We start from the raw sequence: 144,179 nt of genomic DNA on the forward strand, positions 1-144,179 counted from the left end.
GATTTTTGAGGATTAGAAATATATAAAAGTAAGTCATCAACATAGAGTGATATTTTATGGGACTTTAAGCCCCGAGTTATCCCAGTAATATTTGGAGATTCTCGAATGGCAATTGCAAGAGGTTCTAATGCAATATCAAATAATAAAGGACTAAGAGGACAACCTTGTCTAGTACTTCGAAAAAGAGGGAAAAAAGGTGAGCTTAAAGAGTTAGTACGGACCGAGGCCATAGGAGAATGATATAACAATTTGATCCAGGATATAAATTTCGAGCTAAAATTAAACATTTCAAGCACCTTAAATAAGTAAGGCCATTCTACTCTATCAAAAGCTTTTTCAGCATCTAAAGAAATAACACACTCAGGAACATTTTGTGAGGGGGTATAAACAATATTTAACAGTGTGCGAATGTTATAGAAAGAGTAACGACCTTTAATAAAACCCATTTGGTCTTCCGAGATAATAAAAGGAAGTACTTTTTCTAATCTGTTTGCTAATAATTTAGAAAAAATTTTAGAATCAACATTTAATAAAGATATTGGTCTATAAGATGCACATTGAGCAGGATCTTTATCCTTCTGTAATATTAGAGAGATTGATGCTCTATAGAAGGATTCGGGAAGTTTACCAAGTTTTAATGAAGCCTCCAAAACCCTACAGAACCAAGGGATTAATGAAGGTGCAAAAAAAGGTCCGCGGTAAACCCATCAGGGCCGGGAGCTTTCCCCAGGTTCATAGAGGAAATGACATTCTTAATCTCATCAGTGGTAATGGGAGTATCTAGCATAGAAGACATATCCTGTGAAATCTCAGGGAAACCTAGGTTATCTAAAAAGTCATTCATATATTTAAAGTCTCATAAAGACTCTGATTGATATAAGGAAGAATAAAAATTTAAAAAGGTTTGATTAATCTCCGCATGATCAAGTATCAGTCAATCATTTTGATTATAAATCTGATTAATTTGAGATTTAGTATAATTAGACTTCAGTTGGTTCGCCAACAGTTTGCCAACTTTGTCACTATGTACATAAAATTCACTTCTTGTTTTCTTTAATTGGTTTACAATCGAGGACGAAAGTAATAAACTGTGTTCCACTTGAAGTTCAGTTCTTTGTTTATTCAACTCCTCAGAGGGAGCTGTAACATAGTTCTTATCAACTTCCTTAATCTTGTCCACAATTACCAGCTCCTCCTGCTTCAGCTCCTTCCTCAAAGCAGCAGAATACGAGATAATCTGACCACGAATATAAGCTTTAAAAGCATCCCAAAGAATGTTCACAGAAATATCCTCTGTGTAGTTGATTGTAAAAAAAAGATCAATCTGTTCATTCATAAAGTTAACAAAATCCGAGTCCTGAAGCAGCAACGAGTTAAAACACCATTGTCTATTATTTTGTGTATTGACCTGAATTTTAATAGAAAGCTTCAGTGGAGCATGATCCGAAATGGTTATAGAATCATAATCACATTTAATCACTGAAGAAATAAGACGAGAGTCAATAAAGAAATAATCAACTCTTGAATAGGAATGGTGAACATGTGAAAAAAAAGAAAAATCTTTTTCCTGAGGATGCAAAAAACACCAAATGTCCGTTGACCCAGAATCAGAGAGGCATGAATTAATCAAAGTTGCAGATTTATTGGGTAAGGTCCGTAGAGGAGCCGAACGGTCCAAAACTGGAGATAAGCAAGTATTAAGATCTCCGCCCCAGAGCAATGAAAACTCATTCAAATTCGGGAACTGATTAAATAGTGATTTATAAAATTCCGGACAGTCAATATTGGGAGCATAAACGTTAACCAAAACTACCTTTTTATTAAATAATAGACCACTAACCAGTAGAAATCTACCATTCGCATCAGAGATAATATCATGTTGTACAAAAGTAACTGAGAAGTCTATAAAAATAGAGACGCCTCGAATCATAGCGTTAGAGTTCGAATGAAACTGTTGTTCCTTCCAAAATTTAAAAAAACGTAGTCTGCCCCCCCTCCACACATGGGTCTCTTGTAAAAATAGAACATGTGCTTTAAGTCTCCGGAATACTTTAAAAACTTTTTTCCTTTTAATTGGATGATTAAGACCATTAGTATTCCAGGAGACAAAATTAATAATAGATTCCATAAACCCTAAAGTCAACCCGCAAAAAAGAGGATTGAAGATAGGTTCGACCCACGAACCCGGAAAGGGAACAAAACAAACCAGAGATAACGGGAAGGAGAACGCAACCAATGCTTCAGTAATGTAAATAGCCCAAGAAGAAAAAAACTAAAACGTGAAGCCCCTCCCACCACCCCCCACAATTCACAGCTTTCTTATCTCCCTATTATTACACATTGCATTGTACAGCTGCCGCAAAGTTAGCAATTGTCACCACATATTCTGGTGAATTTAAAGCTGATTCTGACTGTCATACTGACCCACAGCAATAGCTGGAGACCTGTCAGTGTAATATGGAGCACAGCCAACTTCTTTATTCTCCTCTTGCTCTTGCTGATAAGCCACTAACATGACAACTCAATATTCTATACTCGATGTCCCTTCTCATGAACATCGATTTCTCCTTCTACTCTTTTATTCTTTTCCTCCTACCTCTTCTCCTCACCTTGCTATCAGCTCCCCCTGGTGCCCCTCCTTCTTCTGTTTCTCCCATGGTCTACCCCTGTCCTATCAGAGTCCATCTTCTCCAGCCCTTTAACCTTTCTCACCTGCCAACTTCTAGTTATCCTCCTTCCCCTCTACTTTTTATTCTGTTGTTCCCCTTTCCTTTCCAGCCCTGAAGAAGGACGTCAGCCTGAAACGTCGGCTGCTTATTCACTTCCATAGACACTGCCTGACTTGCTGAGTTCCTCCAGCATTTTGCATGTGTTGAGCATCAAAAGAGGAAGTGCTAAGTTTTACCCTTATTTTATTAGAAAGGTGTAGGAGGACACTGCGAGTTAGACACGAGGCATCAATGAATCACAATCTTGTGGTCCCATTTCAAAATGCATTATGATGCTCTGCAAAGTGGTTGTTCAATATTGATTTAATCATCCCCAATATAGACTCTGTATCATGATCTGTGAATGTAGCAGTGATCTGAGCTGTAATGTAGTGACTAGACTTTTTCTTTTATCACTTCAGCAGTTACTGTATTGGTGAAGCTACTCACAGGTACAAATATATTGTGAAGTAGGAAGTTTGTTCGGCTGCTATGTGCTGTATTGTTAAATGTGGATGTTCATGGTCTTTCTATGATAGTTCTTGGCAAATATCTCCACACAAGTGGTTTGCTGTTGCCTTCTGATGGACAGTGTCGTTACACGATGTGAAAGTGGGAAGTACAGGAAGTAGCCATTGTTTTGCTTTGAGTAAATATTAAAATGTGTTTTTTAAATATCTATGTTAAAGATCACAAACAAGAGAAAGTCTGCAGATGCTAGAAACCTGAGCAACACACACAAAATGCTGGAGGAACTCAGCAGGCCAGGCAGCATCTAGGAATAGAGTCCAGTTGATGTTTCAGGCCGAAACCCTTCAGCAGAACTATGATAAAGATATTTCTTCTGTTCTTTCTTGATAGTCAGCATAATAGAGTCACAGAGAGGGATGGTAAAGAAATAGGCCCTAAGGCTCACTAATCCATGGCAAAACCATTTGAACTGCCTACACCTATCTCCTGCATTAAACATAGCCCTCCATTAATCTGCTATCCATGTACCTATTCAAACTTCTCTTAAAATGTTGAAATCGAGCTTGCATGCACCACTTTTGCTGCCATCTCATTCCACACTTTCACAAACCTCTGAGTGAAGAAGTTTCCCCTCATGTTCTTTTTAAACTTTTTACCTTTCACCCTTAACCCATGACTTCCGGTTGTAGTCCCACCCAACCTCAGTGGAAAAAACCTGCTTGCATTTACCCTATCTAAATACTCTACACTAATAAAGCACATTGCTTGGTCTGTTACACAAAGTCTGGATGGAACACCCTGGAATTTTTTTTATACCCCCTGTCTTACAGAAGTTCCTTGCATGCCTGACTTCAAGAAGCAACCCATAAAGAGTTACCACGTGCAGGTAACGATCTCCAGCTCCCAAGAAGGTTTGGTAAGGATTGAGCAAATGATAAATTGACAGAAAAGTAGGTAGGGACAGGAACCTATGGTACGTGACACTTGAAAGGCAGAACGTAGAGCAAGTAGCCTCTTTGTGTAGATATTCAATTGTATTGTTCACTTTCCTGTCCTTTATTCATAGTCCTTGATGCTTTTACTGATGTGAAATCTATCTCTATTTAAAACATAATTTGGAAGTCCAAATATGTGCGGGTCTCTGAGCAGATTCAGCAGGGTCATTCTGTGCACTGACATAGCAGCTAGGGCAGTGGTGCGCTTGTCCTGCAGGATATGGGAGATCAGGGAGACGCTGAGTGCCTGAGGTCAGTGTGGCCAGCTGCTGCTCATAGCTAACTGTGCTAAGGAGCTGGAGCTTGATGCATTAAAGATCTTCCAGGATGCTGAGGGCATCATAGTTTCAGTGAGGGGGTCATTCCTTGGTCCAGGCTGCTGGTAGTAGACCGACCAGTGGGACAGAGAGAAGGAGTACACAGAGTGCAGGATTCCTCCATGACTATACCCCCTTGGTATTCAGGAGAAAGCAGCAACCAAGGCTGTGGCACTAGGACTAGCTTTGAGGCTTAGCACGGAACGTTGAAGGCAGAAAGGACTATGGTGATAGGAGACTTAATAGAGTGACAGACAGGAGATTCCCCCTGGTGACAGACAGGGGCGTTGGAACGGTGTGTCACCTACTTTCAGCCCATATCCAGGAAGTGACAGTCTTGTTCTTTGCCTTGTATACATAGACACATCTCTTGCCCAGGTAAAATTCAGTTTCATCACGGGAGTAAACACCCTCAATCTTCAGCAGAACTATATGCTCCCTTTGGTTTTTAGGGCCCCATTTCTAACCAGTGAAAGCAGGTTTGCACCACAATCTTCCAGGCACTGTGAGAGCACGCCGGGCAGCTGGATCAGCTTGCCCGGAAACCCAAGATGGAGGAATCGTTGAGCACATTGGCACAAATGACATAGGTTGAAAAAGGGGGAAGTCCTTTGGAGTGAATATAGGGAGTTAGGTAAGAAATTAAAAAGCAGGCATCAAGGGCATTAATACCTCAATTATTCCTTGTGCTAAGAGTTAGTGAGGGTAAGAATAGGAGGATATAGCAGATGAATGCACAGTTGAAGGTTGGTGCAGGGGGCAAGGATTTAGATTTGTGGCCATAGGGATCACTTCTGGGATAGGGATGACCTGTACAAGAGGGATGGGAGGTACATGGACAAGAGGGGGATCAATATTCTAGTGGGCAGATTTACTAGTGCTACTAAAGATGGTTAAAACTAAAGTCCCATGCAATAGTCTAAGGCACAAAATATATGAATGGAAAGCAAGTTTGTAAATCTGACGGGAGCAAAGGATGTTGGGAATGGTGAGGGTGGAGCTCTATGGGAGGGCAGTGGGACATGTGGCAGAGAAACAGTGCCAGGGGTGGGGATTGCTGTGTGTGCAGGCACACCTACCCCTGAGAATCCAGGCAAGGTCATTTGATTCCAAACAATTGGTTTATTGATCATTGCAGAATGTCTCTATGGGGTTTCCCGCTCCCTCCCCTCTCCCCTCTCCCTTTCCCATTTTCCAACCATGATTCTTCTCTCCTTGTTCCCTTCCCACTCTCAGTCCACAATAGAGACCCATATCAGAGTCAGCTTTATGACCATGATTTCATTTTGTGGCAACATTACAGTGCAACCCTGAGGCACCCTAGCCGTATATATGCGTCTCAGACTTCAGCACAGTATTGTACACTGGCAGAAGCATGGGATCCAAACCTGAAGCGAAGCAGGTGGAAGGCCAGAAACTGAGATGGAATTCAATGACAGACTGAGCAGTTGCAGGGCAGGGAGTGGGGAACAACTGTCAGATTAAATTAGATTTATTCCAATGTAAGAAATATGACAACCACGTAAGTGCAAAAGTTCAAAGCAAATTTATCATCAAGGTACAAACAGTATATGTCACCACATTCAAACCTGAGATTCATTTTCTTGTGCGCATTCTCATTAAATCCAATAACCATGATAGGATCATTGTAAAACTGCACCAGTCTTGGTGCATGAACTTATGACAGGCATAGCTACATCAGACTGGGAGATTATAACTTTTTCAGCAGGTGTTCCCAAGTTCTTTATGCCATGGACCCCTATCGTTAACCGAGGGGTCCGTGAACACCACTTTGGGAACCCTTGCTTTACAGAAACATGGGGAAGGGAGGAACAAGACTGGAAGCTCCTATAGGTGGGTATATTTGAGTGGAGGTTGGTAGGTCTTTGATGAGTTAGGGTGTCAAAGGATCCTGGGAGAAGGCAGGAGAATGGGGCTGAGAGGGAAAATAAATCAGCTCTGATGGAAGAGTGGAGCAGACTCAATGGAACAAGTGGCCTAATTCTTCTTCTGTATTTCATGGTCTCAGTCATCTCCTTATCTGAAGACTGTATCTTTGACTGTAAGTTCCTTTGCCAATGGAAGCCTCATCCCTGAATCCAGCCTGCAAGAATTTTGTAATTTTCTGTTCCATAAAACAGCTCTTTAATCCACAATGTTGTCCCACCCTATCTAAACCTACTTCATAATCAATGTAACCCTTTCCCCCTACACAGCACCTAATTGCACATTTTTCTTACAGCCATGTGCCTATCTCAGGGCATCTTAAATGTCACTACTCCATCAGCCTCTACCACCACCCTTGGATTTCCATTCCAGGCACCAACCACTCTGTGTGTAAAAAAAAAACCTACATTTAACACCTTCACTAATTTTCCCTCCAGTCAGCCTAAAATGGATGCCCACTGGTAGTGGCCATCAGTGCCCTGGTTGTCCACTCTGTCCGTGGCACTCATCATCCTTCTTCACTCCAAAGAGGAAATCACAAGCTCACTCAACTCTTCCTCATAAGACCTGTTCTCTAATCCGTGCAAAATCCTGGTAAGTTTCCTCAGAACTCTCTAAGCATCCACATCTTTTCTATAATGGGACAATGAGAAATGAATACAATACTGAACACAAGTGTGGTCCAACTAGAGTTTTATAGAGCGCGATGTTACCTCATGGCTCTTGAACTCAGTCCCCCTGTCACTCTTCACTCAAATCCTGTCATCATGAAGGAAACATAGCATTTACTTTACAAATTGTTTCTTCACCTTTGAGTTGGCCTTTGGTGACTTGAGTAGAAAAAACACCCAGGTCCCATCAACATAATTCTCACCATTTAAATAGTTCTCTCTCTTTCTCCTGTATGCCTTAAAGTAGAATTACCATAATATTCCACATTATATTCCACCTCTGCCATGTTTTTCCCACTCACACAACTGGTCCAAGTTCTCTTGAAGCCTCTTTACATCTTCCTTTGTGGTCACGATCCCATCTAGTTTAGTATCAACAGCAAAATTGAAAATATGACCTTTGGTTCCATTTGGTCAACTTTTTGACATAAATAGTGATTAATTGAGATTCATTCATCAATTCTGTAGCATGTGACTAGTTACAGCTTGCCAACCTGAGAAAGATCCCATTCTTTGCTTTCTTTCCAAAAAACAACTACAACTAATAGTGCAATTATGGCCATCCCTGGGGCAGGCTGTATCTATCCGTAACGGTGGAACATGACGCCATGGTCAGCTCCATTACTCCATGCTGAATGAAGCGCCAAACAAGATTAAAATCAACAAGGATGAGAGTGGAAAGTGAATATGTGTTCAGTGTTGTCCACCTGCGTTTGACCAGTGTCGCTCTCACTGCTGCCGGTGAAAGGTGCAGGAGTCACGGATACCACGCTGCATATGTGGTAGTCTTATCCACCCGCGGTGGAAAAAGTCTGCTTGCATTTTATCCTATCTATACCCCTCATAGTTTTGTACACCTCCAATATATCTCTCCTCTGTCACCTACATTCCAGGGAATAAACTCCAGACCTATTAACCCTTTCTCTATAACTGTTATTGTTTCTGTTATTTCACTTTTATAACAGGTTACAGCCTTTTCATTTTAGTAACATTATACTCACCAGTTTGCAATTCTTTATTAATTTCCTCAATACTATGAATGAATTCTTTTCAGTCTTTCAGCCAGGTACAGATATCGATTATAACCGACGTTTCAATGACAAACTCTGCCATCTTCTTCAGGGACAATGCCTGGGCATGTCTGGTCTGGTGGTATTTATACCACCTGTAGTCCGTTCCTCCTGATTGGATAGCCCTCATCCAATCAGGCCTCTGCTTTCACACTTTGTTTACAATTGAACTCCAGTTCTTAGTGATTTTGATACTTGGTGCCCTATTATTTCTGGAAGGTTATTTGCGTCTTCCTTTCCTAAGGCAGAATTGAAGTATACATTTAATTGTTCTGCTATCTCATTGCTGCCAATTAAAATTTCATCAGATTCCAGTTGTAAGGGACAAGAAATTGTTTGGAAATTTTAAGTAGTTTCATTGGAAATGCTATACCCCTCTGATTGACAGGCACTATAGGCCAGATATCGCCACTGCCCAAGCTGTGTAGTAGAAACCCATATTCTGTTCTACCCCCTCCCTGAACAATGGACTGCAACTGCACCCACCCTTCCTGCTTATAACTCCCACCTGCCTATGTAGACTGCTGACCAGGCCTAAGTTAAGTGTGATGCTCTCCTCCCTCACACATGAAGACTACTGCCATAGGCTGGGATCAGCAGCATTTGTATCTCTTGTATCTTACTGTCCCACATGGACAGGTGCACATCTGAGAAATGTGGGGCACCAGCCTTTGTCAAATAGTGCAAGCTGAATCATCTGCACCTCAACATCAGTATGACAAAGGAGATGGTGGTGGACTTTAGGAAGACTAAACTTGCATTGCTCCCTGTTAGGATGTGAGGATGTGGATGCAGTGAGGATCTACCAGTACCTGGGGGCATAAATGGATGACAGACTTGAGTGGAACACCAACACAAAGGATGTGTACAAGAAGGCCAGAGTCCCCTCTACTTCCCGAGGAGACTGAGGTCCTTTGGAGTATGCAGGCCTCTCCTTCACATCCAACACACACAGAATACTGGTGGAACACAGCAGGCCAGATAGCATCCATAGGAAGAAGCTTCAGTGTAGGCATCACTGGAAGAGGCTTCACAGTAGTTAATTTAAAAATGCAAACATGAGGAAATCTGCAAATGCTGGAAATTCAAGCAACACACACATGTTCTACCAGTCTGTTGTCTCCAGTACAATTGTCTATGCGGTGGTGTGCTGAGGCAATGGCATCAACACGGGTGATGCCAACAGGCTCAATAAACTGATTAGAAAGACTGGCTCTGTTATAGGAGTCAAACTGGACTCATTGGAGGCTGCAGTAGAACAAAGGACCCTATGGAAAATCCTGGCAATTCTGGACAAAGTTTCTCACCCTCTGCATTCCACCATCACTGAACAGAGGAGCACTTTTAGTAATAGACTAAGACAACTGCACTGCTCCAAAGAGCGATATATGAGACCATTCTCACCCTCTGCCATTAGGCTCTGTAATGAGTCAACCTATAACCCCTCCTGTTAGACTGTTTCAGGTAACTTATTTTATTCTTTCTTACTTCTTTTCTAATATTTGTATATTTATATATTTGTGCACTTGTAATGCTACTGTGACACCACAATTTCCTTTGGGTTCAATAAAGTATCTGTCTGTCTATTGAGTTCTGCTGTGTTTCTTCAGCATTTTTTGTGTGTTGCTTGCATTCCAGCTTCTGCAGATTTTCTCCTGTATTTTTTAATCTATCTATCTATCTTTCTTTCTATCTATTTATCTGTCTTTATCTAAGCTGCAGATAGACAACAGCCAAGAGTTAGGCTCAACACAGTCTTCTTTCTCTACTGTCCTGGAAAGCCAGTAGTCTTGGCGATGGTTTCGCAAGATAGGAAACGACAGAGGCACAGTGTATGACGGTCACCTCCTGATTATAATGGCTGGGATTTTCCACAGACTCGTCCCCCAGCCTTGACTGACGCAAAGCGTGGAGTCCCAGGATGGTTCACTGTTTCATACTCCTGGATCGTGCTGTCCCTGTGGTTTCGGTGGGCAGCTCCCTTGACCCTGGCCTGTCGAGGATCTGGAGTTGCAGGAGAGTTTACTGTGACATAAACGGTGCTTGGAAGATCCAGGCCCCCCAGCTGCCTGGGAACCTGCAGAGAAAGCACAGTGTTCAGAGTGAGGAGAGATCCAGTCCTGGGCACACAACCAGTCACTGGGGTACACTTCCCCCCACACACCCACACTGGGGTACACTGTCCCCCCACACCCAGACACTGGGGTACACTGTCCCCCACACACCCAGTCACTGGGGTACACTGTCCCCACATACCCACACTGGGGTACACTGCCCCCCACACCCAGACACTGGGGTACACTGTCCCCCACACACACAGTCACTGGGGTACACTGCCCCCACACCCAGACACTGGGGTACACTGTCCTCCACACACACAGTCACTGGGGTACACTGTCCCCCCCACTCCCAGACACTGGGGTACACTGTCCTCCACACTCCAAGACACTGGGGTGCACTGTCCCCCCCCCACACCCGGTTGCTGGGTACACTCTTCTACACAAACCCAGTCATTGCGTTACTCTGTCCCTCACACATCCAGTCACCGAGAAGAGAAAATATAACATGGTGACGATGTACCCCAGTGATGGGTATGGGGCGACAGTGTACCCCTAGGAGGGGTCCTGACTCTGTGTAGAGCCCAGGCCCCAAGTCCTGATCCCAAGAAGGGGTCCCGGCTCTGTGTTCCATGTCCCTGCGTTCCCGTTTCTCCCTCGACCAAGTCAAGGCTTCCGGCTTTGTGTTTCGACTTTCCTGTTTCCCAAGACCCCGTCATGTCTTCGCTTAGTTCCGGAGTCCAAGCCGGAGTCAAGGCCAAGGTTCTGGGTCCTTGTCCAGTCTCTGGCTCGGGATCCGAACCCAAGCTTCGTCATGTCCTCGCCTCGAGGAAACCGAAGCCTGGTCATGTGCTCGCCTCGTAGAAACCCAAGCCATGTCCAATCTTGTAGCCACGTCATGTCCTCGCCTAGTTCTGGGGTCCGAACCTGAGTCAAGACCCAGGTTCTGGGTCCTTGTCCAGTCTCTGTCTTGGAGTCCAAGCCCAGGCTCCTAGTTCCCAGTTCCTTGTCCTGGTCCTGCTTGCCTTGCCAATGTCCTCGCCCAAGTCTGTTTTCTCGTCCCAGCTCTCTAGTCAAGTCCTGTTCCTAGTACTTCAGTGTCTGTGTTTTGCATTTGGGTCCTCTCCCATCAAACACCCACCTTATGACAGTGTACCCCAGTGACTGGATGTGTGGGGACTGTGTACCCCAGTGACTTAGAGTGTGGAGGACAGAGTACTCCAGTGACTGGATGTGTGTGTGTGTGTATGTGTGTGCGCGCGTGTGTGTCTGTGTGTGTGCGCGCGCGTGTGTGTCTGTGTGTGTGTGTGTGTGTGTGTGTGTGTGTGTATATATGTGTGTGTTGGAGGGTGTATGACAACAGTGTATTCCAGTGACAGTGTGTGGGGGTGGTGGAGTTTACTCCAGTGTCTACGTGAATGGGTGACAGTCATATGCTCTGGTCATGTTCTTCATTAAAACCTTTTTGGAAATTTTTATTTTCTACAATCTCTAAAGCTCTGAAAATTACTTTACAACCTAATACATTGGCTGTCTTATTTGGAATAGTTCCGCATCATATCCAGGGTATTTCAGCTTCAGACCAACATGTAATTACACTTGTCACATTGTTGGCAAGAAGTGGTATTTTATTGAAATGGAAAGATACCTCTGTCCCTGCATTAATTCAATGGTTTTCTCAAGTAATATCATGTCTTAGCTTGGAAAAAATTAGAAGTAGAACTTTTGATCCTCGATTCGATATTGAGTGAAGATCGGGCTCTTTGGCCAAATATTATCATTTAATTTGCATTAATTTATATGGTTCCCTTCCAATCTTATTATATATAAATTTGAATTGGCAGTTGATTTGTCTTCTTTATTGATATACAGTAGATGATTGTAAGTCGTATTACTCCAGGAATTGGTTCCTAATGTTTTTATTTTCTCTCTTTGTTCTTTTTTACTTCTCTTTCTCTTGTAGTTACTGTTTTTTTCTCTCTTTTAGTAGTTGGGGTTCTCGTTTTCCTTCTTTTCTTCATAAAAATATTTATTTTTCATTATCATTTTATTCTTTTTTGATAAGTTTTTTTCTTCAGCTTCATTAAATGCATATATATTAATCTGCTGTAATCTTGTACCATTTTAACGCTGTAGAAGATTATGTATCAATAAAAAGATTTTTAAAATGAAGTGAATGGGTGACAGCATTCCCCAGTGACCGGGGGGGGGGGGGGGTGACAGTGTACCCCAGTGACTGGGTGTGGGGGGGACAGTGTACCCCAGTGACTGGGTGTGGGGGGGACAGTGACCGGGAGTGTGTGTGGGTGACAGTGTACCCCAGTGACTGGGTGTGGGGGGGACAGTGACCGGGGGTGTGTGTGGGTGACAGTGTACCCCAGTGACTGGGTGTGGGGGGGACAGTGTACCCCGGTGACTGGGTGTGGGGCGGACAGTGACCAGGGGTGTGGAGATAGTGTACACTGGTGACGGTGTATGTGTGTGTGTGGGGGGGGGTGTCAATGTACCTCTATGTCTGTGTGTGTGGGGACAGTGTACCCAGTGACTTGGTGTGTGTGTGGGGACAGTGTACCCCAGTGACTGGGTGTGGGGGGGACAGTGACCGGGAGTGTGTGTGGGTGACAGTGTACCCCGGTGACTGGGTGTGGGGGGGACAGTGACCGGGGGTGTGGAGATAGTGTACACTGGTGATGGTGTATGTGTGTGTGTGGGGGGGGGGGTGTCAATGTACCTCTATGTCTGTGTGTGTGGGGACAGTGTACCCAGTGACTTGGTGTGTGTGTGGGGACATTGTACCCCAGTGAATGGGTGTGTGGGTGACAGTGTACCCCAGTGACTGGGTGTGTGGGTGACAGTGTACCCCAGTGACTGGGTGTGGGGGGGACAGTGACCGGGAGTGTGTGTGGGTGACAGTGTACCCCAGTGACTGGGTGTGGGGGGGACAGTGACCGGGGTGTGTGTGTGGGTGACAGTGTACCCCAGTGACTGGGTGTGTGTGTGGGGACAGTGTACCCCAGTGACTGGGTGTGGGGGGGACAGTGACCGGGAGTGTGTGTGGGTGACAGTGTACCCCGGTGACTGGGTGTGGGGGGGACAGTGACCGGGGGTGTGGAGATAGTGTACACTGGTGACGGTGTATGTGTGTGTGTGGGGGGGGGGTGTCAATGTACCTCTATGTCTGTGTGTGTGGGGACAGTGTACCCAGTGACTTGGTGTGTGTGTGGGGACATTGTACCCCAGTGAATGGGTGTGTGGGTGACAGTGTACCCCTGTGACTGGGTGTGGGGGGGACAGTGTACCCCAGTGACTGGGTGTGGGGGGGACAGTGACCGGGAGTGTGTGTGGGTGACAGTGTACCCCAGTGACTGGGTGTGGGGGGGACAGTGACCGGGAGTGTGTGTGGGTGACAGTGTACCCCAGTGACTGGGTGTGTGTGTGGGGACAGTGTACCCCAGTGACTGGGTGTGGGGGGGACAGTGACCGGGGGTGTGTGTGGGTGACAGTGTACCCCAGTGACTGTGTGTGTGTGTGGGGACAGTGTACCCCAGTGACTGGGTGTGGGGGGGACAGTGACCGGGAGTGTGTGTGGGTGACAGTGTACCCCGGTGACTGGGTGTGGGGGGGACAGTGACCGGGGGTGTGGAGATAGTGTACACTGGTGACGGTGTATGTGTGTGTGTGTGGGGGGGGGGTGTCAATGTACCTCTATGTCTGTGTGTGTGGGGACAGTGTACCCAGTGACTTGGTGTGTGTGTGGGGACATTGTACCCCAGTGAATGGGTGTGTGGGGACAGTGTACTCCAGTGACTGGGTGTGTGGGTGACAGTGTACCCCCGTGACTGGGTGTGGGGGGGGACAGTGTACCCCCGTGACTGGGTGTGGGGGGGACAGTGTACCCCAGTGACTGGGTGTGGGGGGGACAGTGACCAGGAGTGTGTGTGTGGGTGACAGTGTACCCCAGTGACTGGGTGTGTGTGTGGGGACAGTGTACCCCAGTGACTGGGTGTGGGGGGGACAGTGACCGGGGGGGTGTGTGGGTGACAGTGTACCCCAGTGACTGTGTGTGTGTGTGGGGACAGTGTACCCCAGTGACTGGGTGTGGGGGGGACAGTGACCGGGGGTGTGTGTGGGTGACAGTGTACCCCAGTGACTAGGTGTGGAGGGGACAGTGACCGGGGTGTGTGTGTGGGTGACAGTGTACCCCAGTGACTGGGTGTGGAGGGGACAGTGACCGGGGGGGGTGTGTGGTTGACAGTGTACCCCAGTGACTGTGTGTGTGTGTGGGTGACAGTGTACCCCAGTGACTGGGTGTGGGGGGGACAGTGACCGGGGGTGTGTGTGGGTGACAGTGTACCCCAGTGACTGGGTGTGTGTGTGGGGACAGTGTACCCCAGTGACTGGGTGTGGGGGGGACAGTGACCGGGAGTGTGTGTGGGTGACAGTGTACCCCGGTGACTGGGTGTGGGGGGGACAGTGACCGGGGGTGTGGAGATAGTGTACACTGGTGACGGTGTATGTGTGTGTGTGGGGGGGGGGTGTCAATGTACCTCTATGTCTGTGTGTGTGGGGACAGTGTACCCAGTGACTTGGTGTGTGTGTAGGGACATTGTACCCCAGTGAATGGGTGTGTGGGGACAGTGTACTCCAGTGACTGGGTGTGTGGGTGACAGTGTACCCCCGTGACTGGGTGTGGGGGGGGACAGTGTACCCCCGTGACTGGGTGTGGGGGGGACAGTGTACCCCAGTGACTGGGTGTGGGGGGGACAGTGACCAGGAGTGTGTGTGTGGGTGACAGTGTACCCCAGTGACTGGGTGTGTGTGTGGGGACAGTGTACCCCAGTGACTGGGTGTGGGGGGGACAGTGACCGGGGGTGTGTGTGGGTGACAGTGTACCCCAGTGACTGTGTGTGTGTGTGGGGACAGTGTACCCCAGTGACTGGGTGTGGGGGGGACAGTGACCGGGAGTGTGTGTGGGTGACAGTGTACCCCGGTGACTGGGTGTGGGGGGGGACAGTGACCGGGGGTGTGGAGATAGTGTACACTGGTGACGGTGTATGTGTGTGTGTGTGGGGGGGGGGTGTCAATGTACCTCTATGTCTGTGTGTGTGGGGACAGTGTACCCAGTGACTTGGTGTGTGTGTGGGGACAGTGTACCCCAGTGAATGGGTGTGTGGGTGACAGTGTACCCCCGTGACTGGGTGTGGGGGGGACAGTGTACCCCCGTGACTGGGTGTGGGGGGGACAGTGTACCCCAGTGACTGGGTGTGGGGGGGACAGTGTACCCCCGTGACTGGGTGTGGGGGGGGACAGTGTACCCCAGTGACCAGGTGTGTGCGGACAGTGTACCCCAGTGACTGGGTGTGGAGGGGACAGTGACCGGGGGTGTGTGTGGGTGACAGTGTACCCCAGTGACTAGGTGTGGAGGGGACAGTGACCGGGGTGTGTGTGTGGGTGACAGTGTACCCCAGTGACTGGGTGTGGAGGGGACAGTGACCGGGGGGGGTGTGTGGTTGACAGTGTACCCCAGTGACTGTGTGTGTGTGTGGGTGACAGTGTACCCCAGTGACTGGGTGTGGGGGGGACAGTGACCGGGGGTGTGTGTGGGTGACAGTGTACCCCAGTGACTGGGTGTGTGTGTGGGGACAGTGTACCCCAGTGACTGGGTGTGGGGGGGACAGTGACCGGGAGTGTGTGTGGGTGACAGTGTACCCCGGTGACTGGGTGTGGGGGGGACAGTGACCGGGGGTGTGGAGATAGTGTACACTGGTGACGGTGTATGTGTGTGTGTGGGGGGGGGGTGTCAATGTACCTCTATGTCTGTGTGTGTGGGGACAGTGTACCCAGTGACTTGGTGTGTGTGTGGGGACATTGTACCCCAGTGAATGGGTGTGTGGGGACAGTGTACCCCAGTGACTGGGTGTGTGTGTAGGGACATTGTACCCCAGTGAATGGGTGTGTGGGGACAGTGTACTCCAGTGACTGGGTGTGTGGGTGACAGTGTACCCCCGTGACTGGGTGTGGGGGGGGACAGTGTACCCCCGTGACTGGGTGTGGGGGGGACAGTGTACCCCAGTGACTGGGTGTGGGGGGGACAGTGACCAGGAGTGTGTGTGTGGGTGACAGTGTACCCCAGTGACTGGGTGTGTGTGTGGGGACAGTGTACCCCAGTGACTGGGTGTGGGGGGGACAGTGACCGGGGGGGTGTGTGGGTGACAGTGTACCCCAGTGACTGTGTGTGTGTGTGGGGACAGTGTACCCCAGTGACTGGGTGTGGGGGGGACAGTGACCGGGGGTGTGTGTGGGTGACAGTGTACCCCAGTGACTAGGTGTGGAGGGGACAGTGACCGGGGTGTGTGTGTGGGTGACAGTGTACCCCAGTGACTGGGTGTGGAGGGGACAGTGACCGGGGGGGGTGTGTGGTTGACAGTGTACCCCAGTGACTGTGTGTGTGTGTGGGTGACAGTGTACCCCAGTGACTGGGTGTGGGGGGGACAGTGACCGGGGGTGTGTGTGGGTGACAGTGTACCCCAGTGACTGGGTGTGTGTGTGGGGACAGTGTACCCCAGTGACTGGGTGTGGGGGGGACAGTGACCGGGAGTGTGTGTGGGTGACAGTGTACCCCGGTGACTGGGTGTGGGGGGGACAGTGACCGGGGGTGTGGAGATAGTGTACACTGGTGACGGTGTATGTGTGTGTGTGGGGGGGGGGTGTCAATGTACCTCTATGTCTGTGTGTGTGGGGACAGTGTACCCAGTGACTTGGTGTGTGTGTAGGGACATTGTACCCCAGTGAATGGGTGTGTGGGGACAGTGTACTCCAGTGACTGGGTGTGTGGGTGACAGTGTACCCCCGTGACTGGGTGTGGGGGGGGACAGTGTACCCCCGTGACTGGGTGTGGGGGGGACAGTGTACCCCAGTGACTGGGTGTGGGGGGGACAGTGACCAGGAGTGTGTGTGTGGGTGACAGTGTACCCCAGTGACTGGGTGTGTGTGTGGGGACAGTGTACCCCAGTGACTGGGTGTGGGGGGGACAGTGACCGGGGGGGTGTGTGGGTGACAGTGTACCCCAGTGACTGTGTGTGTGTGTGGGGACAGTGTACCCCAGTGACTGGGTGTGGGGGGGACAGTGACCGGGGGTGTGTGTGGGTGACAGTGTACCCCAGTGACTGGGTGTGGGGGGGACAGTGTACCCCGGTGACTGGGTGTGGGGCGGACAGTGACCGGGAGTGTGTGTGTGGGTGACAGTGTACCCCAGTGACTGTGTGTGTGTGTGGGGACAGTGTACCCCAGTGACTGGGTGTGGGGGGGACAGTGACCGGGGGGGGGGGTGACAGTGTACCCCAGTGACTGGGTGTGGGGGGGACAGTGTACCCCGGTGACTGGGTGTGGGGCGGACAGTGACCAGGGGTGTGGAGATAGTGTACACTGGTGACGGTGTATGTGTGTGTGTGTGGGGGGGGTGTCAATGTACCTCTATGTCTGTGTGTGTGGGGACAGTGTACCCAGTGACTTGGTGTGTGTGTAGGGACATTGTACCCCAGTGAATGGGTGTGTGGGTGACAGTGTACCCCAGTGACTGGGTGTGTGGGTGACAGTGTACCCCTGTGACTGGGTGTGGGGGGGACAGTGTACCCCAGTGACTTGGTGTGTGTGGGGACATTGTACCCCAGTGAATGGGTGTGTGGGGACAGTGTACTCCAGTGACTGGGTGTGTGGGTGACAGTGTACCCCCGTGACTGGGTGTGGGGGGGGACAGTGTACCCCAGTGACCAGGTGTGTGCGGACAGTGTACCCCAGTGACTGGGTGTGGAGGGGACAGTGACCGGGGGTGTGTGTGGGTGACAGTGTACCCCAGTGACTAGGTGTGGAGGGGACAGTGACCGGGGTGTGTGTGTGGGTGACAGTGTACCCCAGTGACTGGGTGTGGAGGGGACAGTGACCGGGGGGGGGGTGTGGTTGACAGTGTACCCCAGTGACTGTGTGTGTGTGTGGGTGACAGTGTACCCCAGTGACTGGGTGTGGGGGGGACAGTGACCGGGGGTGTGTGTGGGTGACAGTGTACCCCAGTGACTGGGTGTGTGTGTGGGGACAGTGTACCCCAGTGACTGGGTGTGGGGGGGACAGTGACCGGGAGTGTGTGTGGGTGACAGTGTACCCCGGTGACTGGGTGTGGGGGGGACAGTGACCGGGGGTGTGGAGATAGTGTACACTGGTGACGGTGTATGTGTGTGTGTGGGGGGGGGGGGTGTCAATGTACCTCTATGTCTGTGTGTGTGGGGACAGTGTACCCAGTGACTTGGTGTGTGTGTAGGGACATTGTACCCCAGTGAATGGGTGTGTGGGGACAGTGTACTCCAGTGACTGGGTGTGTGGGTGACAGTGTACCCCCGTGACTGGGTGTGGGGGGGGGACAGTGTACCCCAGTGACTGGGTGTGGGGGGGCAGTGTACCCCAGTGACTGGGTGTGGGGGGGGGACAGTGTACCCCAGTGACTGGGTGTGGGGGGGACAGTGTACCCCCGTGACTGGGTGTGGGGGGGGACAGTGTACTCCAGTGACTGGGTGTGTGGGTGACAGTGTACCCCCATGACTGGGTGTGGGGGGGGGACAGTGTACCCCAGTGACCAGGTGTGTGCGGACAGTGTACCCCAGTGACTGGGTGTGGAGGGGACAGTGACCGGGGTGTGTGTGGGTGACAGTGTACCCCAGTGACTGGGTGTGTGTGTGGGGACAGTGTACCCCAGTGACTGGGTGTGGAGGGGACAGTGACCGGGGTGTGTGTGGGTGACAGTGTACCCCAGTGACTGGGTGTGTGTGTGGGGACAGTGTACCCCAGTGACTGGGTGTGGGGGGGACAGTGACCGGGGGTGTGTGTGGGTGACAGTGTACCCCAGTGACTGTGTGTGTGTGTGGGGACAGTGTACCCCAGTGACTGGGTGTGGGGGGGACAGTGACCGGGGGTGTGTGTGGGTGACAGTGTACCCTAGTGACTGGGTGTGGGGGGGACAGTGTACCCCGGTGACTGGGTGTGGGGCGGACAGTGACCAGGGGTGTGGAGATAGTGTACACTGGTGACGGTGTATGTGTGTGTGGGGGGGGGGGGGGGTGTCAATGTACCTCTATGTCTGTGTGTGTGGGACAGTGTACCCAGTGACTTGGTGTGTGTGTAGGGACATTGTACCCCAGTGAATGGGTGTGTGGGGACAGTGTACTCCAGTGACTGGGTGTGTGGGTGACAGTGTACCCCCGTGACTGGGTGTGGGGGGGGACAGTGTACCCCAGTGACCAGGTGTGTGCGGACAGTGTACCCCAGTGACTGGGTGTGGAGGGGACAGTGACCGGGGGTGTGTGTGGGTGACAGTGTACCCCAGTGACTAGGTGTGGAGGGGACAGTGACCGGGGTGTGTGTGTGGGTGACAGTGTACCCCAGTGACTGGGTGTGGGGGGGACAGTGACCGGGGGGGGGGGGGTGACAGTGTACCCCAGTGACCGGGAGTGTGTGTGGGGACAGTGTACCCCAGTGACTGGGTGTGGGGGGGACAGTGACCGGGGGTGTGGAGATAGTGTACACTGGTGACGGTGTATGTGTGTGTGTGGGGGGGTTGTCAATGTACCTCTATGTCTGTGTGTGTGGGGACAGTGTACCCAGTGACTTGGTGTGTGTGTAGGGACATTGTACCCCAGTGAATGGGTGTGTGGGTGACAGTGTACCCCAGTGACTGGGTGTGGGGGGGGGAAGTGTACCCCAGTGACTGGGTGTGTGGGGACAGTGTACCCAGTGACTGGGTGTGGGGGGGACAGTGTACTCCAGTGAATGGGTGTGTGGGTGACAGTGTACTCCAGTGACTGGGTGTGTGGGTGACAGTGTACCCCAGTGACTGGGTGTGTGGGGGGGACAGTGTACCCCAGTGACTGGGTGTGTGTGGACTGTGTACCCCAGTGACTGGGTGTGTGGGGGGGACAGTGTACCCCAGTGACTGGGTGTGTGTGGACTGTGTACCTCAGTGACCGGGTGTGGGGGGGGACAGTGTACCCCAGTGACTGGGTGTGTGTGGACTGTGTACCTCAGTGACTGGGTGTGTGTGGACTGTGTACCCCAGTGACTGGGTGTGGGGGGGACAGTGTACCCCAGTGACTGGGTGTGGGGGGGGGACAGTGTACCCCAGTGACTTGGTGTGTGTGTGGGGACAGTGTACCCAGTGACTGGGTGTGGGGGGGGACAGTGTACTCCAGTGAATGGGTGTGTGGGTGACAGTGTACTCCAGTGACTGGGTGTGTGGGTGACAGTGTACCCCTGTGACTGGGTGTGGGGGGGGACAGTGTACCCCAGTGACTGGGTGTGTGTGGATTGTGTACCCCAGTGACTGGGTGTGGGGGGGACAGTGTACCCCAGTGACTGGGTGTGTGTGGACTGTGTACCTCAGTGACTGGGTGTGGGGGTGACAGTGTACTCCAGTGACTGGGTGTGTGGGTGACAGTGTACCCCTGTGACTGGGTGTGGGGGGGGACAGTGTACCCCAGTGACTGGGTGTGTGTGGATTGTGTACCCCAGTGACTGGGTGTGTGTGGATTGTGTACCCCAGTGACTGGGTGTGGGGGGGACAGTGTACCCCAGTGACTGGGTGTGTGTGGACTGTGTACCCCAGTGACTAGGTGTGTGTGGATTGTGTACCCCAGTGACTGGGTGTGTGGGGGGGACAGTGTACCCCAGTGACTGGGTGTGGGGGGGGACAGTGTACCCCAGTGACTGGGTGTGTGTGGACTGTGTACCCCAGTGACTAGGTGTGTGTGGATTGTGTACCCCAGTGACTGGGTGTGTGGGGGGGACAGTGTACCCCAGTGACTGGGTGTGGGGGGGGACAGTGTACCCCAGTGACTGGGTGTGTGTGGATTGTGTACCCCAGTGACTGGGTGTGGGGGGGACAGTGTACCCCAGTGACTGGGTGTGTGTGTGGACTGTGTACCCCAGTGACTGGGTGTGTGTGGACTGTGTACCCCAGTGACTGGGTGTGGGGGGGACAGTGTACCCCAGTGACTAGGTGTGTGTGGACTGTGTACCCCAGTGACTGGGTGTGTGTGGACTGTGTACCCCAGTGACTTGGTGTGTGTGGACTGTGTACCCCAGTGACTGGGTGTGGGGGGGACAGTGTACCCCAGTGACTGGGTGTGTGTGGACTGTGTACCCCAGTGACTGGGTGTGGGGGGGACAGTGTACCCCAGTGACTAGGTGTGTGCGGACAGTGTACCCCAGTGACTGGGTGTGGGGGGGACAGTGTACCCCAGTGACTGGGTGTGTGTGGACTGTGTACCCCAGTGACTGGGTGTGGGGGGGACAGTGTACCCCAGTGACTAGGTGTGTGCGGACAGTGTACCCCAGTGACTGGGTGTGGGGGGGGACAGTGTACCCCAGTGACTGGGTGTGGGGGGGACAGTGTACCCCAGTGACTAGGTGTGTGCGGACAGTGTACCCCAGTGACTGGGTGTGGGGGGGACAGTGTACCCTAGTGACTGGGTGTGGGGGGGACAGTGTACCCCAGTGACTGGGTGTGGGGGGGACAGTGACCAGGGGTGTGTGTGGGTGACAGTGTACCCGGTGACTGGGTGTGTGGGGGATGGCGTTACCTAGTGACTATGTGTATAGGGGATTGGGAATAATCTGAAGTTCCTCCGCTCACTTTCCTGCCCTAACCGATGTAGAATTCACTGGTTCGTGTGTTCAGCCTAAGCAACATGTTCTTTGTTTGTTCTTTGGGATCTTTCTGTGCCTCTGCAGAGGTCAGAAGCGTGCTCTGCATTCATTTGGCAGCAATCTCTGATTCGGGTCGGTTTTGCAGTGTGTCTCATCTTTACCTTGTGCCCAACCTTCCCCAGGATGGTGAGGGTAGCCCCAGAAGATAGAGGAGTTCACGTCCCATTTCCCCTTCCTGCTAGCAATGGTGAGAATGATTCCAGGAGTTGAGAGATTGTTCCCCCCAAACCCAGGTCCCACTCCCATGAAGTAATGTGTCCCCAGTTACCATCTCGATGCCCCCCGGAGGCTGACAGCCAGCTGCACGTCTTTTTGGTTCCTGAACTTGTGCATAAATAGTCTCTGACAGTGGTGGGTCTGTGAAGCAGAGGGAGAGGTGATGAGGACCTCCAAGCAACGTCACCATACACCAGTTACCGTAAAACCCCTCCCTGTTGACACTCTCCCCCTTTCCTCCTACAGCCCTGCCTCTTCTGACTCCCTTCCTGGTCATCTCCCCTATACACTCCCAACACCGTCCTCCTTACTCTCTGACCACTCTCCGTTTTCAGCCCTGCACTGTTTCTTCTGCTGCTTTTACCCATTCAGCTCCCTCCTTCCCCTCACTGCTCTCCTTGCCCCTCTGACCATTGCTCCTCCTCCCTTGTGTTCACTGCCCCACTCCCCTCCTGCACCCGACACTCTCCGACCCAGGCTGCTCAGACTCACGGACTGCGTGTCGGATACTTGCCTCCATTGTCTTGTGCCTGCTAACCTCGCTTTACTTTTCTGGCGATGAAATAGAGCAGACAAATGATGAAAAGAACAGCAACAACACCAGCCACGCTGCTCGAAATAGTAATTATTTCATTCTGTGGAGATTCTGTTGGTTCTGCAACAATGGATGATATAAAAAAAAAGAATCAGTGATTCCAGTCCAAGTCTTTCTCTCCTTTGACATGGTGTGGATGGGTCATTGATAGCAGCTTTGATGAAGCTATTCATCAGTGCTCTTCACTTTCAAAATAAACTAATGGAGAAACTCAGAAGCTCAGCAGTACCTCTGGATAAAAATTGCCAGTCAACATTCCATCACGGCCTTTTGGATTTCTTGGTTGGTAGCTATTTCAATTTCTCTCTGCACTGCCACACTGATATGCCTGTCGTCGGGCTGTTTAACTGCCCAGGTATGGCTCAACACAGTATGTCACCTTCTGCTAAGGTAGTCTACAACCCAATGGCATGAACACTGAATTCTCCAGTTTCAGATAATCTGATCACCCTCTATCCAATGTTCTCTTCTGCAATCTACCCATTTCCTGCTGTACCCAGCACACAATTACTGCTCGCTATTGCCCTGTTCCACTCACGTCACCACCCACACACTCCTCCCATTGTATTCCCTCCCCTCACTCTTCCCATCTGTCCTTCCCACCTCCCTTATTTGGTTCCACAATCCACCTTTGTATCACCTGAGACTCCATCATGTGCAGCCCTTTGTTGATTCCACCCATCATCTCGCAGCGTCTGTCATTCTTTCCAGTTTTCCCTCCTCCATCTGCTTATCACCTATTCCCCTAGCCTGGGAACACCTCCTGTCTTCCCTCCTCCATCTGCTTATCACCTATTCCCCTAGCCTGGGAACACATACTGCTTGCCTGCTCTTGCCTCACTCTATCCTATCCTCTCTCTAAGAGAGTTGTAAAAGAGCGCCTGAAGGCTTTGTGTGTCAATGCAAGGAGCATTCGTAATAAGGTGGATGAATTGAAAGTGCAGATTGTTATTAATGATTATGATATAGTTGGGATCACAGAGACATGGCTCCAGGGTGACCAGGGATGGGAGCTCAACGTTCAGGGATATTCAATATTCAGGAGGGATAGACATGAAGGAATGGGAGGTGGGATGGTGTTGCTGGTTAAAGAAGAGATTAACGCAATAGAAAGGAAGGACATAAGCCGGGAAGATGTGGAATCGATATGGGTAGAGATGCGTAACACTAAGGGGCAGAAAACGCTGGTGGGAGTTGTGTACAGGCCACTTAACAGTAGTAGTGAGGTCGGAGATGGTATTAAACAGGAAATTAGAAATGTGTGCAATAAAGGAACAGCAGTTATAATGGGTGACTTCAATCTACATGTAGATTGGGTGAACCAAATTGGTAAAGGTGCTGAGGAAGAGGATTTCTTGGAATGTATGCGGGATGGTTTTTTGAACCAACATGTCGAGGAACCAACTAGAGAGCAGGCTATTCTGGACTGGGTTTTGAGCAATGAGGAAGGGTTAATTAGCAATCTTGTCGTGAGAGGCCCCTTGGGTAAGAGTGACCATAATATGGTGGAATTCTTCATTAAGATGGAGAGTGACATAGTTAATTCAGAAACAAAGGTTCTGAACTTAAAGAGGGGTAACTTTGAAGGTATGAGACGTGAATTAGCTAAGATAGACTGGCAAATGACACTTAAAGGATTGACGGTGGATATGCAATGGCAAGCATTTAAAGGTTGCATGGATGAACTGCAACAAATGTTCATCCCAGTTTGGCAAAAGAATAAATCAAGGAAGGTAGTGCACCCGTGGCTGACAAGAGAAATTAGGGATAGTATCAATTCCAAAGAAGAAGCATACAAATTAGCCAGAGAAAGTGGCTCACCTGAGGACTGGGAGAAATTCAGAGTTCAGCAGAGGAGGACAAAGGGCTTAATTAGGAAGGGGAAAAAAGATTATGAGAGAAAACTGGCAGGGAACATAAAAACGGACTGTAAAAGCTTTTATAGATATGTATAAAGGAAAAGACTGGTAAAGACAGATGTAGGTCCCCTGCAGACAGAAACAGGTGAATTGATTATGGGGAGCGAGGACATGGCAGACCAATTGAATAATTACTTTGGTTCTGTCTTCACTAAGGAGAACATAAATAATCTTCCAGAAATAGTAGGGGACAGAGGGTCCAGTGAGATGGAGGAACTGAGTGAAATACATGTTAGTAGGGAAGTGGTGTTAGGTAAATTGAAGGGATTAAATGCAGATAAATCCCCAGGGCCAGATGGTCTGCATCCCAGGGTGCTTAAGGAAGTAGCCCAAAAAATAGTGGATGCATTAGTGATAATTTTTCAAAACTCTTTAGATTCTGGACTAGTTCCTGAGGATTGGAGGGTGGCTAATGTAACTCCACTTTTTAAAAAAGGAGGGAGAGAGAAACCGGGGAATTATAGACCGGTTAGCCTAACGTCGGTGGTGGGGAAACTGCTGGAGTCAGTTATCAAGGATGTGATAACAGCACATTTGGAAAGCGGTGAAATGATCGGACAAAGCCAGCATAGATTTGTGAAAGGAAAATCATGTCTGATGAATCTCATAGAATTTTTTGAGGATGTAACTAGTAGAGTGGATAGGGGAGAACCAGTGGATGTGGTATATTTGGATTTTCAAAAGGCTTTTGACAAGGTCCCACACAGGAGATTAGTGTGCAAACTTAAAGCACACAGTATTGGGGGTAAGGTATTGATGTGGATAGAGAATTGGTTAGCAGACAGGAAGCAAAGAGTGGGAATAAACGGGACCTTTTCAGAATGGCAGGCGGTGACTAGTGGGGTACCGCAAGGCTCAGTGCTGGGACCCCAATTGTTTACAATATATATTAATGACTTGGATGAGGGAATTAAATGCAGCATCTCCAAGTTTGCGGATGACACGAAGCTGGGTGGCAGTGTTAGCTGTGAGGAGGATGCTAAGAGGATGCAGGGTGACTTGGATAGGTTGGGTGAGTGGGCAAATTCATGGCAGATGCAATTTAATGTGGATAAATGTGAAGTTATCCACTTTGGTGGCAAAAATAGGAAAACAGATTATTATCTGAATGGTGGCCGATTAGGAAAAGGGGAGGTGCAACGAGACCTGGGTGTCATTATACACCAGTCATTGAAAGTGGGCATGCAGGTACAGCAGGCAGTGAAAAAGGTGAATGGTATGCTGGCATTTATAGAGAGAGGATTCGAGTACAAGAGCAGGGAGGTACTACTGCAGTTGTACAAGGCCTTGGTGAGACCACGCCTGGAGTATTGTGTGCAGTTTTGGTCCCCTAATCTGAGGAAAGACATCCTTGCCATAGAGGGAGTACAAAGAAGGTTCACCAGATTGATTCCTGGGATGGCAGGACTTTCATATGAAGAAAGACTGGATGAACTGGGCTTGTACTCATTGGAATTTAGAAGATTGAGGGGGGATCTGATTGAAACGTATAAGATCCTAAAGGGATTGGACAGGCTAGATGCAGGAAGATTGTTCTCGATGTTGGGGAAGTCCAGAACGAGGGGCCACAGTTTGAGGATAGAGGGGAAGCCTTTTAGGACCGAGATTAGGAAAAACTTCTTCACACAGAGAGTGGTGAATCTGTGGAATTCTCTGCCACAGGAAACAGTTGAGGCCAGTTCATTGGCTATATTTAAGAGGGAGTTAGATATGGCCCTTGTGGCTATGGGGGCAGGGGGTATGGAGGGAGGGCTGGGGCGGGGTTCTGAGTTGGACGATCAGCCATGATCATAATAAATGGCGGTGCAGGCTCGAAGGGCCGAATGGCCTACTCCTGCACCTATTTTCTATGTTTCTATGTTTCTATCCCTCCCTCTACACTGGCCATATCCCATTTACCTTCCAACCCAAATGAAGGTCTTGATTCTCATAACTGAACATCCATTTCCTGCACTGATGCAGCCCACTGAGTTCCCCCAGCTGTTTGTTTTTGGTCGTAAAATATCTTTGGCACGTAAGATTAAGGAGAACCTCAAGATATTTTGGAAGTATATTTGTTGAAAGTTGTTACCAGGGAAAGTGTGGGTCACCTTATGGAGACAGAGGATGTGAGTGAGCTCTTTGGTTAATAGTTCTGATCTGTATTCACCAATGAGAAAGAAATGGAGGACATCAAGTTCAGAGAGGGATATATTGATTGTCTGGGATATGTCAGCATTAAGAAAGTGTTGGATGTCTTGGAATGCATAAGAATGGACCATTCCCAGAGCATGGATGAGAACTGTCCTGGATTCTAAGGGAAGTGAAAGTTAGGGTCATAACTGAGATTTCTGAATCTTTGTTAAGGTGCTAAAAGACCTTTGTTAGTACTGTTCCTGTATTTAAGAAGAGCAGCAGGTGTAAGCCAGCTAAATGTAGACTAGTGAACATTCATCACTTTCTATTTACACCTTTTCCAGAGACTCAATTGCAATTATGAAGTGTTTACCTCCCCCCTTTCCACCAGCACCTCCACTTTATCTGAATCACTGAAGTTTTGCCCCGGTCCAGATACTCGTTTCGTTCTCTGCACCCCTGCCTTTGGCTGGTGGATACATGTTTGATTTCTAATCTTTCCAAGGTCTGACAGAAGATCTCTGACCTGAAGATTTCACACTGTTTTTCCTCCCACAGCTGCTGCCATCAGCATGTTCTCACCTCTGTTCCACCCACACAGACACTGAAGAAGCTCTGCTCCTCCCTCCATCAATTTCCTATCACTAGTTTGGAACAGCAGTGAGCCTCTTATCTTCTCAAGCCTGTCCCACCACTCAAGATCATGACCGAACTGACTAACCTCAGCATTGCATATCAAGATTAAGGAGAACCTCAAGGTATTTTGGAAGTATATTTGTCTGAAGTGGTTGCCAGGGAAAGTGTGGGTCACCTTATGGAGACAGAAGCTGCCATAGTTGGATGCATCAGCAAGGGAGATGAGGCTGAGTACAGGGCTACGGTAGGAAACTTTGTCACATGGTGTGAGCAGAATTATCTGCAGCTTAATGTGAAAAGGACTAAGGAGCTGGTGGTAGACCTGAGCAGAGCTAAGGTACCAGTGACCCCCTGTTTCCATCCTGGGGGTCAGTGTGGACATGGTGGAGGATTACAAATACCTGGGGATACGAATTGACAATAAACTGGACTGGTCTAAAAACACTGAAGCTGTCTACAAGAAGGGTCAGAGCCATCTCTGTTTCCTGAGGAGACTGAGGTTCTTTAACATCTGCCGGACGATGCTGAGGATGTTCTATGAGTCTGTGGTGGCCAGTGCTATCATGTTTGCTGTTGTGTGCTGGGGCAGCAGGCTGAGGGTAGCAGACACCAACAGAATCAACAAACTCATCCGTAAGGCTAGTGATGTTGTGGGGATGGAACTGGACTCTCTCACAGTGGTGTCTGAAAAGAGGATGCTGTCTAAGTTGCATGCCATCTTGGTCAATGTCTCCCATCCTCTACATAATGAACTGGGTGGGCACAGGAGTACATTCAGCCAGAGATTCATTCCTCCGAGATGCAACACAGAGCGTCATAGGAAGTCATTCCTGCCTGTGGCCATCAAACTTTACAACTCTTCCTTTAGAGGGACAGACACCCTGAGCCGATAGGCTGGTCCTGGACTTATTTTATAATTTACTGGCATAATTTACATATTACTATTTAACTATTTATGGTTCTATTACTATTTATTATTTATGGTGCAACTGTAACAAAAACCAATTTCCCCCGGGATCAATAAAGTATGACTATGACTATGACTAAGTGCATTTTCAACCTTTTGACTATTAAGAATATCCCTCCCTCTGCCTGAATAATATTTATTACTTTAGAGGAAGATTTCCAAAGATTCACCACGCTTGAGGGAAATAAATCACTACATCTCTGTAATAAAAGGCCTAGATAGAGCATACATGGGCGAGTGTCTCCTTTAGGGGGGAATTTTAGATAGACCATACTTGGATGAGAGTCTTCTATAAGGGGGAATTTTAGATAGAGCATACTTGGATGAGTGTCTCCTATAGGGGAGAATTTTAGATAGAGCGTATATGGATGAGTGTCTCCTATAGAGGGGAATTTTAGGACCGGGTGCAGCCTCAGGAAACAAGGAAATCCTTTTACAACAGAGATGAGAAGGAAATTTCTTTAGCCAGAGGGTGCCGAACCTGTGGAAATCATTGCCACAGATGGCTGTGGAGGCTAGGGACATTTAAGGCAGACGTTGATAGGTTCTTGACTAGTTAGGATGTCAAAGATCACAGGGAAAAGGCAGGCGCTGGGGTTGAAAGGGATAATAAATCAGCAATGATTGAAAGACAGAGTAGACTCGATAGGTTGAAAGGCCTAATTCTGTTCATCTGTCCTATGGTGTAATGGCCTAATGAATAAGTGATCGTTTTTACAATTATCTCTTCCCCTAGACTCTCCTACAAGAAGAAACATACTCTTCATTTGCACTCACTCAAGTCCCCATGAGATTGTATCTCAGGTCCGCTCACTCATCTGAACTAGTCCAGCCCACTCAACTGTTCCTCATAAGATAACCCACCCTTTGCAGGTAAGCTGCTCTCAACTCATTTACATCCTGCCTATGTAATGAATGGGTCTGATTCTCTGCTGCAGTTTTCAATAAAACCACATAGTACACAGCACTCCAGATATGGTCTCCAGATATGGCTGGAGCAGAACCTCCACTCTTCTGTGTTCAACTCAGTTTCTAAAAGACCTCAACACTCTGTTTGGTTTGCTAATTTCTTGCTATATGCGCTTACAGGATGTTTGTGATTCAGACTTCCAGCTGCACAGACTGCTCTGCATCTCAGAGGAACCAATGCTGTCAATGCGGAAGAAAATGGCACCAGTGAACAATGCAACCAAGGCCAACATCCTGCAGGCGGTTCATGACACAATGTCCTTTGCTTCTTTCATGTCTTCTTTTTCTTTAAAGTGTTGTTCTGCTATTGTTTGAAGCCGTGATGTAAATTTTGGTGGTGTGATTTTGGGCCGATTGAGTGATCTGGCACTTTCTATCTCCGAGAGGGTTCCGTGAGGTTTTGAACAAAATGTACATCCTTGAGGCCAAGAACCCTGGAGACTTGATGGTCTCCACTTAGATAGATAGATAGATATACTTTATTAATCCCGAGGGAAATTTGGTTTCATTATAGCCGCACCAACCAAGAATAGAACTTCTCACTATCCGCACTGATTAAAGCACCAAGGGAGACTGAAGTCATCGAGATGACTGTGGAAAGTGAATGCGTGTTCAGCACCAACTACCAGCCTCTTGCTCTCTACTGTCGGAGAAGGTGTCTGCGTGTGATGTTCTCTCTTTCTCTTGCTTGCTGCTTCTGAAGGAAGGTCCCTGCAGTTGAATGGTCTCTCTCATCTTCAAACCTGTCAGAAGATTGTGCCTGAGCTCTGGGTCTTGAGCAAGGTTTAATCATTGAGGTTTGCAGATTGTACTCTGTAGTTTACTTTATGATGTGTTTCTGGTTTCTCCTTTTTTGTTGCTATTTTGGGTGATTTTTATCGGGGCTGCCTGCAGTTAGTGAACTGAATATGACTAGACTTTTTCAATTTTGTGTTTTATATTCTGTGTTTCTCGATTTTGTTTGTTGCTATGTGGCAAATTTGGTTTTTTTTTGCGCATGTGGGGGTGGGATTTGTTGTTTTGCTTTGAACAGATTCCATGGTTTTCTTTGTTTTGTGGCTGTCTGTGAGGAAGACGAAACTCAGGATTGTATACTGCAAACATACATTAATAAATGTACTTTGAATCTTTGAATCTTGAATTACGAATGTAGGCAGCAAACCACAGTGGTATTATCAGTACCCGTGACTTTGTCACCGATAGAAATCACAGATATTTTCATATCACATTACAGTTGTTGCAAATATCTCAAAATATTGTCTGTTACTCGTTATTTATACTGTTCATCGCTACAGTACTTGTTATTTAATGTGTTCATTGAGCTCATATCACAAAATTATTTTCTGTTACCATTTTGAAAACAGAGTTTTAATATAATTGGTTTGTTTTGTAATCCTACATATTTTATTTTTTTATATATTTAAATATTTTATTTTGAGAAGGGGTCTATAGGCTTCACTGGACTGCCAGAGGGTGAATAGCATAAAACATTTTAAGAACCTCTGCTCTAGTGATTATCCAAAGTATAATTCGAGAAAGCTTTGCAGCTTCTTTGTTCTGCATTATTTGAATAGGTGCTTCTTTATTGGTTAGTAATCCAGTGGTGACTGGGTTGGCTGGATGTGCTTTCCTTGGAACAGAGGAGGCGGGAGGATCCTATCACAGTGTATAAAAGGGCATAAATAAAAAATTCTCACAATGTTGGGCACGTGGCCAAGTGGTTAAGGTGTTCGTCTAGTGATCTGAAGGTTGCTAGCTCGAGCCTCAGCTGTGGCAGTGTGTTGTGCCCTTGAGCAAGGCACTTAACCACACATTGCTCTAGTGTCTGTGCAAGGAGAGGCGCCCCACATAGACTTCCAATCTGTGCCCTGTAAGGCATGAAAATGCCCGAGGCAGGCCTCTCATGGTCTGAGTCGACGTTCCCTTCCCTCCCTTCCCCACAATGGCAGGGGTTTCGAAGAGTAGAGAACATAAGTTGAACATGAGTAGTAAATGGCTTGTAGGAAAACTGAGGAAGTTTTTTTTTTCACCCAGAGACTATTTGAAGTCTGGAACCAACTGCCTAAGAAGTTGGTGTGGGAAGGTACTCCAACACATTAAAATTCCTGAGCAAACATCTGAACTTCTAAGCCATGAAAAGCGGACCAAGAAGTGGTAAATGGGGTTAGTATAATTAGACATCACAGGCTGAAGGACAAACACAAAAAAGTCTGCAGATGCTGGAAAACCAAAACAACACACACAACATGCTGGGTGAACACAGCAGGTCAGGCAGCATCCATGTAAATGAATAAACCATTAACTTTTCAGGTCTGGACTCTTCATCAGGATTGAAAGGAAGGGGAGAAGTCAAATGGAGAAGGTGGGGGGGAAAGGAGGAAGAAGTACAAGGTGGCAGGTAATAGGTGAAACCCAGAGAGGGGGATAAGGTGAAGTAAAGAACTGGGAAGTTGATTGGTGAAAGAGAGAAAGGGCTGGAGAAGGATAAAGGGCTTGTTCTTTGTGCTGTATGATTCTATGACTGCGATTGCTCCCCATTTTGGTAATGTTCTTTATTATTTTTTCCTGCCAAAATGAACAACCTCACTGCCACTTCCTCTATTCTCAACTTTGACCTTTTATTTATTCTCATCTGCCTATTACTTCCCCAGGACCCCTCCTACTTCCCTTTCTCCTATGGTCCACTCTCCTCTCCTATCAGATTCTGTCATGGTCTGGTCTGTGAAGTCTGCATTCTGGTTCACAGTCCGGTCCATTGACATTTATTCCAGGTTTTCCTGTTTTCCCCATTTCTGTTGGGTGCTCCAATTGAGGCACATGATTCTCGTTTGGGCAGGATATATAAATACCTTTGGAGACCAGGGCTTGGCTGCTGGATTGTTCCTGTCCAAACCCGTTCTCTGCCCCTTCCTCCTGAAGCCTTGCCCTGCAACCAGTGTCTGAAGCCTTGCCTTGCCTTGCCTTGCCTCGCCTCGTCTCGTCTCACCTGAAGCCTTGCCTTGCCTCACTTTTAGACTCGCCTGAAGCCTTGCCTTGCCTCACCTTTAGACTCACCTGAAGCCTTGCCTTGCCTTGCCTCGCCTGAAGCCTTGACTTGCCTGTATCCTTCGCCTGCACCGCTGTCAAGTTCAACTGCCGGAGCAAGATAAGGAACTGGCTATCTAGTGTTGGAAACTGTCCCTCTATGTCCACGCCTTCACTAGGTAGGTCTGGCCGTTTGCCACTACCTAGTGTTGGGATCCGTCTCTGTGTTCACGCCTTCACTAGGTAGGTCCAGCTGTTTGCCACTACCTAGTGTTGGAAACTGTCTCGTTGTGTTCAGCATTCTGTGTATGAATTCTGGCCCTACGTCCTGTTCGCAAGGAGGAGACCTGGCTCTGTGTTCCATGTCCCTGTGTTCCTGTCTCTCCCTTGACTAAGGCTTTGCGTTCCTGTCTCTCCCTCAACCAAGTCAAGGCTTCCGCCTTTGTGTTCCAAGGTTCCTGTTTCCCTAGACCACGTCATGTCTTCGCCTAGTTCCAGAGTCCAAGCCCGAGTCAAGACCCAGGTTCTGGGTCCTTGTCCAGTCTCTGGCTTAGAGTCAGAACCCAAGCCTCGTCATTTCCATGCCTTGAAGAAACCAAGCCTTGAGGAACCCAAGAACCTCATCTAGTCCAAGGCACATCTAAGAACCTCATCTATTCCAGGTCCAGTGCAAGAACCTCATCTTGTCCAAGCCCAGTGCAAGAACCTCGTCTAGTCCAAGCCCAATCCAAGAACCTTGTCTAGTCCAAGTCAAGGCTTTGTGTTCTCGTCCTGTGCAGGAGATCCATGTCCTGTCCTTGCCAAGATGCTTGTCTCGAGTCCTAGCCTAGACCCGGTTCTGGTTCCAAGTCAAAGCCGAGGTTCCAAGACCCACGCTCTGGGTTCTTGTCCAGGCACTTGTTTTGGAGTTCAGAGTCCTTGTCTAAGTTCCAAGTTCCTAGTTCCTCGTCCAGGTCCTGCTTTCCTAGTCATGTCCTAGCCCAAGTCTATGTTTTTGTCCCAGCTCCTAGTCTGCATCCAGTCCCGTCCCTAACTCTAGTCTAGTTCCTTGTACATCAGCGTCTGTGTCTTGCGTTTGGGTCCACCACCACCACCACCCCCCGTTATGACAGATTCCTTCTTCCCTAGCCCCTGATCTTTCCAACCCACCTGGCTTCATCTATCACCTTCCAGGTAGTCTCCTTCCCCTCTGCCCAGCTTTCATTCTGCTATCTTCCCCCTTCTTTCTCAGTCCTGAAGAAGAGTCTCAGCACAAAACATCGACTGTTTACTCTTGTCCATAGATGCTGCTTGACCTGCTTGCATTCCAATAGCATTTTGTGTGTGTTGCTTTGGATTTCCAAATTCTGCAGACTCTCTCATGATTATAACCTCACATATTCCCACATGACTCTTCATTTGTAAGATCCTTTCACATTCATTTAATCTGTCTGTACTCGATTATAATCAACCTAGTGCCTTTTACAACTTGGTCTCTGATTTCATTTGTTCCCATCATCCAAGTCATGTTAACATTTGCCAATAAGTGGAGACCTCACTATGACTGCTGTGACTCACTGCTTGTCATTTCTTACCCATTGATGCCTATGGTGATTCCTTCCAATACATTACACACTTCTCTGCAAACTCTTCTTCTCCAATAATCTTTGTTGCAGCATTTAACCAAATAACTCCCAGGAACGTAATTAGCTTGCACCGTTTCCTTTCCAGGAAGCTGGTCACTATTTCCCTTCTTGTTCAAATTGAGGCATCAAAAGCCATATCCCTTTCTCAAAGAACACTGAGGCTGTCTACAAGAAGGGTCAGAGCCGTCTCTATTTCCTGAGGAGACTGAGGTCCTTTAACATCTGCTGGACGATGCTGAGGATGTTCTATGAGTCTGTGGTGGCCAGTGCTATCATGTTTTCTATTGTGTGCTGGGGCAGCAGGCTGAGGGTAGCAGACACCAACAGAATCAACAAACTCATTCGTAAGGCCAGTGCTGTTGTGGGGATGGAACTGGACTCTCTGACGGTGGTGTCTGAAAAGAGGATGCTGTCTTAGTTGCATGCCATCTTGGTCAATGTCTCCCATCCACTGCATAATGTACTGGTTGGGCACAGGAGTACATTCAGCCAGAGACTCATTCCACCGAGATGCAGCACAGAGCATCATAGGAAGTCATTCCTGCCTGTGGCCATCAAACTTTACAACTCCTCCCTTGGAGGGTCAGACGTCCTGAGCCAATAGGCTGATCCTGGACTTACTTCATAATTTACTGGCATAACTTACATATTACTAATTAACTATTTATGGTTCTATTACTATTTATTATTCATGGTGCAACTGTAATGAAAACCAATTTCCCCCGGGATCAATAAAGTATGACTATGACTATGACTACTATTCAGTGAATTTCTATGGCTCCAGTATATTTCATGTAGATTCCAAATGAAATTTCATTCTTTGCATTTTTAATCCAGCCACACTACAAGAAAGTATGTGAGAAAGATTGTGCTGACATTGGAGAGGTTTCAAAGGAGGTTCACTCAAGTAATTCTGGGAGTGAAAGGCTTATCATAAGAGGATCACTTGGTGGCTATGGGCCTTTCTCACTGGAGTTCAGAAGAATGGGGGGATCTCACTGAAACCGATCAAATGGTAAAAGTCCTCGATAGAGGTGATGTGGAGAGGATGTTTCCTATGGTGGAGGAGTCAATTATACTAAAATGGCAGAACAGACTAGATGGGCCAAATGGCTTAATTCTGCACCTATATATTATGGTCTTGTGTGAGCACGTGGCCAAGTGGTTAAGGCATTGGACTAGCTACCTGAAGGTCGTGAGTTCGAACCCCAGCCGAGGCAGCGTGTTGTGTCCTTGAGCAAGGCACTTAACCACACATTACTCTGCGACAACACTGGTGCCAAGCTGTATGGGTCCTAATGCCCTTCCCTTGGACAACATCGGTGTCGTGGAGAGGGGAGACTTGCAGCATAGGCAACTGCTGGTCTTCCCTGCAACCTTGCCCAGGCCTGCGCCGTAGAGAGCGAAGACTTTCCAGGCACAGATCCATGGTCTCGCAAGACTAACGGATGCCTTTTTTATATTATGGTCTTAAAAGAGTTCAGGAAATGAAAGTCCATTTACAGCTCTGATTTTTGAATTTTCTTTGCATTGAGAAAGTAATCTTTTTTTTAATCTCTCCTAGCAAAGTGCATAACCAAACATTGCTCAACACTATTCCATCTGCCACTTCTTTGCCCATTTTCCTAATCTGCCAAAATCCTTCTCTGGACTGTCTGCTTTCTCAACATTACCTGCTCTTTCATCCTTCATCTGTCTTCATGTCAGCCGCAGACTTGGCCACAAAGCCATCAATTCCATCATCTAAATCATTGACATATAACATAAAAAGAATCGGTCCCAATATTGACCCATGGGGAACACCACTAGTCACTGGCAGCCAACCAGAAAAAGCTTCCTTTATTCTCACACTTTGCCTCCTGTCAATCAGTCACTGTTTTATTCATGCTAGTACGCAACATCCATTGATTCTTCATTGTCTATCCTGTTTATTTTTTCTTCAAAGAATTCCAACAGATTTTCGCTTAAAGAAACTATGCGGACTATGGCCTATTTTATCATGTACATCTTCCTAACCTCTGAGTTCAGACCAAATGGCCTATAATTTCCTTTCTTCTGTCTCCCTCTCTTTCTGAAGAGTGGATTGACATTTGCAATTTTCCAGTCATCCAGGACCACGCCAGAATCCAGTGATTCTTGAAGGATCATTAGTAATCCCACCACAATCTCTTCAGCCCACCTCTTTCAAAACCCTGGGGTGTACACTGTCTCATCCAGGAGATTTATCTACCCTCAGGTTTTTGAGTTTCCCATGAACCTCCTCCCTAGTAATGGCAACTTGATTCATTTCTGTCCCCTGACACTCTTGAACATCCGATATACTGCTTGTGTCTTCCACAGTGAAATGATGTAAAGCATTTATTCATTTCATTGTGCCCCATTACTACATCGCCAACATCACTTTCCAATGGTCCGATACCTACTCTCACCTCTCTTTTACACTTTATGTATCTGAAGATACTTTTGTTATCCTTTTTAATATTATTAGCTAGCTTACATTCATATTTGTATATCCTTTCTTTATGATTTTAGTTGATTTTTGAAAGCTTTCCAATCCTCTAACTTACCACTAATTTTTGTTGTATTATATGTCTTTTGCTTTTATGTTGGCTTTGAATTATCAGTCGCTGCTGTGTCATCTTCCCTTTAGAATACCTCTTCTTCTTTGGGATGTATCTATCCTGTGAATTCCGCCTTGCTCCCAGAAACTCCAGCCTTTGCTGATCTACTGTCCTCCCTGCTAGTGTCCCCTTCCCATGATCGTGGGCCAGCTTGGCTCTATTGAATCTGTAATTCCCTTCACTCCCCTGTAATGCTGATACAATTGACTTAGCTGCTCTTTCTCAAACTGCAGAGTGAATTCTATCATATTATGAACACCTCTGCCAAAGGGTACAGTTCCTTAAGTTCCCTATTCAAACCTGTTCATTACACAACACCTTGTCCAGAATAACTGATCCCTGACTGGGCTCAATCACAAGCTGCACGAAAAAGCCATCTCATAGGCATGCTACAGATTCTCTCTCTCGGGACCCAAAATCATCATCATTCTGATTTTCCCAAACTATTTGCGCATTGAAATCCCCCATGAGTGTTGTAGTATTGACCTTCTGACATGCATTTTCAATCTCTCATCGATATTTGTACCCCTCGTCCTAGCTACTGTTCAGAGTTCTGCATGTAACTCCCATCAGGATCTCTTAACCCTTGCAATTCCTCAGCTCTGCCCACAACAATTCAATACCTTCCGACCCTATGTCACCTCTTTCTGATTATCTTATTTTATTTTTTACCAACACACCAATGCCACGCTCTCTGCCAACCTGTCTGTTTTTTTATTGATAAAATGTGTATCTTTGGTTGTTAAACTTTCAACTTTTATCTTTTATCAATAACTCCGTAATGCCCACAACCTCATACCTGACAATCTCTAAATGCACGACAAGATCATCCACATTATTGCATATACGGTGTACATTCAAATATAACACCTTCAGTCCTGTATCCATCACCCTTTTTGGTTTTGTTCCCTGTTACACTGCAAATCATCCGACTGACTGTAATTTTGCTCTATTATGTGTCTGTTCTTCCTGACAGTCTCACTGCACAATGCATTTAGTTGTATACCAATTAGCCCATCGTCAGCCCTATCACACTGGTCCCATCCCACTGTCAAATTATTTTAAATCCTCTCCAACAGATCTAGCAAAACCTGCCCATAAGGATATTGGTTCCCCTCAGGTTTATGTTTAACCCATCCTCTTTGTACAGGTCATAACTTCTCCAGAAGAGACCCCCGATTTAGAAATCTGAAACCCTACCCCCTGCACCAGTTGCTTACCCACACATTCATCTGCCATACCATCCACTGGTGAGTGGCATAGGCAGCAATCCAGAGACTACAACCTTGGCGATCCTGCTTTTCAACTTTCTACCTAGCTCCTGAACTACTCTCTTCAGGACATGTCACCTTTCCTACCTACTGTATGTCATTGATGCCAATATGTGCCAAGGCTTCTGGCTAATTATCCTCCCCTTTTATAATGCCATGAGCTCAATCCGAGACATTCCTGACTCTGACACTTGGGATACAACATATTATCTGGGTGTCTCCATCACATCCACAGAATCTTATGTCTACTCCTCTAAGTGTGGAATTCCCTATCACTACTGGAATGCCCTTCTCTCTCGTACCCTCATGAGTCACAAAGCCAGACTCAGTACCAGGGACCCGGTCACTGCAGCTTCCACTGGTAGATTATCCCCCCCAGTAGTATCCAAAGCAGTACACTTACTATTGAGGGGAACGGACACAGGGATACATTTTACTGTCTGCCCATTTCCATTCCATTTCCTGACAGTCACCCAAGTACCTGCCTCCTGCAACGTTGAGGCGACTACCTCTCTGTAGCTCCTATTTATCATCTCCTCAGTTTCCCGTGTGAGCTGCAGCTTCAGTTCCCTCACATGATCTTTGAGGAGCTTCAACTCGGTGCACCTGGTGCAGATGTGGTAGTCCAGGAGGCTGGAGGCCTCCCAGAATTCCCACATCTCACATAAAGAACACAACACAGCCTGTGGCGCCATTCTCACTGCTCTAGCTGTGCACTAACAGACAAAGAACGAAGAACGATGAGGAAACTTACCAGATATGTACCATATACAATCCTGCTCTCAACAAAGGCTGATGAGCCAAAGCCTCCCCACTCTAACACTGGTCAGCTGCAACAACGGCTGCTCCGCTTGGCCCTACCTTATTTTTATTTGCCCTTGCTAATGAATCACTACTTGATTGGGCCACAGGAAAAACGGAAAAAGCTTGTGAATGCTCCTTTTTAAATTTCACTCATAAGTTTGTGATGGCTTCTCTCTTGTTTCCGATTCGATTATGCCACTGGAAAAACCCAGACTGACCTGAAAAGAATCCCGCACAAGAACTCCCAAGTCCCTTTGCATCCCTGATTTCGGAATTTTCTCCCCATTTAGAAAATACTCTACACCTTTATTCCTTCTACCAAAATGGAAGACCGTATGCTTTCCTGCTCTACATTCCATCCACCACTTCTTTGACCACTCTCCAAATCTGTCCAGGTCTCTCTGCAAACTCCCTGTTTCCTCTACACTACCTACCCTTACATCTTTCTTTGTATCATCACAAACATGCCACAAAGCCAGCAATTTCATCATCCAAATCACTGACATATAATGTGAAAAGTCTCAGTCCTGACACCCAGCTGAACTCCATTAGTCAGTGCAACCAATCAGAGAAGGCCCTTTTTATGCCAGCTTTTATACATACTTTGATAATAAATGTACTTTGAATCTTTGAATCTTGACAGTCTTGAATTTCTGGCATACTGCTAGTGTCTTCCGCAGTGAACAGTGATGCAAATTATTTCCTGAGTTTGTCCTCCGTTTCTTTGACCCCATTACTACCTCTCCAGTATCACTACTTACTGCAGTCCTATGTTAGCAACATGTTAATATAGTGGTTAGTGTGATGCTATTACACCTCATGGCGTCGGAGTTTACCGTTCCTCATTTACCTGTGTCCTCATTTTCCTTATCAATCTGGCTGTTTCAAGCTGAATATTGTCCCATATTGTCTCACCTTTTGAATGGTTATTGGATTTGTTGGATTTCATTTTTATCAATCCAGTTACAGCTGCAAACTACTTCTAATCACTTTTACTCTCATAAATTCAAAAGAGTCATAGATCAAGGAACTGAATCCTTTGGAAACAAATCTGCACCAAATAATCAAACTTGTATTAATTCCAAACTAAGGTTATTTTTGTCTCCCTGCAGGCACTTCAACTCGTCTCAGATGCTACCGTTCACTGTAATTTACAGCCAATTGACCTACACGTCTTTGTGACATAGGAAGGAACTGGAATGGCTGGAGGAAAAACAATTAATGGGCTGAATGGCCTCCTCCTGATCCTAATTCCCATGTTTTGATGTTCTCCCTCCAATGGGAACCCATTAAATCTGGGGTGGAGGCGATTTCTCAGCCAGATATTGCTGAGTTAGGTTATTGTGAATGTGATATTACTGTTAGAGTGAGTCAGGAACCATATTAATAGAAACATAGAAACATAGAAAATAGGTGCAGGAGTAGGCCATTCAGCCCTTTGAGCCTGCACCGCCATTCAGTATGATCATGGCTGATCATCCAACTCAGAACCATGTACCAGCCTTCCCTCCATACCCCCTGATCCCTTTAGCCACAAGGGTCATATCCAACTCCCTCTTAAATATAGCCAATGAACTGGCCTCAACTGTTTCCTGTGGCAGAGAATTCCACAGATTCACCACTCTCTGTGTGAAGAAGTTTTTCCTAATCTTGGTCCTAAAAGGCTTCCCCTTTATCCTCAAACTGTGACCCCTCATTCTGGACTTCCCCAACATCGGAAACAATCTTCCTGCATCTAGCCTATCCAATCTCTTTAGGATTTTATACATTTCAATAAGATCCCCCCCTCAATCTTCTAAATTCCAATGAATATAAGCCTATTCGAACCAGTCTTTCATCGTATGAAAGTCCTGTCATCCCAGGAATCAATCTGGTGAACCTTCTTTGTACTCCCTCTATGACAAGGATGTCTTTCTTCAGATTAGGGGACCAAAACTGCACACGATACTCCAGGTACTTGATAGTGTTCACATTACAATAATTAGCCAGCTGGTGCTGTAGTGGCATCTGCACAGGATATCAAGGCAAGTGGGTCTAGGTTCGAGTCTGGCTGGCTCCTTGCTTGCTTTCCATCCATGCTGGGTTGAACATCAAGCTAGCAACTAGGCCTTGTTAAAAAATGACAAATGCTAAAGAGATGACAAGATTGCTGCCTGTTGCGTCACAAGGCGCAGAGAGGAATGACAACATTACAATAATTACCTGGCTTTTACACTTTCACAATTGTTTACCAATAACCTATTTTCTTTGTGGTATTTGATCCTCATTGTATCTCCATCTCCATTGGAGTTGCTTCTATCTGCCTGATGAATGGAACTTTGCCTTCATTTGCTCAAAGTCAGTTTCCCATCCTCTCGGCAACTAGGTGTCAAGTTCAAATCTAATTATCTTTGAACCAAACACAAATATAGCCAAACAAAACAGTGTTTCTCTAGAGCCAAGGTACAAAACACATTACCAACAGCACACAGCACGGAATGTCCTGCAGCACAAGTGGTTACCATATAACACACCCGAATCCAGGTAAGGGTCAACAAAAGTGGTTGCCACAGGATACTCCAACAAAAATCCACAAATAGATCACACATCCAATGTGTTGATCAACCCAATCCTTTGGGCATGGGAAAGTATCAGACTTTACCCATTTTACAGCAAGACCCTGCTGGCAGCTTGTGTTCCAAAGCTTCCTCGCTCTCTCTCTCTCTCTCCTTACTACTCAATATCCCAGCGGTCCATCGCAGCTTGTTATACTGACATCATAGCCCCGCCTCATCCAGCCTTTTTAAAGTGACACTCACAGTAAACGAAACAGTGGTCACATGACATGTGAGCTCAATCGCAGTCTGCTGCGGGAGACAGACCTGAGAGATCTCACACCCCACGGATCAGAATAAAGCTCCACAGTCCCCTCACATCTGGTCATGAACAACAGCTGATGGGCGGTGCAGTCTCCATAAACATCCACTCCCTCACTGACAGTAAGACCCAGCATGTGAGTGCCAGAGACAAGGCTGATCATTCACATCCATGTTCAGACAGAAGTGCTGAGTGGATGATCTCCCTCAGCTTCCTCCTGAGATCCCCCATCACAGAAACCAGTCTCCAGACAATTCAGTTCATTCCCTGTGATATCAGATTACTGGATACAGCAACAACTATGGGACCAGACTACACCCAAGGTGTGGTACTGAAGACCAGTGCCACAGAACTATGTGGATCTCTGTGCGAGTTGTTCCCGTACAGGTACATCATTGGCATCCCCTGACAATGTGGTTTTCTCGGATCCGGTCCTGTCCTCAACCCTGGGCTGATCTCAGAGAAACCACCTGCTCTGAGACTTGGGGGAGCTGGACAGGAGGAAGAAGGGATAGAGGTGGATACTTCATTTTTGATGGAATCTCTGCATCCCTCAATGAAGGAGAAGGAGGTGACCTTCCTCCGAGGTGGAGGTTGCCCTGAGGTGCAGGAACCACGTGGTGGGGAAGTTGGCTCCTTCAGGGTGCCAAGGTCCACACTGTGTTGTGGGAGTTGACTACGGGAGGGTGCCACCTTCTTCCCCTGTCATGGCCACAGTCTAAAGGAGGACACCGTCCCGAAGAGAAGGGACTGGGGAGACTCTCGGGATACAAACTCCTCTGTACATCAGGGTGATGCAACCATGATTCTTTTGCAAGGAAACCACTCTTTTCATCTCCATCAACGATGGCAATTATCGCATCCTCTGGGGGAATTTCAGCTCCACCACTGGTACACAGTGGCCGCTGTGTGTACCTGTCAATGTCACTGCAGATACTCAGACAAGCTACTCCAACCAACCCTCCCAAACTCGCCACCTCTACCCCCAAGAATGAATGTCTTGGACACGGACAATCAGGCAGTGGGGTTCAGTAAAGAGTGGAATGGCCAGGATCTCCGTTCACCCATCAACTAGGATGTTTCAGGAACTGGTAAAACCCAGGCCCCTCGCCGCGTCTCACTCACGGTTCTCTTCCGGTCGCACTCTCGCCTTAAGTTCAGCTCCAGAACCCTCAGCAATTTCCACCTCATAATCACCAGCATCCTCTCTCTGTAGATCACGGATTTCCAGACTGAAGTTCCCGGGATGAAGAGTTATCCGTCGCTTGTACTCCTCAGTACCGAAGTGGGAAATAGTCCCATTTTTATATTCTGCTACTGTGATTCCATTCGATCTCCACATCACCTGGGAAACATCCAGCCCGACTGTGATCCCAGCAGGTAGGTAGACCAACTGTCTCCGTGCTCCTTTCACGGTTCGCATCCATTCTGAGGAGACAAGAGGAGGCAGTCAGCAGGTGAGCTCAGTGACTGGAGCAGGAATCAGAGTGAGGAGGGTGTTGGGAGGATGTTTCCCCTCCTGTGGGATCTAGAACAAGGGCACAGTTTCAGAATAAGGGACCATAATTTCAGATGGAGATGAGGAATGATTTCCCCTCTCCAAGGATCAGGAACCAGAGGAATTTTCTCCCCCAGAGAGGTGCTGAGTCACTGTATTCAAAGCTGAGAGTGATATAATTCTGAGGGTAGTGATATCTTTAAACATCATTACCTGTCATCTGTATGCCTGGAATTGCATGGGTTAAATTGAGAGTGTTTACTGGGAATTAGATATCACTACATCTTGGTAATGGCTTGTTTTCTGTGGACCCAGCTTGGGTTTAACTTACTGGTTCTCTCTCGCATTTTAATCTGAAGAGGAGTCGGGGATAGGGGGGGTTGTTGCTCGCCACCGCTTATGCGTAGGAAAGGGGAGCTGGGGGGGGGCGGGGGCAGTCTTAGTGGTTCTTACAATCGAATTCCCACTGCCCGTAAGGAGTTTGTACATTCTCCCCGTGTCCACGTGGGATTCCTCTGCATGCTCTGGTTTCCTCCCACAGTCCAAACATGTACCGATTGGATGGTGAATCGGTCATTACAAATTGTCCTGTGATTAGGCTGGGTTACAATCGGGGGATTGCTGGGCAGTGTGGTTCAAATCCCGGAAAGGACTATTCCCTTCTCTTTCTCGATAAAATCTAAAAAAAACTCAAATAAAAAGTGTCTAATACCGGAGATGGTGCATTTACAGTGACAGGGGTAAATTCAAAGGAGATGTGCAGGACAAGTTTTTCTTCACACAGAGAGTGGGGGTGGGAGCCTGAAATGGGCTGTCTGGAGTGGTGGCAGAGGCAAAGGCCAGAGAGATTTCTGAGAGGCTGTCAGATACACACATGTATGTGTAGAGAATAAAGGCATATGGAACACGAACAGTCAGAAGGGATTAGCTTAACTGGGTTCCATTAGCAATGAGTTTGGCAGCACATCATGAGCTGAGGAGCTGTTCCTATGATGTTCCATTCTCCACGTTCTGACATTCTCCCCCCTCCAATGGGACCCGTTAAACCTGGGGTGGAGGAGATTTCTCAGACAAATGTTGCTGAGTGAGGTAATTGTGAATGTGATATTACTGTTAGAGTGAGTCAGGAACCATATTGCTGTGTGTGAGTGTGCTGTTGTGTCCGTGTACTGTCACTCACTGGGACATTATATTCAGTGTAATGAACACACAGGGTCTCATTCAGCACAGCACAGCATGAAGGCTGAGGAATAAACACCTTGCTGAGCTCAGACCTCAGTTTGGGGAATTAACAAGCACTGCTCTGGGAAATAGCCAGGACAACTGGGATTCCTGAACATGACAGACCAGGTACAAGAATTGAGCTACTAGAGAAATTGGATTCAGGCAGAATGTGTGCAGGAAAAGGGATAGCAGACATATCAGGTTGAGACCCTTCATCTAGACTCAAATAAGGGGATACAGCCAATATAATGAGGTGAAGCAAGAGCTGGATTCAGGTGGGGAGGAGATGATTTGTAGATGGAGCCACATGGGGAAGGTAAGGGTGGAATAGTGACACGTTAGAGATCATGTCATCGGGCTGTAGATGACTCAGGTGGAATGTGAGGTGCTGTTCTTCAAATTTTCATCAGGCTTGGAGGTGGTTGGATGGAGAAGATAGATTGCTGTGGGAATGGTAAGGAAAAAGAAATCAGCTTGCAAACAGGAGCTCCATGGCCATTGTGGACACCTAAGCAGTTGTCTAGACTGAGCCTAGTGTCACCAACGTACCCTGACACTCTATTTAAGGGTGTTTCAGTAATGGGTGAAACCCAGGCCCCTCCACGATGTCTTACTCACCGTACACCTCCAGTCGCACTGTCGCTTGAGTCTCAGATCCTGAACTTGCTGTAACAGTCACCTCATAAACACCAGAATCTTCTCTCTGTAGATCACAGATTTCCAGACAGAAGCTACTTGGATGAAGAGTTATCCATTGTTTTATCTCCTCAGAACCAAAGTATGTAATATTTCCCTTCAAATATTGTGCAATCATGATTTTGGAGGATCTCTGGCTCCACTGAACCTCAGTAACTTTCGATCTGTTGTTGATTCCAGCAGATAACAAGACCGAGTGTCCCCGAGCTCCGCTCACCGTGGTGGGGGGAGCCTCAGTCGCAGCTGAGGAGACAAGAGGAGACCGTCAGCAGGTGAGCTCAGAGACTGAAGGAGGAATCGGAGCTGGGTTAATCACAGACACAGGAGCAGACCATGTAACCCATCATCTGGCTTCTGTCCCTGGGAGAGACCCAGCGCACAGTTCCCACACACAAAGTAAGTGCAACAAAGTTCAAGATTCAAGTCCAAAGTTTAAAGTTCAAAGTAAATTTATTGTCAAAGTATGTACTGTACACATTATTCAGACTTGGGATTTGTCTCCTCACAGAGAGCCACAAAACAAAGAGCCCCCAAACCTCATTAAAAACAGACCATCAGATACCCTACCGGCAGAGAAAAAAAACTAGTGCAAACAATTTAAGTGAGCAAATAGCATTTAGATCTGAAGGGCAGACCACAGCTTCAGTTCCAACAAGTTACAGGGAGAGACTGAATAATCTGGATTGTTTTCCCTTGAACGAAGGAGACTGAGTGATGACTGATAGAAGTAAAAAAATTGCAGGAAATCAGTGAGTTAGGTATAACTTGGAGGCAAAAACTCTTGGTTCAGATGTAGGAACATAACCTGAACCTCTCTTTGCCTTCCGATGCCAAGTACCCAGCAATTTTGATGTATACTTTAGATTCCGAGCTCTGCAGTCTTTTTGTCACCTGAATGAAGCATATTCAATGATGAGAGGCATAGCTAGTTGTTTCCCATTAGCTGCTCTATCAAAGACAAAACAGCTTAGGTTTAAAATGAGAGGAAGGAATTTTAAATGGGATATGAGGCATACCTTTTTTTAACACAGATTTGGAATCAGGTTTGTAGTCACTGAGTGAGGGATATCAGAGAGTCCTTGATATCTGGAGCTCGCAACAGAGTAATTGGATAGAATTGAATGTTGAAAGGCTTCGATAGAGTAGACTTGGAGAGCATGTTTCCTATGGTGGAGGAAAGTAAGACCAGAAGACACAGCCTCAAAATTGAGGGACATTCATTTAGAACAGAGATGATGAGGAATCTCTTTAGCCAGAGAGTGATGAATCTGTAGAATTCATTGCCACATGTGGTTATGGAGGTCATGTCATTGTCTATATTTAAGGCAGAAGTTGATAGATTCTTGAGCAGTCAGGGCATAAAGGGATATGGGGAGAAGGCAGGAGACTGGGGCTGAGAGAGAAATCGATTTGCCATTGTGAAATGGCAGAGCAGACTTGATGGATCAAATGGCCTAATTCTGCTCCATAATACCATACTGTATCTTATGGTATTATGGTTAATTACTATGTTGAAAAGACATTTACACAGACACTTAAATGGGCAAGGCATAAACGGATATGACTCCATTGTGCATAAGTGGGAATAATGAGGTTGGCAAAAGGGGCAGCCTGGATGTGATGGGCTGAAGAGTCTTTTTCTGTTCTGTACGGCTCCATAACTCTATGAATCTATAGTCCAGATCTGACTTGTATAGAACCCTTTGGAGAGTCTGTTTAGTGTTAATAATGCTTTAGGAGACAGCTCTGTTCGGAATGTCTCAGATCTGGGCAACTCAGTTTCATCTGCCCCAGCCATTCTTGTGTTTGGAGGAAGAGTTTGATATGCTAGTCTCTGGTTGGGATGGGAATGAAGGCCATCCTCTCTGCTTCTGTTGATGATATGCTGCTTAGAGTTATACATCCAATCTTCTGAAGATGACATGCGAATGCCAGCAAGTTTTTTTCCAATATGTCATCCTCAGAGGGGAGGAGAGTTCTTGATTTCTGTTCGGTCAGTGGTTTGCAGACTTTCTGAACAAGGGTACACTACATTGAGTAGCACAGACTTTCACTATCTGGGATACTACCAGGGGAAGCCCGGCCAGAAAACTGGCAAGAACTGAAGGTCAAAGTTACCACCACTCCAAGACGTTGGACAGAACTGCTCTGAGTGCTTTTTTACAGGGGACGAACACTGCTCATAAACTGACTGATGACCTCTGTCACTGGATCTGTCCCCTGCCTTGGCCTCCAAGTTCCAGAGGAATCAGGTGGATTTCTTCTGATTCAAGAGGATGCTTTGAGTCTCTGTTGTCGTTCTGAGTCTCTAGATTGAGGACAGTGGTCAGTCGATTGTGTGTCCGAACCCAGGTGGTGTCTCTCCACCCTCAGACCCTGCAGCGGTGCCCATACATTGACCATTGGGCTAGGTGGGATGCTGTGATAACACATTAGTTTTTTTTTAAGATGACACACTGTTCTCAGATCACCTCCCTGAAAGAATTATAGGAATATCTTCAGAGTGTGGGCTGTGCTCAACTCCAGTTATAGAGTTCCCCTGTTGGCAGAGCGCTTGATTCAGGCTGACAGGGCGACCATATGGTGGGGGAGCACACACTCAACATTAAGGCTCAGAACAACAGACTCTGGGTGTCTGTCGACAGACACTGACTAACGAAGGTTTGGGGATCTGGAATCACAGTTTCCATCTTTACCTTATCCCCAACATTTCTGGTGGTAATATCTTTGTAGCTCTCCTGCACACTCTCAGCAGTGTGTCTCATCTCTTTTCTGATGTGGCAACCAGTTGTGATTGAACCGGTATCGATACAGGTCCACCATTTCATCCATGTTTTTACGTTCTGTGCTAGGCCAGAGGAAACAGCCCTGTGGTATTCAGACACTTTACAGAACATAAAGAGACCTGCCACCCACTTCTCTCTCTCACGCACACACACACACACACACACACACACACACACACACACACATATACACAGACACACATATACACAGACACACACACACACATATACACACATATACACACACACACACACACACACACACACATATACACAGACACACACACACACACATATACACACATATACACACACACACACATATACACACACACACACACACACATATACACACACACATATACACAGACACACACACACACACACACATATACACACATATACACACACACACACACATACACACACACACACATATACACACACACATATACACAGACACACACACACACATATACACACATACACACACACACACACACACATATACACACACACATATACACACATATACACATATGCACATACACATATACACAGACACACACACATATACACACACACACAGACACACACACATATACACAGACACACACACACACACACACATATACACACATATACACAGACACACACACACACATATACACACACACATATACACAGACACACACACATATACACACACACACATATACACACATATACACAGACACACACACACACACACATACACACACACACACACATATACACACACACATATACACAGACACACACACACACAGACACACACACATATACACAGACACACACACACACACACATATACACAGACACACAGACACACACACATATACACAGACACACACACACACACACACACACATATACACACACACACAGACACACACACATATACACAGACACACACACACACACCAGATACACACACACACAACTAAGGATCTTCACTTGTGTCATGATGTTCTGTAGAAGCGGAATGAGGGGCAGAAAATAGGGTCTGTTAATGTTATTAATGAAAAAACTATTGAATCTGAATGTGCCCAGGCTATGTGGCGGCGGGGAGCCGATGTCATTGCCTGACAAGCTAATTCTCAGTAGTAGTGTGTTTGGTCAAACACTGCATCAGATGCTGGGAGGAAGTGGTTCAGGCTCAGGGTGCATCTGGTGACCAATAAGCATGTGAAGCCAAAAATAGTGCCGGACTCCAGATATCAAGACAGAGCTAGGAGGGATTGAGCTGAGGGGAATGGGGGAGAGCGAGACAGAGAGAGAGAGAGAGAGAGACGGAGACAGACAGATAGGGACAGAGTGAGAGACGGGGGGCGGGGGGCAGGAGTTGGGGAGATAAAGGGTAAGACTATATAATCTTCAAGACTGTTGTGTCAAGCAACCAGCACAGATAGTGGCAGAGTTGAAGAGAGAGAAGGAGAGCAAGGAAGCATTCACAGACATATGTACTGTATATACTCAGAGAGATTAAGTAGATAGACTGTATCAGGCCACTCTCCCCGTACGTTCTCACCATGACCTCGTGGGTTTCCTTTGGGTGCTCTGGTTTGCTCCCATAGTCCGAGGATCTATCGATCAGTTGGTCGCTGTAAATTGTTCCATGATCAGGCGAGGGTTTGCAGGGCAGCCTGAAGGGATAGGAAGGCCTATTCTGTGCTGATTCTTAACAAAATAAACAAATAAATAAATAAATAAGAACAATTACTGAAAGAGGACCGAGCAAGGGAAGAGTATGGCTTATCTTTGAGACTCAGCTGGGCAGAGTACAGACTAGCAGAGAGAGACAAGGAGTGATGACAATGGACTCAGATAAAGTTACATACACTGAAAACCAAGACACGGCTCACACACATCTATAAACAGAACTGCTTTTACAATCTGACCTTACCCACATAGGTGCTAAAGAGAGAGGTGAAGACCAGGCAGAGGACCCACATCACGATGAACGTCTGCATCTTGAAGTTGTATTTCAGTGTTGTGAAGTTCAAAGGAACAGCATAAAGAACAGGAAATGACTTCTTTAAACTCATGTGTGATAGGTGGAGTGTTCTGTATATGACAAAGAACACGTCTAGTGATGAAGCACTTTGCACTAACTTCTTCCAGTCTTTCTCTGCCTCAATTTGCTTCATTTTTCTTTACGTGGAGCCAATGCCTTTCAATCTTTTTTGTGCACCTCTCACTCTGTCTGTCTTTCCTCATCTCTCTTTCCTTCTCATGGACTCGTTGACTCTCCCTCTAAATTAAACTGTCTCTCCCAGTTGCTGTATGTCTGCCATCCTCTTTCAATTTCTCTGCATCACTCAGCCTCTCCATGTCTGCCTTTCAGTCTCGTTCTCCCTCCGAATTTGTCTCTTTCAAAGTTTGTCGAATACCCTCTCTGTCCCTGTCTGTCATTATCTGTCTATCCCTCTTAGTCTGTCTGTGTGTGTTTAGCTCTCTTTCTTTCAGATGGTCTCTGTCAACATATCTTCAAAGTTCAAAGTAAAATTTACGGTCAGATTACATACAGTACACGTCACCATATACAACCCTGAGACTCATTTTGCTGCGGGCATAGTTAACAAATCTCTGGAATAGTGACTGTAGACAGGAACAACAAAAGTGCAAGAGTATAGAAGACAACAAACTGTGCAAATGCAAATATAAATATAAATATCAATAAATAACAAGAACATGAAAAGACAAGATAAATTGTCCTTAAAATGAGATGTAAGACCTGGGCCTCAATACCCCATTTTTTCGCCTTTTTCCTGTAACCTTTCATGCCTTTACTTAGTCAAGAACCTGCCAGCCTCTGCTTTAAACATATCCTGTGACTCAGCCTCGACAGCTGTTTGTGCCAATGATTCACTACCATCTGGCTAAAGAAATTCCTCCTCATCTCTGCTCTAAATAGATATCCTTCTATTCTGAGGCTCTGGCCTCAGGTCTTAGACCTCCCCCCTGTAGGAAATGTCTTCTCCTCATCCATTCTCTCTAGGCCTTTCAATTTTCGATAGGTTTCAATGCGATTCTCCATCATTATATGAACATAAGAAATAGGAGCAGGAGCCGGCCATCTGGCCCATCGAGTCTGCTCCATCATTCAATAAGATCATGGCTGATCTGGCCACGGACTCATCTCCACCTACCTGCCTTTTCCCCAAAACCCTTAATTCCCCTGTTATGCAAAAATCTATCGAAACTTGTCTCAAGCAAGGTGTATTCTAAACTCCAGTGAGTACAGGCCCTGAATTATCAAATGCTCCTCATATATTAATCCTTTCATTCCCAGGATCATTCTCACGAACCCCCTCACGACCCTTTCCAATGCCAGCATGTCCATTTAGGGGCCTTTAAGATCAGGGCTCAAAACTATTCTCACCTCACAGATACTTTGTACAGTTTGCTTAAGGAGCCACCTCACGGTATCCATAGGGCCCCTGTCCCACAGTGTCTGCTTGGCATTCTGTGCTGACCACTGCCTGATGGACTTGTCATCATCAGTCTTTGCGTGCATGAATTTCTCCATGAAGGACAGGTATTACGGCAATGTCCAGTTAACTGGGACACAGTACAGCGATATGACCAGGCCTATCTACCGCAACACCAGGAACAGGTGGAACATTAGCATGAAGTGACACTTGGTGCCACACACAGCCTGATTCAGCCACACACAAAGAAGGTTATCAGTACAGGAACTACGTCCATTACACTTGTGTCCAGGTACTCACTCATTCTGACATGTTAGATTCATTCCATCTTCGGTCCCCAGGGGAATTGCAAGATGGGCTGGGTAATTCCCAAGGCAGAAAAGTGGAGGACAATCTATACCTACACTAAGTACAGCAGTCTTGAGAGCAAGTCAGACTTGATGACCAAGTTCTTCCCAGATACTGAGAGGGAGCACCATTTCCACAAACGTAGTTTTTGTTTGATCTTTCCTTTCCATTTGAGCCAATACTTGACGACATGCCTTGGTCTCTGAACATGATCTGCAGCAACTTCTGGTAGTCAGACCTGACAGTGAAGAGGATATTGGTTGGTTATGTACGTTGCTGAAGAACATCGTCTCACTCTTATTACAGTTGACTGTGATCCTCAATTATTACAACCTTCAAATGAAAGTTGTAACAAATGAAATACAATGTTGGAAAGTGTATGGTTCTGTACCTTAGTGGAAGAAATAAATGGGCAGACTATGATTTAGTTGGGGAGAGAATTCAAAATGCAGATATGAAAAGGGACCTGGGAGACCTCATGTAGGATACCCTAAATGTTAACCTCCAGGCTGAGTCGATGGTGCAGAAGGTGAATGCAATGTTGGCATTCATTTCTAGAGGTATAGAAGTTAAGAGTGAGGATGTGATGTTGAGGCTCTATAAGGCACTCATGAGAACACATGTGGAGTATTGTGTGCAGTTTTTGGCTCCTTATTTTAGAAAGGATATACTGACATTGGAGAGGGATCAGAGAAGATTCACAAGAATGATTCCAGGAAGCAGTTGAGGCCAGTACGTTGGCTATATTTAAGAGGGAGTTAGATATGGCCTTTGTGGCTACGGGGATCAGGGGGTATGGAGGGAAGGCTGGGGCGGGGTTCTGAGTTGGATGATCAGCCATGATCATAATAAATGGCGGTGCAGGCTCAAAGGGCCGAATGGCCTACTCCTGCACCTATTTTCTATGTTTCTATGAAAGGGTTACTGTATGAGGAACGTCTGGCAGCTCTTGGACTGTATTCCCTGGAGTTCAGGAGAATGAGGGGGGATCTCATAGAAACATTCTGAATGTTAAAATGGCTGAACAGATTAGATATGACAAAGTTATTTCCCACGGTAGAGAAATCTAGGACAAGAGGGCACGACTTCAGGATTGAAGGATGTCTATTTAGAACAGAGATGCAGAGAAAATACTTTAGTCAGAGGGTGGTACATCTGTGGAATTTGTTGCCATGAGCAGCTGTGGATGCCAGGTCATTGGGTGCATTGAAGGGAGAGGTAAGGTAAGGAATGCCTACCATTCCATGTCCAGGCCATATCTGGGTAAATCTGATCACTTGGCTGTCCTTCTCCCACCTGCATGTAGACAGGCTCATGAAGAAAACTCCAGAGATTAGGACATCAGGTTGTGGGAGGTACAGGAGCAGCTATGGGCCATGCTCAAGGACTCTTCTGTGGATCTGAGTGATTCACCATGGTTGTCACGGACTTTATTAAAACAGTTGTAGATGAGTGTGCTCCCACAAAGTCATTCAGAGTCTTTCCCAGTCAGAAGCCCTGGATGAATCATGAGATCCACAATCTGCTGGGAGCCAGATCAGATGCACTCAGGTCTGGTGAACGAGAAAGCTATAAGAGGTCCTGGTATGATCTCCAGAAAGCCATCTCAAAGATAAAGTGGCAAATCTGGACTAAACTTAAATCAATGAAAGATGCTCAACAATTGTGACAGGGCTTGAATGAACTCACCTCTTATAAAGTTAAATTGAACAAAACAGGCAAGATCAGAGTTTTGTTTCCAGCTTAGCTTAATGTCTATTTCCTGGCTTTAACTGTCAAAACATGGAGTAACCATCATGACCTCGCACAGCCTCTGATGACACCATGATCTCCATCTCCAAGGCCAATGTGGAAGCAACCTTCAGTAGGGTGAACCCACGAAAAGCATTCATCCCAGACGGGGTACTGGCCGAGTACCAAAGACTTAGGCTGCGCAACTACCTGAAGTGTTCAAAGTTCAAAGTTCAAAGTGAATTTATTATCAAAGTACACTTACAACCCTGAGATTAATTTTCTTGTGGGCACACTTAATGTATCTACCAAATAATATAAAATAGTAACTATAACAGAATCAGTAAAAGATCTCTCAACTAGGGTGTCCAACCAGAGTGCAGAAGACAACAAACTGAAAATACAAAAGAAGAAATAGAAATAGTAAATAGATATTGAGAAGATGAGGTAACGAGTTCTTCAAAGTGGGTACATTTGTGTTGGAACATTTCAATGATCCTGCAAGTGAAGTTGTGAAGTTAAATAAATTTATCCATTTTGGTTCAAGTGCCTGATGGTTGAGGCATAGTAACTGTTCCTGAACCTAGTGGTGTCAGTTCTGATGACAGCAGTGAGAAGAAAGCCTGCCCTAGTTGGTTGGGTTTCCTGATGATGGATGCTGTTTTCCTGCAACAGTGTTACATGCAGATGTGATCAATGATAGGGAGTGCTTTACCCATGACCCAAGTTGTATCCACAACTTTTTGCAGGATTTTCTGTTCAAGGGCATTTTATACCATTTTATATAATCTCTTGCTTTGGCATTCTGAGGTACCCACCTGCTTCAAAAACTCTTCAATTATACCATTGCCTAAGAAGAACATGAAGATCTGCCTCAATGTCTATCTCCCAGTAGCACTTACATCCACAATGATGAGATGCTTTGAGAGGTTCACCCACTTTAAAGGCAGCCTACAATCGGCCCCCGAGACAGAGATCACAAAGTTACCGGGTGCAGCAGGGACCTTCACAGCCCCTGTTACATTCTGCCTTTCAAAGCGGGCACAGAAGGCGTTGACCTCATCTGGTTGTGAAGCATTGCTGCCATTCATGCTATTTGGTTTCATTTTGGAGGAAGTAATGTCTTGCAAACCCTGCCAGAGTTGACGTACATCCAATATCGCCTCCAAACTCCTTCAGAATTGTCTCTTCACTCTTGAAATAGCCCTCTGCAAGTCATCCCTGTTTTCGTTGTACAGACCTGGGTCACCAGACTTAAATCAGGTAACCTGTTCATATTCTATACCTTCACAGTATGGTCTGGGTCAAGTTTGACCTGGCCCAAGAATCCCCTCGCAACAAGCGTCTATACAGAATTTTGAACCACAGATCTATTTAGAATGTATAAATAGCCTGTCTGACATTAATAAACGGGTGATTAATCCTTAATTAATGTTTCAGAGATCTAAAATCCATTTCAATAGATATGGGTCAAATTTGACTGGGAACAGCCTCAATGTATAAAAATTTGTAGCACCTGTACAAAACTATAAAATTTTAAAATACTTTGATTTTTGTGCATTTTGGGTCACTTTAGGAAAAGTCATCAAATTTCGGCTAAAAAATGGGATTTAGCAAGTTTTTACTGCTATCAAATGTAAAACGTGTGGCGCGTGGACAAGTGGTTAGGGCGTTGGACTAGCGATCTGAGCAACTTGTTGGACGAGTTCGAGCCTCGGCCGGGGCAGCGTGTGTGTCCTGGAGCAAGGCAATTAACCACACAATGCTCCAGTCTACCCAGCTGAGAATGGGTGCTGGCAAAAATGCTGGGGGTTAACCTCGTGATAGATTGGCATCCTATCCGGGGGTGGGGGGCGTAGTCCCGTACTCCCTGTCACTTCACGCCACAGAAACCGGCATAAGCACCGGTCTGATGGGCCACAAGGCTCGGGACAGACTGTAATCAAATGTCAAAGCAGGTCAAATTTGACCCAAACAGTATGTAAGGGTTAAATGCCACAGATCTAGCCCTCAGCAGATGATTTACCTCTTGGTTTATCCACAGCTGCTACAATAGGCTGAAGTCACCATGGTTTTCAGAAAGGGAAATCTCCAGATAAAACCGTTCGAACTCTTTGATGAAATAACAGGCAGGATAGACAAGGGAGAGTCAATTAATGTTGTTTATCTAGAAAGAGGTACAGTCGACGTTTCAGGCCGAGACTCTTCGTCAGGACTAACTGAAGGAAGAGTGAGTAAGGGATTTGAAAGTGGGAGGGGGAGGGGGAGATCCAAAATGATAGGAGAAGACAGGAGGGGGAGGGATGGAGCCAAGAGCTGGACAGGTGATGGGCAAAAGGAGATACGAGAGGATCATGGGACAGGAGGCCCAGGGAGAAAGACAAGGGGTGGGGGGAACCCAGAGGATGGGCAAGGGGTATATTCAGAGGGACAGAGGGAGAAAAAGGAGAGTGAGAGAAAGAATGTGTATATAAAAATAAGTAACAGATGGGGTACAAGGGGGAGGTGGGGCATTAGCGGAAGTTAGAGAAGTCGATGTTCATGCCATCAGGTTGGAGGCTACCCAGACGGAATATAAGGTGTTGTTCCTCCAACCTGAGTGTGGCTTCATCTTTACAGTAGAGGAGGCCGTGGATAGACATGTCAGAATGGGAATGGGATGTGGAATTAAAATGTGTGGCCACTGGGAGATCCTGCTTTCTCTGGCGGACAGAGCGTAGATGTTCAGCAAAGCGGTCTCCCAGTCTGCGTCGGGTCTCGCCAATATATAGAAGGCCACATCGGGAGCACCGGACGCAGTATATGATCCCAGCCGACTCACAGGTGAAGTGTTGCCTCACCTGGAAGGACTGTTTGGGGCTCTGAATGGTGGTAAGGGAGGAAGTGTAAGGGCATGTTTAGCACTTGTTCCGCTTACAAGGATAAGTGCCAGGAGGGAGATCGGTAGGGAGGGATGGGGGGTGCCGAATGGACAAGGCAGTCGCGTAGGGAGCGATCCCTGCGGAAAGCGGAGGGGGGGGGGAGGGAAAGACGTGCTTAGTGGTGGGATCCCGTTGGAGGTGGTGGAAGTTACGGAGAATAATATGTTGGACCCGGAGGCTGGTGGGGTACTTATCCTTGTAAGCGGAACAAGTGCTACACATGCCCTTACACTTCCTCCCTTACCATCATTCAGGGCCCCAAACAGTCCTTCCAGGTGAGGCGACACTTCACCTGTGAGTCGGCTGGAGTGGTATACTGCGTCTGGTGTTCCCGGTGTGGCCTTCTATATATTGGTGAGACCCGACGCAGACTGGGAGACCGCTTTGCTGAACACCTTCGCTCTGTCCGCCAGAGAAAGCAGGATCTCCCAGTGGGCACACATTTTAATTCCACATCCCATTCCCATTCTGACATGTCTATCCACGGCCTCCTCTACTGTAAAGATGAAGCCACACTCAGGTTGGAGGAACAACACCTTATATTCCGTCTGGGTAGCCTCCAACCTGATGGCATGAACATCGGCTTCTCTAACTTCCGCTAATGCCCCATCTCCCCCTCATACCCCATCTGTTATTTATTTTTATACACACTTCCTTTCTCACTCTCTCCTTTTTCTCCCTCTGTCCCTCTGACTATACCCCTTGCCCATCCTCTGGGTTCCCCCCACCCCTTGTCTTTCTCCCTGGGCCTCCTGTCCCATGATCCTCTCGTATCCCCTTTTGCCTATCACCTGTCCAGCTCTTGGCTCCATCCCTTCCCCTCCTGTCTTCTCCTATCATTTTGGATATCCCCCTCCACCTCCCACTTTCAAATCTCTTGCTAACTCTTCCTTCAGTTAGTCCTGATGAAGGGTCTCGGCCTGAAACGTCGACTGTACCTCTTCCTAGAGATGCTGCCTGGCCTGCTGCGTTCACCAGCAACTTTGATGTGTGCTGCTTGAATTTCCAGCATCTGCAGAATTCTTGTTGTTAATGTTGTTTATGTTGTTTTTTAGCAGGTCTTTGATAAGATGCTGTACATGAGGCTGCTTAACAGGATAAGAGCCCATGGTATTACAGGAAAGATACTAGCATGGTTAGAAAATTGGCTGACTGGCAGGAGGCAAAGAAAGGGAATGAAGAGGACTATACTGTTTGGCTGCCGGAGACCAGTGTTGTTCCTCAGCGGTTGGTTCTGGGACTGATTATTTTCACAATATTATGTCCATGAGTTGGATGATGGAAATGATCGCTTTGTGGCTAAATTTGCAAATGATACAAAGGTAGGAAAAGACGAGGAAATAGGGAGTCTGCAGGACTCAGACAGATTAGGAGAATAGGCAGAGGAATGTTTGGTAGAATACAGTTGATGAAACTGGATGATCATTCACTTTGGCAGAAGGAATAAAGGCATAGAATATTTTCTAAACAGGGAGTGAATTCTGAAATTAGAGGTTCAAGGGGGCTTTGGAATCCTGGTGCAGTATTTCCAAAAGGTTAACTTGAAGATTGAGTCAGTAGCAAAGACAGAAACAAAGAAACATAGAATAGAAAACCTACAGCACAATACAGGCCCTTCAGCCCACAATGCTGTGCCAAACATGTACTTAAGTTACAAATTACGTAGGATTACCCACAGCCCTCTATATTTCTAAGCTCCATGTACCTATCCAGGAGCCTCTTAAAAGACTTTATTGTATCCACCTCTACCACCGTCACCAGCAGCTTGTTCCGTGCACTCACCACTATCTGCATAAAAAACTTACCCCTAACATCTCCTCAGTACCTACTTTCAAGCACTGTAAAATTGTGCCCTTTCACGTTAGCCATCTTAGCCCTGGGAAAAAGCCACTGACTATCCACATGATCAATGCCTCTCCTCATCTTATACACCTTTATCAGGTCATCTCTCATCCTCTGTCACTCCAAGGAGAAAAGGCCAAGTTCACTCAACCTATTCTCATAATGCATGCTCCCCAATCCATGCAAAACACTTCTAAATCTTCTGAAATGCCTGTTTCGCTGTTGCTACTACTGTGTGGTCCGGGATCTCCGGAGGGGAAGGCCCCGACTCCTCCGCTTTGCTTGTTGCTCGGCGTCCGGGGCAGGGTCAAAGCACTTGGCAGATATGGTGCTCGGTGCTCGGTGTCGGAGGATTGGTCGGAGGTTCAAAGGTTTTGGACGGACTTAGAGTCGGCTGCGGTCGGGTGCTTCCAATACACCAGCAAGTTTGCGGCGCTTGGAGGTTCATGGCAGGGGGAGTTTCTCCCTTCTACTGTCTGCATGAGATGATGGGGCTATCGGGACTTGAGACTTTTTTACCGTGCCCATGGTCTGCTCTTTATCATATTACGGTATTGCTTTGCACTGTTGTAACTATATGTTATAATTATGTGGCTTTGTCAGTTTTAGTCTTGGTTTGTCCTGTGTTTCTGTGATATCTTTCTGGAGGAACATTGTATCATTTTTTAATGCATGCATTTCTAAATGACAATAAATGAGGACTGAGTGTACTCATAATCTAATCTAATCTAAATCTCCTCTACACCCTTTCTATAGTTTCCACATCCTTCCGGTAGTGAGGCGACCAGAACTGAGCACAGTACTCCAAGTGGGGTCTGTCCAGGGTCCTATAAAGCTGCAATATTACCTCTCGGCTCCCAAGCTCAATCCCACGGTTGATGAAGGCCAATGTACCATATGCCCCCTTGGAGTCCGAATATGGACTCGGACCCCAAGATCCCTCTGATCCTTCACACTGCCAAGAGGCTAGCCATTAATACCATATTCTGCCATCATATTTGACCAACCAAAATGAAGCACATCACACTTATCTGGGTTGAACTCCATCTGCCACTTCTCAGCCTCGTTTTGTATCCTATCGATGTCCTGCTGTAACCTTTGACAGCCCTCCATACTATCTACAACACCCCCAACCTTTGTGTCATCAGCAAATTTACTAACACAGCCCACCACTTCCTCATCCAGGTCATTTATAAAAATCACGAAGAGTAAGGGTTCCAGAACAGATCCCGGAGGCACACCACTGGTCACCGACCTCTATACTGAATATGACCCGTCTACGACCACTCTTTGTCTTCTGTGGGCAAGCCGTTTCTGGATCCACAAAGCAAGGTCCCCTTGGATCCCACGCCTTTTTACTTTTTCAATAACCCTTGCAAGGGGAACCTTATCAAAAGCCTTGTTGTAATCTATATACACTACATCTACTGCTCTACCTTCATCAATGTGTTTAGTGGCATCCTCAAAAATTCAACCAGGCTCGAAAGGCATGGCCTGCCTTTGACAAAGCCATGCTGACTATTCCTATCATATTATGCCTCTCCAAATGTTCATAAATCCTGCCTCTCAGGATCTTTTCCATCAACTTACCAACCACTGAAGTAATACTCACTGGTCTACAGTTTCCAGTGCTATCTCTGCTCACTTCCTTGAATAAGGGAACGACATCCACAGCCCTCCAATCCTTCGGAACATCTCTCATCCCCACTGATGATGCAAACATCATTGTCAGAGGTTCAACAATCTCCTCCCTCGCCTCCCACAGTTGCCTTGTGTACATCTCGTCTGGTCCCAGAGACTTATCCAACTTGATGCTTTCCAAAACCTCCATCACATCCTCTTTCTTAATATCTATATGCTCAAGCTTTTCAGCCTGCTGTGAGTCATCCCTACAACCACCAAGATCCTTTTCCATAGTGAATGCTGAAGCAATGTATTCATTAAGTACCTCTGCTATCTCCTTAGGTTCCAGACACACTTTTCCACTCTCACACTTGATTGGTCCTATTCTCTCACATGTTATCCTCTTGCTCTTCACATACCTGTAGAATGCCTTGGGGTTTTCCTTAATCCTGCCCACCAAAGCCTTCTCATGGCCCCTTCTGGCTCACTGTATTTCATTCTTAAGCTCCTTCCTGCTAGCCTTATAATCTTCTAGATCTCTACAATTACCTAGTTTTTTGAACCTTTCGTAAGCATTCCTTTTCTCCTTGACTGGATTTTCGACAGCCTTTGTACACCATAGTACCTGTACCCTACCATGTTTTCCCTGTCTCATTGAAATGTACCTATGCAGAACTTCACGCAAATATCCCCTGAACATTTGCCACATTTATGCCATACATTTCCCTGAGAACATCTGTTCCCTATTTACACTTCCAAGTTCCTGCCTAATAGCCTCATATTTTCCCTTACTCCAATTAAACACTTTCCTAACTTGTCTGTTCCTATCCCCCTCCAATACTATTGTAAATAAGATAGAATTGTGATCACTATCTCCAAAATGCTCTCCCACTGAGAGATCTGACACCTGACCAGGTTCATTTCCCAATATGAGATCAATTACAGCCTCTCTTCTTGTAGGCTTATCTATATATTGTGTCAAGGAACCTTCCAGAACATACCTAACAAACTCCACCCCATCTGAACCCCTTGCTCTAGGGATATGCTAATCAATATTTGGGAAATTAAAATCTCTCACCATGACAACTCTGTTATTATTACATCTTTCCAGAATCTGTCTCCCATCTGCGCCTCGATGTCCCTGTTATTATTGGGTGATCTATAAAAAACACTCAGTAGAGTTATTGACCCCTTCCTGTTCCTAACTTCACCCACAGAGACTCCGTAGACAATCCCTCCATGTCTTCCTCCTTTTCTGCAGCCGTGACATGATTTCTCATCAGCAGGGCCACGCACCCACCTCTTTTGCTTCCCTCCTTGTCCTTTCTGAAATATCTAAAGCCTGGCACTCTGAGTAATCATTCCTGCCTGAGCCATCCAAGTCTCTGTAATGGCCACAGCATCATAGCTCCAAGTACTGATCCACTCTTTAAGCTCATCCGCTTTGTTCATAATACTCCTTGCATTAAAATAGACACATCTCAAACCATCAGTCTGAGCGCATACCTTCTCTATCAACTGCCTATCCTCCCTCTTACACTGTCTACAAGCTTTCTCTACCTGTGAGCCAACCACCCCTTACCCTGTCTCTTCAGTTCAGTTCCCAGCAATTCTAGTTCAAACTCTCCCGAATTGCCTTAGCAAACCTCCTGGCCAGGATATTGGTCCGCATTGGATTCAAGTGCAACCCGTCCTTTTTGTACAGGTCACACCTGCCCCAAAAGAGATCCCAGTGATCCAGAAATCTGAATCTCTTACCCTGCTCCAATCCCTCAGCTACGTATTTATCCTCCACCTCATTCTATTCCTACCCTCACTGTCACACGGCAAAGCTGGTAATCCCGAGATTACTACCTTTGAGGTCCTGCTTCTCAACTTCCTTCCTAACTCCCTGTGGTCTGTTTTCAGGACCTCCTCCCTCTTCCTACCTATGTTATTGGTACCAATATGTACCACGATCTCTGTTTGTTCTCCCTCCTGCTTCAGGATATCGTGGTCACGATCAGAAACTCACGGACCTTGGCAGCTAGGAGGCAAACTACTAACCTTGTTTCTTTCCTGTGTCCACAGATGTCAAATGCAATGTTTGCAACCATTTTCGGAGCACGAGAATATGAAAACAAGGATATAATGCCAAGGCTTTATCATCGTTGGTCAGAATGCATGGAGTATTGTGAGCAGTTTTTGTTCCTTCTCTCAGGACAGATGTTTTGGCATTAGAGACGGTCCAGAGGACTTTCATGAGAATGATGCTGAAAATGAAAGGGTTAATGTATGAGGAGCTTTTAATGGCTTGGGCTTATACTCAGTGGAGTTGAAGAAGAATATTGGGGGATCTCATTGAAAATTATTGAATAATGAAAATATTGAATATAGATTGGACATGGAAAGGATGTTTCCAGAAATGGGGTAGTACAGGACCAGTGGGGTACTAACTTAGAATACAAGAACATCCCTGTGTAACAGAGATGAGGGAGGATTTATTTTGCCTTAGGATGTGAATCTGCAGAATTCATTGCCACAATGATCTGCAGAGGCCATGTCACTGTGTATTTAAAATGGAGGTTCATAGATTCTTGATTAGTCAGGGCTCCAAAGGTAACGGGGAGAAGGCAGAAGAAAGGCATTGAGAGGAAAGGTGAATCAGCCATGACTGAATGGCATAGCAGACTCGATTGGCTGAATGGTATAACTCCGCTCCTATATGTCTTATGGCTCACCAGCAAATCTGCAGACCTGACTCAGGAAGAGAAGGAGGATGAACATTCATCAGTCTACGTTGATGAATGGCGTTGGAGAGAATCAGCAGTTTTATTAATTCCTGTGCATAAATATGCTGGATAATCTGTTTCCGACCCCGTGCATGGATGCAAACGCTGTAGAAGGAAAGTGTGCCACCTACATAAAGTTTGGCTTGTCACTGAACACTCTGACAAGCAATTACAGTTGAAAGTATCCTGGTTACATAATTGTCTTGTAAGAAGATGCATAAAGTAATGAGATCTGTCTAACACAGCAAAGGTACATCCCTCCCTGCCAAGAAGGCAAGATTGCCTCAAGAAGGCAGTGTCCGTCATCAAAGATCTCCAATATCTCGGCTAAGCCAGCTTTTTGCAGCTATCTTTGGGCAGTTGGTACGGAAGCTTAAAGTCCTACATGGTCAAGTTCAATCAGAATCAGGTTTAATATCACCGGATATGTCATGAAATTTGTTAAATTTATGCCAGCAATACAATGAAATACATGATAAATAAATATAGAGGAAAAAAACTGAATTACAGTAAATATATAGGTGAACAAGAACAGCTACTTCCCCTCAATCATTTGGTTCTTGAAGCAGTTGGAAAACACCTTAATCTCCACAACATTTGATGTTTCAGTCTGAGACTCTCCATTCAGTCCTGATGAAGGGTCTCTGCCCAAACCACGACTGTTTACTCTTTCCCATGGCTGCTGCCTGACCTGCCAGTTCCTCCTGCATTTTGTGTGTGTTGCTTTGGATTTCCAGCATCTGCAGATTTTCTCATGTTTATGGATAATTATGCTTTGTTTTGTAAATGCTGCTTATAAGGTGCTTCATGTCTGAGATTATGCTGAAAGTAAGTTTTAATTTGCAAACATGTACTTGCACACATGACAATAAACTCATCTTTGGACTTTGAACTTTATGGCCATATTGTTCCCTATTATCCAGCCTATCTTCTACTCACACCACTACGTTGTTTCCAGTACCACAGGCTTATAGTTTGTGCAAACACTTTCAGTTCAGCACTTTATCACTTGGCTTCCAGAAATCAAAATTATAGTCTTTCTCATTCCCCTTTATCCAAAACGCATGTCACTTCTTTCAAGAACTTCAGTAAGTTGGTCAAACCCGATTTCCTTTTGACTTTGCCCGATTGCCTTCAAGCCTTCTCAATAGGACGTCATTAAAAGTAGCTTTGCCATATTATCTGACATGTTGTTCTGTGGCTTTCTGTCATCTATTTGAAATGAGGGGTTACTATTAATGACATCAAACATAATCGCTGTAAATCTTCATGTCTTACGGAAGTGATCAGTCACTGACATGCACCCACTGTCACAGCCTCCATGCTGACGTGAAGTTGTGGCTTCCTGAATGTGCTCACAACGCCTATACACGTTCTCAGACGGCTCACAACCAACAACCAGCTGCAAGCAGAAGCCAGTCCTATCGAACACTGCAGTTGCTGGAGAGATATGGCCTTCGGGTGGTTTCTCAGCTCCCTCTGGCTGATGCTGTCCATCTCAGAGCGTGAGTTTAATCAAAAAGAATTGTGTTTTTCACTTACTTCTGTCCAAGGCCTCTGTTATTTCCACAGTTCTCGTCCAAGGCTCCCAGAGGAGGGACAGTAGGAACTGAACAGAAAGTGAAGTTCTCTATACGCTGTCCCAATGCACACTCCCAGGGAGTTGGTTAGATCGAGAGTGAAGCTCCGTTGCCACTGTGTTGTCACACACTGGCAGTTCCACGTTCAGATACAGAACGTGAAGTATTCCCTTCGACAATCGCCAAGGAACCACACGCCAAAACATGTGGATTGGAGTTCCTCTACCCATTCTGTGCCTATCTCATTCCTGTTTATGTGGGTAAGGTCAGGTTTTAATGATTGATTGCTTTTAGGGCAGTGAAACGTATGTGAACTGATCTCGGTTCTCGGCCATGCAGGCCTAAGAGTGGCACGCCCTGGTTTCGTTCTAGTCTACACCCGGAAACTGGAATAGCTGATGAAATATTACCATCTTAACCTTCACCCTCACCCTTTCTCATCCCCTTTACTTCTCTGTTTAGCCAGACTCTATATCTGCCTACCCAAACATTTTCTCTTTCTCTCCTCTCTTCCTATTTCAGTCCCCTCTTAATTTGTTTGTTTCGATTATTGCTGTCTGTCTCTCCTTAGATCAGTTTCTTTTCTCTCCCCGCCCCTCTCTCTCTCAGGAAATCCAGAAGTCAAAGCTATTTTCTGCATTGCATGTGTTTTTTTTTGCATCATTGCACCTCCTGTCACCATTTGATGCAGAGTACAAGTAAACACCATCCCTCTGAGCGTTAGCTTATCACGAGCGAGCAGCAAGCCCTTAAACTTGCACAGAGGCGCTGGCCATTCAGGAAGCTCAGGTCCTCTCTCTCTCTCGCCTGAGAAATTGTGTAATAGGAAGGCACCCCCTTCGTCACTGGTGTTGGACTCCACAGTCTTCCTCTATCTCCAGACTGATTCCCCATTTTCTTCTAGTCTAACACCATTGACAGCTGATTTGTCAAAGTCCAGGATGAGTCCATTGTCATGTGCACAAGGGCAATGATCAGCCACAGGCATGTCAAATCATATAAGCAGCATTCACAGGAAAAGTATCAGCACAATTTTTACCAAAAGGAATTCAATCAGGACAAAAAATATCAAAGTGTATTTTCGTGGAAAGTGATCAATCTGGTCACTTAGAAAATTTAGAGCAGATCTGATAGAGGTATTCAAAATTATGAGGGGAATAAATAGGGTAAATGCAAGCAGGCTTTATCTACTGAGGTTGGGTGGGACTACAACCAGAGGTCATGGGTTAAGGGGGAAAGGTGAAAAGTTTAAGGGGAACATAAGGGGAATCTTCTTCATTCAGATGGTCATGAGAGGAGGATGAGCTGCCAGCAAAAATGGTGCATGCAAGCTGGATTTCAACATTCAAAAGAAGTCTGGATATGTACGTGGATGTTTGGAGTATGGAAAGCTTTGATCCTGGTGGAGATTTATGGGAGAAGGCAGTTTAAACAGTTTCGGCATGGATTAGATGGGCCAAAGGGCCTCTGTGCTGTACTTCTCTATGACTATGACTCTAGTGTTTTCAAATAGTAGTCATTAGCATTGTGATGGTTGGTTCGGGAACTGAATGGCTGAAGGGAAGTAGCTGTTTTGGAACCTGGTGGAGTAGGACATCAGGCTCCTGTACCTCCTGCCGATGGTAATGGTGATAAGATGGCATTGCCCGGATGGTGAGAATCTCTGATGAAGGATGTTGCTTTCTTGATGCAGCACCTCATGTCAACACTACCGATGGTGGGAAGTTTGCTTGAGAATTTGGTGACAGTGTCTATGAAAGTAAACACACTGGTGCGTTTTCTTTCTGACCACGTCACACACTGTGTGGCAGGTCAGATGCTCCAACCGACCCAGATCCATCACAGTACCACCAGGAGGATCAGTGGTGGAGGAATTCCTTCTGAGATTCTCTAGTAAATCAAGGCCCACCAGTGGCAACAAGACTAGATCCCCCTGCCTCTGGAGTCAGGTCAATAGGTGGTCCCAGGATCCTGGGTCTGAAAGTCCAGCTAGAATCAGGTTGATTGGCAGAGAGGAATGACTTTCCCTAGTGCTCACATATCACCCACACACCTAACCTTAGAGACATGCCTCGAGGGAAAATAACATCTGTTGCTCCTGCACTGGGCAATTTATAGCCCTGCTGACTTTATAATGCAGAAACTGACATTTACAGGCCATATTCTCCTTCTTGCCCAGGACCCAGAATCAGAGAGAAACACAGCTGCAGCGTGTTTAGAGTCAAAGGTTTACAACAGAGAGATAGGTCTTTTGTCCCAATTTGCCCAGATCAATCAAGGAAAAAAAGCTCTCACCTATTCAGTTTTTCCTTCAAACTCAAACCCTGCAGTCCCGGTAATATCCTTGTGGATATTTTTCTGAACCCCTTCTGGTTTAATGATAGCAACACACATCAAAGTTGCTGGTGAACGCAGCAGGGCAGGCAGCATCTCTAGGAAGAGGTACAATCGACGTTTCAGGCCGAGACCCATCGTCAGGACTAACTGAAGGAAGAGTGAGTAAGAGATTTGAAAGTGGGAGGGGGAGGGGGAGATCCAAAATGATAGGAGAAGACAGGAGGGGGAGGGATGGAGCCAAGAGCTGAACAGATGATTGGCAAAGGGGATATGAGAGGATCATGGGACAGGAGGTCTGGAGAGAAAGACAAAGGGGGGAGGAACCCAGAGGATGGGGAAGGGGTATATTCAGAGGGACAGAGGGAGAAAAAGGAGAGGGAGAGAAAGAATGTGTGTATATAAATAAATAACGGATGGGGTACGAGGGGGAGGTGGGGCACTAGCAGAAGTTAGAGAAGCCAATGTTCATGCCATCATGTTGGAGGCTACCCAGACGGAATATAAGGTGTTGTTCCTCCAACCTGAGTGTGGCTTCATCTTTACGGTAGAGGAGGCCGTGGATAGACATGTCAGAATGGGAATGGGATGTGGAATTAAAATGTGTGGCCATTGGGAGATCCTGCTTTCTCTGGTGGACAGAGCATAGGTGTTCAGCAAAACGATCTCCCAGTCTGCGTCGGGTCTTGCCAATATATAGAAGTCCACATCGGGAGCACCGGACGCAGTATATCACCCCAGTCGACTCACAGGTGAAGTGTTGCCTCACCTGGAAGGACTGTTTGGGGTCCTGAATGGTGGTGAGGGAGGAAGTGTAAGGGCCTGTGTAGCACTTGTTCCACTTCCAATGATAAGTGCCAGGAGGGAGATCAGTGGGGAGGGATGGGGGGGATGAATGGACAAGGGAGTCGCGTAGGGAGCGATCCTTGCGGAAAGCAGAGGGGGGGAGGGAAAGATGTGCTTAGTGGTGGGATCCCGTTGGAGGTGGCGGAAGTTACGGAGAATAATATGTTGGACCCGGAGGCTGGTGGGGTGGTAGGTGAGGACCAGGGGAACCCTATTCCTAGTGGGGTGGCGGGAGGATGGAGTGAGAGCAGATGTGTGTGAAATGGGGGAGATGTGTTTGAGAGCAGAGTTGATAGTGGAGGAGGGGAAGCCCCTTTCTTTAAAAATGGAGGACATCTCCCTCGTCCTGGAATGAAAAGCCTCATCCTGAGAGCAGATGCGGCGGAGACGGAGGAATTGCGAGAAGGGGATGGCATTTTTGCAAGTGACAGGGTGAGAAGAGGAATAGTCCAGATAGCTGTGAGAGTCAGGAGGCTTATAGTAGTCATCAGTGGATAAGCTGTCTCCAGAGATAGAGACAGAAAGATCTAGAAAGGGGAGGGAGGTGTCGGAAATGAACCTGGTAAACTTGAGGGCAGGGTGAAAGTTGGAGGCAAAGTTAATAAAGTCAACGAGCGCTGTGGGAGCGGTGTGGGACGAGGGTTTTGTTTTCAGGGCCCCAGACAGTCCTTCCAGGTGAGGTGACACTTCACATGTGAGTCGGCTGGGGTGATATACTGCATCTGCTGCTCCCGATGTGGCCTTCTATATATTGGCAAGACGTGACGCAGACTGGGAGCCCGCTTTGCTGAACACCTACGCTCTGTCCGCCAGAGAAAGCAGTATCTCCCAGTGGCCACATATTTTAATTCCACATCCAATTCCCATTCTGACATGTCTATCCATGGCCTCCTCTACTATAAAGATGAAGCCACACTCAGGTTGGAGGAACAACACCTTATATTCTACCTGGGTAGCCTCCAACCTGATGGCATGAACATCGACTTCTCTAACTTCTGCTAATGCCCCACCTCCCCCTCGTACTCCATCCGTTATTTATTTATATACACACATTCTTTCTCTCACTCTCCTTTTTCTCCCTCTGACTATACCTCTTGCCCATCCTCTGGGTTCCCCCCCACCCCCCGCTTGTCTTTGTCCCCAGACCTCCTGTCCCATGATCCTCTCATATCCCTTTTGCCAATCACCTGTCCAGCTCTTGGCTCCATCCCTCCCCCTCCTGTCTTCTCCTGTCATTTTGGATCTCCCCCTCCACATCCCACTTTCAAATCTCTTACTAACTCTTCCTTCAGTTAGTCCTGACGAAGGGTCTCGGCCTGAAACGTCGACTATACCTCTTCCCAGACATGCTGCCTGGCCTGCTGCGTTCACCAGCAACTTTGATGTGTGTTGCTTGAATTTCCAGCATCTGCAGAATTCCTGTTGTCTGTTTAATGATATTTAGCTTGTGGCACAATACTTTGAGTAATGTCAGAAATGTCATTAAACTGGAAAGTTGGCCAGCTTTGTAGCACTGGTTTGTCCCAAGTTTTTTACTAATGAAAGCGAGTGTCGAGTCAAGTTGAGTTTATTGTCATTTAACTTTATACATGTACACCGTCAAACAAGACAATGTTTCTCTGCAGCATAAAAGTACAAATAACACACATATGATACACAATAACTTTGGAAAATAAAAATTGAATCTACAAATGAATTAAGCATAAATAAACCAAGTAAGGGCATACATTAAATATTGTAAGGTACAGAACAAATTAACTAGTGAAACTTCAGATGTGATATGGCAGGGAGTTCAGAAGCTGTATCCCCATTCTGACTGTTCTTGCCTTTATGCACCAGCGGCTCCTGCCTAATGGTGTAAAGTCAAAGAGGATGCTGGATGTATGGGTGGGATCTTTGATAATATTAATGGCCCTGCGTACGCAGCTCAGAGGTTTGCCAAACACATTCTTTGTCATCCTGTCTATGTGTGTCATCACTTTCAGTGAACTGTGTACTGGTATTCCTAGATCTCTCTGTTCTAGAACAATTCCTCAGGCTGTCCCATTTACTCTTTAATTCCTGCGCTGGTTGAAGTTACCAAACTGCAGCCCTTTGCATTTGTTCAGATTTGGTCCACTCACTCAGTTGATTTCGATCTGGTAATCTTCTTCACTGTACACTATCCCACCAATTTTAATGTCATCCACAAACTTCCCAAACTCCATAAGTAATTGATATAGGTGATGAACAATAAAAGATCCAGTACTGATCCCTGCAACACACCGGAGGTAACTGGCCTCCAGTCTAAATAACAACCCTCCACGAGCACCCTCTGACTCCTTCCAATGTGCCAACTTCGTATCCAAGTGGCAAGCTCACGCTGGATCTCATATGATCTAATGACAAACCATATAAAATGCTGGAGAAACTCAGCAATTCAGGCAGCAGCAAATGAGGGGAATAAACAGTTGGTGTTTCAAATGGAAGCCATTCATCAGGACTGGAAAGGAAGGGGGAAGAGCCAGAATAACAAGGTTGGGGCGGAGGAGAAGGAACATAACCTGGCAGGTAATCGGTGAGAGCAGGTGAGGGGGAGTATGGAGGGGGAATGAAAAAAGAAGCTGACCCACCTCTGACATCTCAATCCCCTTTCTCGATCGCTCTGTTCCATCTCTGGAGATAGGCATCTTTTACAAGCCTACTAACTTTCAGTTGTCTTGACTATTCCTCTTCCCAGCCCTACCTTATAAAAACACGATTTCCTTCTCTCAGTTCCTCTGCCGCCACTGCACCTGTTCTCAGGAGGAGGCTTTGCATTCTGGAACAGCTGAGATGTCCTACAAAGAATTGTGTTTCCCTTCCACAGTCATTGACGCTGCTTGCACCTGCATCTCCTCAATTTCTCACATGATCATCCCATTGTCATAGCAGGGATAGTGTTCCTCTTGTCCTTACCTATCATTCACAATCCTCTGTATCCAGCCCATTATTCTCCAGAACTTCTCCCATCTACAACAGAATCATACCATGCAGCAAATCTTTCCTTCACCCCACTCTCCACTTTCCGTAAGGATCACTCTCTGCGTGACTTCCTTGTCCACTTGTCTCTCTCCAATGATTCCCCTCCTGGCACTTAATCCTGTCAGTAGGACAAGTGTACACCTGCCTCTACACCTCCTCCCTCACCATATTTCAGGGCCCTAAATAGTCCTTCCTGATGGGGCAACATTTCGTCTGCAAATCGTTTGGGTCATCTATTGCATGTGGTTCTCCCATTATGGTCTCCTCTACATCAGTAAGATCCCACGCTGACTGGGGGACTGCTTCATCAAGCAGATTTGCTCTGTTTGCTGCAAAATGCAAGATCACCCATTACAATTTGACTTCCCGTTCTCATTCTGTCTGTAGCCTCCTGTACTCCACAATGAGGCCAAACTCAGGCTGGATAGCTTTCAACCTGATGGCATGAACATCGCTTTCTCTAACTGTCCATAATTAAACTCTTCACCCCCTTTTCTTTTTCCATTCCCCATTCCGGTTACCCTCACACCCCGTCTCTTCTCCTCTCCTGCCCATCATCTCCCATTCGTTCCCCACATCTCTCCATTCTTCTATGGCTGGTATTCTCAGAATCAGCATTAGGTTTATTATCACGGACATAAATAATGTAATTTGTGGTTTTGTGGAAGCAGTACAGTGCAAAACATAAAATATACAGTGAATTTTCAGAAGAAATATGTGTAAAAATGAAATAAATTGTACAAAAAGGAGAGTATAATAGTGAATTGTGTTCGTGGCTTCACTTTCTGTTCAGAAAACTGATGACAGAGGGGAAGAAGCTATTCCTAAAATATTAAGTGTGTGTTTTCAGAATCCTGTATCTTCTCTCTGCTGGAGGCAATGAGAAGAGGGCATGTCTTGGGGATTGCTTTTGGAAGGTGTCATCAATAGTGCTTAGGCTGGTGTCCATGCTGGAGCTGGCTAAGTTTGCAACTTTCAGCAGCTTCTCCAATCCTGTACTGTGGCCCTTCCATATCATACAGTGATGCAGCCAGTTAGAATGCTCACCATGGCACATCTGTAAACACTTGCTAGGGTCTTTGGTGATGTATCAAACTCCTAATGAAATATATCCACTGGTGTGCCCTCTTTGTAATTGTATCAATATGTTGGGACCAGGATAGATCTTCTGAGGTCTCTCTTCTTAAATTTCTTCTTCTGACCTAACATCTCACAGCTTCTAACTTCATCTCTCCTCCCCCACCCACCCACCTTCCCTCTCACCTAGTCTTATCCATCAGCTACCAGCTTGTGCTCCTTCACCTCCCCCACCTTCTTATTGTGGCTTCTAGCTCCTTCCTTTCCAGTCTTGCCGAGGGTTCTTGGTCTGAAATTTTGACTGTTTATTCCCCTCCATGGGTGCTGCCAGACCTGCTGAGTTCTGCCCATATTTTGTACGTGTTGTTCGTTCAAGAATGCCAGCACCTGCAGAATCTCTTGTGCCCATGTGTTCCAAGGTTCCAGATTAATTTACCACGCAGGACTTTGTCAAATGTCTTCCTAATGTCCATGTCAACAATGCCTACCATTCTGCCTCTCAGTTGCCTCTTCAAAAAACTCAATCACATCTGTGAGACAGAATATTGCATGCACGTAACTATATTAAATCATCCCTCATCAGTATTTGCCTTTCCAAATGTAGGTAGATCCCTATGTCTCAGAGTCCTCTCCAATAATTTTCCCACCAATGTTCAGCTCACCACCTCCATCCCTGGCTTTTCCTTGTAGCCTTTCTTAAATAAAGGCAATAACACTCTCCAGTCTTCCAGTATCTCATCTACAGCTACCGATGGTATAAATACCACTTCCAGCACTCCAGTAATTTTTTCAAACTTCCCGAATATATCTGAGGATGCACTTGATTGCCTTCAGGAATTTCATGAAATTTAAGACTGCCAACACCACCTATTTTGTCATGTGGCAATGTTCCTAAACATCACAATTTTTTTCCCGTATTCCCTACTTTCCATGACCTTCACCATGGTAAAGTTCAAAGGAAATACTAATTTAAGATACCACCCATTTCCCAAGGCTCACATATTGAACCTTAAGGTGCTCTGTTATCTCCCTAGTTACCTCCTTACTCTGAATATACTTACAGATTCTCTTGAAAGTTCTCCTTTACCTTTTCAGACATGCTGTATTGTTTTGCTCTTTTGATTTCTCTCTTGTGTATCCCTGCATCTATTATACTCAAGTAATTCCTTTGATCCCAGTTATATTCTTGTACTTGACCTTAATATCCCTCATGGACCAGTTTTCCCTGACTCCCCTGCCACCTTGCCTTTCAATCTAATAGGAACATGCTGGCCACCTGAATTTTAAGTCCGTCTCACACGTCTGATGTCTCGTTACCTTCAAGCAGCTTCTCCCAGTCAAACTTTGGAGTCTCTGTTTAAAATTTCAATGTAAATTTTATTATCAAGTACATGTATGTCACCATATACAGACTTGAAATTCATCTTCTCAGAAAATCTATAAAATAGTAACAACAACATCTTCAATGGAAGATCAACCAGAGTGCAGAAGACAACAAACTGTGCAAATGCAAATATAAATAAATAACAATTATTAATGAGAGCATGTGGTAATGAGATAAAGAGTCATTGAAGTTAGATTATTGGTTGTAGGAACATTTCAATGATGGGGCGTGAGTGTAGTTATCCCCTTTTACTCAACAGCCTGATGGTTGAGGGTAGTAACTGTTCCGAGTGATGTGGGTTCTGAGGCTCTTGTGCCATTCTGCCTGATGACAGCAGCAACAGGAGAGCATGATCTGGGTGGTGGGGATCTCTGATGATGGATGCTGCTTTCCTACAACAGTGTTTCATGTAGGTGTACTCAATATCTGGGAGGGCTTTACTCACGACGTACTGGTTTGAGTCCATTACCTTTTGTAGGATTTTCCATTCAAAGCCTGTTCCATTCCATATCAAAGCAAATTGGTTTTACTTTAATTTCAAACTAGCTTGTGGACCAATCCTAACTCTTCTCTGCAACAATTTAAAACATAGAATTACACTGTCTGTTCCAAAGTGTTTCCCCACTGACCGTTCAGTCTCTTGCCCAGGCTCACTTCTCATGTGAGATCCATTATAGTCCCTTATTTTGTAGCACCATCTGCATATTGTTTGAGAAAACTTTTCTGGATACACCCAATTCCATCTCATCCAAACCCTTAGCACTATGGTAGTCCCAGTCAATATTACGGAAGTTAAGAATGCCGACTATTGAAATCCAGTTGTTCCTTCACTCTTATCTGTGATCTCCCTACATATTTGGTCCTGTAATTCCCACAGACTACTTGAGGCCTGTAGTACAATTCCATCCAATGTTATCACCCCCTTCTTATTTCTGAATTCTCAGTAATAAGAATATCTTCTCCTCTTCAGTGGTGAGGTGAGTGAAGTTATCCATGCGGGTTTTATCCATCCAGCTTCCCAGTACATTCCTACATTGGGACAAGACTAATTTTGCTGACGTTATACAAGAACTGGCTGTGGTTGACCAGGAGAGGCTGTTTGTCAGTAAAAAGAATTCTGACAAGTGAGAGCTTTGTAGAAAAAAAAGTAATGAGCGTTCAGAGAGAGAGTACTCCTGTTAGAGTGAAAGGAAAAAAATTGTAAGGTTAAGGAATCCTGGTTGAAGAGGGATATTGAGCCTCTGGTAAGGAAAAACATGGAAGTATAGGTTGGGATCAGGTGAATCGCTTGAGGAGTAAAAAAAGGGATGTAGGAGAACACAAGAAGGAATCAGGAGGGCAAAAGGACAGCATTGGCAGATGAGAGAATCCTAAAATATTCCCCAATTAAATTAAGAGCAAGAATAACTCAGGTGAGAATAAGGAATAATGTGACTATCTGTGTGTGGAGCCACAGGAGATGGGTGAGGTCTGAAATGAATACTGCTCACTTGTATTCATTGTGGAGAAAGTGGTAAATTGGTTTATTATTGTTACACGTACAAATGTGAAAACTTGTCTGGATACTCTTCATACAGATCAGTTCATTACAAGTGCATTGCGATAGTAAAAGGTAAAATATAACAGAATGCAGAATTGAGTGCTGCACTTACAGAGAAGTGCAGTGCAGGTGGACTATAGTGGCCAGTGTCAAAGCGAGATGAATTGTGAGATCAAGCTGTAATCTTATTATAAATGGGAGGGAACTGTTCTGAGGTCTTATAACAGTATTATAGAAGCTGGTGAATGGTGAGGTGGAGACACATCTCTAACAAAGGAGGTGCAAGGAGCTCCTTCCCTCCACTCGCCTGCAGGTGAACCTTGGATAAGCTGTAGCATCTACTTAGCGACATCCCCCCGGCCTCTGGCCCTGATCAGGCTCACGTGAAGCCATGGGATCAGGCGATGGTTGGTCAGATGAGCAGCTGGTGCATATCACAAGTCCTGGTTATGTGACCACTAACTCCAGGCAGAGAATCTCTGAAGAATATTGATAATGGATGGCGTCACACATCTTAGAACATAGAACATAGAATAGTACAGCACAGTACAGGTCCTTCGGCCCACAATGCTGTGCCGACCCTCAAAGCCTGCCTCCCATATAAGCCCCCACCTTAGATTCCTCCATATACCTGTCTAGTAGTCTCTTAAACTTCACTAGTGTATCTGCCTCACCACTGACTCAGACAGTGCATTCCACACACCAACCACTCTCTGAGTAAAAAATCTTCCTCTAATATCCCCCTTGAACTTCCCACCCCTTACCTTAAAGCCATGTCCTCTTGTATTGAGCAGTGGTGCCCTGGGGAAGAGGCGCTGGCTATCCACTCTATCTATTCCTCTTATTATCTTGTACACCTCTATCATGTCTCCTCTCATCCTCCCTCTCTCCAAAGAGTAAAGCCCTCGCTCCCTTAATCTCTGATCATAATGCATACTCTCTAAACCAGGCAGCATCCTGGTAAATCTCCTCTGTACCCTTTCCAATGCTTCCACATCCTTCCTATAGTGAGGTGACCAGAACTGGACACAGTACTCCAAGTGTGGCCTAACCAGAGTTTTATAGAGCTGCATCATTACATTGCGACTCTTAAACTCTATCCCTCGACTTATGAAAGCTAACACCCCATAAGCTTTCTTAACTACTCTATCCACCTGTGAGGCAACTTTCAGGGATCTGTGGACATGTACCCCGAGATGCCTCTGCTCCTCCACACTACCAAGTATCCTGCCATTTACTTTGTACTCTGCCTTGGAGTTTGTCCTTCCAAAGTGTACCACCTCACACTTCTCCGGGTTGAACTCCATCTGCCACTTCTCAGCCCACTTCTGCATCCTATCAATGTCTCTCTGCAATCTTTGACAATCCTCTACACTATCTACAGCACCACCAACCTTTGTGTCATCTGCAAAATTGCCAACCCACCCTTCTACCCCAACATCCAGGTCGTTAATAAAAATCATGAAAAGTAGAGGTCCCAGAACAGATCCTTGTGGGACACCACTAGTCACAATCCTCCAATCTGAATGTACTCCCTCCACCACAACCCTCTGCCTTCTGCAGGCAAGCCAATTCTGAATCCACCTGGCCAAACTTCCCTGGATCCCATGCCTTCTAACTTTCTGTATAAGCCTACCGTGTGGAACCTTGTCAAATGCCTCACTAAAATCCATATAGATCACATCCACTGCACTACCTTCATCTATATATGTCTGGTCACCTCCTCAAAGAACTCTATCAGGCTTGTTAGACATGATCTGCCCTTCACAAAGCCATGCTGACTGTCCCTGATCAGCCCATGATTCTCTAAATGCCCATAGATTCTATGTCTAAGAATCTTTTCCAACAGCTTTCCCACCACAGTCGTAAGGCTCACGGGTCCAAATTACCCGGACTATCCCTACTACCTTTTTGAACAAGGGAACAACATTCGCCTCCCTCCAATCCTCCGGTACCATTCCCGTGGACAACGAGGACATAAAGATCCTAGCCAGAGGCTTAGCAATCTCTTCTCTCACCTCGTGGAGCAGCCTGGGGAATATTCCGTCAGGCCCCGGGGACTTATCTGTCCTAATGTATTTTAACAACTCCAACACCTCCTCTCCCTTAATATCAGCATGCTCCAGAACATCAACCTCACTCAGACTGTCCTCACCATCATCAAGTTTCCTCTCATTGGTGAGTACCGAAGAGAAGTATTCATTGAGGACCTCGCTCACTTCCACAGCCTCCAGGCACATCTTCCCACCTTTATCTCTAATTGGTCCTACCTTCACTCCTGTCATCCTTTTTTTCTTCACATAATTGAAGAATGCCTTGGGGTTTTCCTTTACCCTACTCGCCAAGGCCTTCTCATGCCCCCTTCTTGCTCTTCTCAGCCCCTTCTTAAGGTCCTTTCTTGCTTCCCTATATTCCTCAATAGACCCATCTGATCCTTGCTTCCTAAACCTCATGTCTGCTGCCTTCTTCCTCCTGACTAGATTTTCCACCTCACTTGTCACCCATGGTTCCTTCACCCTACTATTCTTTATCTTCCTCACCAGGACAAATTTATCCCTTACATCCCGCAAGAGATCTCAAAACATCGACCGCATGTCCATAGTACATTTCCTTGCAAAAACATCATTCCAATTCACACCCGCAAGTTCTAGCCTTATAGCCTCATAATTTGCCTTTCCCCAATTAAAAATTTTCCTGTCCTCTTTGATTCTATCTTTTTCCATGATAATTATAAAGGCCAGGGAGCGGTGGTCACTGTCCCCCAGATGCACACCCACTGAGAGATCTGTGATCTGACCCGGTTCATTACCTAGTACTAGATCTAGTATGGCATTCCCCCTGGTCGGCCTGTCGACATACTGTGACAGGAATCCGTCCTGGACACACTGAACAAATTCTGCCCCATCTAAACCCTTGGAACTAATCAGGTGCCAATCAATATTAGGGAAGTTAACGTCACCCATGATAAGAACCCTGTTATTTTTGCACCTTTCCAAAATCTGCCTCCCAATCTGCTCCTCTGTATCTCTGCTGCTACCAGGGGGCCTATAGAATACCCCCAGTAGAGTAACTGCTCCCTTCCTGTTCCTGACTTCCACCCATATTGACTCAAAAGAGGATTCTGCTACATTACCCACCCTTTCTGTAGCTGTAATAGTATCCCTGACCAGTAATGCCACCCCTCCTCCGCTTTTTCCGCCCTCTCTATCCCTTTTAAAGCACTGAAATCCAGGAATATTGAGAATCCATTCCTGCCCTGGTGCCGGCCAAGTCTCTGTAATGGCCACTACATCAAAATTCCATGTATGTATCCAAGCTCTCAGTTCATCACCTTTGTTCCTGATGCTTCTAGCATTGAGATACACACATTTCAGCCCTTCTACCTTACTGTCTTTACACCGTTTATTCTGCTTCTCTTTCCTCAAAGCCTCTCTGTATGTTAGATCTGGCTTTACTCCATGCACTTCTTTCACTGCTCTATTGCTCTGGGTCCCATCCCCCTCGCAAATTAGTTTAAACCCTCCTGAACCATGCTAGCAAGCCTACCTGCAAGGATATTGCTCCCCTTCGAGTTCAGGTGCAACCCATCCAATCTGTACAGGTCCCACCTTCCCCAGAAGAGATCCCAATGATCTAAAAATCTAAAACCCTGCTCCTGCTCTTCTAAAAACACTGTCCAGAAGAAGGCAATGGCAAGCCACTTCTGTAGAAAACATTGCCAAGAACAATCATGGTCAAAAACCATGATCGCCCACATCATACAACACGGCACACAGTGATGATGATAATGATGTTGATGACAGAAGTTCTCCTTCAGCCTGGTGGTATGCTTTTTTGGGCTTTTATTATCTGCCTGATTTGGGAGGGGTGTTGCGGTGAAGAGAGCATGTCTGAGGTGAGTTGGCTGCATTACGAAAGCAGCAAGAAATGTAAACAGAGTTTATGGAGGGGTGGGGTTTCCATCGTAAACTGAAACATGTCCACGATTATCTGCAGTTTCTTTCAGTCATACGCAGAGCAGTTCCCAGACCAAGCAGTGGTGCATCCAGATAAGATACTTTCTATAGCTCAGTAATAAAACTCGGCAAGGGGAAATGCCGAAGATTTTCAGTCTCTTACGGAAGTAGAGGAGTTGGTGAGCTTTCTTGGCCATTGTGTCCACATGGTTAGAGCAGGATAGGATGTTGATGTTCACTCCTAAGAACATGAAGGTCTCAACCTTCACAACTTCTACATCATTGATGCAGTATGTACACTGCTTCATCTTGAAATCAATGAACAACTCTTTTGTTTTGATGGCATTGAGGGATAGGTTGTTGTTATGACCCCATTTCACTTGGTGCTCTGTCTACTTCCTGTACTTAGATAAGTGCAAAGTGTTGTAGTTTGGGAAGTTAAACCAGACAATAATATACACAGCAAAAGGCAAGCCTTGGACATAGAAACATAGAAACATAGAAAATAGGTGCAGGAGTAGGCCATTCAGCCCTTCGAGCCTGTACCGCCATTCAGTATGATCATGTCTGATCATCCAACTCAGAACCCTGTACCAGCCTTCTCTCCATACCCCCTGATCCCTTTAGCCACAAGGGCCATATCTAACTCCCTCTTAAATATAGCCAATGAACTGGCCTCAACTATTTCCTGCGGCAGAAAATTCCACAGATTCACCACTCTCTGTGTGAAGAAGTTTTTCCTAATCTCGGTCCTAAAAGGCTTCCCCTTTATCCTCAAACTGTCACCCCTCATTCTGGACTTCCCCAACATCGAGAACAATCTTCCTGCATCTAGCCTGTCCAATCCCTTTAGGATCTTATACGTTTCAATCAGATCCCCCCTCAATCTTCTAAATTCCAACGAGTACAAGCCTAGTCGATCCAGTCTTTCATCATATGAAAGTCCTGACATCCCAGGAATCAATCTGGTGAACCTCCTCTGTACTCCCTCTATGGCAAGAATGTCCTTCCTCAGATTAGGGGACCAAAACTGCACACAATACTCCAGGTGTGGTCTCACCAGGGCCTTGTACAACTGCAGTAGTACCTCCCTGCTCCTGTACCCAAATCCTCTCGCTATAAATGCCAACATACCATTCGCCTTTTTCACCGCCTGCTGTACCTGCATGCCCACTTTCAATGACTGGTGTATAATGACACCCAGGTCTCATTGCACCTCCCCTTTTCCTAATCGGCCACCATTCAGATAATAATCTGTTTTCCTGTTTTTGCCACCAAAGTGGATAACATCACATTTATCTACATTAAATTGCATCTGCCATGAATTTGCCCACTCACCCAACCTATCCAAGTCACCCTGCATCCTCTTAGCATCCTCCTCACAGCTAACACTGCCACCCAGCTTCGTGTCATCCGCAAACTTGGAGATGCTGCATTTAATTCCCTCATCGAAGTCATTAATATATATTGTAAACATCTGGGGTCCCAGCACTGAGCCTTGCGGTACCCCACTAGTCACTGCCTGCCATTCTGAAAAAGTCCCGTTTATTCCCACTCTTTGCTTCCTGTCTGCCAACCAATTCTCTATCCACATCAATACCTTATCCACAATACCGTGTGCTTTAAGTTTGCACACTAATCTCCTGTGTGGGACCCTGTCAAAAGCCTTTTGAAATTCCAAATACACCACATCCACTGGTTCTCCCCTATCCACTCTACTAGTTACATCCTCAAAAAATTCTATGAGATTCGTCAGACATGATTTTCCTTTCACAAATCCATGCTGACTTTGTCCGATGATTTCAACGCTTTCCAAATGTGCTGTTATCACATCTTTGATAACTGACTCTAAAATTTTCCCCACCACCGATGTTAGGCTAACCAGTCTATAATTCCCAGGTTTCTCTCTCCCTCCTTTTTTAAAAAGCGGTGTTACATTAGCCACCCTCCAATCCTCAGGAACTAGTTCAGAATGTAAAGAGTTTTGAAAAATTATCACTAATGCATCCACTATTTCTTGGGCTAATTCCTTCAGCACTCTGGAGCGCAGACCATCTGCCCCTGGGGACAGAGAGAGCTAGGGGTACAATGATATAGCTCCCTGAAAGTGGCAGCTGTACGGGATAATGAAGAAAGCATTTGGCACACTTACCTTCATCAGTTGGACCATTGCGGCAGCAGTTGGGTATCATGTTAAAACTGATGTAGATGTGAACCACCTAGGTGTTGTTAAGGCTTTATAAAGTACTGGAGAGGCCTCACATGGAGTATTGTGAGAAGTTTTGGGCTCCTTTCCTAAGAAAGCATGTGCTAACGTTGGAGAAGGTTCAAAGGAGGCTCACAAAAATGATTTCGGGATTGAAAGGTTTTTCATCTGAGAAGCATGTGAAGGCTCTGGGCCTGTACTCACTGGAGTTCAGAAGAATGAAGAGGAACTCATTGCAACCTATCTAATGTTGAAAGGTCTCGATAACATGGATGCGGAGAGGATGTTTCCGATGGTGAGGGAGTCTAAGACCAAAGGATACAGCCTGGCAATTAAGACCAATCCATTTAGAACGGAGATGATGAGCAATTTGTTTAGCCAGAGAGTGGTGAGTTTGTGGAATTTAATTGCCACAAGTAGCTGTGGAGGCCAAGTCATTGGATAAATTTAAAGTGGAGGTTGATAAGGTCTTGATTAGCCAGTGTATGAAAGGATACAGGGAGAAGGCAGGAGATTGGGGTGGAGGGAAATCAATTAGCCATGATGAAATGGCGAAGCAGACTCAACGGGACAAATAACGTAACTCTGCTCCTGTATCTGTGGTCTTATGGTCTTATAGTGTGTAGTCCTGATCACCTAGGTATACGGAAGGATGTCATTAAATTGAAAAAGGTGCAGAATGCATTTATGCAGCTGTTATTAGGACGGAAGGGTTGGAAACATAGAAACATAGAAAATCCTAGAGCACAAAAGGGATTTTGTTGTTTCTTCGTATCTGGGTTCAGTGGTTTGTCAGTGCACACCATGACACTGGATATTCTCTCTTCACAGAAACAAGTTCATTATCACCAGCATGTGATGTGAAATTTGTTAACTTAGCAGTGGCAGTTCAATGCAATACATAATCTAGCAGAGAAAAAATATAAAATAAAATACAAATAATAATAATAATAGTAATAAATAAACAAGTAAATCAATTATCGTATATGTATATTGAATCGAATTTTAAAAAGTGCCAAAACAGAAATACTGTATATTCAAAAAGTGAGGTAGTGTCCAAAGGTTCAATGTCGATTTAGGAATCGAATGGAAGAGGGGAAGAAGCTGTTCCTGAATCGCTGAGTGTGTGATTCCCCTCTCCTGTATGACAGCAGACAAAACAGACACACCCAAGCAGGCTCAAAGACAGTTATCACAAGAGTTACAATCAAGATGAAATCTGCCGAAGCTGGAAATCCAAGCAACACACAGAAAATGTTGGAAGAACTCAGCAGGCCAGGCAGGATCTACACAAAATACTGGAGGAACTCTGCACTGAGTTCCTCCAGCATTTTGTGTGTGTTTATTACAAGAGTTATTAGACTCTTACACGGATACCTAAAAGATGAGCTCAAGGTCACCTTATTGTTGGATCATGATTCATTTGCAATTCGAAGGTTCTTTGGAAATCAAGAATAAGGCATAAAACATTGGTTTTGATCGAATTGTTAAGTGTTACAAAAGCAAAGTAATAATTAAAAGAATAAAGAAAAGACCAATCAAAAAAAGCTGTGGTCTTATACTCAGACTAGAGTATAACAATTCATAACAATTAACCTATAAAATAGCAAGAGTTATGTAGCGTGACAACTGCTACTGAAAACCAATACGTATGAAGCAACTGTGCCATATTTACTGGAAAATTCACAGAACTATTTTATGGATGCATGTGATTATCTATAAATAAAAGCAAGTATGCGATTAAGTTAAACCACAAAAATGTTTACAATTCTACACCCTAATACAACATTCCCTATTGGATTCTAAATCACACGTTTACATAGACATAGAAACAGAAAACCTATAGCACAACACAGGCACTTCAGCCCACAAAGCTGTGCCGAACATCTGTCCTTACCTTAGAGTTGCTCATAGCCTTCTATTTTTTGAAGCTCCATGTACCTATCGAGGAGTCTCTTAAAAGACCCTAATATATCCGTCTCCACCACCATCGCTGGCTGCTCATTACACACAATCACCACTCTCTGCGTAAAAAACTTACCCCTGACATCTCCTCTGTACCAGCTTCCAAGCACCTTAAAACTGCGCCCTCTTGTGTTAAACATTTCAGCCCTGGGAAGAAGCCTCTGACTATCCACACGATTAATGCCTCTCATCATCTTGTACACCTCTATCAGGTCACCCCTCATCCTCCTTTACTCCAAGGAGAAAAGACCAAGTCCACTCAACCTATTCTCATAAGGCATGCCCCCCCAGTCCACCAACATCCTTGTAAATCTCCTCTGCACCATTTCTATAGTTTCTACATCCTTCTTGTAGTGAGGTGACCAGAACTGAGCACAGTACTCCAAGTGGGGTCTGACCAGGGTCCTAGATAGTTGCAACATTACCTCTCAGCTCTTAAACTCAATCCCACAATTGATGAAGGCCAATGCATCGTATGCCTTCTTAACCACAGACTCAACCTGTGTAGCTCCTTTCAGTGCCCAATAGACTCGGGCCCCAAGATCACTCTTATCCTCCACACTGCCAAGAGTCTTACCATTAATACTATATTCTGTCATCATATTTGACCTACCAAAATGAACACCTCACACTTATCTGGGTTGAACTCCATCTACAGCTTTTCAGCCCAGTTTTGCATCCCATTGATGTCCTGCTGTAATATGACCTGTCTACAACCACTCTTTGCCTTCTGTGGGCAAGCCAATTCTGGATCCACAAAGCAAGGTCCCCTTGGAACTCATGCCTCCTTACTTTCTCAATAAGTATTGCATGGGGTACCTTATCAAATGCCTTTCTGAAATCCATATACACTAGATCTAATGCTCGACCTTCATCAATGTGTTTAGTTACATCCCCAAAAAATTCAATCAGGCTCGTAAGGTACGACCTGCCTTTGACAAAGCCATGCTGACTATTCCTAATCCTATTATACCTCTCCAAATGTTCATAAACCCTGCCTCTCAGGATCTTTTCCATCAACTTATCAACCACTGAGTAAGACTCACTGGTCTATAATTTCCTGGCCTATCTCTTCTCCCTTTCGTGAATAATGGAACAACATCCGTAACCCTCCAATTCTCCAGAACCTTTCCCATCCTCATTAGTGATGCAAAGATTATTGCCAGAAGCTCAGCAATCTCATCCCTCGTCCTCCCCGAGTAGCCTGGGGTATATCTCGTCTGGTCCCGGTGACTTACCCAACTTGATGCTTTCCAAAAGCTCCAACACATCCTCTTTCTTAATATCTACAAGCTCAAGCTTTTCAGTCCGCTGCAAGTCATCTCTACAATCACCAACTTCCTTTTCCTTACTGAATACTGAAGCAAAGTATTCATTAAGTACCTCTGCTATCTCCTCGCACTTCCAGACACACTTTTCCACTGTCACACTTGATTTACCCTATTCTCTCATGTCTTGTACTCTTGCTCTTCACAAACTTGTAGAATGCCTTGGGGGTTTCCTTCATCTTGTCTGCCATGGCCCCTTCTGGCTCTGGCTCTTGAGTTATACGGAAAGACTGGATAGACTTGACATTTTTCTTCTGGGGCTTGGAAGCCTGAAGGTATTAGAAGGTATTAAAAGGTATTATTAAAAGGTATTACTTTTATAAAATCATGATGGGTGGAGGGAAGCTGTGAAAGGTACTTGATAAGAAGGCAGACGAGAGAAACAGCAGCTAATATTATGCCTGTGTAGATCACAGACTGTCAGCATTAACAGTGAATTCTTCAGTTTCAGGTAAGCAGCTCCTCCTTTGTGTACTGTCTTCACATCTTGATCTACCTTGATCCCATCGCTATATCTCTTTCCCCTCCTCTAACTCCACCATCTGCCTATCACCTACACATTACCCTTCCCCCTAATGCCCCCTCTGCCCTCCACAGTTCCCTCTCTTTAATCCGCGTGCTGCTTCCTTTCCAATCAGATCCCATCACCTTCAGCCCTTTGTCACTTCCACCAATCACCTGCCAGATGCTGGTGTCACTCCTTTCCCCATCGGCCTATCACCTCCCCCACAACACCTGGATCCGCCCATCACCTGCCCATTCGCGCCACTCCCTTCACCCCCCGCCCACCCCTGCCGCATCTCTCTACGCTGGCCATTTTCACTTTCCTTCAATCCAGATGGAGAGTTTCAACCTGAAACATCAACAGTTTCAGTCGTTACATTTCATTTCAGAGAAATGTATACAATATACATCTTGAAATTCTTTTTCTACGCAACTATCCAGGCAAACAGAGGAGTGCCCCAAAGGATGAATGACAGTTAAACGTTAGTACCCCACAGCACCCCCATCTCCCCCTCCCACACACAAGCAGCAGCAAGGCAACAACCCCTCCCTCCCCCACTAGCAAAATAACTGCATCAGCATCCTCCACCGAGCACTCAGCATCAATAAAGACACAGACTTGCAGTACCTCAAAGACCACTCGTTCACCCGATAAGTCAACATTCCATAGGCTCTCTCTCTCCCTAATAAGGGAAAAAGATGTGTCTCCGTTTCACCACAAGAGAGGAGACATCATCTGTTCATTTCTCCCCACAGATGCTGTCTGACATGCGGAGTTCCTCCAGCATTTTGTGTTGCTCCAAAGTCCAGTGTCTGCAGTCTCCTCAGTCTGCTTGATAGGAAATGTTCAAAAGGATATGGGCCAGATGGAGAGAAACAGGGTCATAGTGTCACAGAGCACAGAAACAGGCCTGAGGCCATGCTGAAACCATTTAAACTGCCTATTCCCATCGACCTGCACTGGGACCAAACAACTCAATTCCCCTACCATCCATGTACCGATCCAAACTTTTCTTAAACGTTGAAATTGAGTTTGCATGAACCACCTGTGCTGTCAGCTTATTCCACACTCTCACAGTCCTCTGAGTGAAGGAGGTTTCCCTCAAGCTCCCCTTAATCTTTTCACCTTTCACCCTTAACTCATGACCTCCAGTTGCAGTCCCATCCAACCTCAGTGGAAAAAGCCTGCTTGCATTTACCCTATCTATACCTCTTACAATTTTGTATACCTCTGAAACCCCCTTATACTGGGTGTCTCTGGAAACCTGGCTTGTTAGCCCCTCGCTAACAGCCACTAAATTCTGATAAACCCACCTTTCTCTGGCTTCGTACATCTAGGGTGCACACAACTTGTGTCCTACCAAATCTGTGAGCTTAGGATGTCTCGCCCACCCGAAACCTGGCTTGTGTGAATGCTGTGTGATTTACTGCCCCCGGCAAGGGATAACAGATCGTACAGTGCATACTATTAAAAATAAGTATATTTAAGAATGTTAATTTAAACAAACAGTTATTAAATGAAAGAAAGAAAAAAAAAAGGCCATTACTCTTAAATATTCAAATGTGCACTTAAGTTGGGGATCATCTTGAACTCCTCTGTCACTGACATGCTGGTCCCTCGGTCTGCGTAAAAGCACAAAGCACCTTCTGAACGTCACTCAAAATCCATCTGAAACAAACGGCTCTCCCAAGGGAGTATTGGGTCTTCCTCTTGATGCCGTTTATCTGTACAAAGCACCTTCTGCAATAGGAATGGCATCCTCAGCCATCTTTTCCCCCTGTCTTCTTCCAGCTCCCACCAACAAAGACCTTCTCCCAATCCAACCATTCTGATTGGCTGACAGCACATTCTTAAGTTGAATAGAAAACCTTTTAACTTAGTTCAAACTCAAACAGAACAGACTGCACTTACAGAACTGCTAAAATGAAATACCTATGGCATAGCATTATACATTCATCACATAGAACCATAGGACCATAGAAACTACAGCACAGAAACAGGCCCCTTGGCCCTTCTTGGCTGTGCCGAACCATTTTCTGCCTAGTCCCACTGACCTGCACACGGACCATATCCCTCCATACACCTCCCATCCATGTATCTGTCCAATTTATTCTTAAATGTTAAAAAAGAACCCACATTTACCACCTCGTCTGGCAGCTCATTCCATACTCCCACCACTCTCTATGTGAAGGAGCCCCCCCTAATGTTCCCTTTAAACTTTTCCCCACTCACCTTTAACCCATGTCCTCTGGTTTTTTTCTCCCCTTGCCTCAGTGGAAAAAGCCTGCTTGCATTCACTCTATCTATACCCATCATAATTTTATATACCTCTGTTAATTCTCCCCTCATTCTTCTACGCTCCAGGGAAAAAAGTCCTAACCTATTCAACCTTTCTCTGTAACTGAGTTTCTCAAGTCCCGGCAACATCCTTGTAAACCTTCTCTGCACTCTTTCAACCTTATTTATATCCTTCCTGTAATTTGGTGACCAAAACTGAACACAATACTCCAGATTCGGCCTCACCAATGCCTTATACAACCTCATCATAACATTCCAGCTCTTATACTCAATACTTCGATTAATAAAGGCCAATGTACCAAAAGCTCTCTTTACGACCCTGTCTACCTGTGATGACACTTCTAGGGAATTTTGTATCTGTATTCTCAGATCCCTCTGTTACACTGCACTCCTCAGTGCCTTACCATTAACCCTGTATGTTCTACCTTGGTTTGTCCTTCCAACGTGCAATACCTCACACTTGTCAGTATTAAACTCCATCTGCCATTTTTCAGCCCATTTTTCCAGCTGGTCCAAGTCCCCCTGCAGGCTCTGAAAACCTTCCTCACTGTCTACTACACCTCCAATCTTTGTATCATCAGCAAACTTGCTGATCCAATTTACCACATTATCATCCAGATCATTGATATAGATGACAAATAACAATGGACCCAGCACTGATCCCTGTGGCACACCACTAGTCACAGGCCTCCACTCAGAGAAGCAATTCTCTACCACCACTCTCTGGCTTCTTCCATCGAGCCAATGTCCAATCCAATTTACCACCTCTCCATGTATACCTAGTGACTGAATTTTCCTAACTAACCTCCCATGCAGGACCTTGTCAAAGGCCTTACTGAAGTCCATGTAGACAATATCCACTGCCTTCCCTTCATCCACTTTCCTGATAACTTCCTCGAAAAACTCCAACAGATTGGTCAAACATGACCTACCACGCACAAAGCCATGTTGACTCTCCCTAATAAGCCCCTGTCTATCCAAATGCTTGTAGATTCTGTCTCTTAGTACTCCCTCCAATAACTTACCTACTACTGACGTTAAACTCACCGGCCTATAATTTCCCAGATTACTTTTTGATCCTTTTTTAAACAATGGAACAACATGAACCACTCTCCAATCCTCCGGCACTTCACCCGTAGACAGCGACATTTTAAATATTTCTGCCAGGGCCCCTGCAATTTCAACACTAGTCTCCTTCAAGGTCTGCGGGAACACCCTGTCAGGTCCTGGGGATTTATCCACTTTAATTTTCCTCAAGACAGCAAGCACCTCCTCCTTTTCAATCCGTACAGTTGCCATGGTTTCACTACTTGATTCCCTCAATTCCATAGATTTCATGCCAGCTTCCTTAGTAAATACAGACGCAAAAAAAACCTATTTAAGATCTCCCCCATTTCCTTTGTTTCTGCACAAAGCCGACCACTCTGATCTTCAAGAGGACCAATTTTATCCCTTACAATCCTTTTGCTCTTAATATACCTGTAAAAGCTCTTTGGATTATCCTTCACTTTGACAGCCAAGGCAACCTCATGTCTTCTTTTAGCCCTCCTGATCACGTTCTTAAATATTTTCTTGCACTTCTTATACTCCTCAAGCACCTTACTTACTCCCTGCTTCCTATACACGTCATACAACTCCCTCTTCTTCTTTATCAGAGTTGGAATATCCCTTGAGAACCAAGGTTCCTTATTCCTATTCAATTTGCCTTTAATCCTGACAGGAACATACAAACTCGGCACTCTCAAAATTTCCCCTTTGAAGGCTTCCCACCTACCAATCACATTTTTGCCAGAGAACAACCTGTCCCAATCCACGCTTTTTAGATCCTTTCTCATTTCTTCAAATTTAGCCTTCTTCCAGTTCAGAACCTCAACCCTAGGACCAGATCTATCCTTGTCCATGATCAAATTGAAACTAATGGCGTTATGATCACTGGAACCAAAGTGCTCCCCTACACAGACTTCCGTCACTTGCCCGAATTCGTTTCCTAACAGGAGATCCAATATTGCATCCCCTCTAGTTGGTCCCTCTATATACTGATTTAGAAAACTTTCCTGAACACATTTTACAAACTCTAAACCATCTAGACCCCTAACAGTATGGGAGTACCAATCAATGTATGGAAAATTAAAATCCCCTACCACCGCAACTTCATGTTTCCTGCAGTTGTCTGCTATCTCTCTGCAGATTTGCTCTTCCAAGTCTCGTTGACTATTGGGTGCTCTGTAATACAATCCCACTAATGTGGCCATACCTTTCCTGTTTCTCAGCTCCACCCATAGGGACTCAGTAGACAAGCCCTCTAATCTGTCCTGCCTGAGCACTGCTGTAATATTTTCCCTAACAAGCAACATACTCTAAATCTTCTGCATTCTCAGGAACACAGTCATAACTTGTTCAATGTTTCCTGATAATTCAGGTCCACTGGACCCAGCAATTTTCTTTGTACCCCTTCAAGCTTGTTTACATCATTCCAACAGAACAGTGAGAAAGGCAGTGATTGACCTTGGATTCCAGCACAGCAGTGGGGAAGCAGAGGGTGTCACTGGATACCAGCACAGCAGTGGGGAAGCACAGGGTGACACTGAATACCAGCACAGCGGCGGGGAAGCAGAGATTGACTTTAGTCTCCAGTACATACAGTAAGTGGAGCGAGAAACGGCTCAGCCTGAGTTCCAGTTTAGCAACAGGTCAATGAGCTGTGATATTGAACGGTGGTTACATGAGGTTGCCTCCTGCTTCTGTATCAGAGGAAATATTTCTCAACTCATCATACTGCCGAATTCTCCTACTTTCTCTCCACCCACACTGCAGTGATTATCAGCTCCCCCCGCAACCTGTTCACAAAACCTCGGCCAGGAGCAACAAACCGCCTCACCTTCTCCCTCACTCCTCCTTCAGGGATCTGTGGATGTGCCCGACAAGGCCCCACTCCGAGCTCCCTCTGTCCCTCACAGCACTCACGAACTTCCATTTATCACATGTTCCCTCAACACGTTCGCCTCCCCAAGCACCTCACCCAACCCTTCTCCCGACTGGCTCTCATTTTTCATGCCTGTGCCCCTCTGACCTGCCTTTGATATCTGGCTGCAGGCTGCAACTTCCATCCTCCGGACTCGGTGCAAAGAGTCTTCACTCTGTTCCTCCCTTGAGCTTACCGTGTACTGTTGGAATGGTGGTCTGCTTCTCTCACAGGACCGGGAGACAAACAATGAGACCCATCACCCACTCTTGTAACTCTGATTCTCCCAGTCTGATTCATCCTCCAGTTACTGAGCTCATCTGCTGACTGTCTCCTCTTGTCTCCTCAGCTGGGACTGGGGATTCCTCTACCACTGTGAACGGAACTTGGGGACGCTCAGTCTCCTTACCTCCTGGGATACCAGTCGGACCAGACATTGCTCAGCTTGTGTGGAGACGGTTCTCACCCAGGGCGAAGATAGTGACATATTCAAACAAGAACAGTGACTATTACGGATCTGAGGAGTACAAGAGACGGATAATTCTTCATCCCAGGAACTTCAGTCTGGAAATCCATGATCTACAGAAAAATGACTCTGATGATTATGAGGTGTCTGTTACAGCATTTTCAGGAGCACAGACTCAGAACAAAATGCGACTGGAGGTGTACGGTGAGTGAGACACCACGGAGAGGCTCAGGTTTCTTCGGTTCCTGAAACACCCCCAATTAATGGGTGAGGGCAGATCCTGTGTGCTTCCCTGTTTACTGAACCCTACTGACCGCCCGTGTCCAGAGCTGGGCTCATGGTCCCAGTGTAGTGGGATTGAGACAGTCTGGGGAACACACTTACCACATCCCCTGAGACTGAGTCAGAGCCCGAGAAGAAGTAATGATGACTCTCATTATTCTGAGTCCAGAGGAAATCAGCACTTAGGTGGACTATGGAAGATGTGGTTACAGGGTGAGCGTTTAAACAGCATTTGGCCAGGTTCATGGATGAAAGGTCTGGAGGCAAATGGGACTAGCTTAGAACAGCACAGAGATTGTTGAGTTGGGCTGAATGGCCTCTTTCCATTGATGTTTCTCTACTTGACCCATGGGAACCTGAACTGAACAATGGACCCATAAGGTGGGAGGATCTGTAAAGGGGGTGAGTGGTCTGTGGGTCACTGTATCCCCAGTTAAAGATCTGGTCTGTCATGTTCAGGGATTCAAGTTATCCCATCAGTTTCCCAGGGCACTACTTGTTAATTGCCCAGACTGAGCTCAGCAAAGTGTTTATTCCTCAGCCTTCATGCTGTGCTGTGCTGACTGATACCCTGTGTACTCATTACACTGAATATAGTGTCCCAGTGAGTGACACAGTACACGGGCACAACAGCACACTCACACACACCAATATGGTTCCTGACTCACTCTAGCAATAACATTACATTCAAAGTAGACTGCAGACTGCAATATCGAAACAGTGATCTGTTTGTTGGTCTCCTCTCTCGCTGTGGAAGGGACGACACCTCTCTCTCCCTGTGGCATGTTGAAGTGCTGGTTTGTGGACTATAGTTTTTGATGGACCTCGATCATGGTCTCTTTGGGGGTTTGCTATCGCTTGCCTGAAGGTGGTGTGGGGCTGATGCTTCCTGCTGGAATGTGGGTGAAACGGGAAGTGGGGAAGGTTCATGCTTTGCTGCCACTTGTGCGTGAGAGGGGGGTGGGGGGACTTTGTGGTTCCAACATTTTTCTGTCAGTCATTCTTTGGGGTTTTCTTCTGTTTCGTGGATGTCTGTGAAGTGTGAGAATTTCAGGTTGGATACTGTATGCATTCTCTGATATTAAATTGAACCAATGAACCATTGAAAATAATCTCACCCAGCAACATCCATCTGAAGTTTGGCTGAGAAATGTTCTCTCTTCCATCCCAGGGTTAACTGGTTTCCATTGGAGGGATAACATTAGAAAATGAGAAATAGGGGTAGCAGGCCAATCCGCCCCCAAGCCTAGTCCTGTCAGGGTTGGTTTGGCAGCCTCAGGTCCACTTTCCTGCCTGTTCCCCACACCCACAACTCCTCGTCTCTGTGTGAAATGGGCAGACACTTATTCTGATGCTGTGTCCTCACTCTAGATTCCACCCTCTACCCCACAAGGTGGCGCATCCTCGTAGCTCCCCCGACTGTTGATTCACTCCAGGCAGGTCCTGTCCTTGACTATTTCACACCTGCTCCCAGTCTTTGTGATCATTGCTGTCACTTGGTAACTTTACCAACTAAGGGCATTAACCCCTCTTCATCTGTTACAACTTCAGTGAGACAGAGGACACCTAAATAGTCTCACCAAGAACTCCCAATTAATTCTGACCTGAAAAGCATGGACCCAAGCTCTGTAATGAAGACAGGGAGTTTATTTAACTATCATGGAGAAACAGAGTCGACACTTAACAATACAATTACTGACAGTGAGACTCCAATGTTTTCAATGGCTTGATCAGCTCCATTCATAGATCCTGCTGGCTGCTCCATCTACGTCATCCAGACGTCTGCTGATATTCCGCAGCTCTGCCTTTCCCTGTTCTCCCAGAGGATGTCAGAGGTCATAGATTGTTTTGGCTGAATTATTCAGCTATTGCTGCCTCTCTGACTGGATGTCTGTGACAAGGCGAGTGCTGCAGGGATTTGTGCTAGGTCCATTGTTGTTTGCCATCTATATCAACGACCTGGGCAATAATGTGGTTAACTGGATCAGCAAATTTGCAGATGACATCAAGATTAGGGATATAGTAGACAGCAAGGAAGACCATCAGATCTTGCAGCGGGGTCTGGACCAGCTGAAAATGGACTGAAAAATGGCACATGGAATTTAATGCCGATAAGTGTGACGTGTTTTTCTTTGGTAGGACCAACCAGGGTAGATCTTACACTGTGAATGGTATGCCACTGAGAAGTGTAGTAGAACGAAGGGATATAGTAATACAAGTCTATAATTCATCGGAAGTGGTGTCAGAGGTAGATAGGGTCGTAAAGAAGAATTTTGGAACATTAGCCTTCATAAAGCAAAGTATTGAGTACAGGAGTTGGCATGTTAGTTGAAGTTGCATAAAATGTTGATGAGGCCTACTTTGGAATATTATGTGCGGTGTTGGTCACCTGCCTACAGGAAAGATGTAAATAAGGTTGAAAGAGTGCAGAGAAAATTTACAAGGTTGTTGCCGGGTCTGGAAGATGTGAGTTATAAGGAAAGGTTGAATAGGTTAGGACATTATTCCTTGGAATGTAAAAGACTGAGGGGACACTTGATTGAGATATACAAAATTATGAGGGTATAAATAGAGTAAATGCAAACAGGCTTTTTTTCACTGCAGTTGGGTAGGACTACAAACAGAGGTCATGGGTTAAGGGTGAAAGGTGAAAAGTTTAGGGGGAACATGAGGGAAAAATTCTTCACAGAGGGTCATGAGAATATGAAATGAGCTGTCACCAGAAGGGCAAGCTCAATTTCAACAGTTAAGAGAAGTTTGGACAGGTACATGTATGTTACTGTATGGAGAGCTATGTTCCCGGCACTGGTCGATTGGAGCAGACAGTTTAAATGATTTTGGCATGGAGCAGATGGACCAAAGATCTGTTACTGTGCTGTAATCTTCTATGACTTGATGACTGTTCTAAACTCTGGGATGGTGTCTTTTCTATGTTGTAAGTGAATTGCGGACAAGTGTACATGGATAGGAGGCTGGTTTCCATGATATACTTAGTTGTGTTCACAACTCTCTGCAGTTTCTTACGGTCACATACAAAACAGTTGCCATAACAAGTGTGATGCACCCATGATGCTTTCTATGGTGCATCTACAAAAGCTGGTGAGGGTTAAAGGGGACATGCCAATGGTTTTTAGTGTGTTGAAGTGCTGTTCTTTTCTGCGAGTGAGTGGGCTGGGGACTGTTATTATTGCAGTTAATTTTTGTGAGTGAGGGGTTTGGGGACTGTTACTGTCACTGTTCTTTTCTGCGAGTGAGGGGGCCAGGGACTGTTATTGTGGAAGTTAATTTTTGCGAGTGAGAGGGTCGGGGACTGTTATTGTGGCTGGTCTTTTCTGTGAGTGAGGGGTGTTGGGGATGGTCATTGTCACTTTTTTTTTTGCTGTGGGAAAGGGGGGATTTTGGGGACTGTGACTTCTGTTTCTTCTCTTTTTTTGTGTCCGGGAAGAGTTAATGGCTTTTCATTCAGCAATACCATTTCTTTCTGTGTTTGGTGGCTATCTGAAGTAGAGACATATCAGAGTTGTATTGTACACACATACTTATGAAGCTTTGAACCTTTATTGAGTTTGACCAGGACTGTCTATCGGTGATGTTCAGTCCTGCGAACTTCAGCCTTCTCAGCTTCGACACTGTTGTGGTTAAGGATTGTCTATCCTCACTCTCCACACCACCCACCCCCAACATTTTGAAGTCAATGACCAACTCTTGTTTTAGTGACATTGAGAAAGATGGCTGTCATGGCAATACATCACTAGGCTCTTTACCTCACTCCTCGGCTCTGACTCATCATTATTTGAGATTTGGCCGACTATGGTGGTGCTACTGCCAACTGAGGGTATGAGAGGTGATCACACTGAAACATCCAAACACCTCATCGGGTTCTGCAGGATGGAGCCCTGGCTGGAGTGATAGAATATGAGCTCAGCTGCTCCAGACTAAGAGAGGATGAAATACACGGGAGAAATCACACCCAGAGGGTAGTGAATTTTCACAGCTCTTTACTAAACAGCACTACAGAAGTTCAGTCACATGGGGTATTCAACGTAGATGTGGATGGTTTTTGGATATCAAGGGAATTAAAGGATGTGAGTTTGGTGCAGGAAAATGAGGTGGAGGGCAATCAGCCATGAATGGGGCAGCAGACAGGAAGGGGCTGAATGGTCAAACATAAAGTTTCTACTGAACAATTAAATGGAGCTGGAATGAATTCCTGCAATACAGAGACATCAGCAAGACATGACGCAGCTTTATGAGTAACTCTTGTGAAAGAGGGTGCAGCACTTGTGGGAACTTCCTCCAGCAGTAACTGGCTGAACTGAAGGGTGAGAGAAGAGTTAAACTGTTGGGTTGGAAATGAGTTGGGATTGGCATAAATTTCATTTGTTTCTGTTGGGATGGAATGCGGGAGTTGGGGATTAAGGTGTCGATAAGGATCTTCTTAATTCACCTTTCTTTTTCTGTCTCGACCTCAGATCCTGTGTCAGGTACAGTCATCATGGTTCAGTACATCGTCAAGACTTGCAATATCATCTTGATCTGCTCTGAAGATTCAGGCAACTCCATTTTCAGGTGGTGGAGGGGAGGAGAAGTTGTGGGAACTGGCAGCTACTATCACCTCCAGCAGCATGGAGAGGCGAAAGGGGACGAAGAAGTCCTGTATAAGTGTGAGGCCCGGAACCCCGTCAGTAACGAAATGACAGAGGTCTGGCTGGGAGACATCTGTGGAAAGAACAAATCTGGTGAGTGTCAGAGGGAGCAATTGGAATTTAGAGAGGCTGCCCAGACTGTTCAATAAGATAGTGCTGATGGAGTTTTACTTTGTGTCTAATCTGCGCCCTTTTACAAAAAAAAGTTTACATACATTCACTGACTTTCATGAGAATGTTCTCATTTTAAAACATAGACATCCCTGTCCAGGACACATTCCAGTCCCGGAATATCCACTGATCGAAGAAGACATGGTATGCTTCCTTCCCCAGGGACACCTGAGCATGGACATTTCCTCAGAAGAGGCACAGGCATTTGGTTCAGTCAGGAACCTCGATAGCTCTTTGTCAGGAACTAGGAATTCCAGGCTGAGGTAGACAGACAACAAATTTTCCTCCTCACTGGGTTGACTCTTGCTGTCCTGTGCTGGCTCTTGGTCTGGGGAAGGTTTCTTCACCCCAGTCATCTGGGAGCTGTCCACACAAGACTGTAATCAACCTTTCTTCCCACACAGCCTTGGGAGATGTGGGCCATTCACCTGGGGGTGTGGAGGAAGTTCACTGGGGTTAAACAAAATCAGTGCATTTATAACCCCACCCCACGGATTTGTCATCCTCTCCAAACACCCTCAACATTGCTCTGCCAGACTGACATTATATAACAGAAGGAAAGCTTTTCCTTTTGTGCAAGAATAAACTGTTCTCTGTGTGCTCACTCCCTCCACTGAGGCTGATGACAGTCTGGGCCCTCCCCACCTCCCCCTCTTTTCCATTGTCCCACACACTGACTGGCGATTTCCAATTGTAAATTCAGCTGAGTATTTCTTTATAAATATGATTTTCATATTAACATACACACTCGCATTGCAATATGTACATAATTGAAGTTAACACATTGCCCTCTAGAGAGCCCATGTGCTCCTTCTCCTGGGACATGCAGGTATGGACACAACTCCAGAAGAAGGGCATTTGGCTCAGGGAAAACCCTCAAGTGGCCACCATTTGGATCCGAAAATGGTCACCTTGGCCAGGCCCAAGAGCAGACCGATCTGGAGAATTCCCAAGAGACTCACCTGCCTTTGCATTGAGTGACCAAAGGTCACAAGGGTAGGGCTGAGGTGCAGCAGACCTTGAGGTACAGTGCCTTCACATGGTTCAGTAGTCCTACAGCCTCTCACACTCCATATATACATGATACACTCTCTCCTCAAGGCTGCAGAAATGAGAGGTGGCTAGGGAGCCCATTAATTGACTTGGGAACCTGTCACACAACATTCTCTTCTCCAGGCCCCAGTGGAAAGGGGGAGGACTCCCACATAAACACCTCCACTCCATACACCAGAACGGACTGGCACAACGTGTCCAGTGTGAAAAACTGAAGAGTTTGCAGGAGCAGCCTGCAAAAGAAATACCTCTGCTCCTGGAGAAATGTCATAGAGAGGCCAGATCTCAAGAGGAGCCTCTGAGCCTTGGTCTGATGAATAGTTCTGGCCGTGGGTGGCAATCTGGTCTGAACGACCCTCAGTGATGAGTCTCCTCAACACCCGTTGTGACAGAACGGCCGGAGGCTTCAGCTATGAGTCTCATCCAATCCACTGCTTCATCCACCCACCCATCCATGGAGCCAGAAAGTCTCTCACTGCTGGTGGAGGAACACTCTGAATGAAGGTGACCGTCCCAGTTCAGTACAACAGAGCAGGACAGCTGATATCTATTGCTGGGAGTCCTCCCGAGGGACAGTGTCTCTGGTAGATACACCACACCACCAGTCTGGGAGGATGCCCAGTGTGAAGATAACCCTGCAGGGTCTGAAAGTGGAACATTTCAGCCTGCCCTGTCCTAGAGGTCTGTGTTGAGACATTGTAGATGGGTTTGACTCTGTATGTAACCCTAGCCTGCCCTGTCCTAGAGGTGTGTGTCAGGACATTGTAGAGGGTTTGACTGTATATAAACCCAGCTCTCCCTGGTGTGGGAACCCATAATGATGGGCCCACAGATGTTGGGAACTCATGAAACTGAGGAAGGTCATGTGGCCCATTGTGAACCAGCTCTGAAATTACTGAATCACCAGAAGATTTCAGCAAATGTGGCTCTTCAGCCTGTCAATTCCTGCTAGCTTCATGCTGTATCAGTCCAGCTCATTTCACATATTCACACCTCTCTCTCTCTCTCTCATTCAGTGAGAGAGTGACTGGTCCTATTCATGCAGGGTTTGATCTGTGTGAGGACCATCATGGCCTCCACCTCCCCTCCCAACACATGACAATGTTTTCCCTGGAGTACACTCCCCACTTCCCTCTCACCGTTCGGTCTAGTACTTTCTGTGGCTCTTGGTATTGTCTTCTCTGCCCAGAGACAGAGATCCTTTCTGTTTAGTCAGAGACCCTCATCGTTTCACCACCCTATTAAATCTGCCCTCAGCCTCTGTTCCCTCATTGTGCCATGACCCCTCCATCAACCTTCCCCAGCCCTGTTCCATCCACAGAGCTCTCTTGTCCTGCCTCAGCTCTGACCATCCCCACCCAGACATTCATTATCCCCGTTCACAGATCTGGGATCCTGATCAACAAATGCAGGGATACAGACTGCCTCACCCTCTTGTCATTCCTCATTCAAAGATCTGTGGGCAAGTTCCCTTTGTCCCTCCACACCACTTACACTCTCCCATTCATCCCACCTTCCCTCATCATGTTCACCTTCCCCAAACAGTACCCCCACTGCATCCGTGGATGGGGTCCAATTTGTCATGTCTGTGCCCCACCACGCCCAGCTCTGCCCCCTCTATTGATATCTGGCTGCAAGTTGCAACTTCCTTCCTCAGGACCGGGTGCAAGAAGTCTTCACTCTTCCCTGTGTGGGCTCACTGTGGCCCAGCTCTCTCACTGGGCTGGGACCCAGACAACGTGCCAGCAGACTCCCCTCAAGCCATCAGGCTAATCTACACCTCCACCGATAAACCCACCACCATTATGTTGTAACTTCCTGTCAGAGTAACATAATGTACAGATATTCCACTACCTATTGTCACTTTATGAACATGCAATCAGTTTATGTACATCAGCTACTCTTATGTAGGATTTCGGCCCAAAATGTCAACCGTTTATTCATTTCCATTGATGCTGCCTGACCTGCTGAGTTCCTCCAGCATTTTGTGTTTTGCTTTGGGTTTCCAGCATCCGCTGCCTGTCTCATGTCTATGTTTATTGTTTTGTTTATGCTTCATGTTTTTTTTATGCTACATCGGATCCAGTGACAATTATTTTGTTCTCCGTTACACTTGTGTACTGAAGTGTGACAATAAACTGTCATGGTCCGGATCGGGGTCCCTTTAAATTTACTTTGTTTATGTTACGATCCGGACCGTTGACTCCCTGTTGCCCTTTGGTTCCCTGTTTTCCCGTGTCTCTCGGCTTTGGTGATTGGAGGCAATTTACTCTCGACTGAACCGATAGTTTATGGTCTCCGGCTTTCAGCCGTTCGGCGCAAGAGCGTTTGCAAAGTCGCCAAAGGTACAGTGTGCCAATGTCATCTGGCCGGAGCAAGCCTAGTCTCCGCCCGAAGCGAGTGCCAGTAATTCGCCTTTCCTCACCGGAGCAACCCTGTCAAGTTACCTTGCCAAAGCGAGCCTGCAAAGTTTCCTCACCGAGGTGGGTCCGTCAGTTAACCCACCGGAGGGAATCAAGAACCGCTGTCCACTGTTTCCGGGCCGAGTCGAGAGCTCGCCACTACCCAGAGGCTCCAAATCAGGTCCGGCTCCAGGGGCATCCAAGTACCAAGTCGAGTCCCGGCCCTGGCGGCATCCAAGTACTGAGTCGAGTCCCGGCCCTGGCGGCATCCAAGTACCGAGTCGAGTCCCGGCCCTGGCGGCATCCAAGTTCCGAGTCGAGTCCCGGCCCTGGTGGTCTATGATTCCTGTCCTACCCCACTGTCTGAACCCCTTCTCTGTCCCTCTCGCCTCTCGCCCTTGTCTGCAGCCTTTGCCTGCACTTCGGTCTAGTTCTATTGCCGGAGCTAGATAGGTACTGTCTGGTGTTCTTTTGTGTTGGTCTCATCTTGTCCTTGCCTCCATGGGGTAAGTATGAACACCTTGCCATTGCCCCGCAGGGGGTCATGTCTTGTCATATCTTGTCCTCACCTCCGTGGGGTAAGTCAGGCCGTCTTGCCATTGCCCCGTGGGGGTGTCATGAGTCCCGGCCCTATGTCCTGTACCCAAGGAGGGGTCCCGACTCTGTGTTCTGTGTATGTGTCCATGGTTCCATGTGCCTGCTCTCCCAAGACTGAGGTTCTGTTTTTCCATGTTCCTCCTCTCCCTAGCCCCTGTCATGTCCATGCCTGGTTCTGGGGTCCAAGCCCGGGGCAAGACCCAGGTACTGGGTCCTTGCCCAGTCTCTGGCTCGGAGTCCATACCCTAGCCTCTTCATGTCACTGCTAGTTCTGGGATCCAATTCCGAGTCCTAGCCCAGACCCCTAGTCCCAGCCTAGTCGTAGTCCTGAGTCCTTGTCCAGTTCGCTATTCCTGCTTCTGCTTTGCTCTCCTGGTATCAAACAATAAACTCAATTTAATTAACCTCACAAGATGTGTCTTGCATTTCGGTCCACCCTTGCTCCCAATGCCCCACCATTGTGACATGAACAACCTTGGATTTGAATCCTGAAACTTGAAATGGCTGCTCCTGTGTCTGTGATTCCTCAGCACTAATTCCTCCTCCTGATAACTGTTTTCACTTGTCTCCTCAGATGAGATTCTCGTCCTGGAAGGTGCCCTCGGAAAAGTGGCTCGGTTAACTCCTGAGATCCTAAAAGCACCAAAAATTACCAATGTTGTGTGGAGAATATTATCAGACTCAACCAAGATAGCAGAATGCATGAATGGGAAATTGACATATCTCAATACTAAAAAGTACAAGCAACGGATAAAATGTCATCCAGGGGACTGTAGTTTAATAATCCATGATCAACAGAAAGAGGACACTGATGTTTATGAGGTGATTGTTACAGCAAGTACAGGAACACGGACTAGGAGGAAAGTGCAACTGAAGGTAGCTGGTAAGTGAGATACTGTGAAGGGGTCCGGGTTTCACCAGTTCCTGAAACACCCCTAATTAATGGGTGAGGGCAGATCCTGTGTGTTCCCCTGTTTTCTGAGCCCCACTGTCTGCCCGTGTCCAGAGCTGGGCTCATGGTCCCAGTGTAGTGGGATTGAGCCAGTGTGAGGCTCGAGGACACACTTACCACATCCCCAGAGACTGGACCAGAGGCTGTGAAGCAACAAACTGCCAATGGGAAACCACATGACTCTGAGGCTGGAGGAGCTGAGTACATATGGAGTGGAAAACAGAGCAATAGCCAATGGGGTGGGAGGGACTGTAATGGATGGGCCAAATGGTCTATATCTGTGGGTCACGGTTAAACAGATCCCACAGCATCTCCAGGTCAAAGGTATGGTCTGTCATGTTCAGGGATCCCAGTTCCGTCTATTTCTCAGAGCACTGCTTGCTAATGGCCCAGACTGCGGTCTGAGCTCAGCAAAGTACACAGATACAAGAGCACACCCACACCCAGCATAACAGAATCACAAGCAAGAGAAAATCTGCAGATGCTGGACATCTGAGCAACACACACAAAATGCTGGAGAAACTCAGCAGGCCAGGCAGCACCGAAGGAAAAAAGTACAGTCGACGTTTCAGGCCAAAACCCTTTGGCAGTCCTTTGAAGGGTCATGACCTATAACGTCGACTGTTTACTCTTTTCCATACTTTTGATTTTTGTTTATTAATTGAAGGGTAAAATGAAATACAGTACAACAAGTAAATCTTTCATGTTTCAAAACTTTTTCTAGCTGCATCCAATTCCTGCTGCATGGCAACAAAGGCTATGTGCATGAGGGCATTTCAGTTATTGCGCAGCCATGTGCCTGTGCAGTTTTAGAGGGAACAGTGCTGAGGTAATAATAAGCTGTCACTTTTGCTCAGTGTGACTTTACCCTTCCCCACGGAGCCTCATAGTGACCACAGTGCCAACCACCTGGCTGCTGCTGCTGTGGCCTGAAAGGTCATTTCCCCATCTACCCCCAGCAGCAGCGTCTAAAGGGAAGTACTTGTTGCTGCTCCCTCTACCTTTCCTGGTGTTCACCAACTCATCTGCAGTGTACCTGTGACTACTGCACACAAACTGTTATCAATGATGGTCTCAGCGTCCTGGATGGCCCTGAATATATCCTCCTTCAGTTCCAGCAACTTAGCATGGTCAGTCAGGAGCTGCATAGTTCAAGGGATTGGCTATCATGTCTGTGGACCCAGCAGCTCACTTCATCCCCCAACCCCAAATGGTCTCTGCACCTCAAGACCACCCTTCAACTTAGTGAGAGTATTTCCTCCTTCCCTGAGGGGTACAGAGGCTCAGACACTCTATCAAACAGGAAGTCACCACCTCCAACACTCCATCCTCTTGCCTGACTTCCCCAGCCTTGGAACAGGTGGACTTCCCAAGGTCAGGCCCAGGGAAAGGGCAGTACTGGAGATGGTGGCCAGGTAATGTGAATGGAAGTGTTCAGTTACCCTCTGCACCTTCCTTCCACCCAAAAAGTCCCCTCCCTCCTTACCAGCTGCTGATCCTCACCTACTTCCTCGGGAGTGGGTTAGAGGCCAGGCATAACAGTACTATCCCAGTGGCACAAAGCGCAGCCTGAGGGTTGGGACACACAGCTATCTGTCACTGGGAAGCAAACAATGAACTGCCCGTCAGTAACCTCCTTCCACATCAGCTTGCGGTAGAAAGAGGAGACGTGGCTGCTGTGCTGACGATTGAGTGGGAATGGGGTGATCTCCAGCAGCACCTCCCAGAAGATGCAGATGGTAGAGAAGGAGCTCATGGGGAATAGGCTGATTAGAAAGCTGCTGGAGACCTCGTGTGTCCACCAGCAGAAATATCTCATCCACAGTGAGTCCTTTAGAGTCATAGTCAAAGAGAAATACAGCACAGAAACCGGCCCTTCTGTCCATCTAATCCATGCTGAAACCATTGAAACTGCCTACTCACAATGACCTGCACCGACATCATTGCCCTCCATATCCCTACTATCCATGTACCTACCTATCCAATTTTCTCTTAAGCATTGAAATGGAGCTCGCATGGACCACTTGCACTGGCAGCTCATTCCACAATCTCGTGACCCTCTGAGTGAAGAAGTTTCCCTTCACTTCTAACCTTTCAACCTTAACCAATGATCTCTTGTGGTAGTCCTACCCAACATCAGTGGAAAAAGCCTTTGTGTTGCCCCTATTATACCCTCATAATTTTGTATACCTTTATAAATCTCCTCCCAATTGTCCACATTCTAAAGAAAACAGTTGTGATCTATTCAATCTTTCCTTATAATCCAGGTCCTCCCGACCCAGCAACAGCCTTGTAAATTTTCTCTTCACTCTTTCAACCCTGTTTACATCCTTCCTGGAGGTAGGTGACCAAAACTCCATTCAATGCTCCAAATTAGGCCTCACCAATGTCTTATACAACTTCATCATAACATCTCATCTTCTGAAGGCCAATGTGCCAAAAGCTTTCTTTATGACCCCCATCTATGATGTCATTTTCAATGAATTATGAATCTGTATTCCCAGATCCCTTTGTTCTACCACAGTCCTCAGTGCCCTACCATTCACTGCGTAAGACCTGCTGTTGGTCCTACTGAAATGCCAAACCTCGTACTTGTCTGCCTTAAATTCCATCTGCCATTTTTCGGTCCATTTTTCCAGCTGATACAGATCACTTTGCAATCCATGATATCTTTCCTCACTGTCCACTACACCCCAAAACTGTCATCCACAAATTTGCTGATCTAGTTATCCACATGATTATTTAGATCATTGATACAGATGGCAAACAACAAAGGACCCAGCATTGACACCACTAGGACACCACTAGTTACAGGCCTCCAGTCCGAGAGGCAACCCTCTACTAGCACTTCTGGCTTCTTCCACAAAGCCAATGTCTAATCCAATTTACTCTCTCATCCTGAATGCCAAGCAACAGATCCTTCTTGACCAGACACCCATGTCGGACCTTGTCAAATGCCTTTCTAAAACATCTACTACCTTGCCTTCATCCACTTTCCCAGTAACTTCCTCGATAAAAACTTACAAGATTAATTAGACACGACATACCACGTACAAAGCCATGCTGACTATCCTTAATCAGTCCATATCTATCCAATTACTGATATATCTGGTCCCTCAGAGCCTTTTTTTAAACAGTGAAACACCATTGGCTATCCTCCAATCCTTTGGTACCACTCCTATAGTTAAGGGTGGTTTAAATATCTCTGCTAGGCCCCTGGAAATTTCTGCACTTGGTTTCCACAGGATCCGAGGGAACACCTTGTCAGGTCCTGTGGATTTATCCACACTGATTTGTCTCAGGGTGGCAAACACCTCCTGCTCTGTAATCTGTGGAGGATCCATGAAGTTGCCACTATGGCTCACTTCTGTAGACTCTGTATCCACCCCCCCCCCCCCCCGAGTAAATACAGATGCAAAGAAGGCATTTCAGATCTCCCCCCATCTGTTCTGGCTCCACACATGGACTACCATTCATGTCTTCCAGCAAACCAATGTTGTCCCTAGCAATCCTTTTGCTCTTAACATACCTGTAGAATCCTTCAGGATTCTCCTTCATCTTGTCTGCTAGAGCAACTTCAAACCTTATTTTAGTCTTTCTAATTTCTTTCTAAAGCCTTCCCTTGCATTTCTTATGTTTCATGAGCACCTCATTTGTTCATACTTGCCTATGCCTGCTATATACCCCCTTTTATCTCTGAAACAGGGGCTCAAGATCTCTTGTAAACCAAAGTTCCCTATGCATGCTATTAATTCATGCATGCACCTTTTATTCTGACAGGCATATAAAATCTCTATTCTGAAAATTTCATTTTTGAAGGCCTTCTAGTTTCCAAGTACACCTTTGTCAGAAACAGCCTGTCCCAAACCACACTTGCCAGATAATTTCTGATACCATCAAAATTAGCCTGTCTCTAATTTAGGATCTCAACTCACAGACCAGATCTATCTCTTGGTATCATACACAAAATGCTGGGGAAATCAACAGGTCAGGCAGCACCTAAAGAAAACAGTACCATCGACCCTGAGGGTCTCGGCCTGAAATGTCAACTGTACTCTTTTCCATAGATGCTGCCTGGCCGGCTAAGTTCCTCTAGCATTTTGTGGGTGTTGCTTGGATTTCCAGCATCTGCAAATTTTCTCTTGTTTGTGAATTGGACTACCTCTTTGTATATTTACTTTAAAACTAATTGCATTGTTGTCAATAGATGCAAAGTGTTCCTCTGCACCAACTTCTGTCATCTGCCCTGTCTCATTTCCTAATAGCAGACTAATTATCAGCAACTCTCGTTGGGACTTCTACACACTGATGAAGGAAACTTTCCTGAATACATTTAACAAACTCTATCCCATCTCGTCCTTTTACAGTATGGGATTCCCAGCCATTATGTGGAAAGTTAAAATCACCAACTATAACAACCTTATGTTTCTGGCAACAGTCTGCGAGCTCTCTATAAATTTGTTCCTCTAAATCCTGTGGTTGGGTTGTTTGTAATTTAGCCCCATTAACATGGTCATTCCTTTTTGATTTCTCAGTTCCAGCCGTAACACCTCACTAGTCGAGTTCTCCAGTCAATCTGCGGTGATATTCTCTCTGACTAGTAATGCCAGCCCTCCTCCTTTAGTCCCTCTCACTCTGTCACATCTAAAACAATGGAACCCCGTAATATTGAGCTGCCAGTCTTGCCCCTCCTGCAATCATGTCTTCCAAATGGCTACAATGTCCTAATTACAGGTGTTCCGCTGAGGGCCAGCAACATAATCCACTCGATTGTCAGGCTGAGCTTGGTCTAACCCTAGACCTAACTCAAAGCTGTGACAGTTGCAAAAGAGACAACAATCTCAACCATTCCCTTTAAATAGACTGAGGTTCATGTTGGTGTGACCATAGTTTGTCTCCACACTCTTCCATAGCAGTTTGAACAGCGACTGTGCAATACGAATGAATGAAGCTGCAATGTTACTGGGTGTCTGATAACCACTCACTGGAGAAAGCGAGGTATCCATTGTGTCCACAGTGGTGTAACTGCGGGAACGTCCCACCACCAGAAAGAATGATCTGTCCCCCAGGCCCACACTGGCGTAACTGTGGGAATATCCCACCTCTGGAGACAATGAATTGTCCAGCAGGCACACAGTGGTCTAACAATGGAATGGTACCACCACCGGCGAGAGACATCCATCAGGTCCACAGTGGTAATGGTGGGAGGGTCCCACCACCAGAGAGAATGAGCTGTCCATCAGGTCCACAGTGGTAACTGTGGAAACATCCCACCACCGGTGAGAATGCGATGACCATTAGGCCCGCGGTGGTAACTGTGGATGGGTCCCACCAGTGGTGAGCATGCAATGACCATCAGGTCCACAGGCCTTAGGAGATATAACCACAGTACAATCCAGTAACAACAGCACAGGGGAGGAGAGATAAATTATGGTGGGGCAGGGAGTGGAAGTGTGGGTTGGGGGATCTGTTCCTGCTCTCCTGTGCTGGGTCTTTGACATTGTGCGGCCTCTTCACCCAGGATTGTTGAGGCCTCACAAAAGCCCCTGATATAAAAATCAATCTTCTTCATGCAGAGAGGCCCGGCTGACCTGGGCTGTGCACTTTACCATCACACTCTTTCACTGTCACACCCAGGTGATCTTCCAGCCTCTACCAACAGTATTTCATTCCACAGTCACCAATCATAGAGTGTAAGGAACATTGTCATCTCCACCTACTACCTGCTCCCCTCTTTCCCACCAGCATCAGTCAGAGGGAGACAGATCACCTCCCTCCATCTCCGCAGCAGATGCATATACCGACTGAGCACAGATTCCTGCACTAACTCAGGCTCTGCGAGTGGGTGATGGGTCAGTGCAAACGGAGCTTGCCTCTGTGTCTAATTCCTGTCCTGTGAGTGTGCAAGGGCTGTGTCACCGTTTCATACTAGAAGCAGTCAGTCAGTCAGAGTGTGCTGGGGGAGAGGGGTTACTGAGGGTCTGAGTGAGGGTGCTGGACTAACATCATATGAGGATACTGTCAGAGACATTGGAGACTACAATTAGAAGGGACGATATGGGGCTGTTTGGAGCGGATGGAGATATTCAAGGTGAGCGGGGTGGTGGAGCAGAGTGATGTGGGGCTGACTAGAGAGGACTGGGGCACGGTGTTGCAGTGACAGGGAGTTTTCTCTGGCCTGTGGTGGGATGGACTGGATCCATCAATTCCTTGTCACTGGGAGTGTAAGGATGGGATTAATGACAGAATCTTTTATCTCCCCAGATCCAGATCTCAGAACATCATACAATGGTTGGAAGGTCGCCACCGTGATCCTCATTGTGATCGTCGTGATCCTCATTCTGTATCTGGTTTATAATAAATACTGCATAAAGCTGCGTGATTCTTGCTCACGTGGGAACAAAGGTAAGGGAAAGAAATCCGGTACATCTGACAGTAGGTGTCTCCCCCACCCCCAAAAAATAATCCAGTATCGAAAACTCTAGCCAGGAATAGCAGCAGGAGGGGTTGGGTCTGCAGGCAAGTGTCTCCCATTCCGACCCTGAGGACATGGGGTCCCACCTCAGGAATAAGGAGTCAGGCTGGGGCAAGAGTGTGAGGTTTGGGAGGAGGAGTTGAACTGGGTAGAGGGCTGTGGAGAGGAGTTGGGGGAAAGGAGTTGGCCACTGCACTCTGTCCCATAGACTCGGTGAGGGAACCAGGGCTGAACAGTGGTTCAGTCTGGGTTCTGGTATCCCCCCCGAGGGAAACACCAAGCACAGACTCCCTTGAAAGAGACATAGATGCCAGCATCCCAGGAGGGAGTCCCCAGCTCACATGTAGCCACTGAGGAAGACTGCAACACAAGCCACCCCTTCACCTGGACAGCTAGTACCTCTCCACAGACCCAGTTATTGGGTAATGGAGCCCACACCCAATGCAGAGTGAGGAGGTTGGGAGTGGGTTTCCATCCCAGTGGAACTTCTGTTCTTGTTCTACAGTCCCAGTGGGGTTGGACCCTCACTCTATCGAGAGGACAAGGAATCAGGTGCAGCATAGAAGCAAAGCAAAGGAGGCATACAATATGGTGAATTTTAATAGGAAGGTTTTAAGACCTAGTGTGAACAATTTTAAAACCAATAAGGAAAAAAGATGAAAGACAAGGGTAAATTATCCAATAATGTAAAAGAAAATTTCAACATCTCTAGCGAACTGCCTGCAAGGATATTGGTTCCCCTTGGATTCGGGTGCAACCCATCCCTTTGGAACAGGTCATAGATTCCCCAGCAGAGATCCCTTTGATCCAGAAATCTGAACTCCTGCCCCCTGCACCAGTTCTCAGGTGCACAGTTCTCTGCCCAATGATCCTATTTTGTACCAAGACTTCTCGATGCTGACCCTCTCCCTTTAGAATGCCATGGACTCGATCTGAGATGTCACTGACCATGGCACCTGGGAGGCAACTTATCATTCCGGTGTCTATTACGTCCACAGAAAACCTTCTTTACTTCTTTAACCATGGAATCCCCCATCACTACTGTTACTGAAGTCCTCTTCTCCTCCATTCCCTTCTGGGTCGTAGCTCCAGAGTCTAGAGACCTGGCCATGGTGGCACCTCCCCTGCCTCCCCTTCCCACCCCCCCCACTCCGGTAGGTCATCCCGCTCAACAGCATCCAACAAGATATCATCATTATTGAGGGGAATGGCCACAGGGGTACTTTGTACTGGCTGCCCACTGTCTTCTGACAGTCACCCACTTACCTGCCTCCTGCAACTTGGGAGTTACCAGCTCATTGTACCTCCTGTCATCACCTCTTCTGGTTTCTGGATCACTGGGGAAGGATGAACTGTACAATAGGGTTGAATAACACCTGAACCCTAGTAGATGGTTAGCTTGACCTTGGCAATTGGGAAGGTTTTAAAACCGATTATATCAGATGAAATTTCAGGATACTTGGAAGCAGGCGATAGAATAGGGTGAAGTTCGCACAATTTTGTTCTGATTCTTTGAGAAGGTAACAGGCCAGCTGAGAAAGGAGAGTAAGCTTCAGCAATTTACAAGTACTTTCACAAGGTATTTGACAAAGTTACACCCACGAGGCTATTGAACAAGATAATTCAAAATTTTGAAAGGGATAGATAAGATGGAAGTAGGAAAGTTGTTTCCATTGCTCGGTGAGACAAGAACTAGGGGATATTACCTCAAGATTCAGGGGAGAAGATTTAGGATGGAGATGAGGAGAAAATGTTTTTCCCAGGGAGTGGTTAATCTGTGGAATTCTCTGCCCAGGGAAGCAGTTGAGGCTTCCTCACAAGATATATTTAAGAAACAGTTAAATAGGTTTTTACACAGTAAGGGAATTAAGGGTTATGGGGAAAAGGCAGGTAGATGGAGATGAGTTTATGGACAGATCAGCCATGATCTTATTGAATGGTGGGGCAGGCTCGATGGGCTGGATGGCCTACTCCTGCTCCTATTTCTTATGTTCTTATGTTTTTAAGAGCCCATGGCATCGTTGGTAAGGTACAGCATGGATAGAAGATTGTCTGACTGGCAGAAGTTAGAGAGAGTGGGGATATAAATGCTCTTTTTCGAACACCTGCCACAGACCAACGGAGTATCAAAGGTTTCTGGGCTGGGACGGTACCTTTTCACATTACACGTGAATGATCTCGATGAAGGAGCAGATGGCATTGTGGATATATCAGGATCAAGATAGCCCGGAGGTACAGTTGGTGTCACAGAGGCACAGAGTCGAGTCTGCTGCAGGACCTGGAGAGGTTGGGAGAATAGGCAAAGATGACTCTGAGAGGAAGAATAATGTTGTAGCCTGGAATGAAATGGACAGACAATTTGCGTTGAGTCAGTATTAAAGAAGGGGAATGAATTGTTAGTATTTAGTTTGGAAGGGTGTGGATATAATAGCAAGAACAAACTGCTGAGGCTTTGTAAGGAGTTGCTTAGACCCCATATGGAATATTGCGAACAATTTGTGTACTGTATCTAAGGAAATATGTGCTGCCTCTGGAGAGGGTCCAGATAATGTTCACAAGAATAATTGCAGGAGTGGAAGTCTTCAGGTATGAGGAGTGTTTGGCAGCTTTGGGCCTGAAAAGGATGGACCTCAGAAGAGTGATGGAAAGGATTCACTAAATCATAACAGGTACTGAAACGCCTGGATGACATGAAGGTGCAGAGGATGTTTGTCAGTGGGAGAGTCCAGGACACAAGGGCACAGACTCAGAATAAAGAGATGTGCTTTTGGAACTGAGGTGAGAAGGAGTTTTTTCAGCCAGAGGCCAGGAATCTGGAATTTAAGGATGAGATTGAAAGGTTTTCAATTGGTAGAGTAGTTCAGGGTTACAGAGAAAAGGCAGGAGAGTGGGGCTGCATAAGGAACCAACCACAGTAAAATGATGGAACAGGCTCAAAGGGCTAAATGTCTTAAATTTCCTCTTATATTTTATGGTCTTACGGATCTGCAGTAAATTGTGCTGACCACACTCCTCGATCTTTGACTCTCCATTTCCTGTTCCTTATCCTGCACACACCCGATCACTGGGTATACTGCCCTCACACCTGGTCACTCGGGTACACTGCCCCCAAACTCCCGGTCATTGGGGTACACTGCCCCCACACTCCCAGTCACTGGGGTACCCTATCCTCCCACACACCCCATCACTGGGGTACACTGTCCCTGCACACCCAGTTGCTGGGGTACACTGCGCCCCCCCCCACACCAAATCACTGGGTCACACTGTCCCCACACACCCAGTCACTGGGTCACACTGTCTCCACACACCCAGTCACTTGGTCACACTGTCTCCACACACCCAGTCACTGGGTCACACTGTCTCCACACACCCAGTCACTGGGTCACACTGTCTCCACCCACCCAGTCACTAGGTCACACTGTCTCTACACACCCAGTCACTTGGTCACACTGTCCCCACACACCCAGTCATTGTCCAACACAGACAATCACTGGGTCACACTGTTCCCACACACCCAGTCATTTTCCCACACAGACAGTCACTGGGTCACACTGTCCTCACACACCCAGTCATTGTCCCCACACATATGGTTCGTCTTCATTGTCGCTATCTTTCAAGGTCGAGGATGATGGTCTTCGTTCCATAAATAGTGAAGACGCCTGTGCGTGTATTTGTTTAACGTGTACTTGATGTTGCACTCCAAGAAGCACACGATACTTCACAAATCAACCAACTGATTCCAATGGCATGGAAACCACGACGATTGGAGCTGATGGATTGGTTGCTGCCTTCATCCGCCTTCACAGCCGCTGAGTTCGAAGTAACTTCGTCCGCCTGTTCCACTGTTGAGGTCATGGTTGGAGTACTGGAGTACTCAGTAACATGGGATTACCGGAGGACTCTGTACCCCTCATAACTAGTTACTGGTGTACAATGTTCCCTACACACCCACTTACTGGGATTTACTGTCCTCCACACACCCAATTGTGAGATGTGGTGGGGAGACTTTGACTTGTGTGGGTGTGATGTTTTGCAGGATATTGACCAGTGTGAGAGATAGAGGCAGAGTAACTAAAGTGAGGTTTATGGGACATGTCAGTGGAGATGAGAATGAGGAAGGGAGTCGGGGTGTTGTGATTTGTGGCAGTCGAGGTGACATTGCAGAGGATGAGTAGGGACCAGATGAACATATCTCACGTTGAGGGTCACTGGGAGATTCTGTGGAGGGGAGGCCAGGTATCAGTATCACGACTGGAAGCCCTTAACTCTGCTCTCTATCCCACAGGCCAAGTGGAGACCCAGCCTTTGGAAAATCAAAAGAAGGAGCCTGCAACTGATGCCCCGGAATAGAACCCAGCTCACAGATACCCCCTCCTTCGGGACAGCGAGTACCTCTCCAAACCCAATCACTGGGAAACGTTGCCCACACCCTCCTGGGTGTGTTAGGGGTTAGTCCTCCCCTCTACTGGAACCCCTGCCTTTGTTCAACAATTCCAAATTGCTTTATATACTGTGGGTTCCGCAGTGACTGGTGATAACCCCACTCCTGGATCTGGGATCCTCTCTACTGCACACAGGCCCATGTCCACTACTCGTCCACCTGACTCTCCCTCCTTTTCCTCCCTGCTGCTCAGATCTAACACTGCCCACCTTTCCTCCTGACTCTAGTCCTCAGAATTTACAACTTTCTTGTCCTCTCCTGTGTCCCCACTCAAAGCCCTGTGCCTACATCATTCCCCAACATCCCCACACTCTGTTATCACAGAATGCTCTGTTCATTTTCTCACATTTTTTTTTTCTCTTCCTCTAACCTACCTGGGTAAAATCAATAAGACCACAAGACATTGGTGCAGAATCAGGCCATTCAGCCCATCGAGTCAGCTGCAATATTTGATCAAGGCTGGTCCATTTCCCTCTCAATCCCATTCTTCTGCCTTCTCCACATAATCTTCCATGCCCTGACTTATCAAGAATCCATCAACCTCAGCCTTGAATACACTCAATGATCTGGCCTCCAAAGCCACCAGTGGTAACAAATTCCACAGAAGGAATACCCTCTGGCTAAAGAAATTCCTCCTCATCTCCTTTTCAAATAGACATCTCTCTATTCTGACATTGTGACCTCTAGTCCTGTACTCTCCCACAATCAGAAACATCCTCTCCACATCCAGTCTATCTAGTACTTTCAACATTCGATAGGTTAGAATGAGGTCCTCCCTCATTCTTCTAAATTTCAGTGAGTACTGTTCCAGAGCTATAGAATGTTCATATGACAAGACTCTCAAGTCCAGAAACATTTTCTGAACCTCCTCTGAACCCCCTCCAACATCAGCACATCTTTTCTTAGAGAAGTGCCTTTAGAGAATCCTGCACAAGGAATCACATGTCCCTAGGGTTTTGGCCTGAAACATCAATTGTACTCGTTTCCATAGATGAGTTCCTTCGATCTCCAGCATCTGCAGAGTTACTCTTGTTTGTGGTTGTATTCCCTTTGCACTTTGCATTTATGAATTTTCTCCCCGTTTAGAAAATAGTCTACCGTTTTATTCCTCCTCCCAAAGTGTAGGACCACTTAGTTCCCAACACAATGTTTCATCTGGCACTTCTTTGCCCAGTCTCCTCATCTGTCCAAGTCTTTCAGCAGCCTCTCTGCCTCTGCAACACTATTTGCCCCTCTAACTACCTTCATATCATCCACAAACTTGCCCACAAAGCCATCAATTCCATCATCGAAATCATTGATACAACGTTAAAAGAATAAGTCCCAACATCGCTACCTGTTGGAACACAATTTGCCAGCAGCAGCCAATCAAAAATGTTCACTGTATTCATACTTCTTGTCACCTAATTATCCAATGATCTTCCAATCCCATGTCACCTCTTTTCAAGGATATGATTTATTTTTTATCAATAGGCTGTGCTTCACCCTCTACCTACCTGCCTGTCATTTCAATACAATGTGTATCCATGGATGTTAAGCTCCTAACAATAACTTTCTTTCAGTTATGACTCAGTGATGCCCACAACATCATACCTGTCAAGCTCTAACGGTGCTACAAGACCATCTATCTTGTTTTGCATGCAGCGTGCATTCAAATATAACACCTTCAGTTAACTGTTTTCCCTTTCATAAACTTGTCAGCCCCAGCTGATCAGTCACCCCGAGCTTCACAATGTACTGCAGCCCCACACTGTAACTTCCTGTTCCCCACCCACAATCCCTCCCGGGACATCCCTTCCAATTCTTATTGCCTGATTAACCATTGACATCCTGGAGGACAGTCCCAGAGGTTGGAGCCTGAGCAAAACCCAGGATGTCGGATGTCGTGAAGGGTCCTGTGAAGCCCCCGCCCCAAGATTCTGGGGCTGTGGACCGCCACACACTGCAAGAGGTTTATTGTTAATATTGTGCACTCCCTGCCAACATGAACCAGTGAAGGTTTCACCAGTGAAATCACGCTCAGTCTTTCAGCCCTAGAGATTGGTGATGAGGTATCGGGCAGAGGGCACATTTTTTATCTGTGCACTGTCAAATTTAATAGCTTGGCCAGCATCTGTGGAGAGTTAATGTTTCAGGTCACACACGTCTCTCTCCACAGATACTGCCTGACTTGCCTCAGGCTTCCAGCAGTTCCTGATTTTCCTAGAGATTTCCAACTTGTACAATTGCTTTATATTTACTGCTTGAGATTGTCTACTTTATAATAAATTCTTATACAATATTTTCCCAGACCATTCTGTTGTTGGAGTTTGTTGGGCTGCAGCAGGTTTACTCAGATATGGATGGGTGCAGGGCCAGAGGGTGTTAGAGAGATGGATGGGTGGAAGGCCTGTAGGGGTTTTTACAGAGAGGTGGATAGGTATAGGAGCCAGAAGGGGTTTCACAGAGACGTGATGGGTGTTGGGGCCATAGGGTATGACCGAGAGATAAGATGGGTACAGGGCCAGAGGGGATTACAGGGAGATGGATGGGTGGAAAGACTGTTGCTGTCTGGGCCAAAGTGGGATTACTGAGAAATGAATGAATGAATGTTAGGGTTGGAGGGGTTACAGTGAAATGGATATTTATAGGGGCCGGAAGGGGTTGCAGAGAGATGGGTGGGTGCAGGGTCTGGAAGAGGTTGTAGAGAGATGACTGGGTGTAGGGTCTGGAGGGGGTTACAGAGAGACGGATAGGTATAGGGGCCAGAGGGGGTTTCACAGAGACGGGACGGGCGTAGGGGCCACAGCGTATTACCGAGAGATGGATGAGTGCAGCGGCCGGAGGGGATTACAGAGAGATGGATGGGATCCACGGGAAGGACACTGGAATTGAACACTGAACTCTGACGCTCTGTGAAGCTCCTCACATCCCACCCTTTCACTGACCAACACCCATATGGCACTCCCTGCCTCCCACCCCCACCCCTGAGATTACTGGGTGACTTCGGGGTTGGGGAGGAGACACTGAGGACAGATATTGACCCACAGCAGCACCCGTTTGCGTGTTGTCTTCCTTCTCGCACCCTGTTCCATTGCTTCCACTTTCCTTCCCCCATTTCAGTCCCTGCGGTGGCCTCAGCTCCTCGCTCCCCATCTCCACCGTGGATCGGAGACGCGCGGCGGCGGAAGTTAGCTCATGTCGTTCTGTAATCTGATTGGACAGCCCATGGACCAGCGCTCTAGGATTGGCCGAAGTGGTTATGGAACAATCCAATTGAGCACCGTTATTACTGCACATCTGATTGTCCGTCGCCTGGCTGCCGTGTTTACTGATTGGCTGCTGGAATACCGCACTCCCTGATTGGGTCGGCTGGAGGCAGCGCAATATGCCGCTGACAGGACGGATAAGGAGACGCCGGACTGGTTCGCTGATGTGACGGTACTTCTGCGTTAACTGGACGCCTTAACCTACTCAAGTGCCTACGCGCGCTTTGAGTATTTCTACTTGTGCGGTGGTGTGTCTGCGTCGCTCGGCAATGCGCGCACGTCACGCATGCGCACTCAGCTGCCCGCGCAAGGCTTCATGGTCATGGTAGTCTCGGGCTAAACAAGACGCGAGCGTCATTTTTCGTGCGAAATGTGTCCTCCCTAATTTCGAAGCATTATGGAAAGCATTGCAGCCAGAGTTCCTTCCCTGTCCTTCAGTCGCACAATGAGAAGCTATTGCAGCGTAGGATGACATGCGATGCTACCAAGCGGACCAAAGACAGCAGCAGCCGTCTGTGTTGCCGCGACGCGCGGTTACATTTTGGTGCGCGTCGCAGCAACGCAGGCTTTCGCGTAGGGTTTGCGGCGACGTGTTGACGCAGACGTATAAAGGCTCATTTAAAACAACGATGTAATAAGTTTAATTGAATTAAAGTACGTTTGATGCAGATTCAAGATAGAGTGAAGCAATAGCAGAAAACTGAACAGCGCCCTCTAGGGGCGATGCTGCCAGTGACGCTGCTCCTTTGGAAACACCCCTCTACGGGACAGTCCTCCAAGACAGCGCCACCATCCAAACTCCGTGCAATTACTGGATGGACACAACATTGTCTCTCAGCGAGCCCTGGCGACTCAGGTGAGGGTGACAACGACGAATCATATAGGTTTAACTGCCATGTCACCAATTGCCCCATAAAGACCAGGGATGTGGAGATTGGAGCTATGAATCTGAATCAGAATCAGGTTTCACACATCAAAGTTGCTGGTGAACGCAGCAGGCCAGGCAGCATCTCTAGGAAGAGGTACAGTCGACGTTTCTTCCTAGAGATGCCCGGCCTGAAACGTCGACTGTACCTCTTCCTAGAGATGCTGCCTGGCCTGCTGCGTTCACCAGCAACTTTGATGTGTGTTGCTTGAAATTCCAGCATCTGCAGAATTCCTGTTCTTCAGAATCAGGTTTAATAGCAACAGCATATGTCATGAAATTTGTTGTCTTTGCAGCAGCAGTACAATGTAATACATAATAATAAAGAAAAAACTGTCAATTACAATAACTATATACAATAAATTAAATAAGTATTGTAAAATAAATATACATAAACAGTAGTGAGGTAATAAAGTTAGTGAGTATTAAAGGATACAGATATTTTTTTTCATCAACTGCCTGAACAGGAAAAGATTGATAAGTGGTTCCAGGAAGGGGCACATCCCAACCAAGAGAGTTGGGCTGAATTTCAGCATATTAAGGCAGATACAAATTGAACCCTTTTTATAGCAACTAAATTCTGTCTACCATGTTGCTTTCTCAACAAATCACACAGTTGACACGTGGAGTTGATGACACCATAGGAGATGACAAATCAACATGTACAAGGTGGTGGAAGAATCAGAGGACTAGCAAGGAGCTAATGTTGCTCCATTATTCAAGAATGGAACCATGGATAAACATTAGCTGAACGTGGAAAGGATAGATCCTCGACTCTCATGATACTGGTAGGAAACTTGCTGGAGAAGGTTTTTATAGATAGGATTTATGACAATTCGGATAACCATAGACTGATGAGATGTAGCCGGTATGTCTCTGTACGGGACAAATCATGTCTCCCTAATCTGATTGTGTTTTCTAATGAGGTGACGAGGGTGATTGGTGAAGGAAGAACTGTGGATATGTGGCAATTGACAGGGTCAATCAGGGGCGGCTCATCCAGAAGATTAAGATGTATGGGGTCCATGGCGAATAGGCCATTTGGATTCAGAACTGGCTTGTCCATAGGAGGCAGACGGTAAAGGGAATAGGAGGGAGGAGTGGGGATGGAGAGAAGGACAACATGGGAAGAATGGATGAGGGGTTTGTGTTGAAGGTAGACTAACTGGATCTCAGACTCCTTCTTCCCCGCTGATCCATCCACTGTTCCCACCACGTCCCCCTGTCCCAGATGTTATGGTCACCCTTTCGAATCTCTGTGGAACCCAGAGACGCCTCTGGAATACATTGGCCTCAACCATAAACATGGTAGCAGAATTAGGCCATTAGGTCCGCTTTTCAATCATGGCTGATCCTTTTTCCCTTCCTCAGCCCCACTTCCCGGCCTTCTTCCCATAAGCTTTGGTGCCGCGACCAATCAACAACCTGTAGCCCCCCCGGCCAGCCTCAGGGTCGCTCGGCTCACTGTCGTCGAAGGGAAACAGCCCTCGGCCCCGTCAAACTGGGTAATTAGTTTGTGTGGATGCTGTGTGATGTACCTCACCCCGCCCAAATAACAGACAATACACCAGATACGATTAAATGATTTACAGTTTATAGATATTACTGGAACTATATAATTAATAGTGAATAAAATATAAAAGGAAAATAAAAGGCGCCACACTTATCAACGTTCAATCTCTTCGTGCACAAACAGTTGGAGCTCGGGACCCTTCTTCTTCACCCTGCGACCCCTCGGACCACCTCGACCGGCCGCCTGGGACCAACAACGAGTCCCTCTCCGTCTCCCCTCCTCGCCGAATGCCCCGCTTGGGGTTCGACCCCTTTAGCGCACTCACAGCACCTGTTCTAAATGACCTCCACCCAACCATTCCAATCTCTGTAATCCCCTCTTTCACAATCTCTGTGATTTCCTCCCTCCTCTTCAATCCTCTCCATCTTTATGGACTCAATTTATTGCTACATTTCCCCGTCTCTGTGACACCCACCTCCATCACATGCCCCAGTCTCTGTAAACCCTTCCATCTTCTACGCCCCTCTCTCACTAAGCTCCCCTCCCTGTCTTTCCATTCCCCTTCACCCCTCTCCCTGTATGCCCCTGTAACCCCTTGGATCGGTCCGCGGCGTTAGTTGAGAGAAGACCATTTCTGGCCCCGCCAATCGTGTGAAATTTCAGGTGCAAAACCTTCTGTTTCAGTGGATGCTGCGTGATTTGTTCCCCTGTTCTAAATCAGTACCATGAAATAACAGGCCATGTACCATATACAATTAAGTGATTTAGCTTTATAATTCTGAATTTGACTAAAGGGTTAGTAAAGAAAACAAAAAGAGAAGGGCTCTTTTTAATGAGCGAATCTAATGAGCACAGGTTGGAGCTCACGGTTTCCCTATCACAGCCCGGTACAGAAACACCAATGCACTGGAAAGGAAAATACGACAAAATGTAGCGGATACGACCCAGTCCATCACCGGGGTAAAGCCCTCCCCACCATTGAACCCATCTACACAGAGCGCTGTCACAGGGAAACAGCGTCTATTATCAGGGATCACCACCTTACAGACATCCAACATCCTTCACGATATCTCTGAATTTACTGAAGTGATCCCCTACATCCACATCCAAATCATTTCAAACGATAAAGTCTCCATGTAGTATCACTGATTACCGGTATCCAATCACGAAAACCTGGATCCACCTCCTCTTATTTCGAAGCAATGATTTCATACAACATGCAAGTTGTCCTGGTCAAGATGGATCACACTGCTTTGGTGCAGAATGTAGTGCTCCCAGCCTGAGGCTTTCCATTCCAGGACGTCTAAGGTGTCCTCTTTCTTTAAGGATTCTGGTTTCCTTCTGCCGTCATCAATGATGCCCTCACCCGCATCTCCTCCATTTCCCACACTTCGGTCCTCACCCCATCCTCCCGCCACCACAAAAGGAACAGAGTTCCCTTGTCCTCACCTACCACCCCACCAGCCTTCGGATCCAGCACATTATCCTCCATAACTTCCGCCACCTTCAACAGGACCCCACAACTAAGCACATCTTTCCATCTCCACCCCTCTCCACTTTCCGCAGGGATCAGTCCCTCAGCGACTCCCTGGTCCACACGTCACTCCCCACTGATCTCCCACCCGGCACTTATCCCTGTAAGCGTAAGTGCTACACCTGTCCCTACTCCTCCTCTCTTGCCACCATTCAGGGCCCCAAACAGTCCTTCCAGGTGAGGCAACACTTCACTCGTGAGTCTGTTGGGCTCATCTATTGCATCCGGTGCTCCCGGTGCGGCCTCCTCTACATCGGTGAAACCCGACGCAGATTGGGAGACTACTTCGTCGAGCACCTCTGCTCCGTTGGCCACAACAGACAGGATCTCCCATTTGCCACCCACTTCAACTCTGCTTCACATTCCCATTCGGATATGTCCATACATGGCCTCCTCTACTGCCATGATGAGGGCAAACTCAGGTTGGAGGGGCAAAACCTCATATACCATCCAGGTAGTCTCCAGCCCCCTGGTATGAGCATAGAATTCTCCAACTTCCAGTAATTACCTCCCCCTCCCTTCCCCTATCCCTATTTCACTCTACCCCCTCCCCCAGCTGCCTATTATCTCCCTCATGGTTCTACCTCCTTCTACTACCCATTGTGCTTTCCCCTATTCCTTCTTCACCTTTCCTGCCTATCACCTCCCTGCTTCCCCTCCCCCACGGGGCAGTATCTTTCCCGTTACTGGTTCTCCTTCCCACCCTCCCCCCCTTCTTTATAGGGCCTCTGCCCCATCCCTCTTCAGTCCTGACAAAGGGTTCCGGCCCGAAACGTTGACTGATCGTTTCCACGGATGCTGCCTGATCTGCTGAGTTCCTCCAGCGTGTTGTGAGTGTTGCGCCGATCAATACTTTATTGCCTTCTGCAAATGATCTATTTGATTGTGCAGGGAAAATCTTAAATCTGACAAAGTCCTATTGGTTATTTCTGATCAGTGAACGCTTTTCCTGCCCCTCAGGACTTTTCATTATCTCCCCTCCCACTAACGTATACCTCCACTGCACCCTTTATAAACCTTCGACGCCGTTCTTATAATGAGACGACCAGATCTGAACACAATACTCCAAGAGTAGCCTAACCATGATTTTATAACGCTGCAGCATTCCCCTCGTTGCTCTTGAGTTCTGTCTCCCGACTAACGAAAGTCAAAACAACATACAGCTTCGTAACCAGCTAGAAGATAAGGAGCTGTGACGCTCAATTTAGGAATGCTGTGTCAGCCAGTTAGGATGATGGAACTGGGAGAAAGATCTGGAGAGACCTGGACGGAGTGAGATTTGTGACGGACAGGATTTTCGCGGGATTTTTTTGGTGGGAGCTGCGGAGAGGACGGGGGTGGGGGGAGGATGGGGTGTGGCTGTGGGTGCCGTGAGAAGGAGCAACCCCCTTGCACGAAGCCAGATGAATGGCTGCAAGAATGGAGGCCACACCTCGCAAGGGAGCGCCCGTTTATTCGAGATGGGTTCTGAGCAACGTTCGGAAGGCGGTGTTTGCGTTCACGGAGACGGTGGGTCCAGCGCGTGAGTAAAAAAGGATAACTTCAAGATGAGCTTCACATTTAGATTGAGTTAACTGTAATCGGTCCTTTTTTCCTTTTATTTTCCCTCCTAACTGTACGATTAAGCCGAACATTTGTAAATATACTTTCTTTGTAACTTTATGCGATGTAGACTGTTAATTCCTGCTCACCGACAATGGCGTACGGGTAGTATTTACACAGCATTCACTCAAATCGAGGTTTCATTACTCGGAACATCGCAGCATTCCTGTTTGGCTGAACCCCAGAACATACCGACCCTAGAGGTATCTTGATCATGAGAGGTGGGCTTCTCACTACGGACTCTCGTGGCTGTTCGCAGAGCCGGCTACTGAGCCGTCTCCATACGAGCCCGGTCAGGGTTACATTTCATTCCAAAATCTTCCTCTGTCATGGTCCGGATCGGGGCCCCTTTAAATTTACCTTGTTTATGTTACGATCCGGACCATTGATTCCCTGTTTTCCTGTGTCCCTCGACTTTGGTGATTAGAGGCAATTAACACTCGGCTGAACCGGTAGTTTATAGTCTCCGGCTTTCAGCCGTTCGGTGGGAGAGCGTCTGCAAAGTCATCAAAGCTACGGTGTGCCGATGTCATCTGGCCGCAGCAAGCCTAGTCTCTTCCGAAGCGAGTGCCTCTCCTCACCGGAGCAACCCTGTCCAGTTACCTCGCCGAAGCGAGCCTGCAATGTTTCCTCACCGAGGTGGGTTTACCCGCCGGAGGGAATCAAGAACCGCTGTTTACTGTTCCCGGGCCGAGACGAGAGCTCGCCACTACCCGGAGGCTCCAAGTCAAGTCCTGGCTCCGGGGGCATTCAAGCAGCAAGTCAAGTCCTGGTCCTGGTGGCATTCAAGCAGCAAGTCAAGTCCTGGCTCTGGCGGCATTCAAGCAGTAAGTCATGTCCTGTTCCTGGTGGCTTCCAAGTTCTGAGTCAAGTCCTGGCGGTCTGTGATTCCTGTCCTACCCCCTTGTCTGAATCCCTTCTCTGCCCCTCTCGCCTCTAGCCCTCGTCTGCAGCCCCCGCCTGCACTTCAGTCTAGTTCCATCGCCGGAGCTCGATAAGTACTGTCTGGTGTTCATTCGTGTTGGTCTTGTCTTGTCCTGTCCTCTGTGGGGTAACTCAGGCTGTCTCGTCGTTGCCCCGCGGAGAGTCATGAGTCCCAGCCCTATGTCCTGTACCCAAGGAGGGGTCCCGGCTCTCTGTTCTGTGTATGTGTCTATGGTTCCATGTACCTGCTCTCCCGAGACCGAGGCTCTGTTTTCACGTTCCTCCTCTCCCTAGCCCATGTCACGTCCTTGCCTAGTTCTGGGGTCCGAGCCCGAGGCAAGACCCAGGTACTGGGTCCTTGCCCAGTCTCGGGCTCGGAGTCCATACCCTAGCCTCTTCATGTCTCCTCTAATTCTGGGAGCGGATTCCGAGTCCTAGCCCAGACCCTTGGTCCCAGTCTAGGCATAGTCCTCAGTCCTCGTCCAGTTCGCTACTCCTGCTCCTACCTAGCTCTCCAGATATCGAACAATAAACTAAATTTAATTGACCTCACAAGATGTCTTGCATTTGGGTCCACCCTTTCTCCCAAACCCCCGCCATTGCGATATCCTCATGGTGTGCTTCTCAATGTCTTTGTTCCCATAGGGAGGTTATAGAACAGGACCAATGAGGGATTGTTCCTTTCCTGTGTCTGACTTCCACCGGTATTACAAGTGGACGAGCCCTCCGTGGCTGAGAAGTATTTGAGCTACATTTCTTTCATTTCAGTTGGTCTGTTATTTTGAACTAGTTCATTGGTGTAAGCTCATGGGATAATTCGAGACGATAAAGAGCTTTGAAATATTAAGAGGACGGTAGATGCTTCGCTATCCTGACGACAGAAAACCATTTCAGTATTCCTGAATCTGAGATTTGGCATTGTTTTATTTTGGATTGTGTAATTTGGACTAGATTAACAAGCCTAGTTTGAAAAACTGCTTTGGGGTGTTCTGCCATCCTGAGATTTCTTTTTGCACTCTGCTGCAATAGTTCATTTCCAGGCTTTGCTGGAAGATTTGAAGACATTTATGTGATTAAAGTTCTGGCTCAGTTTGAGGGTGTTTCTTTGTTTTTGTGGCTCAATGACATTTCCTGGTCTTTATGTGCTGAATAATTGGTCAATCTCGATAAATTCGGAGGATAAGACCGTTTGTCTAAAGAGATTGTCATTGCAGTCACAGCTCTCAAAGGCTTTCTGATGGATTTATGTTGAAGACCCGTGTCATCTGTAATCCTGTGGTTGAAGATTATTCTGAGAAAACATAAGATGCTTTATACGATTTTCATTCTGAAAGTTTGGATAATAGTGCGATGTTCGTCTCTTTATAGTGAAGATTTTATCATTTCCTTTTCCTAGCTACTGTCCGAGGAAAGTGCAGAAGTCTTGGGTTCTACCTTGCAAGGTCTGATCTCGTAGGTTCCTCGCTGGGGACAAATTTCGGGGGACTTTGAAGTACATGGTGCATGTGCTTGACACTGGTTATTCTCTTTTTTAAATGTTCATGAGCAGTTTAATCGGGCACTTCGTCGAAGAGTGTCTTTGAGGTCCGCAGTCGGCTAGCAGTGCGGGGGGGAAATGAATGAACCAAATTGAGTAGTCCTGTACTGCGGGTTGATGTTTGATATTCTATGTGTTGTTCACTCGCTTTTTCCCGTTTGTATAATTTGTTTTTTTTTCACGGTGGGTTTTTAATGTTTTCTGTGAACTGGTTCCATGCTGTTTCTTTGCTTCGTGTCTGCGTGTGGAATGACGAATCTCAGAATTCTGTTATGTAGACCCGCACATTCTTTATTAATAAATGTACTTTGAATCTGTTATGGACTAGTCTGTTGTGTTAATTTCTATCGTTTTATGGATCTGAGATTTTGGATTCTGAGAAAGTGATTTTTCTGCGTCACTTATTGGATCTATTTGTTCTGGTTTTCCAGACATATGAACCAAATAACTATCTGCTCTTTAGTGTCCGTGATTTAAGGTGTGTTTTTTTTTGAATTTCTGAGCCACCGCACGTGTTTATTACTTCAGTAGTAATTCGATGTATATCCTGGGAGAGCATATGGTTCTGAGAAGCTCTGTTGAAAATCTTTATTTGTATAAGCATGTTATACTGTATTATGTTTTATTGTACACATATATGCACTAATGGAGAATTGGTTAGCAGACAGGAAGCAAAGAGTGGGAATAAACGGGACCTATTCAGAATGGCAGGTGGTGACTAGTGGGGTACCGCAAGGCTCAGTGCTGGGACCCCAGTTGTTTACAATATATATTAATGACTTGGATAAGGGAATTAAATGCAGCATCTCCAAGTTTGCGGATGACACGAAGCTGGGTGGCAGTGTTAGCTGTGAGGAGGATGCTAAGAGGATGCAGAGTGACTTGGGTAGGTTGGGTGAGTGGGCAAATTCATGGCAGATGCAATTTAATGTGGATAAGTGTGAAGTTATCCACTTTGGTGGCAAAAATAGGAAAACAGATTATTATCTGAATGGTGGCCGATTAGGAAAAGGGGAGGTGCAACGAGACCTGGGTGTCATTATACACCAGTCATTGAAAGTGGGCATGCAGGTACAGTAGGCGGTGAAAAAGGCGAATGGTATGCTGGCATTTATAGCGAGAGGATTCGAGTACAGGAGCAGGGAGGTACTACTGCAGTTGTACAAGGCCTTGGTGAGACCACACCTGGAGTATTGTGTGCAGTTTTGGTCCCCTAATGTGAGGAAAGACATCCTTGCCATAGAGGGAGTACAAAGGAGGTTCACCAGATTGATTCCTGGGATGGCAGGACTTTCATATGAAGAAAGACTGGATGAACTGGGCTTGTACTCCTTGGAATTTAGAAGATTGAGGGGGGATCTGATTGAAGCGTATAAGATCCTAAAGGGATTGGACAGGCTAGATGCAGGAAGATTGTTCCCGATGTTGGGGAAGTCCAGAACGAGGGATTACAGTTTGAGGATAAAGGGGAAGCCTTTTAGGACTGAGATTAGGAAAAACTTCTTCACACAGAGAGTGGTGAATCTGTGGAATTCTCTGCCACAGGAAACAGTTGAGGCCAGTTCATTGGCTATCTTTAAGAGGGAGTTAGATATGGCCCTTGTGGCTACGGGGATCAGGGGGTATGGAGGGAAGGCTGGGGCGGGGTTCTGAGTTGGATGATCAGCCATGATCATAATAAATGGCGGTGCAGGCTCGAAGGGCCGAGTGGCCTACTCCTGCACCTATTTTCTATGTTTCTATGTTTCTAATTGGCGCACCGGATGGAGGAGCGTGTTTAAGTCGTCAAAATACTTTGAGGTGGCCCGCGGATTTGAAGTGAAAGTCGACCCTAATCTCATTAAATCGGGGTTGCAGTGGAGTCGCAGCGGAGCAGGAAGCGTGAGGGGAGATGATGGAACAATCCTTGGGGCACAGCGACAGCACGGAGCCTCACTAGAGAAACATTTTCACACCCTGTTTATGGATTATGACGGTCATATGGGTCACAAGAGATATCCTCGAAGTTTCCTCAGCTTCTTTTACACTGGATGCACTTTGCGATCAGTGCCATCGCCGATTTCAGATGAGCTTTCAGCTGATCGCTGAACTTATTCTGGATCATGGCGTAAAGAAAAGTATTTGTGCAGCAACTCGGGATCTTCAGCATCAAGCCCAGTTCTTGCAGGAAAGTGGCTAGATTTGTAGACACCAAATTCAAACAATATAATCTGTACCGAATATAATACACTGTATACAGCGCCCATAAGAATATGAAATTACCGGAGATGACCAGCAGGAAAATGAGGGATTTCCTTCGGCTCTCCATCTCTGGGTCTTTAGGACACTCGCCACATCTCATAATCTTGAGCCTCTCGCGGGCAGCGCTGGCTGCTAAAACGTGTTAGATTATTGAAGCATTGAGTAGCAGAACCAGCACAAATGGGACCACTAACAACAGGAATTCTGCAGATGCTAGAAATTCAAACAACACACATCAAAATTGCTGGTGAACGCAGCAGGCCAGGCAGCATCTCTAGGAAGAGAGACAGTCGACGTTTCAGGCCGAGACCCTTCGTCAGGATCTTCGAAGGGTCTCGGCCTGAAACGTCGACTGTATCTCTTCCTAGAGATGCTGCCTGGCCTGCTGCGTTCACCAGCAACTTTCAAATGGGACCACTGGCGTGAGGAAATAATAAAGGATCTCAATTCCTCCCCAGGTCGTTGAATCCAGCACTCCCTCCCTTTCACGACAGAACCAAGGGTCCTGCAGAAGAAGTTATTGGCCCGTCAGCATAAAATACTAGAAAATATTCTTCAAACAGCTCAACACAATCACTGCTGCCAAAACCACGGCCGCCGTTCTCGCGATGCAATGTTTGCTTTTCAGTTTCGAGTAACCGATAGCCACACTTCGATCGAATGTGAAAACGACGGTGAAGCAAACCGAACAGTCGGTAGATGCATAAAGAACGGCGTGCATATTACACAGAGGGATGGAATACATGAAAGCAAACTGCCTGCTATACAGAATCGGAATTTGGCTGAGTATCAGATCGAAAAAAAAATAACGTACAGGTCAGCCGCGGCCATGGCCAAAGGGTATAAAGAGACACAGTTTGAAACACCGCACTTTCGCCGAGATAGGATCACAATCGTCACCACATTTGCTGTGTGTAGAGAAAATAAGAACAGGTAAAATAGATCATATTTGAGACCATTTTAAATATTCGGACGTCCGCTGAAAAATAATCGTGTTTTTGAAAGTCCATGCGTTACTGCTCGTGTGTATTCGACCACAAAGATAATACTCCTTTCCACGTGTATTTTGCTCAATTCTTTGTCAATCTCCCGGTATATAAGTCTCAGGGGAAAAAAAAGAATTCCATGAAATATCTATCTCAATCAAAACCTTTGCAAATCGATATCCATAAACACCAGAGGGAGGAAAGATGCTATACATCTTGAGCAAAACAAATATAATGCCGGAGGAATTCAGGCAACATTCAAAGCTTAAAATAGATTCATTACCAAATATTTATGTTGTATACAAACCTGAAACTCATCTTCTTATAGGGAACCACAAAAAAAATAATCTAATTAGGACCCATTGAAAGACGCCACAGAAGAAAAGCATCAATCACTCAATGTGTGAAAAGGAATAAATCGTGAAAACAATATAATGTTAGCAAATAAGACACAGACATGAACTGCAGAGTCCCCGAAAGTGAGTGCGCAGTCTTGAAACCAGTTCAGGGCTGAGGCAAATGCAGTTCATTGCGGAGCGCGTCTGCAGCAGCAGCTCAGAGCCGAAGGGCCTTGATCAAATGGCTTAAGTAGTTTTTTAAGAAGTGCAAAAACACATGAAACATGAGCTGCAGAGACCTGTTCAGCGCTGAGGCGAGTGAAGCCCGACCAGGAACCCGATGACTGCAGGGCAACAATTGCTCCGGAACCTGCCGTTGCGTGATGGTCGCGTCGGAAAGAGAGCGAGTCTGGTCACACGCAAGCACTCGGCGCTGAGCACCTGCACTCATCCTCGACGATTTAGCTCTTGTTCTCGAATTTAATCGAAGCGGAGTAATGGAGCCGATCACAGCTGGGCTTCTACTGTGATGTACGGACGCAGCGAGCTCCCCTAGGGATGGTGGGTACGGATCGAGAGCCAATATCTATGAACATTGCAAAATATGCCGACCGAGATCCTTCCCCAGGATTGGAAATGAAGCAGGTAGGTTCCAGAAAAAGTGGCGGAGGTGAGAGGACTACTGCCCCGTATTAGCACAGACTCCTTAGAAAGCGATGTAGTTTCCATTTGGGCCGTATCGCTGTAATGATTATCCAATGCCCTGTGGAATCACTACTCTGGACTATTGAAGTCATCTTGTGCCTCCATCAAAGAGGAATTACAATTTGACCAAAGATATCATTCGTAACCGACCGGAGAAAAACGTCATAAAAACAGTATAAATATAAAACATATATATCTGGAAGGGTAACATTTAAGACGCCTTACAGTGTGAATGACGGATCGAAAGGGAGTTGGCGAGAGAGAAAAAGATAGAGAAAACGAGACAGACAGAGAGAGATTGTAATGGGGTGAAAAAACTGAGAAATTAATCAATATGAATGTCTTAACGGAAAGCACAATTTCGCATATATGTGACAATCAAGATTCTTCTGGATAGCAAGGTGAACAAAGTGATTATGATTCTGATCGGTACGAGAGAATTTGCCAATTTTTGAGATCACACCTGCTCAGTACCTGGAGCACTGCATTCGGGACGCTTTACAACAATAACTATTCAGATAGATAGATAAATAGATCTACTTTATTGATCCCGAGGGAAATTGGGTTTCGTTACAGCTAAACCAACCAAGAATAGAGCATAAATATAGCAATACAAAAACCACAAACAATCAAACAACAAATGCAAACTATGCCAGATGGAAATAAGTCCAGGACCAGCCCATCGGCTCAGGGTGTCTGACCCTCCACGGGAGGAGCTGCAAAGTTCGATGGCCACAGGCAGGAACAAACTCCCATGACGCCCAGTGTTGTATCTCGGTGGAATATGGCCGGAGTCCAACAGCAAACAGTTCAATATCCGGTCTACAAACCAGTTAACAGCAAACAGAATCATTAAGTAACATGTCATATTACATGTGATACAACACTTGGCGGCACGGGAGGTCGTTCCTGCCTGTGGCCATCGAACTTGCAGCTCCTCCCGTGGAGGGTCAGACATCCTGAGCCAATAGACTGGTCCTGGACTTATTTTCCATCTGGCATAGTTTGCATTTGTTGTTTGATTGTTTGTGGTTTTTGTATTGCTATACTTACGCTCTATTCTTGGTTGGTGCGGCTGTAACCAAACCAAATTTCCCTCGGGATTAATAAAGTATATCTATCTATCTATCTATATTAGCTGGTGTTTTTCCACGTTGATAACGACAGGCGGATAAAACAATAGAGACAACTGACGGGTCACTGAAATTGCTAACACACAGAAAATAATGGAAGAAATCAGCAGGCCAGGCAGCATCTATGGAAAACAGCCGGCGTTTCAGGCCGAGACCCTTCATCAGGACTTGCTAGCTTTGCGTAAGAAGTAGAATTGATAAAACGACCATAAGAATGTAAAATACAACTACTGTGAAATAGAATTGAGCAGAATTTAATTAGGAAAATACATTTTTGCTTGAATCGCCAATTGAACTTCGCTAGGATATGGCTTGTCAAATGGATCCCAGTGAATTTGCGGTGGTGTTGAAATTCTCAGAAGGCTTTCAGTAAGCCTTTTACGTGATATTGGTCAACAACCTGGAGCTCATAGAATTGGCAGCAATGTAACGACGTGAACTGGGAATTGGTTATTCAAATGAACGAAAAGAAACCATAGAAACCATAGAAAAACTACAGCACAGAAACAGGCCTTTTGGCCCTTCTTGGCTGTGCCGAACCATTTTCTGCCTAGTCCCACTGACCTGCACACGGACCATATTCCTCCATACACCTCCCATCCATGTATCTGTCCAATTTATTCTTAAATGTTAAAAAAGAATCCGCATTTACGACCTCGTCTGGCAGCTCATTCCATACTCCCACCACTCTCTGTGTGAAGAAGCCCCCCCCCAATGTTCCCTTTAAACTTTTCCCCCCTCACCCTTAACCCATGTCCTCTTTTTTTTTTCTCCCCTTGCCTCAGTGGAAAAAGCCTGCTTGCATTCACTGTATCTATACCCATCATAATTTTATATACCCCTATCAAATCTCCCCTCATTCTTCTACGCTCCAGGGAATAAAATCCTAACCTATTCAACCTTTCTCTGTAACTGAGTTTCTCAAGTCCCAGCAACATCCTTGTAAACCTTCTCTGCACTCTTTCAATCTTATTTATATCCTTCCTATACTTTGGTGACCAAAACTGAACACAATACTCCAGATTCGGCCTCACCAATGCCTTATACAACCTCATCATAACATTCCAGCTCTTATACTCAATACTTCGATTAATAAAGGCCAATGTACCAAAAGCTCTCTTTACGACCCTATCTACCTGTGACGCCACTTTTAGGGAATTTTGTATCTGTATTCCCAGATCACTCTGTTCTACTGCAGTCCTCAGTGCCTTACCATTAACCCTGTATGTTCTACCTTGGTTTGTCCTTCCAACGTGCAATACCTGACACTTGTCTGTATCAAACTCCATCTGCCATTTTCTTGCTTAAAATATTAAAGAAATATGTCATCTTTAACTTTATGCCTTTTGGAAATCAGTTCATCTTTTAGTCGCTTAGCTATTCGCAGTAATAGAAACTTTGACCGGGGTGTCCAAACTTTTGCATATCACTGTATGTTGTTATGTATAGTTTTTGTAAAGTCCTATCGCATTTATTTATTTTGCAAAAAATGCTCGCCCCTCCGACAAAATGCAATAGGTTTCAATAGGTACATTTAAAGTCAGAAATGTGTACAATATACATCCTGACATTCTTTATCTTCGCAAACATCCACGAAAACAGAGAAGTGCCCCGAAGAATAAATGACAATTAAATGTTAGAACCCCAAAGGCCCCTCAGCTCCCCTTTCCCACGCATAAGCAGAAACAAGGCAACAGTCCCCCCACCAGCAAAAATCAGCGGCAACCCCACTGAGAACTCAAGCGTGCAGCAAGGCACCAATAAAAATATAGACTTGTAGTACCCAAAGGCTACTTGTTCATCCAATAACTCGACATACCTCATGCTCTCTCTCTCTCTCTCTCCCTAAAGGAAAAAGAGGTGTCCTCGTTTCACAGCAAGAGGGAAGACATAACAAAACAACTCGCTGATTCATGGCGTTGAAAAGTCTGTTGTATCGCTTCTTCCGAGCTCTGTGCTCAAAGAACTCGGGCCTCCGCACATACAGCCGGAAAGCAGCTCACCGCTTTCACTGCTTTCGATCTTCCGTCTCCCACGACACACCAGTTGTCTGCGACGGCACCGACCTCGAATCCGCCCGCTTCCTGGGGCCAGGAAATCCCTGAAGCCTGAAGGCGCGCTCGTCTTCTAGGCAGCGTCGTTGACATATCAAATAGCGGCCAGTCGTGAGACCCCGAGAGCGCGTCCCATTTCCGCAAAAGGTCAGGGTCTTCAAAATAACCCTGGAAGGGGAAAATAGAGATATTAAAAAATATAGAAATAGAGCTGTTTCTGTCAATGCAAGCAAAGGAGTCGCGGTTAGGCGCTATCGTCCTCCTAAGCTCCGCCCCATTAACGCAGTAAATAGCAACTTTGCATTAGGAACAATTACGAGGAAGCTGCCTGGATTTGGGAGCATGTCATTTTCTTCGGCAGTTGAACGGGGCAGGACTGCGCAAGCGCGTGTAAGTCGGACCGTGAGGCAGCGGGAGTATTTAAAAGTGAGAAGATTAACGGAGGGGGCGACGGAGTAGAGGGAGACAGAGTAGGAAGGTTTTGGCTCCCGAGGCTTCGGCGAGCAGTGGCTGAGGAAAATCTTCACTCCAAGTGAGGCAAGGCTGGGTAAGTTCCTTTAATAAATCTAATTACCTTAAGAGCAGGTAATGGAGGCAGCTGTTAGGGCAGTTGAGTGCTCCGTTTGCAGGATGTGGGAAGTCAGGGCGAGCACAATCGCCCCTGATAACTACACCTGCGAAAGGTGCATCCAGCTGCAGCTCCTGACAAACCGAGTTAGGGAACGGGAACTGGAACTGGAGCTGGATGAACTTCAGATCATTTGGGAGGCAGAGGCAGAAATAGAGAGGAGTTACAGGGAGATAGTCACCCCTAAGAGTCAGGAGACAGGTAGCTGGGTGACTGTCAGGAGAGGGAAGGGGAATAGACAGAATGAGCAGAGCACTCCTGTGGCCGTTCCCACCACTAATAAGTACATCGTTTTGGATACTGTTGATGGGGACGACCTACCAGGGACAAGTTGCAGTGGTAGCGTTTCTGGCACTGAGACGGGACCCTCAACTCAGAAGAGAAGGAGGGAAAAGATGAGAGCAGTAGTGATTGAGGATTCGATAGTTAGGGGGACAGAAAAGAAGTTCTGTGAAAGAGATCGAGAATCCCGGATGGTCTGTTGCCTCTCTGGTGCCAAGGTCAACGATATCTCGGATCGAGTTCTTGGTATTCTCAAGAGGGAGGGTGAGCAGCTGGATGTCGTGGTCCATGTAGGGACAAATGGCGTGGGTAGGAAGAGTGAGGAGGTCCTGAAAGGCGAGTGTAGGAAGGTAGGCGCCAAGTTAAAAGGACAGGTCCTCCAGGATAGCAATTTCAGGATTGCTAGTAGTGCCACGTTCAGGCCGGTTTAGAAATAGTAAGATAGCGCAGATCAACACGTGGCTGAAGACGTGGGGCAGGAGAGAGGGCTTCAGATTTATAGATAATTGGGCAGTTTTCCAGAGAAGGTGAGACCTGTTCCGGCGGGACGATCTACATCTGAACTGGAAGGGGACAAATATTCTTGCAGGTAGGTTCGGTAGATAGGCTCCGGTGTATTTAAACTAGATACGAGGGGGTAAGGGAACCAGAGTGTAGGAACGGATGTAAGGAAGAAGAAAGAAGAAGAAAGAAAAAGAAAATAGTAAAGTTGTTTGCACGGTTAGTAGATAACCAGAGAGTAAGAGGTGGAAGATTTCTTAAATGCATTTATTTTAATGCTAGGAGCATTATAAGAAAGGTGCATGAGCTTAAAGCATAGATTGATACCTGGAAGTATGGTGTGGTAGCTATTAGTGAAACATGGTTACAGGAGGGGTGTGATTGGCAACTAAATATTCCTGGGTTTAATTGCTTCAGGTGTGATAGAATCAGAAGGACAAGAGGGGGAGGTGTTGCATTGCTTGTCAGAGAAAATATTACAGTGATGCTCTGGCAGGATAGATTAGAGGGCTCATCTAGGGAGGCTATTTGGGTGCAATTGAGGAATAGGAAAGGTGTAGTAACACTTATAGGGGTGTATTATAGACCACCTAATGAGGACCGAGAATTGGAGGAGCAAATTTGTAAGAAGATAGCAGATATTTGTAGTAAGCACAACGTTGCGATTGTGGGAGATTTTAATTTTCCACACATAGACTGGGAGGTCCATACTGTAAAAGGGCTGGATGGTTTGGGGTTTGTAAAATGTGTGCAGGATCGTTCTTTGCAGCAATACATACAGGTACCAACGAGAGAAGGGGCAGTGTTGGATCTCCTGTTCGGGAATGAGATAGGTCAGGTGATGGAGGTTTGTGTTGGGGAGCACTTTGCGTCCAGTGATCACAATGCTATCATTTTCAATATCGTTGTAGAGAAAGATAGGTCTGGACCCAGGGTTGAGATTTTTGATTGGAGAAAGGCTAACTTTGAGGAGATACGAAAGGATTTAGAAGGAGTGGATTGGGACAATTTGTTTTATGGGAAGAATGTAATAGAGAAATGGAGGTCATTTAAAAGTGAAATTTTGAGAGTACAGGATCTTTATGTTCCTGTTAGGTTGAAAGGAAAGGTTAAAAGTTTGAGAAAGCCATGGTTTTCGAGGGATATTGGAAACTTGGTTTGGAAAAAGAGAGATATCTAAAATAAATATAGGCAGCGTGGAGTAAATGAAGTGCTTGAGGAATATAAAGAATGTAAAAAGAATCTTAAGAAAGAAATTAGAAAAGCTAAAAGAAGATACGAGGTTGCTTCGGCAATAAGGTGAAAATAAATCCCAATGGTTTCTACCGTTATAGTAATAGCAAAAGGATAGTGAGGGATAAAATTGGTCCCTTAGAGAATTGGTCCCTGAGTCGACTGCTATGTGTGGAGCCAAAAGAGATGGGGGAGATTCTGAACAATTTCTTTCGTTCGGTATTCACTAAGGAGAAGGATATTGGATTGCATAAGACAAGGGAAATAGGTAAGGATTTATGGAAACTATTATGACTAAAGAAGAGGAGCTTTTAAGGAATATAAAAGTGGATAGGTCTCCGGGTCCTGACAGGATATTCCCTAGGACCTTGAGGGAAGTTAGTGCGGAAATAGCAGGGGTTCTGACAGTAATATTTCAAATGTCATTAGAAACGGTGATAGTGCCGGAGGATTGGCGTATTGCTCATGTTGTTCCATTGTTTAAAAAGGGTTCTAAGAGTAAGCCTAGCAATTATCAGCCTGTGAGTTTGACGTCAATGGTGGGTAAATTGATGGAAAGTATTCTTAGATATGGTATATATAATTATCTGGATAGACAGGGTCTGATGAGGAAGAGTCAACATGGATTTGTGCGGGGAAGGTCATGTTTGACAAATCTTACTGAATTTTTGAAGAGGTTATTTGGAAAGTTGACGAGGGTAAAGCGGTGGATGTTGTCTATATCGACTTCAGTAAGGTCTTTGACAAGGTCACACACGGAAGTTTAGTTAGGGAGGTTCAATCGTTAGGTATTAATATTGAAGTAGTAAAATGGATTCAGCAGTGGCTGGATGGGCCACGCCAGAGAGTAGTGGTGGATAAATATTTGTCAAATTGGAGGCCGGTGACTAGTGGTGTGCCTCAGGGATCTGTACTGGGTACAATGTTACTTGTCATATACATTAATGATCTGGATGATGGGGTGGTAAATTGGATGAGTAGGTATGCAGATGATACTAAGATATGTGGCGTTGTGGAAAATGAAGTAGGTTTCCAAAGCCTGCAGAGAGATTTAGGCCAGTTAGAAGAGTGGGCTGAAAGATGGCAGATGGAGTCTAATGCTGATAAATGTGAGGTGCTACATTTTGGTAGGACTAATCAAAATGGGACATACATGGTAAATGGTAGGGCATTGAAAAATGCAGTAGAACAGAGCGATCTAGGAATAATGGTACATAGTTCCCTGAATGTGGAATCTCATCTGGATAGAGTGGTGAAGAAAGCTTTTGGTATTCTGGTCTTTATAAGTCAGAGCGTTGAGTATAGGAGTTGGCATGTAATGTTGAAATTGTACAAGGCATTGGTGAGGCCAGATTTGGAGTATTGTGTACAGTTTTGGTCACCGAATTATAGGAAGGATGTCAACAAAATAGATAGAGTACAGAGAAGATTTACTAGAATGTTACCTGGGTTTCATCACCTAAGTTACAGAGAAAGGTTGAATAAGTTGAGTCTTTATTCTTTGGAGCGTAGAAGGTTGAGGGGGGACTTGATAGAGGTATTTAAAATTATGAAGGGGATAGATAGAGTTGACGTGGATAGGCTTTTTCCATTGAGAGTGGGGGAGATTCAAACAAGAGGACATGAGTTGAGAGTTTAAGGGCAAAAGTTTAGGGGTAACATGAGGGGTAACTTCTTTACTCAGAGAGTGGTAGCTGTGTGGAACGAGCTTCCAGCAGAAGTGGTTGAGGCAGGTTCGATGTTGTCATTTAAAGTTAAATTGGACAGCTATATGACAGGAAAGGAATGGAGGGTTATGGGCTGAGTGCAGGTCGGTGGGACTAGGTGAGAGTAAGAGTTCAGCACGGACTAGAAGGGCCGAGATGGCCTGTTTCCGTGCTGTAATTGTTATATTGTTATATGGTTATATGTCGTATGAGGAAAAGATGAGCGAATTGGGGCTTTTCCCTTTGGAGTGTAGAAAAGTGAGAGGTGACTTCATAGAGGTTTCTAAGATGATAAGAGGCACAGATCATCGAAATTTCTCCCCAGCGTGGCAATGGCTAACACGACAGGGCGTATTTTAACTCGTCTTGGGGAAATTAGAGCGAAAATGTCAGAGGTTGTTATTTTTATTATACAGCTAGTGTTGCATGCATGGTACGCGCTGCCAAGGTAGTGGGAGAGGCGGATACATTAGATGCAGTTAAGAGACTCTCAGAGTTACATTGATCTTCGTGCAGATTAAAATGTCGACACATCATTGTGGGCCAAACTGCTGGTAATTTTTTATCTTGTATAGCAGATACAGAGGCGCAAAGAGAAACTTACTTGCAGCATCATCAAAGCCCTCTGTTCTCTGACAGCTGAAATTCAGCCGTGGTTATTCTCTGGTTAGGGACGCCAGAGATACAAATGTATCTGTATCACAGGCAACTTTCATACTCCATGTCGCAACAGAAGATTGTCGGAATCTTGACAATTAGTCTCTCGGACGTTGTTATCGATGCACGTATGTTGGGGGGCGGTGCTGTTGTCGGGTGGCCTCTGTTTGAATGACTGGAAAGGTATCTCCTCGGCCTACCCCCTTCCGTTCTGTCCTGTAGATCGTGGTCCCTACTACTGAAAGAGCCCACACTCTCTTCACATCCATGCCTTCAGACGTTGTGTGTAAGTTCTTCTCTTTCTCAGTCTGCCTTACCATCGAAGTTGTGGAAACTGATGTCTCGGCTGTAAGTCAGGTCCCTTCCTATCTATTTTCTCCAGAACTTTTTTCTATCCTGAGCTATTCAACTATTAGAACAGAACATAGAACATAGAAAATCTACAGCACATTACAAGCCCTTCGTCCCACCATGTCGTGCTGACCACTGGAAAATGATGCTAGTAAGGTGGTAATGCGGCAGCGGCGGGGCGGGGGCGTGGAGGTGGTGTGGAAGCAAAGAAATAGAGGATGAGCGTAATGGAAACTCTACAAAAGTCTTCACTAAGAAAGACACTAGCAGTATTCTAGATGTCCGTGAGTATCAGGTAGCAGGAGATGTTTCCATTGCAATTACAAAGGAAAGAGTGCAAGGCAAAATCAAAGTACTCAAAGGTGGATAAGTCACCTGGACCAGATGGACTACTTCTCAGAGTCCCGGAAGAATTTGCTGAAGGGATAACGGACACATTGGTCATGATCTTTCAAGAATCACTTGATTCTGGCATGATCCTGGAGGACTGGAAGATTGCAAATATCATTCAACTCTTTAAGAAGGGAGGAATTCAAAAGAAAGGAAATTATACGCCAGCTCTCCTACCCTCAGTGGTTGGGAAAGTGTTGGAGTCTATTGTTAAGGATATGATTTCGGGGTACTTGGAGACTAATGATAAAATAAGTCAAAGTCAACATGGTTTCTGTAAAGGTACATATTGCCTGACCATTCTGTTAGAGTTCTTCGAGGAAGTAACAGGCAAGGTGGACAAAGGAAAGGCTGTGGAGGTCTTTTACTAGGATCTTAGAAGGCATTTGAGAAAGTGCCACATTCACCGTTAGCTCATTTCGGATCACCAACACCGAACCCTTCAGATCTCCTTTAAAATCCGCCGCTCTCTCCATAGCTGTTGATTCTCCTGTCATGGAGGAGAAAACGCTCCCTTGATGTAGAGATTAGCAATGCTATGTACACTCCCCGTAATTTTCTAACTTCTGTGAGCTTAGCCCATAGTCACCATGGAACATAAATCCAGACGTTCCAGTCTTTCATCGTAACTACGGCCTTCCATCCCATGCTACCTATGAATCTCCGTTGCCACCATATCCTTAATGCAACGCGCCAAACATGATTACTCACATTGATCCAAATGCGGCCCAACCACCGCATTGTACACCTTCAGTACTATATCCCAGTTCTTATGATGAATTCATTGCCTGCTGAAGGGAAGCATACCACCTTCCGGTTAGAACAAACCTCACTCCTCAATAATGCATAGTTTGGTAGACTCGTAAGATACTGCATATGCTGGAAAGATGAAGTAAATGCAGAAAAATGCCGAGAACACCCAGTAGTTCACCAGTAGGTCGGGATAGGTATGCAGTAAGCTTGGTAAATAAATTTGATATGAGAAGTGAATAAAAGATGAACATGCAGACGTTCGCGTGAAATGACCTCAATACATGGGATTGAAAGTTACTTCGAAACTTCCTCGGAGACAAGTGAAATAAGCGGATTATTTTGAATGTGACGGATCACTATATTCGAACTTAAGGAACTATAGAAAAGAATGACTGAATCCCTGGCCTCTTTTCTATCATTTCGTGACTTCGATTCCACAACAACCAGTTGACTGAATCGTTTAATTGGTGGAAATATGTATTACTGTCGACATGCACTTGTTGGACCATAAAACTTTATCCTGTTATATATGCCACCCAATGTCGATATTTGTTATATCTCTATTTCAATAATCTTTTCAACAAGCAGTTTGAACGCATAGGCCCCCAGAGACCTCCGAGGAGAACTACCATTGTTTCTGCACAACGCGAGTGAAATCGTTTCTCCTCGTTCCAATGCCAAATCAGCAATCCCCCTTTTTTATACTTTGAGCCCATTTCTGTAGTCCTCTGGATGTGAACCTGCCTTGCCTTGTTCCAGCTTTTCTAGACTCTCGTAAAATAAAGCTAATCTACTTAATCTCTCATCATAATTCTCACTGAGTGTCCATTAGGAGAGCTAAAGGGTAAAGGCAGTCACGGTAGGTAAACCTGCGTCCTTAATAACGTGTATGTGTCGGAGATAGTATCGGGTCTGGGGACTCAGATCTGCGGCATTTAGTATCGCTCGGTGAGAGTGAAAGGAAGGGGAGAAGAGGGGCGGATTATTTAACTATATGAGGTTCTGAGGACAAGATTCTTAGATGTTCTGTTGCCTCCCTGATGCCGCGATCAGGGACACCTCCGACCGAGTCTATAGAGCTTTGAGCGTGGGTGTGGGGCTGGGGTTGAAGGGCCAAAGGTTTGTTAACCATTTCCGTTCCAAGACCATGGGCAAGGAAAGAGAGGAGATACTGCAATGTGAGCTCGTCGAGTCGATGCTAAGGTAAGTGGCAGACCCTTCACGGTGCTCCTCGCAGGACGGGGCACACCTGTAACGCACTGGAAATGCTACAACTGGAAAGATGATTCTGTGCACCAAGTAGACAAGTAGATGGTGCGTGCTTTGGTCAGGGTGGGGTGGCTTCGCATGTTTGGACCAGGCGGCCTCTTGGATGGAATATGGGACCTTTATGATTGGGGTAGTTTGCACATCAGCTGAGGGGGGCGCAATGGCGTTGCGGTAAATTTTGCTGAAGCTGTTCCAGGGGTTTACAATACAGTTAAAAAGGGATGAGAGCCTAAATGCCAGAGTCGCTTCTGGAGTGTTAGTGGGGAAGTAGAGATACAGCCCTCACACAAAGACCGGAACCAAATGGTTCAACATGTTTTTATTCACATTCCGAGTTGCATCTATTTCAATCCAAAGATTATTGCAGGGAAAGGAGGGTGATCTTAGATCGTGGGCTTTGCAGTGAAATTATGATAGTTTAGACATAGAAGGATGAGAACAGCAGCTCAGTGATCTGAGTTTCCGTTGTTTTAAATATTACGGCGGTTTATTTCTCAGTTGGGGGTCGGAGTAAGAGCTAAATCGGGAGGGTAAAATGCAATGGCATGAGCTTGCTCTGAAACAGCCCGTGCAGGAGAACCCCACGGGCTTTTTCGGATACCCTGATAACAAGCATAGCAGGGGATAAAATTGTTACATTTCATGATGAAGGAAGTCATCTCTGGGTGCATACAAAAGAAATCCGGTAGAAAAAAAATGGATATTTTTGCATCAGTATTTACTGAGGAGACGGGCACAAAGTGTATAGAAATAAAGCAAAGCAGTAACGAGGTCAGAAACAGTATTCTGAGCATAGAAGATGAGCTACTTGCTGTGTTTATGCAAACTAAGGAAGATACAATAATTCCCCAGACCCCGACTAGGTATAGAGCATAGAGCATAGAATAGTACAGCACAGTACAGGCCCTTCGGCCCACAATGTTGTGCCGACCCTCAAACCCTGCCTCCCATATAAGCCCCCACCTTAGATTCCTCCATATACCTGTCTAGTAGTCTCTTAAACTTCACTAGTGTATCTGCCTCCACCACTGACTCAGGCAGTGCATTCCACGCACCAACCACTCTCTGAGTAAAAAACCTTCCTGTAATAACCCCCATGAACTTCCCACCCCTTACCTTAAAGCCATGTCCTCTTGTATCGAGCAGTGGTGCCCTGGGGAAGAGGCGCTGGCTATCCACTCTATCTATTCCTCTTATTATCTTGTACACCTCTATCAAGTCTCCTCTCACCCTCCTCCTCTCCAAAGAGTAAAGCCCTAGCTCCCTCAATCTCTCATCATAATGCATACTTTCTAAACCAGGCAGCATCCTGGTAAATCTCCTCTGTACTCTTTGCAATGCTTCCACATCCTTCCTATAGTGAGGTGACCAGAACTGGACACAATACTCCAAGTGTGGCCTAACCAGAGTTTTATAGAGCAGCATCATTACATCGTGACTCTTAAATGCTATCCCTCGACTTATGAAAGCTAACACCCCATAAGCTTTCTTAACTACCCTATCCACCTGTGAGGCAACTTTCAGGGATCTGTGGACATGTACCCCGAGATCCCGCTGCTCCTCCACACTACCAAGTATTCTGCCATTTACTTTGTACTCTGCCTTGGAATTTATTCTTCCAAAGTGTACCACCTCACACTTCTCCGGGTTGAACTCTATCTGCCAGTTCTCAGCCCACTTCTGCATCTCATCAATGTCTCTCTGCAATCTTTGATAATCCTCTACACTATCTACAACACCACCAACCTTTATGTCATCTGCAAACTTGCCAACCCACCCTTCTACCCCCACATCCAGGTCGTTAATAAAAATCACGAAAAGTAGAGGTCCCAGAACAGATCTTTGTGGGACACCACTAGTCACAATCCTCCAATCTGAATGTACTCCCTCCACCACCACACTCTGCCTTCTGCAGGCAACCCAATTCTGAATCACCCTCGCCAAACTTCCCTGGATCCCATTCCTTCTAACTTTCTGAATAAGCCTACCGTGTGGAACCTTGTCAAATGCCTTACTAAAATCCATATAGATCACATCCACTGCACTACCCTCACCTATATGCCTGGTCACCTCCTGAAAGAACTCTATCAGGCTTGGTAGACACGATCTGCCCTTCACAAAGCCATGCTGACTATCCCTGATCAGACCATGATTCCCTTAATGCCTATAGATCCTATCTCTAAGAATCTTTTCCAACAGCTTTCCCACCACAGACGTAAGGCTCACTGGTCTATAATTACACGGACTATCCCTACTACCTTTTTTGAACAAGGGAACAACATTCGCCTCCCTCCAATCCTCCGGTACCATTCCCGTGGACAACGAGGACATAAAGATCCCAGCCAGAGGCTCAGCAATCTCTTCTCTCGCCTCGTGGAGCAGCCTGGGGAATATTCCGTCAGGCCCCAGGGACTTATCTGTCCTAATGTATTTTAACAAATCCGACACCTCCTCTGCCTTAATATCAACATGCTCCAGAACATCAACCTTACTCATATTGTCCTCACCATCATCAAGTTCCCTGTCATTGGTGAATACCGAAGAGAAGTATTCATTGAGGACCTCGCTCACTTCCACAGCCTCCAGGCACATCTTCCCACCTTTATCTCTAATTGGTCCTACCTTCACTCCTGTCATCCTTTTTTTCTTCACATAATTGAAGAATGCCTTGGGGTTTTCCTTTACCCTACTCGCCAAGGCCTTTTCATGCTCCCTTCTTGCTCTTCTCAGCCCCTTCTTAAGCTCCTTTCTTGCTTCCCTATATTTTTCAATAGATCTATCGCATCCTTGCTTCCTAAACCTCATGTATACTGCCTTCTTCCACCTGACTAGATTTTCCACCTCACTTGTCACCCATGGTTCCTTCAACCTACCATTCCTTATCTCCCTCACCGGGACAAATTTATCCCTTACATCCCGCAAGAGATCTCTAAACATCGACCACATGTCCATAGTACATTTCCCTGCAAAAACATCATCCCAATTCACACCCGCAAGTTCTAGCCTTATAGCGTCATAATTTGCCTTTCCCCAATTAAAAATTTTCCTGTCCTCTTTGATTCTATCTTTTTCCATGATAATTATAAAGGCCAGGGAGCGGTGGTCACTGTCCCCCAGATGCTCACCCACTGAGAGATCTATGACCTGACCCGGTTCATTACCTAGTACTAGATCTAGTATGGCATTCCTCCTTGTCGGCCTGTCCGCATACTGTGACAGGAATCCATCCTGGACACACTTAACAAACTCTGCCCCATCTAAACCCTTGGAGCTAATCAGGTACCAATCAATATTAGGGAAGTTAAAGTCACCCATGATAACAACCCTGTTATTTTTGCACCTTTCCAAATTCTGCCTCCCAATCTGCTCCTCTGTATCTCTGCTGCTACCAGGGGGCCTATAGAATACCCCCAATAGAGTAACTGCTCCCTTCCTGTTCCTGACTTCCACCCATATTGACTCAAAAGAGGATTCTGCTACATTACCCACCATTTCTGTAGCTGTAATAGTATCCCTGACCAGTAATGCCACCCCTCCTCCCCTCCCCCCCACCATCCCTTTTAAAGCACTGAAATCCAGGAATATTGAGAATCCATTCCTGCCCTGGTGCCATCCAAGTCTCTGTAATGGCCACTACATCATAATTCCATGTATGTATCCAAGTTCTCAGTTCCTCATCTTTGTTCCTGATGCTTTTTGCATTGAGGTACACACATTTCAGCCCTTCTACCTTACTGTCTTTACACCGTTTATTCTGCTTCTCTTTCCTCAAAGCCTCTCTGTATGTTAGATCTGGCTTAACTCCATGTACTTCTTTCACTGCTCTATCGCTCTGGGTCCCATCCCCCTCGCAAATTCGTTTAAACCCTCCTGAACTATGCTAGCAAACCTACCTGCAAGGATATTGCTCCCCTCGAGTTCAGGAGCAACCCATCCAATCTGTACAGGTCCCACCTTCCCCAGAAGAGATCCCAATGATCTAAAAATCTTAAACCCTGCTCCCTGCACCAACTCCTCAGCCACACATTCAACTGCCATCTCCTCCAATTCTTACCATCTCTGTCACGTAGCACTGGCAGCAATCCTGAGAACATCACCCTTGAGGTTCTGTTCTTCAGCCTTCTGCCTAGTTCCAGAAACTCACACTTCAGGACCTCATCCCTCTTCCTACCTATGTCGTTGGTCCCAACATGTATCACGACTTCTGGTACCCCCTCATGTCCTGGGGGGTGAGCGCAGAATCTGTTGGGGCTCTGGCAGGGGTATTAACTTCAAAGTTGATCTGCCTCTGGGAGAATGACTTTTGTTAGTCCCAGATTCTCTCTCCTGTAGAATCCCATGGATTGATAATACTTTTGAAAAGTTGCTACAGTGGCGAATGGACCCTTACTGAAAGAGAATATTGGATGCGTGGTTACATCATTGGTAAACGCGTTCAATGAGATATCGATCCAGGCCATGAAAGCTGAAAGTGAACAGGGTACTGTGGCTAAAGTCACGGTAAAATCCTCTGCCAGCCTGGTAGAGGATTAGGAACGTGTCGAATGTTATAACTGTGGAGAGAAAAAAACTGCGCTTGCAATAAACATCAGGAGTGGACACAGTGCAATACTTTCAGAAGACGGAACACTTTGAAAATGATGGTTAGACGAAGGGCGGAGTCCAAGTAAGACGGGGACCCAATCAGAATTGAGAGAATATAATCAAAAGCAGGGAACAACGAATCTGACAAGAGGAAGGGTCAGACGGAGGGACCGACAAAGTGCTTTTTTGTTCCTTCAGAAGATCGGACACGTTGAAAACTTGCTTGACAAAGAGTGGAGCCTAAGTGGGGCAGGTAACGAAGCAGAATTGAGAGAATGCAATCAGAAGTAGAAGGAAGCCATCAGGGTCGAAATGGGCATCGAGAAGCGTAACTCAAAACGCCGTTGGTACTTTCCAGTTCAACTTATGAACAAAGAGGGCGGAATAGGCTGAATGGGAATTAACATGAAATGGACACACTACCAATGCAACAGAATGGCTTCGGACAGAGGATTCTAACAAGCAGCTGTCGGCCCCCTATAGCCTATAGGGGTGATGGACTTGGGTTACCTAAATAAGGGATGCATGTAATTGCGTGATAAATAGCTTTCAATGTCGTTTTGCATCCATAAGAGCATACGAAATAGGAGCACATCGAGTCTTCTCCGCCATTCAGTCATGGCTGATCCCGGATTCAATACAACCCCACACACTTGCCTTCTCGTCATATCCTTTCATGCCCAGAGTCTGTCAAGAATCTATCAACTTTCGCTTTAAATATACCCACGTCTTAGCCTCCAGCACAGTCTCTGGCACAGCACTCCAAAGATTCAAACCTTGTGAAGGAGGTTTTGAATAAAAATTGTTATGTGTATCGGGAGGGGTTTCTTAAATGGGGTAGATCATCAATAACTGGTGGACGAGTGTTTTACTTGTTAACGGGCAAAGAGCTTGGCCAAGTGATTGAACTTTCAGTGGGAGAACAGTCAGAAAACAGTGATTACAACTGTATAGGATTTAATACAGCTATGGACAAGATTAGGCATTGACCTTGCGTGAGATTATTAACTTCGAAAAAGGGAAATTTTAAGCATATTAGGTAGGAGCTAAGGAGAGTTAATCGGGGACATCGGATATCATTGCAACACATCAAATATTGGAATGTTTGGACAGAGTGGATGTGGAGAGGATATTTCCTCTAGCGGTTGAGTCAGGGACCAGTGAATATCGCTACAGAATTAGGGATATGAACAGAAATGTGTTTTTAAGAACATAAGAAAGAGGAGCTGGAGTAGGCCATCCGGCCCATCGAGACTGCCCCGCCATTCAATAAAATCATGGCTGATCTTTCCCTAAACTCAGCTCCATCTACCTGCCATTTCTCCATAATGCTTAATTCACTTACTATGTAAAAAAAAAAAAACTATCTAATTGTTTCTTAAATATACTTAGTGAAGAAACCTCAACTGCTTCCCTGGGCAGAGAATTCCACAGATTCACCACTCTCTGGGAAAAACAACTTCACCCCATCGCCCCTATCATATCTGCCTCCACCACCGTTGCCGGCAGCCCATCCACGCATTCACCACTCTCTGAGTAAAAAACCTGCCCCTGACATCTCCTCTGTACCTACTCCCCAGCACCTTAAACTTGTGCCCTCTTGTGGCAACCATTTCAGCCCTGGGAAAAAGTCTCTGACTATCCACACGATCAATGCCTCTCATCATCTTATACACCTCTATCAGGTCACCTCTCATCCTTCGTCGCTCCAAGGAGAAAAGGCCGAGTTCACTCAACCTGTTTTCATAAGGTATGCTCCCCAATCCAGGCAACATCCTTGTAAATCTCTTCTGCATCTTTTCTATGGTTTCTATATCCTTCCCGTACTGAGGCGACCAGAAATGAGCACAACACTTCAAGTGTGGTTTGACCAGGGTCCTATATAGCTGCAACATTACCTCTCGGCTCCTAAACTCAATCCCACGATTGATGAAGGGCAATACACCGTACGCCTTCTTAACCACAGAATTAACCTGCGCAGCTGCTTTCAGCGTCTTATGGACTCGGGCCCCAAGATCCCTCTGATCCTCCACACCGCCAAGAGTCTTACCATTAATACTATATTCTGCCATCATATTTGACCTACCAATATGAGATACAT

At 46.3% G+C, this 144,179-nt stretch overlaps 1 protein-coding gene and 2 long non-coding RNA genes across 3 annotated transcripts; 2 read left to right on the forward strand and 1 right to left on the reverse strand.

Moving 5' to 3' along the window:
• Positions 1-10,220: 10,220 nt before the first annotated feature.
• On the reverse strand, positions 10,221-22,853 carry LOC140209576 (uncharacterized). The gene is made up of 3 exons (XR_011889021.1): positions 22,715-22,853; positions 22,253-22,341; positions 10,221-10,256 (listed from the first exon to the last, which is right to left on the reverse strand). It is a non-coding gene; the product is annotated as an uncharacterized lncRNA (long non-coding RNA).
• Positions 22,854-63,854: 41,001 nt separating this feature from the next.
• LOC140210139 (CD48 antigen-like) lies at positions 63,855-113,265 on the forward strand. The gene is made up of 6 exons (XM_072279018.1): positions 63,855-64,020; positions 89,849-90,169; positions 94,720-94,986; positions 99,691-99,999; positions 106,333-106,473; positions 110,829-113,265. Exons 1-6 carry the CDS (start codon positions 63,966-63,968, stop codon positions 110,891-110,893), a joined length of 1,158 nt encoding a protein of 385 aa, XP_072135119.1. The 5' UTR covers positions 63,855-63,965; the 3' UTR covers positions 110,894-113,265.
• Positions 113,266-114,385: 1,120 nt separating this feature from the next.
• LOC140209577 (uncharacterized) lies at positions 114,386-130,185 on the forward strand. The gene is made up of 3 exons (XR_011889022.1): positions 114,386-115,088; positions 115,774-115,945; positions 129,522-130,185. It is a non-coding gene; the product is annotated as an uncharacterized lncRNA (long non-coding RNA).
• The last annotated feature ends 13,994 nt before the right edge of the window (positions 130,186-144,179 follow it).

Source organism: Mobula birostris, chromosome 14, assembly GCF_030028105.1.
Source record: "Mobula birostris isolate sMobBir1 chromosome 14, sMobBir1.hap1, whole genome shotgun sequence".
In the NCBI taxonomy this organism is placed as follows: domain Eukaryota; kingdom Metazoa; phylum Chordata; class Chondrichthyes; order Myliobatiformes; family Myliobatidae; genus Mobula; species Mobula birostris.

Excerpts from the sequence above, each read along its gene's own strand:
- LOC140210139 (XM_072279018.1), top strand. The coding sequence starts at position 63,966 with ATGGCCTTCGGGTGGTTTCTCAGCTCCCTCTGGCTGATGCTGTCCATC. Across the intron at positions 64,021-89,848 it reads GATGCTGTCCATCTCAGAGC|CTGGGACTGGGGATTCCTCT; the intron begins GTGAGTTTAATC and ends TTGTCTCCTCAG. Across the intron at positions 100,000-106,332 it reads AGTGCAACTGAAGGTAGCTG|ATCCAGATCTCAGAACATCA; the intron begins GTAAGTGAGATA and ends TTATCTCCCCAG.